Source organism: Adiantum capillus-veneris, chromosome 4 (assembly GCF_014529385.1).
Source record: "Adiantum capillus-veneris isolate H3 chromosome 4, ASM1452938v2, whole genome shotgun sequence".
Taxonomy (NCBI): domain Eukaryota; kingdom Viridiplantae; phylum Streptophyta; class Polypodiopsida; order Polypodiales; family Pteridaceae; genus Adiantum; species Adiantum capillus-veneris.
The window spans coordinates 81,291,761-81,435,939 of NC_140934.1; the positions used below are offsets into that span (position 1 = coordinate 81,291,761).

Sequence of the window (144,179 nt, forward strand, 5' to 3'; positions counted from 1 at the left end):
ATGATGACCATCGAATTGAGCTCCTACTAGGAATCTCACTGCCTAACAAGCCTCCTTATCAAGTTTCCAAGCTCAACAAGAGGAAAAGAAACATCGTACATGCCGCATGTGTGTGAAGTGTTTGTTTTGAGAATTCCCATACTCAATGCGCCAGATCGTGCACTAAAGGACAAGGCTTGGAACACAATCTTTCCATTTTCACTATCTAATGTGCATTTTAGTACATTGCACGCATTCATGTGCATTTTCAATAGGCTATTAAAGCTCCACATTGACTATGCTTTCACAATGAAGCAAATGAAGAAGTCCTAGGAGGTGATCACTAGGGTGGAGTCACTTCTCAATTCCATTGGCTGTCACGGTGGAAATGTATCAATTGTTTCTACAAGCAAGACCAAGTCTAGCAAGTGCATATATAGACAAAAGATTCTTCTTGATCCCACGTACATAAAGTGCATCAACAAGTTTGAAATAACTGCCATTCGCAGCAATCAGCACAATCTTTCCAACTCCCTTATAAGGATAAGAGGCATCGTTGGCACAAGTGTCTCAATTCCCATGAAAGACATCCTCAAGATAGGTAAACAAGTCACGATGAGAGGTAATGTGCTTTGTAGCACGACTGTCAAAGTACCACACTTGAGCATCTATCCTTTGGAAACTTTGAATGTTTCATCTTCCCAAAATACAGCCTTCATAAACATGTTTGACTTGTGATTCAAGAGGTGGCAAAGAAGCAACCATATCAGATTTTTGCAACACAGCAAACTAGCAAAAGTCAGATGCCCAAAACGTGCATGCCAAAGTTTTCATTTGAAATAGCCTTAGAATTCCCAACTGCATTTGCAAAAATTTTCCCTTTTGTCATAAGGAAGATCATACATACCGCATGTGTGTGTACTATCGAGCGCTAAACCATATCACTATCAAAAATAGATTTCTCGTACCACGGGTAGAAGATATGTTTGATAAGCTACCAGGTTTGACCTACTTCAGTAGGATTGACCTTAAAAGTGGCTATCATGAAATAAGGATAGTGAATGAAGATATCATAAAGACCACATTTTGTACAACGTTTGGTCTATATGAATATCTAGTCATGCATTTTGGCTTGACTAATGCACTGGCTACATTCAATCATTTAATGGAAAAAATCTTTGGACCCTACCACAAGCTCACTAGAGTGTTCTTTGATGATATCATCATCTACTCCGAGTCCTTGGAGGAGCACAAGCAACATCTCTAGGTGATGTTTCAAGCTTTGAGGGAGAACGAGCTTTTTATCAATCAAAAGAAGAGTGAATTTTTCCTTCAAGAAATTCAATACTTAGGTCATATTATCTCTCAAGTTGGTATCCATATGGATCCATCAAAGTTGGAGGTAATAAAAGCATGGCCTAATCTAAAGAATCTACATGAGCTAAGAATCGTTATTGGTATGTGTGTATAGATGCTTCATAGCTAAATTCTTTCAAATAGCGGAACCATTGCATGAATTAACAAAGAAGAACGTTAAGTACTCATAGATTGCTAAAGAAAAAAATGCTTTTGACAATCTTAAAGAGAAGCTTATCTCCCAATCAGTCTTTATGCTTTCGGATCTCTCAAAGCCATTTGAGGTCTAATGTGATGCTTGTGGTGATTGCCATGGAGCAGTTTTCCTTCAAGAAGGGCATGACATAGCATATGAGAGCCCAAGGCTCAATGCTGATGAAGGAGTCTTGGGCATATACAAAAAAGAGCTTTTAGCTGTTCTACATGCCCTAGACACATGGAAGCACTATCTACTTGGGACTCCATTTATTTTGCAAATGAACCACCAAAGCCTCAGGTACTTCATGACACAAACCAAGCTTTTCGACAAACAAATGAGGTGGGCAAATTTTCTTTCGCAATTTTATTTTCATATTGCTCACATTGCTGGTAAGCACAATCAAGTGGCTGATTCCACAATGATCTATCTTTTATGATAGATGAGTATGCTACTGACCCTGACTTTAGAGACATAATGTCAGCCCTTGCTTTGGGGAAGAAAGAAGAACCATTCACCTTGCAAGATGGTTATCTTCTCCATGGCAATAGGCTATGTGTTACCAACTCCCTTTGTGAGAAAGTTATGTATGAATCCCATGCTCCTCCCTATACGGGGCATAGAGGCATTCAACCTACTCTTCGAGGAGTAGAGACATACTTCTATTGGCCTACCGTGAAAGTGGACATACAAAAGTATGTTTCAAAATGTGACATGCGAAAATAAGTATGACAGAGGGAAGCAACCTTGATTACTCCAGCCATTGCCAATCCCTAATTCACCACGGGAAAGTATATCCATGGATTTTATCTTTGGATTACCCAAGTCTACCCATGGAAATAAGGGAATATGGACAATAGTCGATAGATTTAGCAAGCAAGCACATTTTACTCCTGTCAAAAAGACTATTAAGGCACACCAAATGGCAACTCTCTTCATATCTCAGATTTTCAAACACCATGGATTGCCAACATTTCCATCGTGCCATATAGAGATCCTAGAATGACCAGTAATTTTTGGAAAGGTCTCTTTGAAAATCAAGGTACAAGATTGACGGATGGCCAAAGTGAGATAGCCAACTTACAATACTCGATCTAGTAAAGACTTATGTTACAGAAGTAGATCAATGTTCACAATGGGAAAAGTACTTACCCCTTGTAGAGTATGCGTACAATAATATTGTCCATACTACTATGGGAAAAGCACCTTTTGAGATCATAGAGGGAAGACCTAAAAGTCCCTTGCTACTTAAAGTACATGGGAAGATCTTTGTTGTTGCTGATGAGTATAGCCAAGACCTACAAGAATCTTTCCAAAAGATTAAGGAGGCTATATACATCTCTTAACAAAGGCAAAAGAATGTGGTTGATAAGCACAGAAGGGCTTTAACATTCAAAGAAAATGATTGGGTCTTACTCAAGTTTCCCAAGCCTTGATTAAGGCAAATGACAAGCAAAAATCATACGGGCCATCAAAAGTATTATGCTAAACTAGCAAAAAGATACTATGGTCCTTTTCATTGAAACTGACATGGCTTATCAACTCAAGTTGCCCAACCATTGGCTCATACACAATGCTTTTCATGTGAGCCTACTTAAGCTCACACAAGTCAAGCCTTTTCTGAAGAGACAACAAGGACACTTGTCAAGTTCCTCTCCATGTTTCCCTCAGAGTGTGCTTAAAGCCTATTGGTTGGCCTCTCAAGGGGTCCAATGATCATTTAGCTAATTTAATTAATTGTGTATGCATTTATCCAATCCTCTCTCTCAAAGGGGAAAGGGGGACACTTGTCCCAAGGCTATCATGCTTGCTTGATATGCACTCTGCATGTGATTGGCTAGGCTTGAAGGGGTCCAATGATTTTCCATCATGAGCTAGAAGAGGGGGTCGACCAAAGCAAGGAGGGGGCTAGATTGGGGGGTATACTCCCCCCCCCCCTCTCCCACACACACACACAGTGTGAGGTGCAAAGTGCAAGAGCTCCCTCTCCTTCTCCAAGCTTGTTGAGAAGTTGAGAGCCTACACCAACACCCTTGGCTATGGAATGCAAATCCAACCAAGAGCCATGCTTAGCTTATCATCCTCTTCATCTTCATTACTATGCTATTATGCTATGCTAAGCAAGAAGGGTGATGATAAGTGAGGAACTATTTCTTTTTCCCATGAATTCTTCATCCTCTTCCCTACCCTCATTTCCCGCTAGCTCTCTCCACCTTTAAAGGTATTTGAGGCCCTAAGACTGAGGCCCGGGATGGTTAATGCTATTACAATAGTTTATGCTATGCTTGTGATGCATGAAGCTTTCCATCTTCATTGCATCACCTAGGTCACAAGGAACACAAAGATTGTATTGTACCAAGTCTCTCTTGATGGGAGAATCTATAATACAAAAGCCTATTGGAGAGGGGACCGGCTCCACATTAATCCGGTCCTCAATTGTTTTCATATTCTCTGATTATCTCTCTTGCAAAAGTATTGTTCATGCCAAGTTAATTAAGTATAATGGTTATGTTGCTACCGCTAATTAAGTTCACCCTCTATGTTCTCAAAGTAGTCTTATAAAAATGCTCACTCTATATCTCTTAATTCCGCTATTCTCAAAGTTTATAGGCCATTTCCATTACAATGGGCCATGGGTATGTCTAGCATTTCACACCTCACTACGTTGTGGTGCGACTCTCTATCACGGCACAACATGAGGAGCATAAGGTATATTTTCAGTGCAACACGCTCTCACGTTGTACTACAACCTTGCAATATACACACAAAAACATTTACGTATTTATATATGTATAGATGTGTGTGTGTGTGTGTGTGTGTGTGTATACATACACACACACACACAAACACACACACACACATGTGTGTGTATGGATATATGTGCAGGGAATTAATTGCAATCAGCTCAAAGCAATGATGAGGGTGGCCGTGACATCAATGGCAATGATAAGGGAGGTCGTCACGTCATTGTGTATCATGACCTTTTGTGTTGAGAAGCCTATAAATAAGAACCGGCTATGTGTCCATAATCGTCTGAATGAGCTGAGCGCACCCCCATCTTTCATTTCATATTTCTTAGTCACTCCATACTTCTCATCAGAGACTTGCTAGATCTACTCTTGAGAGGCAAAGAGATTTTTGTAGGTGAGATACAAAAGGCATTTTATTCTTTAAATTTCTTGATGCTTTGAAAGTGCAGTTCCGTATTTGATTTTGCTTTCAATTTGTAATGTTTTGTTTGTTTTTGTTCATAGATTCATTTCAATACTTAGGAGTAGGACATTGCTCTGATAAAGTTTGGTTGCAATAAAATTTCAAAAATAACATCAAAATTGGTTGATAAAGCAAAAACCGCAAAAATAGGGGTTTCAGATTCTGAGATCCAAATCACAAAAGACCAAGTGGACGAGTTAGAGAAAATCAATGTTTAGCAAAGTAGAAAATTTTAAATTCATCTATGGTGGAACATGGATTGCGATCCATGTACCCCCTAAGACAGAACTAGGTCGAATTGAGACCAATTGTCCAACTTCAAATAACTGACATGAAAGTTTGGGATCAAACTGAGCTCAGAAAGACACTCAAATCAAGGGCATTGTAAGAAAATACTCAAATTAGTTTGTCTAATCAAAATTTGGGATATTTTTCATTCTTTGTGATCCAAATCCAAAACGATTTGGGAAATAGCATCACAATACTAGAGACTACAAGCTGACAAAGTTTGTGTCAAAATGAGGTCAAATATGGATTGAGATCCATACCTCATCATAGTTTTTGATTGAGATTTGAGTAGTAGGTAGCTAAGACTTAAACAAACACATTTTCCAAAAGAGACAATGACAAAAAAAGGTGAAAAGGTTGCCAAAAACAAAAAATAGTAAAAAACGGCCAAAGCAAACCCAAGGAATCACTTTTGGTTGGCAAAAATTGATCCAAATTCAAAAAGATTATGGGAATATCCTAAAAATACCTTCATCTATAAGTGGTTCAAATTTGGGGTCAAAAGATCTCTAAACATGGATCGCAATCCATGAACCTTTCCCACATTTTTGAGTCAAAACCTAGCCACCAGTATCTACATGCTATTTCTAACCTAATCCCAAAGTCTCATCTCATTTGGGACCATCAATGTGTGAGAGAGAGGTGTTGTGTTGTGGAAGTTTTGGAAGCAAGCAAAATTAGGGTGTTTGCTATTTGGTGATTGTGCAATGTGTGTGTGCATTGGTATGTGTGCAAGCGATGGTTTGCTTACAGATGTGTGCAATTTTGGATAGTGATTTCTATTGGATGGGTATGTTGTGAGTACCTTGGGCTATAGAGAGGAATTTGTGTGTGTTTTTTAGTGTGTTTCCATTCACCCTCTCCATCTTTTGGTCCCCCCTCTGAGGAGCATCTGATTGCTCCTAATTGAAGGTGAAGTTGTGGTCTTGGAGATGTTAAAGGTGCAGTTTTTGAAGAGTAGGTGCTATTAAAGATGGCATGGTTGGGCTTTTCGATTTTTGATAGGGTTGAAGATGTGAAAACTTGTTTGCAAGATTATGATCTATTTTTGCTAGAGAGCAAATTGTCAAGAGATGAAGACGTGGTTCAAGTTTTTCCACTCCTAGTTCATGGCAAACGAAGAGATGGTATGACATATTTGAAAATGAAGAAAAGGCAAATTGGATGACTTTGGAAGAGGCTTTTGATGCAAGTATGTATTGGAGGTGCAACCGCATGAAGTATTGCAGAAGCTAGATGGTCTTAAGCAAAGCTTGGATGAAGATTTTCTAAGTGGAAACTTGAGGCTCTTTAGAGACAGCTTATGGAGGTGACTGCTATAGATAATCTTGACTATTTGAAGTTAAGAAAATTCATGGATTGCCTGTATGAGGACGTTCGAGATGAAGTTGAAGCAAATGGGCATGTGACATATGTTGAAGTAGTTAATTTGGCAAGAGGCCGAACCAAGAAGATCTTGAAGAAGACGCAAGCTAGGAAGGGTCTATCAAATGCTATGGTGCTTAGGCCAGTTGAAGCATTGGAAGTAAAGGTGAAGCTGATACTAGAGGGTCTACCGGTGCAAGAGGAACTAAGGGTTATATGGTTACAAAGAGATGGAGTAGTTTCTATGCCCAAGATTCCAGCGAGGGAGGCTCAAGCTATGGAAGAAGAGCAACTAGATTGGGTAGAAGATGCATGAGAAAATCCAGGAATGGTTGGCTAAGCTCCAATGATGGGTGCTAGAGATCTGAAGGTTCAATTTGTAGATAAGGTTGAAGTGACAAAAAGTGAAGGAAATACCTGATCTTGAGAAATGCAACAGATATGTTCCATGGTGGATAAAAAGGAACGCAGGGTGTGGCCAAGCTTCCAAATGCAGGAATCATGGTTGAAAGGTATGCTTGTAAGTGCATCTGTGCATGCGGTTATCCATTAGATACGGGGTTCTCTTGAGAGGGAATCCGCCTTTCATGGAGGGAGGGTCATATGTGTTTATGGATCAGGATGATATGGGCATTAGTGCTCTTCTTGAAGCACGAAGGAGAAAAGGTGATGTTCAGAGTAGTGCAAAAGTGCTATGGGCTTATTGTGTGCATGGATGGCTATGTACTTGGGTACATCACTATTAGAGGTTTATGCAAATGGATGGAAGCAAGCAAAGCTAGGTGTTTGATCCAAGAGTTCAGACTATGCAAGGGGTTGGGAAACCCACTTGAACGTTGAGTGTTGGCGGCAGAAAGCAAATGTAGGGCTTTCTATATATGGTAGGGCTTTTTTTGTTTGCTCATAGTATTTGCTAGTTTTGTAGTCTTTAGGTGAATAAAGACATTTACAGATATGTATGCTTTATGTGAATTTCAGGGCCAGAATGCTATGCTATGGTGCCTGTCAACAGAGGTGGATGGTTGAAGTGTGCAAAGTGAAAAAATGGGAGTATGAAAGATGGCCCTCAGTATGGTCTAAAGGATGGTCCAAATGGTTCCTTAAACAGACCTACGGAGTGGAAGATATGGCTACTCAAAGTTCAAAGTGGTTTGCAGATCCATATCAGATAGGGCAGTTGTAGATGGGAGGTCAGAGATGAAGTGAGCGCATGCGCCTAAAGTGCTTATCCTAGGGTGCATATCAGTCTTTTTGAGTCAACGAAATGGACCACATATGATCGGTTGAATTTTCATTGGGGGACCAATTATGTGTCGATGTGACTACATTGTAGGTGTGACTACATGGTAGGTGTGCCATCTGGAGTTTTTGCAACCTCACCAAGGTTTTTATGGAATCTATACAATATGTGACGGCCATAGGAAGTCACATCACGTCAATCGGACTCTAGATCACTGAAATATTAAAGTTTGAAGTTGGTGTCAATTGTTGGGAGTGAGGTGTCAGTTGAATTTTGGCGATTTTGGTGGCCTTGGCTTGGGGGATTGGCAAATTGAAGCGCGGTGAGATGCTCACAGATTGAAACCAGCAAAGGGAAGTTTCATCGGTTTATTGCTTGGTCATCAAAGCATTGTGCACCAAATGGAAGATTGTGGAAGTTGGGAGGGAAAAAAGAGTTTTTTTGAATTTTTGGGTGGAGTTGAAGAGTGTTGAGGGGAGGTGGCCGATAAGAGAGCTGCCATGTGGCCGATGATAATCCCACATGTGGGGCCGTGCAAAAGAGGTGCATGGTATAAGTATTGGGGAGAGGGGCACCCCACTAGGCAGTTGTGCGCAAGCACGCGGGTTGGTATCGTGGCGTCGTGATGGTGGACGGCCATCGACGACGCTGTAATGCGGATGATGATGTGGCATCTAGTCAGGGCTAGTTCTTGCACCCAAAGGGTCCAAAAAAATTTCAAGCAAACTTGCCCTTCCCCCCTTCCCCTTGAGCAACGACGACACCATCCGTGCCATGTGAAGGAGGAGGTTCACACGGGCCTTGGCATCCACGTAAAGCCAAAGATAGAGAGACTATTGACATGCAAAGTAAGCTAAAAATAGAAAATGCGGCCAAAAATAGAGGGCCACACCCTATATGGCACCAAACTATTTTATTTTTGAACGAGGGCTGCCGGGGAGGTTTTTCCTCATCGAGGTTGTGCCAACAAACCAAGATTGTGAGGGAAATTGCACCCCTCTTGTGTAGCAGAAATAGGGATTGCAAGGGCTTCTCCAAGAGATTTTAGAGAGGAGAACTTCACGGGGAACAGAGCTCTTCAATGAGGAAGAGGCTTTGCACTGAGGAGGAGCCAATGAGGGTTGGTGGTGTTGTGCATCTCCGCTCCCATGCTAAGAAAGATGCACATCAAGTTGTTTGAAGCTTACATGATTAATGAATAGTAGTTTAAGGCCTGGTAACAGGACAAGTTCAATGTTGAATGTATGTCAAATGCGGTTAAAAAGACCAACAGATACCTTAATGATGCAAAAAATGAGTATGCTTGAAGTCAGCATAGATGGAAGATTATGATCTAGAACTGCATGGCTTGAAGTGCTCTACCGGCCTATCTTTACATCTTGTCGATTGGAGCTACGATGAAGAAGTTATGGCAGTTTGAAGTTTGAGTCGATTGCAGATCCGTACCGGATTGGGAAACTGCAACTGAGGTGAGAGAAATGAAATGAATGCACAAGCTTGAAGTGCTCACTTTGTGGAGCACGTCGTTCTTTTTAGTTCAGTGATTGGAGTCCCGGTCGCCAAGATATTGGCCGATTAAGATACACCGGGGCCCGGCTCCGTACCAGTCCAGTCGGCTCGGTCGGTGTCTCATCTGGGAGTTTTGTCTATTGTCCAGAGTTTGGGATGCTGGAGCAGTAGTAGCTTGATGAGTCTCATGCTCGGGATGTCATTTCATGCAGTGCTTGGCCGGCAGTGGTCGTAATTGGCAATACCCGGCTGACAAGAAAGAAACTCTGACACTTTTTATTGGATGTGATGGGAAGGCCTTACTTCAATGCAATCACCTATACTTGCATCTTAAAGGTATGTAGGATTATACGAGAGGTTGATACGGGCATCGAAGTTCAAGATGATAAGGTTAGTATCATCTGAATGTGGTGTCGTAGATTTTTGCAAAGCTTCGTGTCTAGAATGTCGGCTCGCAATGCTTTAAAAGATATGTATGCCAAGTGTGGTGCCAAGCCCATTAAATAATGGCCAAGGGTCACAATTATGTCTGCCTTGATGGCCACCCAAGCATTGGCCTCCAAAGTTTGCCCATGGTCAGCTGCCCAAGGGCCGCCCAATGTGGCACTAAGGGCCGCCCACTTTAAGGGTTATAATGTGAACAAAAGAAAAGAGGGAGGTCGATGGCGTGGGCTGGCAGCGAGGAGGGCGCAGGGGAAGAGAAGTTGCTCGCGGTGCTTGGTAGGAGGCTCGGACGATGACGAGCATGAAGAAACAAATGCTCAACATCCTGAGGCGATCCTTTTTGGTAGCAGCCACGTAAAGTTCCGCGATGGTCACTCTCCGGGCCTGCCACATCATCACAGACGCTCCCACGCCACATCAGTCACGTTACGACGCCGTGATGGCGTGGTGGGGCAAAAACAAAAGGAGGGCTATTAAAAGAAATCTATCAACGAGAAGGTAGTTGTTCGAAGAAGCAAAAAAGAGAATAGGGCAAGGGGAGAGCGAAAAGAGGTAGGAAAGGATTTGCAGGAAAAAGCTTGGCCGAGGAAGGAGGGATTCTCTCTCTCTCTTGGCTTAAGGAAGAACGACACTCTCTTTCTCTCGTCCTTCGCTAACCAAAGCACAAGGCTCGCTCTCGGCCTTTGCTAAGGAAGGAACCAAAGGGGATACTCTCTCTCTCTCGGCTTAAGCAAGGAGAGAGCAAACAAGGCTCGTAAGCAGTCTTCGGGGAAGAAGGCCAAGCTTCGGCATAGCAAGCAGGACAAGTTTTGAGAGCTCAAAGCAAGCGGACCATGAAGGGAAATTGGAAAGTCTAGTGCTAGAGAAAAGGCAAGATAGTGTTAGAAGACAAATCAAACAGATGGAACCGACACATTAGGATCTTTCTCGTTAGCAGGAAACCTAGTTTAATTATTTCCTTTTGATGAGTTGCGGAGCCTTTAATGGTCCGGAGTGATCTGTAATGGGAGTTTAAGCTCCTAAACTGTCATTAGCATTATTTAATGGTGTCGTTAGCGACACTTCTTCTTGATTGCGTATTAGTTTCATTGGTGTTACCAATTTTCGAGCAAGTTTTGTGCGTCGATAGCATTACCAAGTAATTAATTGGTGTTGTATTGTGCGGTGCGGCAATTTTTTGCTCTCAATTTTTCCACAACCAGCAGCCCGGTGCTGACCTAGCTCAAGTTTCGAACACTTATCCCCCGACACCTGGTGAACCCGACGGGAAACCGAGCCGGGGTGGGAAAATTGTTGAAGCGTATGTCTACACCACGAGAAGCAGCCATGCAACAGATGATGCAGCAGTTTGCAGCATACATGCAACAGCAACAGGCTGCCCAGCAGCAACATAATTTGCAAGAGCGGATTCGTAAAGCTCGTCAAAATGTTACGGAAAAGCTGCAACGGTTTGAGGGTCGAGATATTTCAAAATTTTGCAATTTGTATGAGCAGTCTATGGAAGATACTGGTATTGAAGACCACGATTCAGTGGAAGGATTTCATCTGATTGCAGTGCCAGAACTTAGGGCCCGGATTAAAAAATTCAAGCGGCTCAAGGGCCGAACTGGCAGGATTTTAAGAAGGCACTGCAAGAGGAATATTTTCTGGAGGATTCTCAACGGGTGGCTAGACAGAGTTTTACAAAGTGGGTGCAGAAGAAGGGTAAAAATTTATCTGCAGGAGAACTATTGCGAGAGTTTGAAAAGAAGTTTGATAAGTTATCATCAACAAAACAACGCTCCTTTAGGGATCAAAAGGTGGAATTGTTTATTCAAGGTGCTGATCCGCGACTACAAAAGAATTTGGTGCAATTATTGGAGGATCCGGCGGGAGAATTGGGATTGACATCAGATTGGAAAATAGTATCTGAAGCGATGAACATGATCGTAAAACGACAGAAGCGGGTTGATAAGCAAATCGTAATCGAGGTACTGGATGATGATGAGGAAGAGATTAAAGAGAAGCTGCCCACTACATTACCAAAGTGGAGAGGCCTGTTTTTGACGATCTAGTTAAAGGTATTCAAGAACTAAATTTGAATTTTAAAACTGTTAAATTTGAAGGGTTAGCTGCAAAGGCGTCTACTTCTGAACCTAAGCAGCAGCAGCCACCACGTAAAAATTGGGATCGATGCATGTGGTGCGATAGTGAAGACCACAGGTTTGTGAGAGAGTGTAATGAGTTTGATGAAGCTTATAAGAAGAATGTGGTTTTCTGGAAAGACAAGAAGATTCGTCTCAGGGAGATAGGGGAAATGCTCCGCTTGAACTTTGGCAGAGGCGGAATGAAGAAGATAGTGGAGGAAATACAACATAATGTTGCCCTTGTGGAAGCAGCTACATATGGGCTGCAAGTTTGTGGTAAGGAAGATGATGATGGTACAGGTGCAAAGGGCCAGTTGTGGCCATACGCTCTAAAGATAGCAGAAGCAGGTAAGGTAACATACAGGAAGTTACGACACGTAGGGAATTCAATTTGAGAAACCACTGGGTGGACCGATCCAGTGGATTCTCTTTAGGTATATGCTTATATTGCTAAAGCTCAAGCCAATGAAGCTATGGTGGAAGAGAAGCGGAAAAGAGATGAAGAGGTGGATGGGGCGTCAAAAAGGCCGACAAGATCCAGCAATAAGAAAGAAGAAGTGCCAGCTCCTAAACCTGCTCCGGAGGTGGTTATGGAAGAGGCTATGAAGGACAAGAAGCAAGGTAAGCCTAAAGGGCCCTCGTATAAACTCAAGTCTGATATTGAATTGGCTACAGATTTGAAGAAAGTTTTTGAAGAACGTATCCAAATAGTAAAGTGGAGCTCACCTTGGGGGATATTCTTGGAATTGCTAAGCGCGAGTTCCACGAAGAGATCATCGACATTATAAAAAGAAAGCGGCAAGTACCGAGTGATCAAGAGTCAGATCCAGTTAAAAGCCAAGTGGTTCGTCACATTGAAGCAATTTTGGAAGACTGTGAAGAGTATTTAGCAGATCTTGAAGAAGAAGATCCAAATCCTGTGGTGGTTCCAAGCCCGATTATACTTGAGGTAAGAAACATGCATTTTAATGACGGTGAAGATGAAGAAGTTATACCCAAGAGTCAGTTTTTGAGGAGTCATTGGGCACGAGCAACGACAGAAACAGTGGTAAAGCTTGACGACATTGAGGAGCCGATCTTAGCCCTCATAGACCATGGGTCAGAAATCAATCTCATGGCAAAGAACTTGCACCAAAAGGGGAAGTGGCCTATTGATGTAGATCACCGGTGGCGGATTCGAGCTGCTAGCATGCTTCCTAGAGATCTTTACGGTGCATGCGCAAATGCTAAGGTAACTATTGGGGATGTCTGTGATGAGCAAAACTTTTTTATACAGGAGCATTCCTCCTACCCATTGATTCTAGGACAACCCTACATTACGGTTGTGCGGATGGAAACTAAGGTGCTAGATGATGGCTCGGCCTATGCCAAGGTTCGAAGCCGAGATGGTAAGAAAGCGGTTCAATTTCTAACTGTATGTGTTGATCATGCTAGAAACAAAGACATTTTACATGATCGTCCAATGCCAAAGATACGTAAGGAGTTTAAAGAACAAAGATTTGCTCAAGATTTTCTTGGGGTGCCACTATAAAGCGGGACTATGGTGGTGCAAGTGAGGAGAAGTTCTCGCAAAGAGAAACCTTCTCTTCAGGATTTCTAGGGTTAACATCTGAGTGTTTAGTATCTTACAGGAAATTTAATGATTTAACTAAGTGGGAGAAACAATATGTTTCAAGCATTCAAAGTGACTTGCAGGGATGTGATGTGCTAGAACCGGATGATGTGATATCAGGAATCTTCGAAGAGATCTCTTATGTTGATACTATGTCAGAGCTTGAGGATATCAAGCATAACAGGTTAGAAAGTGGAACTGAAGTTGTTAAAGTGCACTCAATGGACATATACGAGGCACTTATGTACGTTGAGGATGACTTGGATAAAGAAGTTGAAGCACAGGTAGAGACGTAGTACAAGACAGTTGCAAAGAAAGTGAGACCTGTGGCTACACCTCTACCAGAGGAAAGTGATGAAGTAATTAAAGAAGCTTCTCGACAGCCTATGCTCAGAAATCCTAAGAACATTGGGCACAAATTCACTAAAGAGACATTGCAGCAGCTGAAGGTGGGAGAAGATGGTTTTCTCAACGAAGAGGAAATCAAGTGTTTTCAAGGTATGCTCGAAAAACATGGTAAAGCTTTTGCCTTTGAGCCAAGTGATATTGGGTGTGTGGATCCAAGTGTTGTAGCACCTATGGTTATATTCACTGTTCCTCACATGCCATGGAGCTTATGTCCTATTCCAGTTCCTATAGCTCACTTGCCAAAGCTTATCAATTTGCTTAGCGAGAAGATACAAATGGGTATCTTGGAACCATCATGTGCGCCATACTCTAACCAATAGTTCACTGTTCCGAAGAAAAATGGTACTTTAAGGTTTATACAGGATATGCAGCATGTTAACAAGGTAACAATCCGCAATGTGGGTACCGGCCCAATTGTGGATGAATTTGTTGAGGCTTTTGCAGGTAGGTCAATTTACTCTATGGGTGATCTTTATTCTGGATATGATCAATTTCAGTTAGCTTTGGAGAGCAGGGATCTTACTACGATGCGTACACCTCTCGGATTGGTAAGAATGTGCACTCTGCCACCACAGGGTGCTACTAATTCTGTAGCTCATATGATGAACGGCATGAATAAGGTATTAAGGGACTTTATCCCACATGTTACTATGCCTTTCATTGATGATCTACCGATTAAGGGCTTTGAGGAAGGATCAAAAGATGAAGTAAAAGATCATAGGGGGTGTTGACAGTTTGTTGCTCAACATATTGCTGATTGTGATGCTATTTTATCCAGGCTTGAAGAAGTTAACTTAACGCTTTCAGGGAAAAATCAACTTTTGGTGCCAAAGAGGTTCTAATTGTAGGGCATGTGCAGTCCAGAAGGTAGAAGGCCAAGTCCGGTTAAAGTTGAAGCTATTCAAAAGATGAAGGAAACGTGCTCTTCGGTTACTGAAGTTCGTCGTTTCTAGGTGCATGTGTATTCTATCTTATTTGGCTGCCACATTTTGCTCATGTTGCAGAAGTGCTCTATCAACTGTTGAGAAAAGGTAAAAGATTTGTTGGGAAGAAGTTCACACATGAGCTATGAGGAAATTAAAGAAGATGCTCCTTGAGGCTCCGACCTTGAGGAAAGTCGACTACAAATGCGGAAGGCCAGTAATCTTAACAGTTGACACTAGTCCAATAGGTATTGGATGGGCTATAGGTCAAGATGATGAAGAAGGGAATAGGTATGTGGTTCGATTTGGAGCAAAAGTGCTCAATGCTCGCCAAAGAGGCTACCCACACGTTAAGAGAGAACTTTGGGGCGTTGCTAGTGCTCTAAGGTCTGATAAAGAATACTTTATTGGAGCTTCAGTCGTGGTAGAGACAGATTGCTTGCCACTGATAGGGATGATTGCAAATTGCTCTACTCCGGATATTGCTATGCTACGATGGATAGCCTACATTAAATCTCTTAATCCTGAATTTTATCATATTGCAGGTAGAGATAATCCTGTTGTTGCAGATATGTTATCAAGAGCTAGATTTGAAGATGAAGAAGAGATGCTGACCACAAGTGATGATGTCGGCTTGAATTTCTATTCGTCTTCTTATCTGCATGCAAATTGTGGAAATATTGCTCATACTTTTGAGGTATTTTCTGAAGAGTTCTATGAAGGAGAATGGCTTTTGATTGGTTGCTACCTTAGCACTCTTACTAAGCATGAAGGGTGGATGGATCAAGAGTACAAAAAGATCAGGAAGAAAGCTTACGGCTATTTTTTGAAGGATGGGCATTTATGGAAGCAGCCAAAACGCTCTAAAGGAGCACCACAGCGGGTTGTTTGTGATAAAGCGACTCAACAGCAGGTTATCAAAGAGTTTCATGAAAGTTTATGGGGCTGGACACAGAGAGATCTGGGCAACTTTTGTCAAGATTAAGGATCATTACTGGTGGAAAGGTATGTATAAAGATGTGGCTCAGTTTGTGGATACATGCCTAATATGCCAACAATATTCTAATGTACGACATCGAGATGGATTGTATCCCACCTATCCACTGGCCATGCACTACAAGTGGGTGGTGGACCTGATTACCATGCCAGTAGGTGTCTGGCAAATGCGGTATATTGTTCTTGCCAGAGAGGATCTTACTAGTCAAGTGGAAGGCAGAGCTTTGCGTACCAAAGCTACCAATTTTGTATGCAAGTTCTTGCTTGAGGATGTTATTTCCAGGTATGGATGTGTTGGTAGAATTACTGCCGATAGAGGAGAGCTGGATGTAAGTGAAGCTCGGGATTTCTTTGCTCGCTTGGGCATTAAATTGGCTCTCACTACAGCATACAATCCAGAGGGTAATGGTAAAAGTGAAAGAGGGCATCCACCTATTGTTAAAGCTTTAGCAAAGGCATGCCAGGGACATATTGGTGATTGGCCTTAACTCCTACCATTTGCTTTATGGACTGATCGAACTACACATAGTTCTGTTACAGGTTTTATGCCATTTGAGCTAATGTACGGGCAAAAACCCATTATGTCTACACAGGAAGTGGTTATTTCTTGGACCGTAATGCCATGGGAAGAAGGTATGTCTGCAGAAGATTTGCTTGCACTGCGCATTCGCCAACTTGAGAGGCGTCAGGAAGATATTGAACAGGCTAAAGTAATGCTTAAGGAAGCAAGGTTGAAGACCAAAGCAGCGTTTGATGGTAAGCACAGACTACGACCTCGTGTTATTAAAGATGCGGATTGGGTCCTTGTATATGATAATAGCCTGGAGAACCAGTACACTTCTATGTGGAAAATGGTTAAATGATGGTTTGGACCATATGTAGTACTTCATGTTTATGATAATGCGACCTACAAGTTATGCGAGCTTGATGGCACTGAGCTCAAGGTGCCTATTGTGGGAAAAGAGTTAAGTTGTTTAAGCAACGAGATGGTGAGATTAATATTGGAGACTTCAACGCAGATCAACCTTCTAAAGACAATGTTATGTATGCATCAGATGATGAGTCTGATGATGCTCTTCATGATGCTTTATGAGTACGGTTGGCACAGACCGGAGGCTGTGCGGGTTCAGAGGGGGTGGATGTCGTGCAGCTCCGCTCCCATGCTAAGAAAGATGCTAGAAAAATGCACATCAAGTTGTTTGAAGCTTACATGATTAATGAACAGTAGTTAAGGCCTGTAACATGACAAGTTCAATGTTGAATGTATGTCAAATGCGGTTAAAAAGACCAACAGATACCTTAATGATGCCAAAAATGAGTATGCTTGAAGTGATCACAGATGGAAGATTATGATCTAGAATTGTCGTGCTTGAAGTGCTCTGTCGGCATGTCTTTATGGCTCGTCGATTAGAGCTACGGTGAAGAAGTTATGGCAATTCGAAGTTTGAGTCGATTGCAGATCTGTACCGGATTGGGAAACTGCAGCTGAGGTGACAAAAATGAAATGAATGCACGGGCTTGAAGTGCTCACTTTGTGGAGCACGTCGGTCTTTTTAGTTCAGTGATCGGAGTCCCGGTCGCCAAGATATTGGCCGATTAAGATACACCAGGGGCCGGCTCCGTACCAGTCCAGTCAGCTCGGTCGGTGTCTCAGCTGGGAGTTTTGTCTATTGTCCAGAGTTTGGGATGCTGGAGCAGTAGTAGCTTGATGAGTCTCATGCTCGGGATGTCATTTCATGTAGTGCTTGGCCGACAGTGGTCGTAATTGGCAATACCCGGCTGACAAGAAAGAAACTCTGACACTTTTTATTGGATGTGATGGGAAGGCCTTACTTCAATGCAATCACCTATACTTGCATCTTAAAGGTATGTAGGATTATATGAGAGGTTGATACGGGCATCGAAGTTCAAGATGATAAGGTTAGTCAAGGAATGCTCACAAAGAATGTCGTGTTTGGCAGTGCTTCGTTAGATATGTATGCCAAATGTGGTGCCGTAGATTTTTGCAGAGCTTCGTGTCTGGAATGTCGGCTCGCAGTGCTTTAAAAGACATGTATGCGAGGTGTGGTGCCAAGCCCATTAAATAATGGCCAAGGGTCACAATTATGTCTGCCTTGATGGCCGCCCAAGCATTGGCCTCCAAAGTTTGCCCATGGTCTGTCGCCCAATGTGGCACTAAGGGCCGCCCACTTTAAGGGTTATAATGTGAACAAAAGAAAAGAGGGAGGTCGATGGCGTGGGCTGGCAGCGAGGAGGGCGCAGGGGAAGAGAAGTTGCTCGCGGTGCTTGGTAGGAGGCTCGAACGATGACGAGCATGAAGAAACAAATGCTCAGCATCCTGAGGTGATCCTTTTCGGTAGCAGCCACGTAAAATTCCACGCTGGTCACTGTCCGGGCCTGCCACATCATCACAGACGCTCCCACACCACGTCAGTCATCACGGCGCCGTGACTGCGTGGTGGGGCAAAAACAAAAGGAGGGCTATTAAAAGAAAGCTATCAACGAGAAGGTAGTTGTTCGAAGAAGCAAAAAAGAGAATAGGGCAAGGGGAGAGTGAAAAGAGGTAGGAAAGGATTTGCAGGAAAAAGCTTGGCCGAGGAAGGAGGGATTCTCTCTCTCTCTCGGCTTAAGGAAGAACGACACTCTCTTTCTCTCGTCCTTCGCTAACCAAAGCACAAGGCTCGCTCTCGGCCTTTGCTAAGGAAGGAACCAAAGGGGATACTCTCTCTCTTGCCTTAAGCAAGGAGAGAGCAAACAAGGCTCGTAAGCAGTCTTCAGGGAAGAAGGCCAAGCTTCGGCATAGCAAGCAGGACAAGTTTTGAGAGCTCGAAGCAAGCGGACCATGAAGGGAAATTGGAAAGTCTAGTGCTAGAGAAAAGGCAAGATAGTGTTAGAAGACAAATCAAACAGATGGAACCGACACATTAGGATCTTTCTCGTCAGCAGGCAACCTAGTTTAATTATTTCTTTTTGATGAGTTGCGGAACCGTTAACGGCCCAGAGTGATCTGTAATGGGAGTTTAAGCTCCTAAACTGTCATTAGCATTATTTAATGGTGTCGTTAACGACACTTCTTCTTGATTGCGTATCAGTTTCATTGGTGTTACCAATTTTCGAGCAAGTTTTGTGCGTCGATAGCATTACCAAGTAATTAATTGGCTGCTGTATTGTGCGGTGTGGCAAGTTTTCGCACTCAATTTTTCCACAACCAGCAGCCCGGTGCTGACCTGGCTCAAGTTTCGAACACTTATCCCCCGATAGCGGGGAGGTTTTTGCTTGTCGAGGTGTGCCGACAAAGCGAGATTGCGAGGGCAGATTGTGCCCCTCTTGTGTAGTGGAAATAGGGATTGTATATGGTATTTTGTTGGAGAAGAATCTATTCATTGCCAAATTTTGTGCCGTATTTTTCACCCTTCCCCCGTTCTCTTCTTTTCTCTATTCCAATGTGTGTGGTGCTAGTGTGTGTGAGCAGTGTGCACCCCCCGAACCATTGGTGTGTGTGAGAGGGAAAGAGAGAGAGGTGTTGTGAGGCGGGAAAAATTGGGGTGATTGCTATCTGGTTATTTTGCAATTTGTGTGTGCATTATTATGAGTGCAAGCGATGATTTTCTTACAAATGTGTGCAGTTTTGGAAGGATCTCTTTGAGATATTGTATATTGAGTTGAAATTCTCTTCGGCCTATCACTCACAAACGGATGGCCAAAGTGAAATAGAAAATTCAAATATCATTGATCTACTTAAAGCCTACTTTACTGAAGTAGATCAAAGAGATCAATGGGAAAAGTATTTACCCTTAGCAGAGTATGCGTACAATAACACTATCCATATTTCTATAGCAAAGGTACCCTTCGAGGTAATAGAAGGAAGACCCAAGTTCCCATTGATAGTTAAGACACTTGGGAACATATTTGTTTATGATGAGTATAGCAGGGATCTTAAAGAATCTTTTCAAAAGATCAAAGAAGCTATATCCATCATGCAACAGAAGCAAAAGGCTACTACTGATAAGCATAGATAAGCCTTGACCTTGGCACGACCTTGGCACGTCGAAGCAACACTACGGGAAAGGGAACACAAGGACGCCCACCGGGTCACCAAAAATATTATGCTAAGTGAGCAAAATGATATTATGTTCAAATTCTTAAGCCTATCAATGAAACAACTTACAAGTTAAAGTTACCAAGTATCTGGCTCATTCATAAATGCCTTTCATGTGAGCCCCTTGAAACCTTATAAGGGACTACCCGAGTTTGAGGGTCAAGAAGAGATTTTGCAGCCAAAGAGTATCTTACAGTATGAAGACAAGGTTTTAAGAAGTGGTGAGACTATCTAACAATATTTTGTCAAATTTAAGAGTTATCATTTTAAAGATGCAAGGTGGATTCAAGACATCTAGATAAAGGATAATGTAAATCTTGTAAATAGTTACAATGACTTCTGTCAAAGGTAAGAATTAGGTATGAACAAGTATATTTCATAAAGAATTTTTTCTTCTTTTGGCTCTAAGATTTCTTTTAGATATTCATAAGTTTTAAGATTATGCATACCATAAATCAAGCTTGTTATAGCTTAGTCTCTCAAGCATCTAGTAGACCTTGCCAATCTACTATGAAAGATGATTGGGGCTAAGTAAAGAAATGCTTGCACTAGCTAAGCCTTCGGATCACCAAGTGGAGAGTGTCACCACTATGGAAGAATGTCGACGGGTAAAAAGGGCTCCTCTACCCAAAGCAACAGGTCTACCCATGACTTTATTTTCCCTACCCCATAATTGAGGACAATTATGATTTCAAGGGAGAGGTGATGTGATGAATATTAATTTCTATCCTTCTTAATTTGGCCACTTAAGTCCATGAAAAATAAAAAGAGAACAAGTGATATTGATTTAAGTGTTGATGGACCAACCGGTCAAGGATTAGGACCATAAAGAGAAAAGTCCATAAAAGAGCAAGGGTAATTGCTAACTAGTTATCTCAGTCATAGGTACATGTCAAGGAAGGATAAATGTATCGCGGGTAGCCTTGATCAAAGGTACATGACAAAGGAGATGATCGAGAGCAATTTTAGGAGTCTAAAAATAGAAAGTATTCGTGCTAAGCTTAAATAATTAGAATAACTCTTTAGACTCCAAGCATGAAGTCTGGGAAACCTTAGGGTGAAATTTTAACTTGTCACAAATTGTTTAAATTTAACAGGTTTTGGGGAGCAGCTTTGTGGCACCTTCAAAGCATTGTGCTAAGGTTTTTCACAGGAGGTGAAATTTTTAAAGCCAAAAGGGTGAGTTTTATTTTTACCAAAGTTCATCTTAATCTAGTCGGTCCTAAATTAATAGGTAGGTTTGTAGCCTCGGGTCAGCTTCATAAGCCTCCAAGGTTTGTGCAAAGGTCTTGCACTTGAGCTAATTATTAAAAAGGTAAATTTATGGTTTTTATTAAATAAAAGAGAAAAGCTAAAGATTAAGGTAGATCAACCCTTCCTCATTTAGTAAGTTGACTCTAGTCTTTGTTTACTAAGCTTGATTATGCCACATGTCTAAAGTAGCACACACTTGCATTGAGTGAACTTAACAAGTGTGTGTGGTGTCTTCACTTGCCAAAAAGAGTTCCAAGGGGGGGGGGGAGGGGGGAGTTCTATCATGCAAGGCAAGAGTGGACAAGTGTGTGGCATGCTTGAGTTGCATTATGAGGTGTTTCCCCCTCATTGGTCAAGTGTGAAGCATTCTAGTTCAAGTCTAGTTCCACAGCTGCACAAGCATATAAGGAGGGGTCCATGGGGAATTTTGGATTTTCTTGCTCCTCTCACACTCTCTCTCAAGTGTTCAAGTTGGAAAAGTAAGCTCTCTCTCTCTCTCTCTCTCTCTCTCTCTCTCTCTCTCTCTCTCTCTCTCATGGGAGCTCCAGAGATGGACTTTAGGCTATGGATATAAATCCAGCAATGAAAGCTCCTTCTTCTCCATCTCTACTATTCTATTATACTAAGCTATGCTAAGAGTTTTTCCATGAGCAAGCGTACATGGATCATCAATTCTCTTGCTTGAAAAATACTTATTTTCACCCTCATCTTCCTCTTTACCCTCAATTCCTTTCTCCTCATTGGGGTGTTTAGGGTTTAGGAAGGAGGGTTAGACCATGGAATCTTGAAGAACACCATCTTCTTGACTGAAGGAAGGATCCACAAGAGCACAAACATGTATTGTACCAAAGCTCTCTTTTGAGAGATTATAATACAAGTCCTTTTGGAGGAGGGACCAGCTCCAGGCAAATTCAATCCTCATTGAGTTGTCAATTTTAATTGGGTATTCTTTGTGAATTGTGTGGAAATAGGGTTGGAGGGAAACACACAGAGCTTGGAGAAGTCAAAGAATCTCAAGGCATGTAGCAAAGAGTATGTATTGCTTAGTACACAATGGAAGATGGCCCTAGAGTGATAGGCGTATATACAATGCACGGGGGAAAGAACCTCCAAGTGAGGGAAAAATACCCCGGTGGTCCTAAGTGTATTCACACACATCACTACCATATGTGTATGGTAACAAATCCCCCCAGAGTGATGTGGTGAACAAGAGCTAACACATAGAGTATAGGGAAGTGTCATGCCCTAAGGACATGATCATTCCACAAAGGGGAGTAAGCCCAAAGCTTTGCAGAAAGCTTCAAACTTCTCATGAGACAAGGCCTTTGTGAAAAGATCAGCAAGGTTCCCTATGTTGGCGCATAAGCCAAGCTGATCTCTCGTGCTGAGAGTCTTTCTCTGACATTGTGATAATGCACCTCAATGTGCTTTGTGAGAGCATGAAAAAATGGGTTCCTTGCAACTACCAATGCACTCTAACTATCAGTGTAGATGATGTTGGCAGTGTCTTGTCCAACACCCAAATCAGCCATAAGGTGTCTGAGCCATACACACTCAACCATAGCCGTGAAGCCTACCTTGTACTCAGCCTCATAATTGGAAGTGGCCACAGTAGGTTGTCTCTTGCTCAACCATGATATACATAAATTGTCAAGCATGAAACAAAACCCACTCATGGACACTCACGTGTTTCATAACAACCAACCCAATCCGAGTCCAAAAAAGCATGTAAATTTGGTGGCAATGATCTTACCTTGGGATAAAACAACCCAAGATGTAAAGTGTCACTCAAGTAGCAAAAGATCCTCTTGACAACATGCCAATGCTTAGACCCTGGGCTATGCATAAATCTGCTGACATGTGAAACTGCAAACTGAATATCTAGCCCTGTATTGCATTACATAAATAAGGTGTCCAACAATAGTTTGGTAAAGAGTGACATCGAAAGGATCACCGGCATCATGAAGACTCAACTTCAAACCTGGTTCCATGGGAGTGTAAATAGGTTTGTTGTCCTTAAGTCCAGACTTACATAGCAATTTCTTTATGTAACATGTTTGACACAAATCAATACCACCATCACACTGCTTAAATCGTAAGCCCAAGTAATGATGCAAAAGCCCCAAATATTTCATCTTGAAAGTAGAATTCAAAGCAAACTTAAATTTAGCAATGTGTATCTCATTCGGACCAGTGATCAACGAATCATCCACATATAGAACAATAATGAGAAGTACATCACCCTCATGTTTCACATACAAAGTGCTTTCTATTAGACAATTACAAAAGCCTTGTTTGATTAAATCAGTGTCAGCTTTCTCATACCAAGCACTAGGAGACTGCTTCAACCCATACAAAGCTTTCTTACATTTGCACACTTCTTCCTCTTGTCCTTTCTTGATAAAACCGCGAGGCTATGTTACATAATCTTCCTCAAATATGTCACCATTTAAGAAAGTAGTAACAGTGCCTGATTGATGTACATCCCATCCAAAATGAGCTGCCAATGCACATAGAAAACGTATAGTAGTCATTTGACAAGAGGGAGCAAAAGTCTCTTCATCTATGCCTTTCTGTTGTGCATAACCTTTTGCAACAAGTCGAACCCTATAGTGATCGATCTCACCATCTGCGTCTTACATTTCAACTTGTAAACCCACTTTGTACCAATGGCCTTTTCGCAAAAGGAAAATTACATAAAGTCTATGTCTATAAGTGCATCATATTTGATTGCATGGCAGCCATCCAATTTTTTGAATTATGTGCTCCATCAAAAGAAAGAGGTTCCTCGTCATCACATAAACTAGAAACAGCCAAAGCATAAAAGTTTGACGCATGAGAGCATGGTAAGAATCTGAACAAGTACGACTAGACAAAGGTGCATCCAATTTAATGTCACGCAAAGTATGCACTAGCCATTTTGGCATATCTCTAGCCTCCTCGTTTTCAACCCTTTCCATATTAAGTACATCATGTATATCTACATCAGTAATAACATTTTCAAAAATCCCCATAGGCTATATATTTCGAATTTACATTCAACTTTCCACCACTGAAAAGAGGCAAAAAATTGGCATAAATGTCCTGTGAGCTTACATTATTGTCTCTAGTACATGACATAAAAAGTTGGACATAATCTTCCACAAACACAATATCACATGAAACCAAGATACGCTTCATTTGTGGATGGTATGACATGTAACTTTTGCTTTCAGTATTATAACCAGCAAGAATGAATTTGACACCCTTATCATCCGATTTTTTGCACTGCACTTGTGGCACCAAAGCATAAGCCAAACAACTAAAAACGTGCATGTGATCAATAGAAGGCTTTCTATCATGCCATGCTTCATATGGGACTAGTCATAGTTTGCAAGCTTTTGTAGGACACATGTTAAGTACATAAGTAGTGCACATGATGGTCTCAAGCCAAAACGAATGTGGCAAAGCTCGACTCTTGACCATACATCGTGCCATCTTCGTAAGCGACCTATTTTTCCTTTCATCAATACCGTTTTTTGAGGTGTATAGGGCATTGTACACAGGTGAAATCATGAGATATATACTCCCCCTCAATCTAAATGGAGGGTGCCAATAGTACATTTAGAGACATTTTCAGCCATAGCTAGAAATTGCTTGAAACACATAAACACGTTGAACTTAGCTTTAAGCGGATATACCCATGCATGCCTGGATTAATCATCAATGAAAGTCATAAAGTAAAGGTAATTGCCAAAGGACAAAATTTACATGGGCCCACAAACATTATACACAAGTTGCAACTTGCATGTAGCCCTTACCAAACCATCCTTTGGAAACTTTGAACGTTGCATCTTACCCAAAATACAACCTTCACAAACATTCTTTACATGTGCTTCAAGAGGCGGTGTCAAGAGTTTTTTGGAGCAAGGTATTGCACATATGTACATACACATGCATGGTGCATCGAATAAAGGATTGCCCATTTTCTAGAGCCAGGTGGTTACGTGGGGCCCACATGTGTACAGGTAGGACAAGGTGTACATAGTGCATCGATTTTCACTATCACCAGTACCAGTGTGTTTTTTCTACAATAAGGAGGAGTTGGTAGCGCGTAAAACTTCTCGAGGAGCTATCCACGCGCCGACGACATGAGGTAAGCAGGTGCGTCAGATGGCATCTAGTGGCGTCAGGACGTCGAATGGGGTCAGTACTTGCACGCGGAGAAGTACGGACATGACGTGGGTGTTTTCTTGTGATACTTATGCAGAAAGGTCATCATGAGGATCACTTTTTGGGGCTACTTCACGTGGTTGCGGGATGCATTATTGGAAAAAGCTGAGTGCCAGGTGTGTGGATGATGCAAAAAGGTGACAACTATGCACTGCGAGGTCAGTTTTTGGCCTGTTCGGGGTCCGTTTGAGGTCATCTAAAAGGCCAAGGGTGCCCAACTAATAAAGAAAAGTGTGGTAAGAAGATCCTGACAAAGTGTGGCAAGAAGTACAAGGTTTGGTGCAAAAGGAAGGTGAGCCAGTAGATGCGTACATACGTAAGTTCTCATTGGCATGGGAGCGGATGTGCAAGGCCTTAGCACCACAGGTACCCCCGCCTGACATGATGAAGAAGGACAGGTTCTTGGCTGGTCTTTGGGAGAATATACGTTGGAGAGTGGAGCTAAAGAAGCCTAGGACATATGAAGATGCACTAGAGGTAGCAAGGAACAAAGAGTGGAAGTTAAGAAAAATGAGCCAGTTAGGGGTGGAGTCTTTGCCCATGAGGTCTGAATTTCAGCCTATAGAGTCTTTACAAGGTCGCATGCCAGGGGTTCATCATGAACCAGTGGTTCCTGTTACTACTCAAGTTATGCCAACAGTGGTCACTACATCGGTGCAAGATGATGGGCTAAGGCAAGACATGAGGCAAGTGGTAGATTTGATGAAGAATCTCAGCCTAAACATGCTAGGTCAAGTGGGAAATAATCGAGGTCGAGGGAGGTTTGCAAATCAGCCAGGAGGTGAAGAAAGGCCTAGGAATGGTGTTGGACAAAGCAATGGTAGGTTTTGGAGGCAGACGCCCACATGTTACAATTGTGGAGAGTTGGGTCACATCAACCCGCAATGTGATAAGCCACCAAGGATGGGGGGAGACATGTATCCATTGCCAAGACAGGTGTTAACTAGGTCAAATGATTATGGCATCGAAATTAAGGGAGATGAAGGAACCAGTGGATTAACCCAAGAGGAAAAGGGAAAGACAAAAGTGCTAAGTGTAGTCACCTTGGAGAAGGCATCAAAGCTAGAGGATACATTAGTGATGCCTATTGGGAAGAGGACCACAGAGGAAAAGGAAGGAAGAAGTGCCCCGGGTCCTAGTAAGAAGAAGGGAAAGAGTCATGAAGGTGAAGATGTCAAGGCCAAGAGAAAAAGGAGGGCTCGTCGCAAGTTTCATGTTTCAGATTTTCCACTAGGGGATGGGCAATTAAGCTATGACTTGAAGGAGGATCTGATAAGTAGGAAGGCAGATGTTACTTTTGGGCAGCTTATAGAGATGGTGCCTAAGCTAAAGCGACAGTGGAAGAGGATGGTTAACCCAAAGGAGAAAGAGCCAGAGAGAGGTTCAGTAAAGGTGTTGGCAATGGATGAGCTACCAGACATTTGTCCAATAGTAGATGTGTGGCATAAAAGGAAAAATTTGGGACAAGATTATGTGGATGGCGGAGCCCAAATATGCGTCATAACACACTCATGCGTTGAGAAGATGGGTCTCACAGTGGCTGGGGTGTCAGGTTTTCGGATCAGATTGGCAAACCATCAAAAAGTAAAATGCTTGGGTGTTGTAAAGAGCTTAGAAGTGGAGGCATATGATGCAAAGGCAGTGGTTGATTTTCATGTGATGCCAGCAGGGTTGGGAGCATATCCTATTATACTGGGCACAGACCATGGTTACGTGCAGTGGGAGCTGTTCAAGATTGGCAACATGGTACGATTAGCCTCTATGGAAAGACAGGTGCCAAGAAGCTATACAATACGGACACAAGGAAACTATTAGAGGAGCTTTATGAAGATGAGGATGGGTCTAGTGATGAAGACTCTTCCACGGTGACAGATAAGGACAGTGATAACACTACCAGCAGTGATGAAGATGCTGATGTTGCATTTCTTTTGATGGATAAAGAAATCTAGAAGTTTGGTTTAGTTGCATTTGCGAATGAAGTTGAAGATGAAAGTGAAGGGCCTTATGAAGTGATTGAAGGGCTGATGCAAACCAAGGTTGAATTTTTAAAGAAGCAGGAATTGATGACACAAATGATCAATGGAGACCTCTCAACTATGGAGAAGGAGATATATTTGCAAATGCTGACTAGTTTTCCTGATTTGTTCATTACTTCATATGAAGATATCAGAGGGTTCAAGGGCGAAGAGATGCATATAGAGCTGAAAGAAGGTGCTAAGCCAGTATGGCAAAGGCTAAGAAGGATGGGTCAAGAGAAAATGGAAGCCTTGCGGGTAGAGGTGGACAAGTTATTGAAGGCAGGGTTCATAGTTCCAGTAGAGACCACAGAATGGGTGAGTCCAGTAGTAGTCAGTCCAAAGAAGGATGGGAAGTGGAGGATTTGTGTAGATTTTAAGCCCTTAAATGCAGCCACTAAGAAGAACCCATATCCTCTTCCATTCATCGATCAGATATTGGATTTAGTGGCTGGTTATGAGAGGTACAGTGTGTGTGATGGTTTTTCAGGCTATTTTCAATTGAAGATTGCTCTTAAAGACCGCACAAAGACAACTTTTATTACACCATGGGGTTGCTATTGCTACACGATATTGCCATTTGGCTTGACAAATGGACCATCTTTCTATCAAGAGAGAGCAAATTGGGTATTGAAACCATTCATTGGTAGTTGTGTTAAAGCTTTTATGGATGACTTTTGTGTCTATAGCAGTAGGGCTGAACACCATGAGAAGTTGCAAATGGTATTAGCTCGATATGATGAATGTGGAGGACAACTTAATCCAAAGAAATGTCATCTAGCACAGCCAAGGGTGAAGTTATTGGGCCACATGGTGTCAGAAAATGGCATTGAGGCTGATCCAGACAAGGTTAAGTCTATTATTCTTCTTCCATCACCTACGAGTACAAAGCAATTGGCAACCTTTATACACAAAGTGAAGTACATGGCACGGTTTATTCCATTGTCTTCACAGCTCCTTTATCCATTACAACAAGTGGCAAAGCATGATCCATTGCAATGGGATGACAAGTGTGAAGAAGTGTTTCAAGAGGTGTTAGGGGGGTTGTCAGCCATGCAGGCTCCTGATTGGGAGCAAGTGTTTTATGTAAATCCATCAGTAGGGGATGATGCCATTGGAGCCATGCTATTGCAAAAGGGGAAGGGCAGCCATTATATGAGGCCAGTGTATTGTGCAAGCCGTGTGAAGCTGGTAGCAGAGAGAAAATTCTCAGAAGTAGAGCTAGTGATGGCCAGTGTAATATTTGCTTGTCGACGATTTCGTCATTACTTGATACCACGACCTTTTGTTTTCTTGATGAGTTATTCCTTTTTGCCACAGTTAATTAATGGCACTAACATGTCAAATGTGGTCAAGAAATGGGTAATAGAGCTGCAAGAGTTTAAGTTCTCTTTCCGAGTGGAAGACAGTACAAGGGCTATCCTAGCTGATTTGTTGACCTACAAGGAGAATCCCCTTATTGTTAAGGAAGAGGTGGTGAGAAAGGTAGTTGAAGAAGTGCCACAAATCAGCAATGCACATGTGTTGTTCTTTGATGGTTCATACAGAAAGAGCCATGATGCAGCTTTAGGTGGTATAGCACTTTATGATCCAGAGGGGAAGCTAGTATGCAAGAGAGGGTTCAAGTTGGATGCGCATAGTAACAATGAGGCTGAATATGCTACGTTGGAAGCTGGATTACACATTTGTTTGAAGCATGGGGTTAGAAGGTTGAGCATAAAAGGTGATGCCTTGTTAGTGGTGAAGCAAGTGCTGGGTGTGTGGAAGAGCAAGAACACCTCATTGAAGGAAATGTGCTTCACAAGTAGGGGCAAAAGCTATATCTTGACGGCAGTGGACTATCTCTCTAGATGGGCAGAGGCTATAGCAGTGATAGCCGTTTTTCGGCTCTTCGTAATTGCCATAGTAAGCTACCTCACCCTACCAAATTCACCCAAACACTATGGCTATCCCTACCATTTCACTGTACATAGACGTGTGTGAGTTACGGGACTTTTTCCATATCTCCTTAAAAACCCTCAGCTAGCTAGTCACTGGGCTAGTTGAGCTAAATAAATAAATAAAATCAAAAAAATAAAATATATTATGGCCCATTTGTGTGTAAATATTGCATTATATATATGGCCTAAATATAGGGATTTTTATAATTATTCTGATATTTTATTTAAATATTTCTACTTAGGTGTGTGTTTTATTAAACCTATGTACACCTTCTTCCATCCTCTTACACCATAAGTATATTTTTTGCCAATATGTACATACTCTAACCTTATATTTTTCCTTTATACAAATCACTCCCACATTTTCACCCTCACCCTCGTGAAAACAAAAAATTGATTTCTACTCATTGGTCACGTTTATTATATTATTTACTTGCATACCTTTTCCTCTTTCACCCAAAATAATTCAAAGAGGGACCATATCATATGATTCCAATATCTTTCCATATCCATAACTCCTCCATATTTTTATTATTATTTTTACTCATTATTCTAACACCATGTGCTCATTGAGCTAAAGTCCATGAATAGTCCATACACTAGTCCCACCATGTATATATTTCTTTATTCACCAATAATCCTCCTCCATGCATGTGTCAAGGGCAACTTGGATGCTTTGTATTATGATATGACAAAGGAGGGGCTCACTCCTGGATGCATTGTACAAATTCAACAAAGGAGGGGGCCACTAAAAGACTTTTGCAAGCATAAAAACAGGCTTTTTGGTGAGAATTTTGGCACCTATCTCCACTCCGAATTTGGAGCGGTGGTCAAAAGAGAAAATGTAGCCCACGCTTTGAATAATCACCTTAAATTTTTTCATGATTTTTGGAGTAACCACCGGTGAGCTATGATTTTTTGAGTGGACCCCAGTCTGCCCACTTTTCTCACAAGTAGCCCATAGTCTTCTCTCACCTCTTTCCACACTTCTACACACACACACACACACATTCCTCTCAATCCCTTACTCAAACCTGCACCTTCAATGGTTTCTCTCATCTTCTTCACCATTAACCTCCCCTCTTACTTCCATAGCTCTCATATGAGCTCTCCGTGTACATACACCATCTCTATGCCTCTCTCTATCATCTCCAAAGTACAATTCCATCTTACTCCTTATATATATACATAAATTCAGCATGTGTACCATGATTAACCTCTGCAAATCAAAAGATCTCATCAACGGAATTACCATTTTCATCACGATGATCAACCTTGGCGGCGGTGGCGTAAAGAAGAGAAGACGAAGAAGAAGATCGATAGTCATTTTGAGAACCTACACAAGTAAGTCCAAAACTTCTTCAAGCTTCACCATCACAAGGATTTTCTCACTTCATTCAACCATCTTACTCCAACCATCCACCCCATTCTACCCATTGTAAATATATCATTAACTTTCTAGTGATTACTAACACTAACCACTAACATACTAACACAAAATAGCATTGACCTAACCATAAAAGACACCTCACCTCAAGACATGTACAAAGTAACTCTCTCTCTCTCTCTCTCTCTCTCTCTCTCTCTCTCTCTCTCTCTCTCCTTACTTACTTTCACCTTATCTACCATGAATAATGCTCTCTTTTGAGCCCACACCCATGACTCAAGCAGACAAAGAAGGCCCACAATGTTTTGATATTCAAAAAAATCATAATCCTGATTTGTTAGCTTGTAAATTAGGATTTCCAATAATCTTAATGAGGGGTCTCCAACCTATAAATAGGCCCCTCTCCTTCTTGTAAAACAACCTCCAGCATCTCACATAGCACCCCAACACTCTATGCGTGAGGAGAGACTTAGGTGTAGCAACCACTTGTGAGCTTCACTCTTGGTGTGAGAGAAGCCTTCAAGCTACACATTGCAAGTGAGAGAGCGTGAGTTCCACAAATCTCAAAACCACTATTGTACATGCTCCTTCATCATCAATAAATTGAGGTTTCTTGCATCAAAGGCGTGATTCGACGTTCAAATCTTCGTCCTTCCATTTGTGCAATACGGTTTGGTGAATTCAAGGTGACTTGTGTATTTTGAGTTTTTATCGGTTGATCTTGATTTTAGAAAGTGTTTTTAGTGTGTTTTTCATTGCCAGTTTTGTGTCCATTGTAAGAGGATATTGTGGTGAGAGGTCTCCCACACCCTAAGACAGTGTGTGTGTGTTTTGGCGATGATTAGCAATCACTAAGCATTGAGTGAGTTTTGTACAAGTTCTACGATAGCATCATAACGAACCATCTCCATTTGCAAGTCACAAATAAGGTATTACGCAAGATCCTTTCCTCTCTCTCTTCCCTTTGCTCTAGCTCTCTCTGGTCCATTTCATGTGTGTCTTGGTGTGAGGTTGCTTGTGTGTGTTGTGTGGTGCATCTTCTTGGTTGTGCCAAAATCTCTCTTGCGTCCTAGTTCGCATACCATAACTAGGTGGTGCCCCTATCTTGTTTGGGTTTGGCTGTGGGTTTGTTGTTGTGTTGTGCTTGTGGTTGCCCCAACCCCAATTGAGCAGCACGAGAGCCTTGAGGGGTGTTTAGAGGTCGCCTCTCTTGTTGCCCGCCCCGGACCACCTCAGGTCTCCCACACCCTAAGACAGTGTGTGTGTGTGTTTTGGCAATGATTAGCAATCACTAAGCATTGAGTGAGTTTTGTACAAGTTCTACGATAGCATCATAACGAACCATCTCCATTTGCAAGTCACAAATAAGGTATTACGCAAGATCCTTTCCTCTCTCTCTTCCCTTTGCTCTAGCTCTCTCTGGTCCATTTCATGTGTGTCTTGGTGTGAGGTTACTTGTGTGTGTTGTGTGGTGCATCTTCTTGGTTGTGCCAAAATCTCTCTTGCGTCCTAGTTCGCATACCATAACTAGGTGGTGCCCCTATCTTGTTTGGGTTTGGCTGTGGGTTTGTTGTTGTGTTGTGCTTGTGGTTGCCCCAACCCCAATTGAGCAGCACGGGAGCCTTGAGGGGTGTTTAGAGGTCGCCTCTCTTGTTGCCCGCCCCGGACCGCCTCGGCAGTAAAACAGATCACTGCAAAGGATGTGGCAAAATTTGTGTATGATGAAATATGTTGCAAGTTTGGGGTGCCATTAGAGCTACTTTCAGATAAGGGGCCAGGATTTAGAGCTAAACTGCTAGACTTCTTATGTGCAAAGATGAAGATTAGGCACCAGCATACCACTCCTTATTACCCGTAGTGTAATGGCTTAAATGAAAGATTCAATGGTGAGTTGGTACAAATTATTTCTAAAGTGACAGGGCACCAAGGAAAGAATTGGGATTTGGAATTGCCTAGTGCATTATGGGCTTACCGTACTTTTGTGAAGACAGGTACAGGGTTTACTCCATTTCATTTGGTGTATGGAAAGGAAGCACTATTGCCTATGGAGGTAGAGTTGCCTACGGTCAAGATGTTAGAGAAGTTGCTTGGGCTGCCTAGTGATGCATTCAAAGAGAGGCTCTTGCAGTTACAAGAGGTTCAGTTGGATAGGATGAGCGCATTGGAGCATTATGGGCAGATGCAGGATAAGGCTTTGGCAAAGATAAATGAAAAGGTAAAAAGTAAGGGTATCAAGAAGCATGACTTGGTTTTGCGCTACAACAGTAAGCTGGACAACACCTTCCAAAAGAAGTTTCAAATTAAGTGGGAAGGCCCTTTCAAGGTAGTGGAGTGTTTTCCAAATGGCACATATCAGCTGGCTAACCTGGATGGTGTTCTACATAAGTCAAGGATAAATGGATTGCGTCTTAAATTGTATCATGCTAGATTGATGATGGTGGAGCAAGATGAGCTGTCTGTGGATCAAGCAGTGTTGGTGAGGGATGAGGAGACCTGTGATGCGGCGAGTCTCATATCTCTCTTTGCTGCTGCTGATCATGAATGATCTAGCAGGCTAGGGGGTGGGCAAATTATGTCAGGAGTTTTTTGGAGCAAGGTATTGCACATATGTACATACACATGAATGGTGCATCGAATAAAGGATTGCCCATTTTCTAGAGCCAGGTGGTTACGTGGGGCCCACATGTGTACAAGTAGGACAAGGTGAACATAGTGCATCGATTTTCACTATCACCAGTACCAGTGTGTTTTTTCAACAATAAGGAGGAGTTGGTAGCATGTAAAACTTCTCAAGGAAGCTATCCACGGGCCGACGACATGAGGTAAGCAGGTGCGTCAGATGGCATCTAGTGGCGTCAGGACGTTGAATGGGGCCAGTACTTGCACGCGGAGAAGTACGGACACGACGTGGGTGTTTTCTTGTGATACTTATGCAGAAAGGTCATCATGAGGACCACTTTTTGGGGCTACTTCACGTGGTTGCGGGATGCATTATTGGAAAAAGCTAAGTGCCAGGTGTGCGGATGATGCAAAAAGGTGACAACTATGCACTGCGAGGTCAGTTTTTGGCCTATTCGGGGTCCGTTTGAGGTCATCTAAAAGGCCAAGGGTGCCCAACTAATAAAGAAAAGTGTGGGAACTGAAAAAATAGAGAGAAGACCAGAAAAAATGTGGAGAAGAGAGGAGGAACAGCCGCAGGTGTGTTTTTGGGGTTTTTGGAGCCTGTTTTGGCCGTAAACTGCTCATCCGAAGTCAGATTTGAGCACTTTGACATTGTAGATTGGGATTTTGGGCCGTTTCGGACGCGATGGCGCTATCCATTTTGCCAAATTCCTCATTATTTTTCTGTTGTTTTGGCTGTGTAAGTTTCTCCTATGAGCGAAGCTTCTGCTCCAATTTGTGATTGTATCTGGTATCTTTTACCCATATTGTGTGAGCTATTTGCCCCATTGGTGTTGGCCCAAGCTGAATTGTATCTAAACATCAGAAATTCTCCTCTTTTGAGATGAGTTTTTGGGTGTGTGTGTGTTTGTGTGGAGTGGGCAAGTGGATAGTCTCTCTCCTCTCACTCCAGAGGTGTGTTCCCTGTCTCGGCCAGGTGTGTTGTGTGAGCCGAGTGGTGCCCCATAGTGTGTGTGTGTGTGTGTATCTTCCCAAGAGTGTGTGTCGGGTTCTGTGTGTTTCCATCCCGCTCATAGCGGCAAAGAAGCAACCATATCAAATTTTTGCAAATGTAGTAAACATGCAAAATTCAGATGGCAAAAACGTGCATGCCAAAGTTTTGCATCTGAAACAGCCTTTGAATCCACAATTGCATTTCCAAAATTATGCCCACACTTGTCATACAAAGTGAGCTTATACATCCCACAACATAAAATGCCAGATGCAACAATTTAATCACCTAAATTGAGATCATGAACTGTACATCTGTCATCCACAGATTTCACAAAAAGACAAAGTCTAGCAAGTGCATATACATACAAAAGGTTCTTCGTGATCCAGGTACATAAAGATCATCAACAAGTGTGAAAGAAATTCCATTTGCAGTAGTCAACACGTTCTTTCCAACTCCCTTAATCGGATAAGAGGCATTGTTGACACAAGTGATTGAATTTCCATGAGGGACATCCTCGAAAGAGGTAAACAATCATGATGAGAGGTAATGTGCTTTGTAGCATCACTCTCAAAGTACCACACATGAGAATCTACATCAATCGACATACATGCATCATGGACAAAAGGATCATAAATGCACTTTGCACTAAAAGCCCATTCTGCATCTACATCAACGTAACAATCTCCTTTCACAGAAGACTCTACAATAGCTGCAGTTGTAGTGGAACCAACCTTTTCTTCTTAGCCTCTTTTGCCTTCAACTTAGGACACTGCTTGATCAAGTGATCATTAGCTTTACAATAATGGCAATGCATCTTCTTTTTTCCCTTTTCACAAGAATACCCATACGAGGTGTTTCCAACAGAAGCATTGGAAAGAAGTGATTTTCCACTTGCCGAAGAACCATGAGAAGTGGCTACATTGCTGTTACCACTTTTTCTCTGAGTAGCAATAAAGGCATGTTCAATTGCACGTTGTTTAGCCTTGTTTTTTTCTTGAAAGTGACTCTTGCAACAACAACGTGCATAATGCATCAAACTTAACAACTTCATGATTTCCTTGGGTCATAAGTCTGCAAGTAGTAGCAAAAGTCTGGTAAGAATTTGGCAAAGCATTAAGAACAATCTACACAAGGGAACTGTCAAAAATGACTTCGCCTTCATAAATAAGTTTCTCATTAATATCCAGCAAGGAAAGTGTCCATTTTATCTTTCTTATGCATAATCTTCAATTCCAACTCTTTACTCATCAATGCAATTTTAGCCTCATTGCGACTTGCATAAAGACTAGCTAGAATAAATGCCCACTCTGTATCTATTGGAATTAGGGTTGCAAAGAAATGCATACAGCTTGGAGAAGACGAAGGAAGCTCAAGGCACACAATAGAGAGTGTGTTACTTAGTGTGCAATGGAAAGATAGATAGCCCTAGAGTGATGGGCGTATATACAATGCTCGGGGGAAAAAACCTCCTAAAGAGGGGGAAAATACCTTGGCGGTCCTAGTGTGTTCACACACATCAGTACCACATGTATATCGTAACAAATCCCCCCCAGAAGTGATGTGGTGAATGAGAGTTGGCACATGAGCAAAGGGAGGTGCCATGCCCTGAGGACATGATCATTCCACAAAGGGGAGTAAGCCCAAAGCTTTGCGGAAAGCTTCAAGCTTCTCACGAGACAATGCCTTTGTGAAAAGATCTGCAAGGTTGTCGTGTGTTGGCACATAAGCCAAGCTGATCTCTCCTGTTGAGAGCCTCTCCCTGACATAGTGGTAATGCACCTCAATGTGCTTTGTGCAAGCATGAAAAGCTGGGTTCCTTGCAACTGCCAATGCGCTCTGACTGTCAGTGTAGATAGTGTTGGCAGTGTTCTGTCCAACACCCAAATTAGCCATAAGGCATCTGAGTCACACTCAACCATAGCTATGAAGACTGCCCTGTACTCAGCCTCACAACTCGAAGTGGCCACATTAGGTTGCTTCTCGCTCAACCATGATATACATGAACTGCCAAGCATGAAACAAAAACCACTTGTGGACACTCGCGTGTCAAAACAACCGGTCCAATTTGAGTCCGAAAAAGCGTGTAAGTCTGGCTGCAATGATCCCCCTTTGGAAAAACAAGCCACGATGTAAAGTGCCACTAAGGTAGAGAAAAATCCTCTTGAAATCCTTCCAATGCTTAGACCCTGGGCTATGCATAAATCTGCTGACCTATGAGACTGCAAACTAAATATCTGGCCTCGTGTTGCATACATAAATGAGGCATCCAACAACAGTTTGGTAAAGAGTGACATCTGCAGGATCACCAACATCATGTAGACTTGATTTCAAACCTGTTTCCATGGGAGTGGCAATAGGTTTGCAATCCTCAAGTCCAAACTTAAATATCAATGTCTCTATGTACCTTTTCTGGCACAAGGCAATACCACCATCACATTGCTTAAATTGTATGCCCAAGTAATGACGCAACAACCCCAAATCTTTCATCTTGAAAGTAGCATTCAAATCAGCCTTAAATTCAGCAATATGTCTCTCATTTGGTCCAGTGATCAACAAATCATCTACATAAAGAACCACAATGAGAAGTACGTCACCCTCATGCTTTACATACAATGTGCTTTCTGTTGGACTGTTACAAAAGCCTTGTTTGACCAAATGAGTGTCAGCTTTCTCATACCAAGCACGAGGAGATTGCTTCAACCCATACAAAGCCTTGTTACATTTGCACACTTTGTCCTCTTGTCCTTTCTTGACAAAACCGCGAGGCTGCGTTACATAAACTTCCTCAAATATGTCACCATTCAAGAAAGCAGTAACAATGTCTGATTGATGTACATCCCAACCAAAATGAGTTGCCAATGCACATAGAAAACGCACAGGAGTCATACGACAAGTGGGAGAAAAATTATCTTCATAATCTATGCCTTTTTGCTGTGCATAAGCCTTTGCAACAAGTCCAGCCTTATGGCGATCGATCTCACCATCCGGCTTGCATTTCAACTTGTAAACCCACTTCGTACCAATGGCCTTTTTGCCAAGAGGCAAATCACATAAAGTCCATGTGCCATTTTCTATAAGTGCATCATATTCTGATTGCATGGCAGCCATCCAATTTTTTGAATTTTGTGCTTCATTAAAAGATAGATGTTCCTCAACATCATGTAAGCAAGACATAGCCAAAGCATAACGATCTGATCCATAAGATGCATGGCAAGAGCCTGAACGAGTACGACTAGACAAAGGTGCATCCAATTTACTGTCACGCAAAGTGTGCACCAGCCATTTTGGCATACCTCTAGCCTGCTCATTTTGAGCCCTTTCCTCATCAAGTACATCATGTACATCTGCATCATTAATAGGCTGATCTATAACATTTTGGAAACCCCCATAGGCTGTACATTTTCCTCATTGGAATTTACATTCGAACTTTCACCACTGAAAAGAGGCAACAAAGTGTCATAAATGCCCTATGAACGTACATTATTGTCTCTAGTACATGACAGCAACGGCTGAACAGAATCTTCCACAAACACTACATCCCGTGAAACCAAAATACGCTTTGTTTGCAGATGATACAACCTGTAACCTTTGGTTTCAGCACTATAACCAACAAAAATACACTTGACAGCCTTATCATCCAATTTTTTGCACTGCACTTGTGGCATAAACCATAAGCCAAACAGCCAAAAACACACATGTGCTCAATAGATGGCTTTCTATCATGCCATGCTTCAAATGGAATCGTAGACTTCAATGATTTTGTAGGACACCTGTTGAGTACATAAGTGGCACACATGAGAGCCTCGAGCCAAAAAGAATGTTGTAAAGCTTGACTCTTGACCATACATCTAGCCATTTTCGTAAGAGACCTGTTTTTCCTCTCAGCAACACCATTTTGTTGAGGCGTATACGGCACTGTACATTGGTGTTTTATCCCATGACTAGCCAGAAATGCATTAAATTCATGAGACATATACTCCCCCCCTCGATCGGAACGGAGGGTGCCCATAGTACATTTCGATACATTTTCAGCCATAGCCAAAAATTGTTTGAAGCACATAAAAACTTCGGACTTCGCTTTAAGCGGAAATACCCATGCATGCCTGGAGTAATCATCAATGAAAGTCACGAAGCACAGGTAATTGCCCAAGGACGGAGTTTGCATGGGCACACAAACATCACTATGCACAAGTTGCAACCTGCATGTGGCCCTAACTGAACCATCCTTTGGAAACTTAGAACGCTGCATTTTACCCAAAACACAGCCTTCACAAACATGTTTGATCGGTGCTTCAAGAGGCGGCAAAGAAGCAACCATATTAGATTTCTGCAAGCGCAGCAAACTGGCAAAATTCAGATGCCCAAAACGTGCATGCCAAAGTTTTGCATCTGAAATAGCCCTTGAATCTGCAACTGCATTTGCAAAATTTTGTCCACACTTGTCATACAAAGTGAGCTTATACAGTCCATGGCACAAAAGGCTAGATGCAACAATGTCATCACCAAAACTGAGATCATGAACTATACATCTATCATCCACAAATTTGATTACAAGTCCAAATCTAGCAAGTGCGGATACAAACAAAAGATTCTTCTTGATCCCAAGTACATAAAGTGCATCAACAAGTGTGAAAGAACTGCCATTTGCAACAGTAAGCACAATCTTTCCAACTCCCTGAATCGGATAAGAGGCATTGTTGGCACAAGTGATTGAATTCCCATGAGGACAGACTCAAGAGAGGCAAACAATTCACGATGTGCGGTAATGTGCTTTGTAGCACCGATGTCGAAATACCACACATGTGAATCTGCAGCAAACTGACAAGCATGCATCATGGACAACAGGATTGTAAGTGCACTCTGCACTAAAAGTCCATTCTGCATCAACATCAGCATCATAGTCTCCTTTTACAGAAGACTTAACAATGGCTTCATTTGTAGTGGAGCCAGCATTTGCAGTGGAACCACCCTCTTTCTTCGTAGCCTCTTTGGCCTTCAACTTAGGACACTGCTTGATCAAATGATCATTAGCTCTATAATAATGGCAACGCATCTTCTTTTTGCCCTTATCACCAGAATTTCCAAACGAATCGATGGCAGCAGAAGCATTAGGAACAAAAGTTTTGCCACTCGCAACAGAACCATAAGAAGTGGCTACATTGCTGTTACCACCCTTTCTTTGAGAAGCAGTAAAAGCCTGTTCAACTGCACGCTGCCTAGTCCTGTTTTTTCTGGAAAGTGAGTCTTGCAATAGCAATGTGCATAATGCATTAAACTTGACAACTTCAGGATTTCCTTGGGTCATTAGTCTCCAAGTACTAGCAAAAGTATGGTATGAATCTGGTAAGGCATCAAGAACAGTCTTCACAAGGGAACTGTCTGAAATGACTTCACCTGCAGAAATAAGTTGCTCATTGATATCCTTGACACCAGCAAGGAAAGTGTCCATATCATCTTCCTCATGCATAATCTTCGATTCCAGCTCTTTACGCAGCAAAGCAATTTTAGCCTCATTGCGGCTTGCAAAAAGACCTGCTAGAATATCCCAAGTTGTTTTGCAGATTTTGTTGAACAACTGTTTGGAACAATGGTGCGCTTCACAGACAATGCAATCAATGCATGAGCCTACACATCCTTTATATCCCAACGAGATTGTTCTACCGTAGGCAAAACAACTCTAATAGCAACAATTCTTGCAACAAGACCTGCAACATCCTCAACATTGCCTGCATCCTCAGAACTAGGACGTACATCAATGCCCTGCACAATTTTTCAGACGCCCTTTGACACGAGAACATGTTGCATCATGTAAGCCCACATAGGGTAATTGTCCCCATCCAATCTGTCCTCAGAAGCAAACATCTTGAACACATCTGTGTTGTCGTCAACCATGGTAAATGCTGCACCTGATGTGAAAACTGCCCGAAAAGAGGAGAAACAAAGCGGGAACAACACGTGCTATAAGCACAAACCGTAGAAGAATGTTAGGTACCTGGTATGCAGAAAACGACACTGACAGAATTTCTGCACAAAATGACGAAATAGCATGTGCAGTACTACCTGTAGTGGAAACGGAGGCCGAAATGAGCCCGAATCAAAAATCTGAGCAGAATAAACTCTACGAGCCTTCCCAAAATTTTTGTCGACCTGCGAACGCTCGCCAAAGCTCACAGAAATCGAAGAAAGTGAGCAGGCGTGTGCTGGAGCAGCTGGCGACTGAGCCCGGGAGGACGCAACCTGCTCTGATACCAATTGTTGGAAGTAGGGTTGCAAAGAAATGCACACAGCTTGGAGAAGACAAAGGAAGCTCAAGGCACACAATAGACAGTGTGTTACTTAGTGTGCAATGTAAAGATAGATAGCCCTAGAGTGATGGGCATATATACAATGCTCGGGGGAAAAACCTCCTAAAGAGGGAAAAAATGCCCCGACTGTCCTACTGTGTTCACACACATCACTACCACATGTATATGGTAACAACATCTACATCAACATCACAATCTCCTTTCCCAAAATTTTCTACAATAGCTACGCGTGTAGTGGATCCAGACTCTTTCTTCTTGTTTCAACTCAAGGCACTGCTTTATTAAGTGATCATTAGCCTTGAAATAATGGCAATGCATCTTCTTTTTGCCTTTTCTCACCAAAATTCCCAGACAAGGTACTGCCAATAGAAGGATTAGAAACAAGTGATTTGCTACTCACTGAAGAACCATTAGAAGTGGCTACATTACTGTATGCTGTTTATCCCCGTTCTTTCTTGAAAGTGACTATTGCAACAACAATGTGCATAATACATCAAATTTGAGATCTTGAGGGTTTCCTTGGGTCATAAATCTCCAAGTACTAGCAAAAGTGTAGTAAGAATCTGGCAATGCATCAAGAATAGTCTGCATAAGTGAGCTATTAAAAATGACTTCGCTTGTAGAAAAGAGTTGCTCATTAATATCCTTGATACTAGCAAGGAAAGTGTCCATGGCATCTTCCTCTTGCATAATCTACGACTGCAACTCTTTACACAACAATGCAATTTTAGCCTCATTGTAGCTTGCATAAAGACCATTGCATAAAGACCAGCCAGAGTAACCCAAGCCCATTTTGCTGAGAGAATGTGAGGAGTGATAGTGCACTTCACAAATAATGGAATCAATGCATGAGCTTGCACATCTCTAACATCCCAACAACGAGACTGCTTAGCTGTAGGCAAAACAACTCTAGCAGCAAACAGACCTGCCACTAGAACCTGCAACATCAGAGCATGTATCCAAAAGGCAGACGTACATCAATGCCATGCACAACGTTCCAAATGCCCTTTGGCTAACGTGAAAAATGGTAGGGGATTCAGTCCCATACACGCTTGCTTGAATACCCTTTTTCCAGAAGCCAATTCCAAATCTGGAAGGAGTTAATCTTTCTTCATTTGACACAAGAACATGTGTCATCATGTAAGCCCACATTGGATAGTTATCCCCATCCACTTTATCCTCAGCAATGAACATCTTGAAAACATCTGCGTTGTTGTCAGCCATGGTGATTGACTACACCTGATGTGAAAACTACTCGGAAAGAGGAAAAACAAAGTAGGACTAACATGTGCTATATAGCACAACCCAAAGAGGACAGCTAGACTGTAGAAAATTGCACTGACAGAAATGTTGCACAAAAGGACGAAATTGCCTGTGTAGTTCTAACCCGAAATATTTGTTGACTTGCTGATGCTCACCAAAGCTCACCAAAATTAGAGAAAGTGAGCTTGCTGGCGACTATGCGCAGGAGGACGCAACTTGCTCTAATACTAGTTGTTGGAATTGGGGCTGCACGGAAACACACACAACTTGGAGAAGATGAAGAAGCTCAAGGCACTCAATAGAGAGTCACATCGGTTCTAAGTGTGTTCATACATATCACTACCTCATATATAGTAACAACCAGGCGATCTTGATAGCGCTCATGCACACTCATTGTATCATGCAAGCGAGAATGCTCATGCTGCTACAAAAAAGACTAAGCCCTATATTATTTTCTACAGCACTCTCCTTTTAGTCAAGACCCCATGATGTGACCATTTTATGGCTGATAAAGGGCCACATAGATTCCATCCCAGTAATTGAGTCACCCACTAAGGCGCTATTTATGTTTTCGTAAGGTTCAAATAAGAGGATATCACATGTTTTGAGCAAGTGCTCACATATCCCGGTTTGTAGTGTTACAATTTCCCAGTTGTAATTACATTGGACCTTATTTTCCAAGATCAAAATTTGGGCATTTTAGTTATAGAACTCGGAGAATACCCTAGATTTATGCATGACTCCCGGTTATCTGACTAGTTTGCCCTTAAAAAAACATGGCCAAGAAAATGCCTTTTTTCGAGCACTATTTTGAACTACATATATTCAAAATAGTTTCTTGTGACTATTGACCATATCTTTCTTTGTCCCTTTGGCTCCCAACCAACATTTTCATTGGATAGTTGACTAAGTTTGTAAGCAAGCCACACCTTTTTAAACAAGTCATAATCAAAGGAAATAGACCCATTGGTTAACTTACTAAGTGTCCTTACACACTGCACTAAATATGGCAAGTGCAAATTTTGTTATAGAGCAAACTTAGGGTTTCTTTTCAATCGCACACCAAATTTTATGAAAGCTTCTCTATCATCTAGAATTATGAAGTCTCCAAATCTCTAGCAAATTCATTATCCTTGTTTGCCATATGAAGTGGAGGGTGGAAATAGAAGTTCTAATGACTACACTAAATTGCCAAAACCCTATGTGCAATTTGACTTGTCGTTAGTAACTCCTCATGCTCACCCCCCGAGCCGAGGAAACTATGGGCAAAGCAAAAATTAATGATGGTGTGATCATAAGAAGCGTCACTGTAAGAAAGGCCAATTATTATAAACTTTTCGTTCCAAAAAACAACTGTGTTCCTCTTTCGAAGGTATCTTGCGAGGAAGGCTAGGGTTCTGCACAGCATGGATTCCTTAAGGGAGCGCAAACTCGTGGTATGTATCTCGTTTTGTTTTCACTGCTTACTGGGTTGTTCGCGGAGGGCCTCGAGTATCTGTTACTTCGTGTGCAAGCCACGTACTGGCAAATATATTCGAGGGAAACAAGCCCCGTTCAGTCAGAGATGGTTGAGGTAGGAGAGAGACAGGCAGAGAGATGGTTGACCTAGCGCACACAGAGAGAGAGAGAGAGAGAGAGAGAGAGAGAGAGAGAGAGAGAGAGAGAGAGAGAGAGAGAGAGAGAGAGAGAGGATTTATTCTATTCAAAATGGCAGTTACTCTTTTCGACGTTATCTCAAGGGAGTCAAAGGTGCTGGCTTGAGTTTTTGCTGTATACTTGGAAGCTCCCACAACCCATGATAGGTGTGGGTTAGGAGGGTTCTATACACACTCTAGAGGTAAGAGAGAGAGAGAGAGAGAGAGAGAGAGAGAGAGAGAGAGAGAGAGAGAGAGAGAGAGAGAGAGAGAGAGAGAGAGAGAGGACTTATGGGTCGAATTTATGTGTCACAACTTGCACTTCGGAACGACTAATGGGAACCAAGAACTTGCAGCGATGCATCACATTTGCACTTCGAGAGTTCTTAACGTATGTTGCCAAAGAGAAAAAGAGAATTTTAACGTCGTAGGAAACTAGAGAGAGAGAGAGAGAGAGAGAGAGAGAGAGAGAGAGAGAGAGAGAGAGAGAGAGAGAGAGAGAGAGAGAGAGAGAGAGAGAGAGAGAGAGAGAGAGAGAGAGAGAGAGTCTACCCCTACATGCCACTTGCATGAGTGCGAAACCCTATTGTTGCACACCCAACTGCGGTAAGTGCCTATCTCCTTGATGTATTGTTGTTACAGAATTCTGATGTTGCGTTCCTTGCTTCCCTTTTGCGCGACAGATCCCATTGCCCCTTGGGCTCACATAGGCCACCTATACGTGTGTTGTGTACCCTTCGGCAACCCGATTCCAATTGCGTTGTGTCCAAGGTTGGCACATTTGATGCGTCTCATCGCAATGGTGGCGGGCATTGCTTGCTTCTTTGTCACTGCCCCTGACAGAGGCTGCACAACTACCCAGTCCGTCCCTAGTGTGAGCAATACCAGCCGTCCTGCCATTGGTTAATTGCCTTAGTGACACCACTCGATGGTTGGTGTTGTTCTCAATCTAGATAGCAACCCTCCTAGGTTTTGGGGTGAAGGCATTAACTCCATCCTGTGCACTACCTCATGTTCGGTCTAATTTTCAACATACAACTCAAGGAAAAGAGAGAGATAGACCATGAGGATCAACAGGTAGCTACATGCTTGGAGTTTGATAGAGTTGAAGGCAACTGCGCTTCCCTAGTTGGGTGTCTGTATATCTGATGGCGTAATGTGGATTTGTATATGTGTGTTGAGTCGGGTGCCTACATAGTTTGTTTGTGTGTAGGAGGAATCATGATGATTTGAGTATTGGGTACGTGTGGAGGTTTGATAGGTGTGAGTGCTTGCTTTATCACTTCTTTGTTTCTTTTTGCTATGTGTGTTTTGGTTGCTTGTTGCTTGTTTGTTTGCTTTTTTTTTTTCCTTTGGTGGTTGTGTCTCATCTCTCTACCAAGTTTTCTTACATCTTGTTCTCTATCAGAGTTTGTTGGGACTCCCTTTTTTACTTTCCTGGTGGTTGTTTCTTACATCTCTATGCCACGTTCGCTTGCAATTTGTTCTCCATCAAAGCTTGTTGTGGTTTTTTCTGGTGCTTGCCTGGATGAAGTGTGCTTGATTGTGCAATCTTTAATATCTACCTCGATGATATCCCCATGGAGATAGGCCGTTGGGTTCTTGGTGTCTCCTGATACCTTCTTCACCCTTAGCATGTCTTCAATTGCCCCCATTCTTCTTGTTTAGCCATCGTGTAACAGGCTTGGACACCCCATCGAGAAATCAATAGCAACACGTGAATAGAAATTGCAACAATTGAACTTGAATAGAGAGAGAGAGAGAGAGAGAGAGAGAGAGAGAGAGAGAGAGAGAGAGAGAGAGAGAGAGAGAGAGAGAGAGAGAGAGAGAGAGAGAGAGAGAGAGAGAGAGAGATGATATGATATATTAACATCTTCAAAAGGCCAAAATGACCTATGAGACCAGCTGATACAAAGTGGTGAAACTAGTAGAATGTCTGAATACAAAAGTACAAAGGTACTGAATGCAAAAAATAAAAATGAGAAGTGAGTAGTGACAGTGAAAATGAAGTGTAGAGTAAGTTCTCAATGACACTCTGGATGTCGTGCTAGGATGTCCCCGATCCTCTGTTGAAGTCTCTGTCGATGGAGTGTGCTCCTATGTCTCGGTCGTGGTCGCCTCGATCTCCCAAGCTCAATCGCCTTGTCAATGAGGGTGCCTCTGGTATGCACGCGGGCACAACTCTGCGCTGGTGGTTGCTCTTCTGGCTTTCCCGATCCAAAAAAATCTGTGATCGGTCTCTGTGACTGTTGTGTCCCATGTTTCCTCAACAGACTATCCCTATGCCGCTGTAGCTCAAGTAGACATAAGCCAAGGTGTCTCTGATCCTCATACTTCATGACTCTATCTAGGGGTCCAAAGCCCTCCCTGAATAAGCAATGGAAGCGCCCTCATATCTCATAATACACAGTGCAGTGGCATATGTAATGTAACTCTGTCTCTGGCTCTGTACCGCATAATTTACATATCCTGCTCTCCGGTAGTATCCCTCTGAATCTGTCCGTCTCAATCTCCAAATGGTGCGAGGATGTGTGGATCTGACCTATAGCGCATCGCAAACTATGAGACAGATGAGTGTCCATGTAGCTCGGACGAATCACAAACCCATCTCCCGAGAGTTGGAGAAGATGCTCCTTGTAGAAAGCTATCTTCGTGCCCAACTCCTGCACTGGCTCTACCCATGTCCTCCTGGTGTCCAACTGTATAAGATCCTGACGAATAAGTCTAGTGATCTTCGTCCGTGTGACTAGTAGTGAAGGTGCATCCAGGGAATAGTGAAAAGGAGGCAGTCTATCTGGGCTGAAACCATGCCTCTGAAACCAAGAGGTCATCTGCGCATACCAACATGATGTGTCTCCTTGCGTCGCTAATTGTCTAGAAGACTCCAGAGCCAATCTAGCGTATCTGCCTCCACGTGTATCCCATAGGCTGTGCAAAAAGGACACTGATGTGGTAATAGCCTCAAATTTCAATCTCTATAGGAGGGGCTGCTAGCTCCGCTCGAATAATCGCATGTGGTACGGAGGACTTGGCTCTAATCATCCGAGAGATCATAGATACCAAGGGCCTCTCCATGTTCCTCCACTTGTCATGATCCACGGATGGTCCCCACACCTGTACCCCATAAAGCATAGCTGAAGTAACCAAAGTATCAAAAAGCCATAGCTTTGTTCGTGGTTCCTGAAACTGAACTTGCGAACACATCCTCTCTAGCCCTCCCAGTGCTGCATATGCTCTAGACAGTCTAGTCTCTGCTGCTCTCCTCGTAGCAAACCTCGGTCCCGAGAATACCACCCCAAGATATGTATATGCATCTGTGTATTCCACAGTGTCCTGACCATATACGAGTGTAGGTGCCGATCTCCTGACCCACTGCGGAGTAGTGTTAAACACCATAACCTTGGTTTTACCAAGGTTCACAGATAATCTACTATCCTCCGCAAAGCTGTGTAATGCATCCAACTGTCTCTGCATGCCCTCTGGTGACTCTGATATCAACACAATATCGTCAGCATATAGTAACAAAGAGAGAGAGAGAGAGAGAGAGAGAGAGAGGAGTTGACACGAAGTGGTGGAGTTCCCACGGGTCCCAAAGCCTGGTGTCCCTTTCGGTATTTCTTTCTTATTGATGGATATAAAGGTACAATGATCGGAGAATGTGCTCTATAGAGATCACCCTATAAAGGTTACTAGGACCCCTAAATTTGGGTGTCTCAGAGGCCCAAAAACTCATCGCTAAAAGCCTTGCACAAAAGCTGCCGTACACATTGAGGCGCCATGTGTAAAGTTTGTCAATTTTTGGCTTGTTGATTTTGGTCCGAGCTCTTTTGTCCACTAGCCACTTAATGACTTGCCACATCATGATACTTGTGACATACCCCCTCTTGAAAGAAGAGTAACCGTCCTCGATTACAGTGGCAAACAACTCGGTAGATATTGACTATGTGTACCCTTGATTACGCTGGCAAACAAACAAAGGACGAAAACTAGCTCAATAGACATTGACTCTGTGTACCCATGCACCAAAAGTGCACACATCTAGCACTTGCACAAAGACACTGGCCACTGAACAACCATCTCAGATACAAATCATGATTATTGTAACTTATTTAGCAATCAAATCTAGATACGAAAATCTTTTTCTACTAAATCTCGCTACTATCATATTCACATTGCTTCTCACATTTCATGCAAACATGCCAATGGCCATCTCCACAAGACAATACATTCACAAAGTATGCATCCACACAAATCCTAATTCACACTGGATTTCGGATCTACATTCACATAATTCACGCTGAACTCTCAGGTGCAAATCGATGAAACTACTCATCTCATCTAATCCAAAACTATTGATGCACATAGATCACTATCCAACCATCTCATCTTCGCAGAATTTTTGATGCACTAAGATTAGTATCTTGTCATCTACCCTTGATGCACTAGGATCAAATTTGCAAATGACAAATCTTTTAGCTATCACATCCCTATCTCATTGATCTCTAGCAGATGCCTAAATGCACTAAATTCATTATATCAATAATCAGTATCATCCCTCTCATTGAGTAGAGACAAAATGCTGCAGACATTTCACGTCTCGTACTCAAACAAACACATGTTTGCAATAATACATTGATCAATCAGTTCTTTAGCGATTCCCATTTCAATGTGCATCTTTTCATAAAGTCCTTCCATAGAATACTATTAGCCTCTAAATTCTTATGGAGAAATTAGTGACTCTATTCCATCTAGGTAGTCTGTGACAAGGCAGTTATGTGGCTGCTCTCTTGTGTAGCACACACTCCACTAGACTCAACCTGCTGATTCGACGTGCACCTAAGGAATAGACGATGTTTAACCAAAAGTCTCAAGGTACAGATCTAGTTATTGAGGAGAATCTGCTACGTCCTCCTCCTCCTCCATCCACTTTACAATCAAATAGTTCTTGCTCTTGACCAAATTATTGATGGACCAGCTTACCCTTCACTTTCCTTGTGAAGTAGGACTTGGTGGTTGCTCCCTGCTCCCTTATCATATGGCATCTGCACTTTGAAAGGTCTCTAGAAACTCACATGAAACACATTGTGAATCTTCCAAGTATTTGGCAAGTTCAGTTGAAAGGATACATCATCGATCCTTTCCTGAACTTGGAAGGGCCCATAGTATGGCATACTAAGCTTTGGAAAAAGCCTCTCCTTACCCTTCCTCTTCCGTGCTTTCTCAAACCGAAGTAGCCCCAATCATTCTCCCTCAATTGCAAGTTGCGATCATGCTTGCTTGCTACCTTCTTATGCCGTGCTTGAGACTTTTGTAAAGCCTTCTTTACCTTAGCCAAAGTAGTCTCCAAATCCTGCGTGTACAGATGTGCGTGAATCCATTACACGCGTCAACAGTCATATTGTGTCCAAGTTTTGTACCTTTTCGAAGAGTCTTTGTGCTAGGTGTAGCAGAAGAGTTGAGTTTAAGGATTTAGCTTGGATCTAGTACTCTGCACAAACACAAGGTTACTTTACTTCACTCGAAAAGAGAAACTAAATCAAACACAATGAAGGAGAAACGACGCGACACTTTTTTTTTGCAGATCAAGGTTTTTGCAAATTAGGGTGGTTGGGACCCCGCATGCAGTCTCTTGGTTTGGGCACATAGAAAAATTGCAGTCGGCAAAGTGTCACGTACGCATTGCACTAGAGCCACGTGGACAAGCTACTGCTACAGTCGAGCGTTAGTCTTAGTTTAGCTTAGGATCTAGCCTGACACTTTGTGAGCCTCTAGTAGGATGTGCATGTTCAAGCAAGTCATAGTTGCATACCCTCTCTTGCACAGTACAGTCAGTTCAGCATGTAGGCATATGAACAAGTCACTTAAGTCACTTAATAATAATAGGCTTTTATTTTGATCAAGATCGTGGGGCAAAATAATATTGCTTGACCTAGTTTTTGAATGTCTATATAAGCGACCAGATGGGGGTCACCTCTAGGCAAGAAGAAAAGTACTTGCAGAACCCGCAGCACAAGGACCTACAATATCAGCGCTTTCAATCAGAAGTACCAACGTCTTCTAGCACCTCATTGCCAGCATCTTTAGAATCTCATCGCCAACTTTTCTTGCCCCTCATTGCAAGTGTTTCCAACCAGCATTCTTCACCTTATCCAGCTAGCATTCTTCAGCGTTTTCAGCAGAACCATCATCGCAGATCAAGGCCGGCCCTAGTGTTTTCAGCCATAGCAGAATTCAGTCTTTATCTCCCGAAAATTGCAGAGTTCAGCCCGAGTTCCCTAGCGTTTTCAGTATCCAGCCTGAGCCTCACCGCACCAAGCATTTACCACAAGTACCCGTCAAGCATCCGAGCATTTAGGACCATTGTATCCGCATTTGTGCAAGTAAATAAAGCAAGAACTTGCTCTAGCTACAGAGCAAGGGGGCCCTTGAGGGTGGTTGGGAGTCGGGACCGCACATGCAATGATCTGCAACCACCCTGATTTTCAACCATACATATGGGATCCCAACCACCGTGATTTGCAAAAACCTTGATCAAGTCCCAATTTTTTTTTACAGAAACTCTGATTCTTTTGAAATTGTCTGAATCAAAATTCTTTCGTGTCAATGTGTAGGTCTCTTCGAGAGTATCAACTTTGACTTCCAAAACAATTGAATTCTTACCAGGTGGAGATTTTTAAGAGTTCTCCAAGACACAGAAAAGTGTTTGTTATTTTGGTTGTTTACGGCAAAAAGAACTCTAGCTTCTTCATTCGCTCCTTTCAGTTGTCATTTCTTCTTCCAAAAAGCACTTCTTTTGTAGCAACTTTTTTGTAGAAATCTTATTTTTCAGCAATTTCTATAAAAAGCTGCTTCTTGTTCTTGATAGGAGTCTGTGTGAGAATCCATAGTGTGTGTTGTAGAAAACGGATTGGATCCTCCTCATGGGAAGTCTACGGTTTGATACCACTGTAAAACAGGCTTGGACACCCAAGCAAGTAATTAAACAAAAACTGCAACAACTGAACTTGAATAGAGAGGGAGAGGAGTTGACACGAAGCGGAACTCGCGGCGGAGCTCTGCTTCCAGATGCATTTGGGCCCAAAGAGTGGTTGTCACAAACTGATGACGTGGCAGCCTACAGGACCCAAGAAATGCACCGACAGGCTGACGTCACAGCCCTCGGAAAATGCGCCGCAATTTGCGCTGACAGACTGACACGTGACAGTTGTACGAATGCCGCAAATCACGCTGTTGACTTGGCAGAATTGTACGGATTTCAGTAAATTGCGTTGGTTGCTTTTTGACAGTTTTTGGAGCCATTTGCTTTATGGGGATTATTATTTTTAGCAGTAAAGCTTTTGGGGCTTAATGCTTTTGAGAGAGAAGCTTTTAAGTTAAGAACAGATTTCCGATTCCAAGGATCGATGATATTCTTGACCGATTACAGGGAAGCTCTTGTTTCAGCAAGATCGATTTGAAAAGCGGATATCATCAAATCCGAATCGCGCTGAGAGATGTCTACAAGACAACTTTTCGAATGAGCTTCGGTTTATATGAATTTTTGGTGATGTCTTTTGGCCTAACCAATGCTCCAACGACTTTCAATCGAATGATGGATAGGATTTTTAGAGAGTATAGATCTTTTGTTGGCACTTTCTCTGATGATATTAGAGCCTCAAGGATAAGGCAGAGCATAGACTCCATCTGCTACATGTCTTTCAAGCATTGCGAGATCACAAGTTAGTAATCAATGCCAAGAAGAGTGATTTTTTCTTACCGGAGATACATTTTCTGGGACACATTGTCTTAGTAGCAAGAGTACAAATGGACCCGGCCAAGATTGAGACCATGGAGGGTAAAGGTGAAGAAGGTGAGAGAGGCCATGGAATTTTTATCTTTGAGTGAGGGATAGAGAGGGATGAGAGAGTGTGTGTGTAGAAGTGTTGAAAAATAAGAGAAGACTTGGACGATTCCTAGTGTGAGAGTTTGGGCAAACTAAGGTTGACCAAGAAAATCATATCTTCCCACCACGAGCTATAAAATTCATGAAAAAAATATTCAACATGTGGGATACATTTTTTGTCCTGACTACTTCTTCAAAATTGGAGTGAAGTGGATGGCAAAATTTGCACAAATTTTTTTTGTCAATGGGTCAATGCATGCTACCACCTTGAAATGTGTGGAGCGCTACTTCTTTTGGCCGAGACTCAAGAAGGATGTGGACGATTTTGTACGCAGTTGCTTGGTATGCCGGAAGGTCAAGTTTGACAGGCATAAAGCACAGTGATTGTTACAGCCTTTACCCATTCCCACCCGCCCCTTGGAAAGTGTTGCTATGGATTTCATTTTTGATCTCCCGAAGACATAGAGTGGGCATGATGGCATTTGGGATGTCATCGATAGATTCAACGAGCAAGCTCACTTCGTTCTAGTGAAGAAAACAGTCAAGGCGAATTATCTAGCGCGACTGTTTATTTCACAGATTTTCAGATTACATGGCATGCCTGAGACAGACAATAGTCTTTGACAGAGATCTCCGATTCACGAGTTTGTTTTGGAAGGCTATTTGCGAGAAATTTGCACATGGTTGTAGTTCTCGTCATCTTTCCATCCGCAGACAGATGGGCAATCTGAGATTTCAAATTCAGTCGTACTGGATTTATTGAAGTTTTACATTTCTGATTAGAAGACTTAATGGGAATTTTTTTTGCCCTTGGTGGAATTTTCCTACAATAACACGATCCACTCTTCGATGGGGAAGGCGCCATTTGAGATTATTGAAAGGTGCTACGAAGGTGCTACGAAGATAAGATTTTTGAAGCCGACCAATACACGAGGGACTTGGACACTGCTTTTGCCAAGGTCCGGGAGGCTCTAGCGAAATCTTAGGAAAGACACAAGAAGGCAGCAGATCAACACTGTCGCGATTTGAAATTAAAGGAAGACGATTGGGTGCTCTTACGTTTTGAGAAGGCACGCCTAAGAAAGAAAAAGGGAAAGGAGCGGCTTTTTCCAAAGCTTAGCATGAGATACTATGGACCTTTCTAGATAAAAGAAAAGATAAATGATGTCTCCTTCAGACTGAAGCTGCCCGATACTTGGAGAACTCACAATGCTTTTCATGTGAGTCTCTTGAAGCCTTTTAAAGGCGATGTGCCCGATGATGGGGAGCCAGATGAGCAACCCGAAGTGGAGGAAAGCGAGGAGATACTCCTTTCAGAACAGATATTTGCACATAAAGATAGAAAGATTAAAGGTAAAGTGATTAAGGCTTAAGCGGTTCTTGGTTAAATTCAAGAACTATCCTGCATTGGATGCGAAGTGGACGGAGGAGGAGGACCTAGCAGATACTTCTCAAATTTTGGAACTTTACCTTGAAGCATTCGGTTTAGCATAGTCTACTCCGATAGAACCCCGATTTCAACATGGGTGAATCTAGTGCAGCGGGCTTGCACAAGAGGGGAGTTGCTCCGCTTCTTTGTCAACAAATTACCCCGATTTTTGATATAGAGTCACTGATGTCCCTTTGGGTTTCAGAGATACTGCTGGGCTGATAGTATTCTGCTGTATGACTTTATGAATTGGAATTCCCGAAAATGAAAATAATACTGATTGATTGTAGTACTTGACTTGTTTGAGTGTAGGAACTGAAAGACGAAATGACTGCAGCATTTCGGTCTCATAAATCTCTATAGACATGATTGCAGTAAGGATTAGTTAATCGGGCATCTGTGAGGTCTCGACTGGATCTAGATGCGAATACTAAATACGTTGCCGATTAATCATGGTCTGAGATTTGGAATGAATTTGAATGTGATTTGTCATGTGATGTCCGATGATGTGACTGTCAATTGGTACATGTGCTAGTTATCTTGTGTCTAGTGCGTCGGTACTAACACTACTAAGACAATTTATGGCCTCTGTCTGTTTTGCAAGCGTAATCGAGGGCGATTACAATTCTCTCAAGAGGGGGGTATGTCCCAAAATGATGACGTGGTAGCTTGCAGGACCCAAGAAATGCGTTGATAGATTGACATGACAGACCTTGGAAAATGCACTGCAATTTGCGTTGACAGGCTGACTCGTGGCAGCTATACGGACGTCACAAATCATGTTGTTGACGTGGCAGAATTGTATGGATTTCAGTAAACTGCGTTGGTTGCTTTTCGGCAGTTTTTGTAGCCAGTTGCTTTATGGGGATTATTATTTTTAGCAGTAAAGCTTTTGGGGCTTAATGCTTTTGAGAGAGAAGCTTTTAAGTTAATGATTTTGGTGCTTTGCTTTTGGGCATCCCTTGTATCAATAAATAAGTTGGTCGGGCCTCACTTCTCAGAGCATCTGGATGCAGAGTCTGAGAGTGAGCACCCGTCGACTCTCTTGTACTTTGAACACAGATTAATATAAAAACAAAAACCGAAAGAGGCGCCAGTCTTTGGGGCCAATACCTCTTGGCACGGAACTACGCCGGGCCGTGTCATCTTTATGAATTGTTTTGAAGTGAATCTCTGTTGTCTCGTGGTAGAATCTTGACTTAAAGTTTGTTACAGTGGCGCCCCTTTCAAATATTTCTTTCTTATTGATGATCACAAAGGTACAACGACCAAAGGGTTTGCTCTGTGCAATTTGCTTCCAAGCTGATTTGCAGAGCTCTCCTCCGAGGCTCCTTATAGATGTTACATGGAACCCCTAAATTTGGGTGTCTCGGTTGCTTTTCAGTGCTAAAAAAAGAGGCCCAAAACACTTCGTCAAAAGCCTTGCGCTAAAGTTTCCGTACATATTACCACGTGGGAGCCCGTAAATCGTGGTGCATTTTACGTTGAGGTGCCACATGTCAGGTTTGTTAGTTTTTGGCTTGGTTGATTTTGGTTTGGCCTCTTCTGTCCAATAGCCACTTAATGGCTTGCCACCTCATCACACTTGTTGGCCTTAGGATGGTATGATGCGAATGGAAAGCCTTTAGATTGTGGATTGTTGTTTCTTCTAGGAAGCTATTCACCAAGTGGATAGGGATCTATGTAGGTATAAGAGCTCCAATCCATTGTTCATCTCAAAATAATCTAAATCAAATCTGCAACAATCAACCTTTGAAGTTGTAGTTCTAACCAAGAGGAAGAGTTGGAGTATGAGGAAGGTGAAATGGAATAGAAAAGGGAGTTGAAGACGAGGAAGGTGATACAAATGAGGTAGAGTAGGATGATGCTGTGGGAGATAAGGAGGAGGATCAATGTAAGCCTTAACATTCATATCCACCAAATGTGTGTGTCAGGTGCAACGGAAGTGTTCAGCTCGGATCTAGTACTCCGCACAAACATAATAATAAAAAAGTTTAGAGTTCAATGGAAAATTAGGAGGATCATTGAGCTTTTTGTTTAAAATTTCCTTATGGGATTTAATTCAAAGCTCATGTATTTGTGAGTCAAAGCTTATTCGTGCAAAGTTAAGTTGCATTTTATACTAAAACTTTTGCCTAGACCTTGCACCGGAGTATGGTCAAGTGCTTACCTCTTAAGACTCTTGTATGGGCTCTTCCAGTGGCTTTGTAGTGAGAGGGAAGGTTTTTTGTCTTGGATTGTGATTGTTTTTTTGTTATGTTGTGAGCAAGTTTCAATAATTATTAGAGTTAGTATTCAAGGGTAAATTCCTCCTATGTTGTTGATAGCTTCGTAAGAGGTCATGGCATGTTGGAAGAGCATATTGCTAACAAAGCATTGTAATGTGAAAACTCATCAATCCAGTTGGCAGTGTGGTTAGCTCAATAAATGGTCCATAATAAATTGTGATGAATCTCCATTGTGATGCTGTTTGAGAAGATATCTATTAAATTATGGGCAATCCAAATTTCATAGAAGTTAAAAGATGGTCTAAATTTAATTATGATTGCATCAATGTGTGGAGTTGGAACAGAAACTTAATTGTGAGGTTTGCTTTTTCAATTGTAGACCATATAAGAGGTTTTTATAATATTTTTAGAATAGAAATACACCATAAACCAAAAAAGTGAGCTTTATAATGTAAAAACAAGTGTATTTAGCATTGGAGGTAATGTCTTGCACACACGATCATGTTGATGAATGCATGATCAATGCTGATCAAATCGATCAATATTTGGTCAAACAATCCTCTTATGGCCTTCTTTTATTAGCAAGCACTTGCCTTCTTTTGTCAAAAAACTTTTCGTGCATATTCTTTGTTGCTTCACTCGATTCAAGGATTTTTTTGAAAATTCAGCGCTCCTTCATTGTAGCATTTTGGATAAGATTGTATTTTTTCTTGTGAAGTGCTTTAGCGACTTTGAACAAGTGGTCTTAGAATGTGATTGTGAACTACCAAAATTTGAAACATCGGGATTCGGTTTGAACAAATTGACCTTGAACTAACAATGAAGGTAGAGAAAGAAGGAGATGGTGGAGCAGGATGTTCCTCCACATTGTACAAGGGAATCGGTGGCCTTAAACTGCCGCTATGAGTCTCCTTGGTTGGGCCTTAGTTTAAAATATGTAGTTACAAAGTTTGAATTGAGTGCATTCCGCACCTATGATTTTGTTTGTCAAGCGTCTCCTCTAAGAACTCTTATAGAGAGCCCAGGCTCTACCCTCTACAAGTGGTCCCCTAAAGCCTCGGGCTTTCAAGTGCGCGCACACAAATGCTTAAAGCAAAAAACATATTCTAAACCAAAAGCACAAAAGAAAGTGCTTTTGAGAGAAAAGCAAAAGGCATCTCAGTGGGGCCACTTTACTTGGCCTCAGTTCAGCAGCATGGCACACTTGTCGCTGGCAGAGCAGTCTATGTTTCTATTCGGATTTGGGACTCTATCATTGGTTTTATGTCAGTCTATGCACCCACTACTCCTCGGGAGAGGGCTACTTTTTGGTCCTCCTTGGCTGCTATTCTACCTGCTGTAGACTCTTGGGTTGTTGGAGGCGACTTCAACAACGTCGAGAGGGACTCTGATTGGCGATCCATCACACCTCCAGTTCTATCATCCATTTCTCCCGATGAGCAGCCAGCTTGGGATCGATTTCTTCTAACTATTCAAGTTGTTGTCGCCTGGCACTTACCCTCTTTTGGTCACAACCCTGCTATACTTCATTACTCGTGGGGATTTCAGAGACAACAGGGGAGATTATTAGAGCGACTTGATCGTTTTTACATTGGCCCTTGGGCAACAGCTCTAGGCGGATTTACTACGATTTGGAGAGGGACCAGCCTCTCAGATCATTTACCCATCTCATTGTTTATCTCCTTCACTAGATCCTCTGCACAGAGACGAGGCTGTCGCATCCCTGACAGTGTTCTCACCACTGAAGTCTAACAGCAGCAGATTCGTGACTTATGGTCCACAGGTGCTTCTTATTGTGGTCCCCCTGGAGAGTTCCTTGCTCATTGCATTACTCAGTCTAGTATTTACTGCTGTGATCAGACTGCTATTATTCATCGTCAGTTGAGAGTACGCGAGTCTGATCTTCACATTCCTCTTGGTTCCACTCAGCGCTTGCTTGAGGAGTGGCCTCAGGATGCTTATCTCGCTGCTAGACAGACAGAGCTCACAGAGGAGATTCGTCGCATACAGGAGGCTAAGTATGAGTTCACTCATCATGCTTCAGTATCTCATTGGATAGCTAAAGCTGATCGAATGAATAAAGACTTCTTCGCTGCGCATAAAGAGCACCCTCCTGGCACCACCCTTCGGACTTTGTGCGATGCTTAGGGGACACTACATATGCATCTTGATGTTATTCTTGATATGTTTGCCGATTATTTTGAGACATTGTTCATTGCTGATGTATGCACTACTGAGGTTTTACTTGCCCGTGAACAGATCTGGCATCACACTCGACACCGTTGTATAGACACTATGGCAGAGATCTTGTTGGCACCTTTCACACTTGCAGAGCTCCATGCTGCTATCGAGAGTCTTGATCCATCCTCCTGTCCAGGAGAGGATGGCCTCACTAGAGCTTTCTTTTTGACTTATTGGGATGTATTGCATATACCACTGCTTCGCGGTTGTCAGGACATCTTTGCATCAGGGTATATGCATCCGGATCTTTGTTCAGGTCTCATATCTCTTATTCCGAAAGGGGGTGACACCACTCAGCTCCGCGAGTGGAGACCTATTACCCTACTCCCTTCGGTCTATAAGATATTAGCGTTACTGATCAGCCATCGCTTGCGATCGTTCTTACCAGATATTATTCATACTTCTCAGACAGGCTTTGTCATGGATCGATGCATACTGGATAATATCTTCACTTTTTATGAGGCAGTAGAGTGGGCCAGATCATCTTTTGAACCTCTCGCTTTTTTCATCCTTGACTTCGAGAAAGCATATGATTGTGTTGAGTGGGACTTTCTCGAAGGATCATTAGCCAGGATGGGTTTCCCTTCGAGATGGATCTCAGGCATTTCTGCTCTCTTCAGGACAGCAAGTAGCGCGATTACTATTGGTGGCCGTGTCAATCGCAGTTTTGAGCTTTCTCGATCTGTCCGTCAGGGATGTCCTTTAGCAACATATCTGTATCTGTTTGTAGGAGAGACTATGTCCGACTTTCTTCGTGCTCAGAGTCATGCATTTCGTGGTTTGGCCATGCCAGTACCTTCAGCTCCGGACCTTATCGATCAGGAGTTTGCTGATGACACTATGCTGATGTTGCGTTATTTGCTAGCTGCTCTTGATGCCATGCGGGAGGCCCTCGAGGTTTTTTGCATTGCCAGTGGTGCACGCATTAACTGGCATAAATCATATGGGTTACTGGTTGGCACTGATGACATACCTACTTGGGGGGTAGCTGATGGTTTCACTTAGCTGCAGCCGGGTCAGACATGGGTTACTGGTTGGCACTGATGACATACCTACTTGGGGGGTAGCTGATGGTTTCACTTGGCTGCAGCCGGGTCAGACATGCAGATATCTGGGCTTTCAGATTGGATTTGACGTTTCCTCACAATAGCAGTTTGCACCTGTACTGCAGTCTATTTGCAGGAAGCTATGTCATTGGTCTTCACGTCATCTATCGTTGGCTGGCCGTGCATTGGTCGCCAACAAGGTCATTCTGGCTACAGTATGGTATACGGCCTCTTGTTGGATGCTACATTCTGGTGTGATATCTCAGCTCCGCCGACTAGTGCGGAACTTTTTATGGAGTGGCATAGATGGGACTACTGATACTCGTGCTCGAGCTCGCTGGTCCACGATTATTCGTCCTAGGTCAGAAGGAGGCCTTGGCATTATTGATCCAGAGTTACAGAGCCGCGCCCTTCTTACCAAGCTTATTGTTCGGGGCCTTTTTCCCGGGCAAGAACCTTGGAAGATGCTTCTTCAAGCCGCTATTTGCACCGCGACTCCACGCCTCGGCACTAGAGATGGTCATAATTGGCATACAGGGTATCGTTTTCTCTTTACGGATGCTCCCTTGTTCACCAGCACTCTCTCACCCTTCATCCGATCGCTCCTTCAGATTTGGGTTTCCATGTGACGGGCTATCATACGCTCACCTCCCTCATGTCGTGAGGAGATTGAGCGCCAGCCTCTCATTTGGAATGATGCAGTTCTTGATTCTTCGGTTAATCCACCTCGTCAGCTTGGAGAGAGGACACACATTGATTGGGCTGCTTGGGACACTGGCCCTGCTGCCTCTATGCGGTTGTTTCATGAGACACGTATGTTGGATGCAGATTTTGTGGCAGAACATTATGACATTGGTCGCCGGGTGACAGACAGACTGCTTGAGATTGATTCCGCTGTCTCTTCACAGTGGGATGCAGTCATGCGAGGCACGGTTCAGATGCCTCCACATTGTGGCTGGGAAGGCTTCTTTGCTCAGAGCACTCTCTTATTAGTTCGTTTAGACACCATGCTGTTCACAGTTGACACTGACTACTCCTAGGGGATTCATCCTAGATTGACATATGCTACCACCTCTCCACACCTTGTCTACCCCGGCGCTCGATGGGAGGCCATACGAGTAGTTGGCTCCCGTGGGAAGCGTCGTTGTGTTGACCCCCGTTTCGCTTCCGCTGATGCCACACTTTGGAGGCTTTGGGTGTGGGAAGGTCGTGCCCTATCTCAGCTTTATTGGGACCTAGGAGAGTGGCATTGGCCTCACTCTAACCCCACTGGTGCACCTGTATCATTCTTTGAGTACACTGTCAGAATTGGAAGATTGGCATTGATGAGACAACACCCAGAGCAGCCAACTCGTATGCGTTTCTGGTTACATTCAGGTCTCTCCCATGCCTATCTACAACAGTTTTGGTCAGCCATCTGGGATTTACATGCGGCTCGTTGTATTTCTTTTTTCATGTGGATGATTGCACATGCAGGACTTCCAGTTGGGACTTGGCTAGCTACTATGGGTCATGATCCGTTATGTACTCGTTGTCCTTTGCGACTACTTGAGTCACCTGCACAGTGTCTTTGGTCATGCTCAACTTCTCATGTAGTGTGGCTAGCAGTTTGCTTTTTACTCAGCAGAGCGGGTGTTAGCATGGATTTCTCACTTGGGGATCTGTCTCATGGTTGATGCTGATGCTCGGACCGCATCTTTTCTACGAGGGCACAGACACAGATCCAACTCTTATGCTTACCTCGATTGGTTATCGGCGAGGGACTTTGGCTATGTTACCACAAATTGCTTGGCAGGGGGATCCTCAGACACGTGATGAAGTATTTTCAGTCATCACTAGCATTACACTATGGAATGTTTGGCGAGCTCGTTGTCTTCACATTCTCAGTGCGGCTCCACAGCTCCTTCAGGATACCCTCACTACCATCTGGCTGGACATCATTCACACCCTGATTTGGCAGTGGGATTCTTCCTCAGGTACATCTCGAGCAGCCGAGGCTCGTCGCTTTGCCTTCCTTCGGCGTTGGGCTCGATCCCCACTCTTCTTCACACTTACAGGTAGCCAGATTACATGGCATTATGCCCTCGGTGGTTTCTCCTCCACTCATCACATAGACCACCATGAGATTGTTCTAGTCAAGTTGTCACTATAGTGGCTCTCACCCTTACATTCAGCTTGTATACCCCACGTGATAGGCTATTTTGGCATCCGCTGGGGATTATATTGTACTCAGTAATATACAGCCCTGACTTTTTCCAAAAAAAAAAAGAGAGAGAGAGAGAGAGAGAGAGAGAGAGAGAGAGAGAGAGAGAGAGAGAGAGAGAGAGAGAGAGAGAGAGAGAGAGAGAGAGAGAGAGAGAGAGAGATTTCAATTTGTGAAAGAAAATCAGCTTTGTTTTGGAGCGATAAAATTTTGCTGACTTCTAGAGAGGGAAGTTTTTGTAAGAACAGTTTTTGAAATCTAGAGAAAGGAATTTCCTATGTTTAGGAGAAAATTGTTTGAGAGATGAAGTTAGGTTTAGAGAGCAAATTTGCATTCTCTAGAGAGGTGAGAGAATCCATAGAGGAAAATTTATTGTACGGTGAGGAGATTCGTGTCATGATCAGGAGTTGGCACGTGCCAACTTTATTTGTGACCAGCCAAATGGACCCAATGAGCAATGCATTTTTTACCCATACGCAAAAACCCTAACCCTAAAACTTGTCACAAGGAAAAATAAAGTATGGAGCCGAGGCTCGATATTGTTGAAGTTTTAGATTCTTGTTCGGTGGTGACTTCAGTATCTCCCCGGAGTAGATTAGGGAGTGGGGTGTTTTGTGGTTGTGCGCGATCGTGTTCGAGATAGACGTACATTCTCAGTTGTGTCCACCCGGTAGGCAGGCATGAGGCGGGGACCCCAGGGTTACTCGAGGTTATAGTCTCCAATGTTGTGCTTCACATCTGGAGCTCTGCTATTTATGTCTAGGTATAGTCGCTTATAAGTGACTACTTATACTATTAGGGAGTAGGCTCTTATTTATGGGTCGTGGGTTTCTTAACTTGTTTGGCTAAGGTGGGACACTTTTTGGAGTCCCCTATATAGAGACTCCCTCATTGTATTTGTTCATATTAGTTATTGCAGAGTAGTCAGCATTTGGGTCACATTGTCACGAGGACGTGGCAATTGCTAACTTGAGTTGTTGGTTTCTTTCCGATGATTTTTGTTTAATTTTTGGGACCCTCTTTTTGAAGTTACAAATGATCGGACATTGCATGGCCAGTGTGAAACGGCCGACGGCCGAGAGTTTCACCCGCAGTTGGGAAGGGCAGGTCACCACGAGTTGGTTGGGCTAATCGGCAATGGAGTCCAAGCAGTAAAAGGGTGTCTAGGCTCAGTTCAAAGTCATTTAGGCCTCTCGCGACACTTATAAGTTGGTGGGTACTAGGGAATTAACTCAAAAGTGGCAAACTGGACACATGGCGGCTCCAGATGCATCTACCAGATCTGCATGAAGATGGGGCACCCAAGAGAGAGAGAGAGGGCTGATTTTGTACATTAAGTTTGTGCTACAATGTGTGTGAGTAGTGGGTGCAGGTGCTCACAGCTTTAATGGAAAGCTTGCCTTCTCCCTTGCTCTATGTAGCGCGACGATTTGCTCTCGCGCATCTCTCTCTCCCCTTTGCATATACGGCAATGGAATCCGAGCAATATAAGGGTGTCTAGGCTCAGTTCAAAGTCATTTAGGCCTCTTGCGACACTTATAAGTTGGTGGGTACTAGGGAATTAACTCAAAAGAGGCAAATTGGACACATGGCGGCTCCAGATGCATCTGCCAGATCTGCATGAAGAGGGGGCACCCAAGAGAGAGAGAGAGGGCTGATTTTTGTACATTAAGTGTGTGCTACAGTGTGTGTGAGTAGTGGGTGCAGGTGCTCACAGCTTTAATGGAAAGCTTGCCTTCTCCCTTGCTCTATGTAGCGCGACGATTTGCTCTCATGCATCTCTCTCTCCCCTTTGCATATATGGTAATTCACCACTAGTTGGGCTTCTCAGATGACCATGTACAATTTTGGGGGTTTATGCACGTTTGCCAAGGCAGCAAGAGCCTTCTGTATAGGAACCGGATTTAGCTAATTGCTAATTCCCTTCAGGTATGCACAGCCCCATCGCGAAGGAATGCGAAAACGGAGAGCTTTCTCGCGTGAAAACTCGTCCGATTTACAGGGGAATTGTCCCATTGCGTGCAGGAGCACCTGAGACATGCGTAGGCGTGCTTGCTCCGCTCGAAATGGTCCATAACAGAGACTCACAGCCGGCTGTGTTTTTCTGCAGGTTTAGGGTTTCGCACCTAAACTGCAGGGAATTGCCAGGGGAGCCTCGGAAAGGCTTGGGATGCGCGTACAAGGCAGTAGGCACCTAACAGTGGCAAAACAGAAAATTACAGCATGCTGAAATTGACCTGCAGCTCACTGGAAAGCTTCCATACCGCAAGGGAAAGGGTCCTTGAGTCACCTTGACGTGTACTTTTGACCTACAGGGATATTTGCGTCGATACGTTGGTGAAATTGGATAAAAAACCTGCAATTACAGCTATGGACAACTTGGTGAGGGTTAGGTGCAAGCGTTCAGATCGTTTTATTTGTCAGGGGAGCCTTGCGAAAGCATTGGGTGCTTGTACATGACAATTTAGAGAGATTTCCCGCGAGGAATCTCGTCTAATTCAAGGGGCAAGAGACCCTACAGGTGCGAGAGCTGGAGGGCTACCTAGAAAAGTGATCGGCACGGTGATCGAAGCGCAAAACAGAGAATTTAGCGAGCTGCAGTTTCTCACCAGGTTTTGCAAAGAGCTCTAAAGTGCGTGGAAAGTCAATGTTTGCTTAGGATTTTGTCCGTGGAGACTTCTACTGTGGTTATGTTGCCGAAATCGGAAAGAAATTCCGAAAGGGGTGCCAATCTTTGGGGCCAACAATGTGTCGTTGTCTGCTTGGTAGCGCTCTAGCTGCCAGGCCGTGGTTTGTCTTGAATGTTGAATTCCAATCAGGCTTATTCGTAAAGTTCCTCTTTGTGCTATAGTATAAAGTAAAGTTTCGGGTGAAAGACAAAGCCTACCGCCCCATGGGCCAGTTTCATGGTTCCGTTGCCAAGACAAAATCACTTTTTCCTCAAGAAGTGAGCCTTGGTTGGTTTGGTGAAGACACAAAAGTACAGGAACTTGGAATTACATTATGGAAGAGGGTTCCTCTTCACAGGACAGACAGGAAATTCTAAATGTTCGCCCTGCCAAAAAGTGGTCATATTAGGACTATTTTTCTTCTGCGTTTTTAGGGTTTGCAAGTATGAACCAAGATGAGATAGGGAGAGGTTTCACACTGGTAGATTGGCCAGTAGATCTCCTGCGGGAGTGATGTGGGTTTGCCAGGTGACACGCTTCTCGCCGATTCTCTAAGACGATTGCTTGGATTCTTTGACGCATTGGTAAATCATCCTGAAATTTGAGCTTACTTGGTCTTGGGTGGTACATCACAGTATTGTGGAATTATGCTCGTTTGTAGAGGCAAGAGCCTCTTGCATAGGTAAAAGTTAAGGGACAAGTTGCTAGATGCTATTTGGTGAAGTTCAAGAACCATCCACCTATGGATGCAAAGTGGATGGAAGAGCATGAACTGTCAAGAGTCACCAAATGTATTGCGGGCTTTACCTTGAGGCCTTTGGGTTACAACCTACGTATGCCCCAACCCAATGTCTGCAAAGGAGGGTAATGATAGAGCTAGCACATCAAATGTACTCATGGATTCAGTGCAATAGCAGTGTACAATTTGACAAAAGTATGAAGGTCTCATTAAGTCATTTGTACACATGTTTTGACAGTCTTTCTTGCGGGTACATGTGATGATAAAAGGGTGCTTACCACACAAGATCATCTATGGCATGTATATATGGCACGCAATCGAGGATGTTTGCGTTTTTAAGAGGGCGCGAGGACGTGGCAATTGCTAACTTGAGTTGTTGATTTCTTTCCCATGATTTTTGTTTACTTTTTGGGACCCTGTTTTTGCAGCTGCAAATGATCGGACATTGCATGGGCAGTGTGAAACGGCCGACGGCAATGAGTTTCACCCGCAATCGGGAAGGGCAGGTCACCACGAGTTGATCGGGCTAATCGGCACTGGAATCCGAGCAGTAAAAGGATGTCTAGGTTTAGTTCAAAGTCATTTAGGCCCCTCGCGACACTTCTAAGTTGGTGGGTACTAGGGAATTAACTCCAAAGAGGCAAATTGGACACATGGCCGCTACAGATGCATCTGTCAGATTTGCATGAAGAGGAAGCGCCCAAGAGAGGGAGAGGGGGCTGATTTTTGTACATTAAGTATGTGCTATAGTGTGTGAGTAGTGGGTGCAAGTGCTCACAACTTTAATGGAAAGCTTGCCTTCTCCCTTGCTCTATGTAGCGTGACGATTTGCTCTCGTGCATCTCTCTCTCCCCTTTGCACATATGGTAATGCCCCTCTAGTTGGGCTTCTCAGATGACCATGTACAGTTCTGGGGGTTTATGCGCGTTTGCCAAGGCAACAAGAGCCTTTTGTACAGGAACCGGATTAGCTAATTGCTAATCCCCTTCAGGTACGCATAGTTCCATCGCAAAGGAATGCGAAAACCGAGAGCTTTCTCGCGTGAAAACTCGTCCGATTTACGGGGGAATTGTTCCATTGCGTGCAGGAGCACCTGAGACACGCGTAGGCGTGCTTGTTCCGCTCGAAACGGTCCATAACAGAGAATTACAGCCTACTATGTTTTTCTGTAGGTTTAGGGTTTCGCACCTAAACTGCAGGGAATTGCCAGGGAAGCCTTCGAAAGACCTTGGGATGCGTGTATAGGGTAGTATGCACCTAATAGTGGGAAAATAGAAAATTACAGCATGCTGAAATTGACCTGCAGTTCACTGGAAAGCTTCCATACCGCAAGGGAAAGGGTCCTTGACGTGTACTTTTGACCTACAAGGATGTTTGTGCTGTTATGTTGGCGAAATTGGGTCAAAAACCTGCAATTACAGCCATGGATAGGTTGGACAGCTTGGTGAGGGTTAGGTGCAAGTGTTCGGATCGTTTTATTTGTCAGGGGAGCATTGGGAAAGCATTGGGTGCTTGTACATGACAATTTAGAGAGATTTCCCGCGAGGAATCTCGTCTAATTTAAGGGGCAAGAGACCCTACAGGTGCGAGAGCTGGAGGGCTACCCAGAAAAGTGATCGGCACGCGGATCAGAGCGTAAAACAAAGAATTCAGCGAGTTGCAATTTCTCATACAAAGAGCTCTAAAGTGTGTGCAAAGTCAATGTTTGCTTGGGATTTTGTCCGTGGAGACTTCTACTATGGTTATGTTGCCGAAATCGGGTTGGAGTAGAGGAATTTCAACCCGATAAAAGTGGGATAAAAGTGGGACAGCTGGTAGAAGTTTACAGGTTTTTCTCAAGTATAATAAGAATAAAGAAATACCGAAGGGGGCGCCAATCTTTGGGGCCAACAAGGTGTCGTTGTTTGCTTGGTAGCGCTCTAGCTGCTAGCAGGCCGTGGTTTGTCTTGAGTGTTTACTTCCAGTTATCACAGGCTTATTCGTGAAGTTCCTTTGTGTCCTAATGTCACGAGACGGGCACCACGTGCCAATAGAAAAGAACATACTGAACAGACTTTTAGCACTTCAATAACAACTGAACTGAGAGAGAGAGAGAGACGACACGCGACACGGAGTGGCGGAATTCCACCCCAGAGAGTATTGGCCCCAAACCTTGGCATCCCTTTCGGTATTTCTTTATATTACTGCTGATTCGCAAAGTACAGCAGCCGGGGAGCACCTCCTGTGCAATTTGCGCGCTAAAGAGTGCCAGAGAGGGCCCCCAAGGCTTATATTTAAAGGCCCAAAGCCTAAAAGCATCAAATATGAAAAGCTGACTTCAAAAAATCACTTTTCTAAAATTTCGGGATTTTCCTAAAAATCCGTCGCGAATTTCGGAACGTCCGTACAGGTGCCACAACATCATATTTTGATGTGCAAAGTCTTTTGAGTGTGTTCTTCTTTATTTTTAATGCCTTTATGTCACTTGGGCCCCATCGGACGGGGTCCCGTAAGTTGGTGGGAACTCTTATTTAAAAATAGGCTAGTCGTCAAGACTTTGTAAGTCTGTAAAACTTCTTCTTCTTTTACTGCTTCTTCATAGGGTTTTGGCTTCTCGGCCAGAATTTGCAGGCTGGCTCCGTTCTTCAGTGGCTTTGACACGTCAACAATTTGTTACATCTCCCCTTCTTGAAAGAGAGTAATCGTCCGCGATTACAACATATCTGCAACAACTCAAGTTAGCCGATGTTTTTTTTTTTCCGAGGGTCATTTCGAGGGACATTCAGTTTGCTCTTGTTGTTAAGGAGTTAGCTTCTCCTTTCGGCTCTTTTGATCAAGGAGTTAGCTTGTCCTTTCGTCCAGATCGGAACTCTTGATATTCCGGCGTAGTAAAATTAGCCATCACACCCAGACCGTACTGATCTTCCATGGGTGTCTTGATGCACTAAAATTACATACCCAGGCAATCTCATCCAATCAGGAATATTCAGTAGTTGGCACATCACAATGCAACACAAATGCTCACATATGCATGTTACAGGACATAGAAACATAAAGTCGCCGATGAACACTCCTCCTGCATAACCTAACAAGGTCCGGGCCGGGAGATATTCAACAACTTCCTCATCACTCCTCCCACATAACCTAAAAAGGTCCGGGCCGGGAGATATAGAGGCTTTTTACAACCAAACGCCCCCCAGACCGCAGCCTGCGTTGTTTGGAGGTGTTGAGAGTAACCACTGCTCAGACTTCTTAATACTCCTCCCGCATAACCATCGAGGTCCAGGTCGAGAGTCACAACAACAATACTCCCCCTGTAAATAACCACAAGGGTCCGGGCCATGAGTAAAAAAACAACACTTTTCAATCATTCAATACTCCCCCCGCAAATAACCACAAGGGTCCGGGCCATGAGTATGAACAAGCATTCTCAAACATAATTTCTCACTACTCCACCCGGGGTAAAATCACCAATCATTGAAATTAGTATTAAAACCAGAGTGAAACAATTCAAAGACAGGTTCAAAACAAATTCCAAACAGTATCACCAAACAAGTTCTCAAACAGATTTCAAACTTTAAAAAGCAATCTCGACATCAGTCGAGCTCGAAAAGTCGACTAACTTTCCATCCTGAAACGTGCATAAAAAAATTAGGGTTAGGTTCATTCCATAGGGTCGTAGCCGAGCGCAATATGGTCCATCAGCTCTTGGACAAATAGTGTTCCTTTGGCGGCGATGGTAGTCCTAAGATAGCAATCGCACTGGACCTCCAAGGTCATATGATCGTGAAGAGACATCTATTGGGAGATGTCGTGAAATTTCAAGATATAATCTGCTAGGGTTTCCATGGCAAGCATTTCAGGATACCCCACTCTGCAGGAAGTTGCACTCCGAAGGAAGATGTCAGAAATCATACAACTTTGGGCAAAATTTTTCTTGAAAGCTTGCCAAGTACTTGGAGCTATCAACATCTGCATGGCCCTGCCTCTGAGAAAAAGAGCGACTCGAAACAAATCTTGGATCCTTGTTTTGCAAGTGATCTTAATGGCTTATGCCCTGTAAGACATGAGCGGTTTGCTCTGTCTGCTCTTTCGTAGGATCGGTATGCTTTCAGAAAAGCACACGCCTGATGCTTTGATACCACTGTCACAAGACGGGCACCATGTGCCAATAGAAAAGAACAGACTGAACATACTTTTAGCACTTCAATAAGAACTGAACTGAGAGAGAGAGAGACGACACGCGACATGGAGTGACGGAATTCCACCCTAGAGAGTATTGGCCCCAAATCTTGGCGCCCCTTCCGGTATTTTTGTATATTACTGCTAATTCGCAAAGTACAACAGCCGGGGAGCACCTCCTGTGCAATCTGCGCGTTGAAGAGTGCCAGAGAGGACCCCCAAGGCTCATATTTAAAGGCCCAAGGCCTAAAAGGATCAAATATGAAAAGCTGAAAAAATCCGTCGCGAATTCCGGAACGTCTGTACAGGTGCCACATCATCATATTTTGATGTGCAAAGTCTTTTGAGTGTGTTTTGCTTTATTTTTAATGCCTTTATGTCACTTGGGCCCCTGCGGACGGGGTCCCATAAGTTGGTGGGAGCTCTTCTTTAAAAATAGGCCACTCGTCAAGACTTTGTAAGTCTGTAAAACTTCTTCTTCTTCTTTTGCTGCTTCTTCGTAGGGTTTTGGCTTCTCGATTGGAATCTGCAGGTCGGCTCCGTTCTTCAGTGGCTTTGACACGTCGACAATTTGTTACACCTAAAGTATAAAGTAAAGTTTCGGGTGAAAGCCAAAGTCCACCGTCCTACGGGCCGATTTCACACACTCTTTCTAGTGTTTGTGTGTGTGTTCCCCCTCTCTCTAGCATTTTTCTCCACTTGCGATCTTTTCTCTATCTGGTGTTTTGTTCTCTCTATGCTCCCCTTCGCCATCTGCAAGTTGCATTGTGGGTGATGTGCGATAGGAGGACGTGTTCGAGGAGATCTATTGTGAAAGATCTGAGATCCAAGGGTGCCTGGTCTCGAGAGGAGGTTTGCTCGCAGTTGTAGACAAGATCATCACCCAATTCACCCTTTTTGTTGCACCTTTGACATTTAAGTGTGATCATATGGAACTAGTAGTTGAGTATAAAGCACTCAAGGCTTCTACATTAAGTAATTAGAAAGTGTTAGAGTCGAGGCCCGATATCAGTGTGATCATGTGGAACTAGTAGTTGAGTAGTAGTTTACTCAATGGGAAAACATTAAGTAAGTGTGATCATGTGGAACTAGTAGTTGAGTAGTAGTTTACTCAATGGGAAAACATTAAGTAATTAGAATTTCCCAACTTCAATAGAGTAAGATAAGAATGGGCGAGACTCTTTCGAGAGAGGAAGATGGTGGAGTGGGGTGCTCTTGTACAATGCAAATTTGTGGCGCTTGGTGCTCGGCTAGTGCCATTGCCCATTAGTTAGGTGTTTCTTTATTTACGACTACTTTAAGCTCTCTTGCAGACGCCCAGCTTGTATGAAGTTAATGGAGTAGGTGGCTTCGAAACTGATACAAGTGGGGACCTTGAAATTCTTTTTGTGTCTCTATTTAGGTTTTTCTCTATTAACTAATTTGTGTTATAGCACTTAGTGAACTTCCACAAGCAGCCTTGTCAATAGTGTGGCACATACGAAGTGTGCCCAAGGGATGGCTCTAAAAGGAATTCCAAAAGTTACAGACGCTTTGAGACCTGATAGTCTTGCACACCTAAGAGCAAGAGCAAGAGAGCACAAGGAACCCCGCAATTGCACCGACCAAAAATGCCTCCATGCAAGTGCACTTGGGTTGCTTTGCGAAAAGATGAGAGTATGAGAGAACATAGTATTTGAGCTATAGAAAGAAAAAGTAAGTTTTGGAGAGGATTGGTTTAGAGAGAGAAAAAAACTAGCGAGAGGATACGATTTCCGAAGTGAAAGGCATGCCACAATTGGAGAGAACTCTTTTTGTGACTCAAATTGAGTAAGGACCACTTGTTGCTAAATTAGCTTTATTTGAAAAAAAAATAATTCTCAATGAATTATTGGATGTATAAGTGAGAAGGTTTTCTCGCTAAAGACATCCTAGTCCAGATATTTCTAGTGCCTGATTCAAAGGAATGAGGAGAGCATTGTGAACGGGAATATTTATGGGCCACTAAGAACGGATACTTTTGATGCGTCACATCAGATGGGTGACAGGGAGCATCGAGAAGGAGTATTTGACCATATGGAACGAACATCTTTGATGTGTGGGATGGGTGCCATAAAACATCACGAATTAGTTGTTTCGGAAGTTTGGTGAGAAAAGACTAAGTGATGGAATTCGTGATGCGTCACAAGGTGGGTGATGGGAGCATTGGAAAGGGAATATTGCGTGGTTAGGAGGTATTCCAATCTAAGTTAGAATTGTGCACAAAAGATGAGACAGGCACTTGAATGAAAATGGGTTTAGAACTTTAGAGTAAACTTTGAGAAAATGTAGTTGTTTTCTGAAAAAGTGAGTTGCTTTTTGGGAAAGCAAGATGCTTTTTCGTAAAGGAGTCTATTTTTGCATTGCATCTATGATTGAGATTGCATCCAGGGACGCCTGGGTTGTGATTGTACAAGCATGGTATTCAACTTATAAGAGTTTTTAACAGGTTCATACCATTTTTTTAAAGTGCCTAGCCGCCCGCTTAGTAAGCGGGCAGCCCCATATTAAAAAAGCAGCAAAAACTAGGGCGCCCCCTCTCTCTCTCTCTCTTTTTAGCAAAAGGAACAAGCGATATCTCACTCTCTCTCTAGTCCTATGCGCCTCCTCTTTGCCCTTTTTATGCCAGGGAGAATGTTACAAGCTTGGACACTCCAAGCGAGAAATCAATGTCCACTCTTTCGGTATTTCTTTATTATCGCTTACAACTAAGTACAACTCCCGAGGGTGGTCTGCTCTCAGACTCTGCATCCAGATTCTCTGCAGAGTGAGGCCCCAGGGTCCTTATAAACATTACAAGGGATGCCCAAAAGCAAAGCCCGAAAAGCAATCAGTCCAAAAGCACTAAACCCCAAAAGTATCTGCTCCCAAAATCTAGTGAAAATTGCGAAAATCTGTGCAGCTTCCTACATGGCACAGCCAGTGGAAAATTTGTACAGGATTGCCATGCCAACATCCGCACAATCTGCCATGTCACCATGTCTGCGCATTTTACGAAAATCAGCTTTAGGGTTTCAGCTTTGGGGTTTTAGGGTTTTATGCCCCACGGCGTGCGCTCTGTAAGTTCTTTAAGTTGGTCAGTTCAGTTTCTCTTGTCCACTCGGCCATTTCTCTTCCAGTTGGTCATGCCATGCCATCACTATGTGGCAAAGTGTCACGTGACACATCCAACCCTGTGTGTCCGTGGATAAGATACATCATGACTAGGGTTCAATTCAGTCAAGTCAGTCTAGAATAGGAAGTAATCTGGCACTTTTGTGAGTCTGTTTGCAGACCGTGCATGTCCAGACACTTAGATTAGATGCATATTCTCTGGTTGCACACAGCACGACCATCAGATTCCAGTCAGAAACCATTAGTAGCATTTTTACAGTGCATAGACCTATTTCCCCTATTTTTGACATTTTTCACTTTTTTTAAAAAGTGACTTTTGTTGGGAACTAGGTAGGGCAATTTTGCTAAGATAATATATAAGCAGACCAAAGCTAGCACTATCTGGCAGAAGAAGAAGGAGAGCATCAGGCACTCAGGTGCAACAGGCCTCTGGAGACACTTCTCAGCAAGACGACCCCCCCCCCTCCCCCAATTTTGCTAAGATAATATATAAGCAGACCAAAGCTAGCACTATCTGGCAGACGAAGAAGGAGAGCATCAGGCACTCAGGTGCAACAGGCCTCTGGAGACACTTCTCAGCAAGACGACCCCCCCCCCCCCCCCCCCCCAAAATCCCCCCAACCAACCTGGCGTTTTCTCCTAGCAACTCCAGTGTTTTACCTACAAGATTCCTAGCGTTTTCAGCAGTAGCTTCATCGCAAATAGCCTCAGCTTGCCAGCGTTTTTTTCAGCCCTTGCATAGGCGATTCTGCATCAAAGCTGCAGCCCTACACTTGGCGTTTTGATTAGCAATCTCAGCCATCAAAAGGACTAAGTATTCAGCGTTTCCATCAGAAAGCAAGTGGCGATTTTACACCCAGCTTGGCAGCATTTTCCGCACGGGATTGCAGCAGTTGAAGGGGCCAGCATTCAGCGTTTTTGACCAGTTACAACCAGCGTTTTTGGGCTGCCATAAGGCAGCGTTTTTGCAGCAGAAACTCAGCCATACCTAGCGTTTTTGGACAGCAGTACAACGGCGGTTTTGACGCAGCAGAATTCAGCTATAGTTAGAGACGAAGCACTCAGTTTTCAGCCTTAGCATCGTCCTCGTCGTCCACTCCGTCGACATCGACATAGCTCCATTAGATTGCATCAACGATTGTACCAGATTGTGCAATCAATAGTAGACCACTCTCGCCATCGAGATTGGGTCCAAGAAACTACCGTTCACATTGGCCATACAATGTCCGACCATTTGCAACTTCAAAAGAGGGTCTCAAAAATAGAACAAAAATCATTGGAAAGAAACCAACAACTAAGGGTTAGCAGTTGTCACGTCCTCATGACATAGTTAACAGTTGCCATGTCCTCGTGACAGCTGGTCCAATTGGCACTGGAATGTGACTAGTAAAGAAGTGGGTAGGCTAAGTTGATGTATGCTCATGTGTGTGCGTGCGTGTGGTGTGTGTTGTGTTGGGGAGCATATGTTAGTACCTAGTTCTACACCCACTATTGGGCATTGATGACGTTAGTGGGAATGTCGTGGTATTTAGTCAATACTATGCATGATGGAACTGATGGTTATATTGTCTTGTGGGTGACTACCATGGGTCTATACCTTGCACTTTCCTTCAAGGGTGAATCTGGGCTTATCCTGGATTCATCTTGGTATGTAAGTTAAAGTCATTTAGGCCCCTCGGTAGGACTTTATAAGTTGGTGGGTACTAGGAATTAAACCAAAAGGAGCAAATTGGACACATGGCAATATGAGAGCAACCTACAGGTCAACACTTAGTCCAAAATATCTCATCCCAAGAGGGGGCGCCCAAAATTGAGGTTGGGGCTGATTTTGAACTTCGGTGTGTTGTGTGTGTGAGTAGTGGGTGCAAGTGATCACAGCTTTAGTGGAAAGGGTTTTATGCGCGTTTGCCAAGGCAAGAGCCTTATGTACAAGAACCGGATTAGCTATTTGCTAATCCCCTTCAGGTAAACACAATTCCATCTCGAAGGAATGCGAAAACGGAGAGTTTTCTCGCGTGAAAGCTCGTCCGATGCACAAGGAAACTGTCCCATTGTGTGCGGGGCTTCTGAGCCACGCGTAGACGTGTTTGCTCCGCTCAAAATATTGCGAAATAGAAATTTACAGCTTGCTGTGTTTTTCTGCAGGTTTAGGGTTCTCACCTAAACTGCAAGGTAATGCAAGGGGGGTCTCGGGAAAGCCTTGGGTGCTAGGACAATTTAGAGAGATTTCCCGTGAGGAATCTCGTCTAATTCAAAAGGCAAGTGACCCTACAAGTGCGGGAACTCGAGGGCTACCCACAAGAGTGCATGTGCTCCTTTTGATGATTGCTAACCATCCGAGATTCTCCTTGCTGAAATGCCAATTTTAATGGAATGCTTGAAGCTATAAACCCCGCTCATCTTACGGCATGTTGTTAGATTCTACAAGATGCTATCCAAGAAAAATTAAAGATTTTGATGTGAGCAGTAATGAGCACTTGCTAGTTGATACTTCTATGGAAAAATGATTTTACCGCTAATTTCACACATATACAAGACATGAGAGCTTTGTAGCTGATGAGTCTGTGAGAGGCTGCAAGATCCTGATACAGAGTACACGGACCTTCAATAGAATACAATTCAGTAGGTTCGAGAAAGCTTGACTTTCAAGAAAACATGTGATGAGACATAAGAGAAAAAATGGTCTTGTAGTATGTGCTAAGGGTGTGGCAAGGTATCAGGGGCCTGTTAGCGGGATTAAGAGGATTGAAGGGATTGCAGATTAGCAATCCACAATCATTTTGATATCTTGATAGATTATTGTTTTTTTAAAGAGAACCTCCTTAATATGTGGGATCAAAACTTACAAAGCGAGTTGATGGGAAATACTGAAATTGGAACAATTCATGAGAAGATTGGAATGAAAAGTTACTAGGGGTCATTGTGTGAAGTATGTGCCAAATGTGCATTTCACATAAGTGGTAGCAATGATGAGATTTTTAAAGCTACAATGATTTCTGGTCTTTTGGTTTGTGACTGTGTAGCTTTAGTATGTGTGGAGTTGACTCTTTTAGTGATGATTCAGAGTGTCTTTAAAATTGTTTGAAGCATATAGTAATTGCTGCTTTTCATCTGACAATGGTGGGTGGAGCAGGTATTGGGTCTCCCATTTGATGTTGAAACTGAGGAATTAAAGTACTATATGAGAACATATGGTGAGCTTGATGACTGTATAGTCATGAAGGTATGTTCTTGCACTAAGCTCTTGGCTAGCTACCTTTCACCTGGGAAGGTTTTCATCAATGTGTTGGCTGCTCCTCTGCAGGACCGCACCACGGGGCAGTCACGAGGCTTTGGTTATGTTACATTTAGCACTGTGGAGGATGCTAAGGTATACTTTTCCTGCGCTCTATATGATCATGAAGCGTTTTTTATTCACATGTGCTTTACCTACAATTTTATTGATTACTGTTAATTTCTGGTCCAGAAAGCTGTCTCATCGCAACATGTTTTGAATGGTCGTTCACTAGATGTCAAAATTGCCACTCCGAAGGTAAGTTGTATACTCCAAAAAATTGCTGATTGAAGTTGTTTGTATTTTTCTAAGAAAAAATTGGCAGGATGAGATGGTTCCTTCTGCATCGAAAAAAGTGAGCCGGATATTTGTTGCAAGGATACCCCCTCACGTGACCGAGGGAATGTTTCGAAGGCAAGTATTATGCCATGCTATTCATTTTCGTTCGTCCATCCTTGTATTTTGCAGGTTGTCTGATCTTGTTTCATACGGTGCAGTTATTTTCAGAAATATGGAGGAATCGTTGATGCATATATGCCCAAGGTCAGTTTTTTAAGGTTTCTTGTGTGTTGTCCAGTTTTAACATTTTGAGAGTTCCTGGTATGATGTTAGCTTTTTTGCATTGCAGGATGCCGGTTCGAGATCACATCGTGGAATTGGCTTCGTCACATTTGATAATGCAGGTCTGCTTCATTTTGACGTTGATCTATGCTATATAGTGCCATACTTCATTTCTCTGCTCTCACTAAGCCAAGTGTGTTGATGATTTGTAGAGTCGGTGGACAGAATCATGAATGAGACGCATGAGCTTGGAGGCAGTTTGGTAGCTGTGGACCGTGCAACACCCAAGGTAGAATTTCTGGACATTTAAAGCCTTCTGCAGGTCTGTTTTTGAGCTCATTCAAACCTTTATCTGCTGTGTACAGGACGAGACTCTGAAAGGGTTTGGAGGTAGGCCTCAGTATGATCAGTCTGGAAGACCGCTTTCTGAACAGTGGGCAAAAGCTCTTCCTGATCAATGGGCAAAAGCTCTTCCTGATCAATGGGCTAAAATGGCTCCAGAACAATTTGGCTTTTACATGGCTGCTGCAGCGGCTGCAATGGCCCAGATGGGTGCACTTGGGGGCTCTATGGAGGGAGTGGATCTTGCAAGTTATGGGTTCCCTGGGTTTACAGCTCCTGGAGGAGCAGACAATGCTTCAGAAGGAGAAGCAAAGAATGCTGGTGCCCAAGCTAACGATCCATCTAGTGGTGCTGCTGAAGCCTCGCAAGCCACTGGATATGCAACTCAAGGTAGCGCTCCAGAAAACACTTCAGCTGCTGCTTCTGGTTATGAAACGGAAGCTGCAGCACAAAGCAATGCAGCCTCTGCTTATGGCCCTGCTGCCCTTTTCAACAGTATGTATTCAATGTTTTCTGGGTACGGTGCCAACCCAGTTACATCTAGCATGTCCTCTGCTGTGTATGGCAGTGCGCCAGGGGGAATGAACTTTTCTGCTGGATATGGACAAAGTGCTGAGTACAGCACTGCACCTGCTGGTCCAGGCTATTACACTGCTGCAGCAGGTGATGCAGCTGCTCAGCCTTACGGGTATGATCAGGGTTCAGGTACCCTTACATCGGGTGCTTACACATATGGTGGTTCGGGAGTCCCAGGGCAAGGATATGATAGTGGCGTCTCGTATGCTGCTCCGGAGGTTCCCAATTATGGGTATGGTGCAAGTGCTTCATATGCAGGGGCAGCCCCAACATCTGGTGCAGGATATGCTTCCAATATGTACGATCAGGCAGCAGGAAGGTATGCGCCTAGTAATCCACATGCCTCCACAATGGGCAACAAAGTATTTGTTGGGAAGCTTCCGCATGAGGCAACTGCTGAACACTTACGAAACTATTTCAGCTCTTTCGGCAGAATTGCAGATGTCTATGTGCCAAAGGTAGGTTCTTATGAGTTAGGTGTGCCGTTACACCATTTTAGATCTTCTGTCGTTTGGATTTGATCATTGTTGTTCTTTGTAGGATCCCAAGAAGACTGGTCATAGAGGTTTTGGATTTGTGACCTTCTTTGAAGATGGGGTAGCTGAACAAGTAGCGCTCCAATCGCATGAAATTCTTGGGCAGCCTGTAAGTATGATTGTTGAGTATGGTGCTTGTAGGGATAACTGTGCTGCTTATGTGATTTACTGGCTGCGTGGTTCTTGATTGCAGGTTGCGGTAGATAGGCCAACTCCCTTGGACAGCACTGCAAATACTAGTTATACAGGCAATTTTGCATCACAGCCCGGGGTTGGAGATGCTAGTGCATGGGGTAACACTGCTGAGCTGCAGAGAAATTATGAATATGCTAGTGCAAGGGTAAGCATCTGAAAATATGCTTGACGTCGGCTTTCCTGTCTAATGCTATCATACTGATCTGCATCATTTTTCCAGCTTGGCTTTTTAGCTGGGGGGCAGCACGGCAACCCTTACGATGGAGCAGCTGGTGCTGATCGGGGGTCGCGTCCTTCCGATTTCAGGTATAGACCGTACTAGTACAAAAAATCGGCGAGCAATAAGCCTACCTGCAGGGAGGTTGGAGGTTTCTTCTCAGATTCTAGTTGTAAGCACAGAGGATGCTTCTCAGTTGTTGGGTGTAAGTTTGGCTATTGAAGCTTCCCTCTCCTGTCCACTGTGAAACTGGGGGAAGTTTGTATGCGAGACTTGTTTCGAAGATAGTCTAGTATTCACAAAGCATGATAATCCGAATAAGAAGTGAATCACCTGCTTCAGTTTTATTGGGATGTATTTTCTTTTGGTCAAGTTACTTTCTGAGTGTGGCTTTGTTGGCGTCTTCTTTACGATTGCCCTCTTTTGAAAAGTTGCACTGTGTAAGAATGAAATTTCTGTCCACGTTTTTGTTTGGCTTTGCACCAAAGGATTTTTGATGCAAGAATGAACTAAACCTACGATGCTTTTCTGTGGAATTGCATAGCAATGCATGAGATAGAAGGTATTTGTGCGATTGATGCAAGTGGTTACAGGTTTAACTCATTCCTATAAGCTATTAATCACATTCTTATGATTTGAACACCAAAATAACCCTTGAGCTGTTATGAGTGGTTTATGAGGTAAGCAAGGGGCGATGCCGGGTTTCGCGAAAGGTCTTCAACCTGGAAGTTTTACATGCTGGCATTATTAATCCATTTTGCTGGAGTCTCTCTCCCCCCCCCGCCCCCAATGCTGGCTTCTTTATCACCGCCAGCAATTGAGACCTCCAGTGGAAGCACGTCGTGCCCCTAGAGATGAGGATCAGTGCAATTTAGGATCTCTTCAGAAGATGTTGAATAAAACCATGGCAACGCTTGCCGAATTGTAGCTGAACTTTGAGGAAAACTCGATTTAGGCAATCCACTTGCTCAAGGTGGCTGTTGAAGATTTGCCAAAAGAGTAGCTCAACCGAAGGATAGAGGATGAACTTTTCTGCATTCCCAGCATTAGTACATTTATAATTTCGTCTGTGGTAGGTAGTGCTTTGTTGGGTGACCTATTGATCACATGCATTGTGATTATTGCTACAACTAAAAACCATCTGACAAGTTTGCATTGGAAAAATTCTCCAATAGTGTAATTCATTTTCTTATTTGGCAAGGTTGTGAGGAGCATTAAGCATTTTTTGAATGCCATCCGTAACCTAGCAACAATGAAATTCTTTGAAGACGTATTTGTTGCCAGTATTGGTACTTGAGACTTAATGTTTTGATTAGGTTGGTTCTACATCAGAGAATTAATTTTGAAAGATACATAATGCACGATCCTTATTAGAGCCATTGGTGGATATGTGCATACTTCATTAAATAGATAGCACAATCTAGTGACAGGTGGTGGGCATAAGCCCACCTACAAAAAAGTTCACATAATTCAAAATAGAAGTCAAAAAGTTTAACAAACCCAAATGAGAAGGGATAACTCAAAAGTGTTGAATTATGTTTACAAATAAAAGCAATAATGCACACTTTGTATTAAATGCAGAAGCGGTTATTGCGGTGGTTATCATGTACACACCTATCTATAGAGACGTGGCCTTGGATGTGGTGTCGTTCCATGTTTACTCACTTTATAGCATGCCTGATATGGTTTGATAATGCACGTAGTCAAGTGTTTCGTGGTGCATGCCCATCTAGCCTACAAAGTTCGATACGGGCAAAAATTGCCAAAGATAGTAAGTAGCAGGTGCGATTACTATAGATGTGTCGAGTGATCATAACAAGTGAAGTTGATGTTCAACATGTAATTTGAGCTCAAGGAAAGTTTTCCACGAAAATAGGGAATTTATGTAGCTTGTTTGGATTTTAAATACCCAAAAAAGATCTTTTTTGGGCCAAAAATGGCATAAAAATGGTTTTAAAAAATAGCCATTTTGAGAAAAAATGCTTAAAAAATTGACATCATAATTTTTCACAAGTTTGTAAGCCAAGGGGGTTGCTTCACTATGGTTGAAAACTTGCAATATTTCCTCTTTTTTGTATTCACTTTATGGTTGCTCTATGAATGTGATGTAGTCCTCGCTCTCTACTATCTCGTATCTAAGCTTGTGAGAGAGTGAATAAGGGTTTCCCTTCATCAAAATGATGTGTGGGCTTTAATAAGGAAGCTCTAAAATAATGTTCGATGTGAAGGCGGAAGCTCGTGATTTTCTTTCAACAGTTTAAAGTTACGAGTATGTTATTAGAGGTGAGGTTACAATCAAAGCAAAAATTCTAGTGAATAAACTGGCAAGATAAGTGGTAATTACTCTAGGAAGAAGGCATAGCGAAGTCAAGCTGTACTTGTGTTCGTTACCTTGTGCTTGCGATAAATGCAAGAAGGCATCAAGGCGTACCATGTGTTGACTTAGATTACCTCAACATTCCCCCTCAAGATCAACATCATCTCAAAATTGCCTTACGTTCACTGCTTCTAGGGCCTTCATGAACTTATTTGCAACATGCTCAACTATCCTCATGTACCTAAGGTCAATGTCGGCACCCACCATCTTGTCGTTCTATGAAGCGGCACTGCATCTCAATGTCCTCTCTTCTTGCATGGAACACTAACCATAATGTTGCTTCTTGGTAGCAACATTTCAAATGAGAACATAAACCCACTGATAGATTGCCAATCTAATAGAATACCAGCCTAATCAACGTTTCTGTAACCATAGAGATGCATCTGCCTATTAGCATCATAAAATAACGGAGACTCCAATGTAGCACTCATATGGTGTCATAATAACTAATATCTAATTCTCCTAAATATTTTTCTCATGTTAAACTGATCATTTAATATGGGGAAGTGCTAGGGGAGAAAAAGCTAGAATATTGGTTAAGCTGGCAGACCGACCATAGTAGGGATCCAAAAGAGGGAAAATAGGGATCCAAAGGGGAAGCAATGTGCAACAATGGGCTTTAAAGATCCTAAGGTTTAGCCCATTAAGACTTCCAAAATGCTAAGGTTCCAAAAATCAAAGGTTGTGTCCAATGGTCAAACTTAGAAAAATTGGATGCTTTGTGTGTGTATAAAACAGTTTTCATGATTCCTACATAGGAGGGGCCGAGCCCTGTAAGTAGGGGATGAGAGAGAGAGAGAGAGAGAGAGAGACACACACACACACACACACACACACACACACACACACACACACACACACACACACACACACACACACACACACACAAGCTTCCTTTACACAAAGGGAATGAGGGACACATGTCAGCTCCCTAGCCCAGATGCCCACAAGATGCACTCAGATCCTATTGGATGGCTATGGAGGTGGACCAATGAGAATTAGGCTAGAGTAAATCTAGTTTAATTTATTTAAAAACACTTAATAAAAGAACCAATAAGAATTAAGCTCTCTGGAAGACTATTGGACAGTCTCCCAAGGGGTCCAACGAGCATTAAGCAGCCCAATAGGTTGCTTGATTCCTATGGGCCAGGAGACAAAGGGGTCCAATGGGAGTTTAGTTGCATTAATTAATTACCTAAATCTCTCACAAAAGGGGAAAGGGGGACACATGTCAGAAGTCTATCACTTATGATACTTAATTCTCACTGGCTAACCTTGGAGAGGTCCAATGAGGTGTCAACATGAGTAAATTGCATGAGGGGTTGACCAAGAGAGAGAGGGGGCTGATTTTTCAAGGGCATTATTCCACACACACTCACACTGGCTCATGTGTGAAGCAAGAAGACTCTCTCTCTCTCTCTCTCTCTCTCTCTCTCTCTCTCTCTCTCTCTCTCCTTCTCCAACTTTAATGGAAAGCTCATCATCTACTCCAAGCTTGTGAGAAGGGAGGTCTACACCAACAACTCTTGGCTTTGTGATGCAAATCCAACCAAGAGCTAAGCTTCAATGCATGCTCGTCTCCTCTACCATGCTAATTACTAAGCTATGCTATGCTAATATGAGTGATTATGTGAGGAGATGTACATCTTTCTCTTAAGACTACTCCTTCTTCCTCTCAATCTACTCTCATACCCCGCTAGCTCTCACCAAATTCAAAGGTGTGTGAGGTCTTGGGTTTGAGACCGTGAGGGAATTGGTGTTGAGTTTTATAAGTGTTTGCTGAGTGCTTGAAGTTTGAGACCGTGAGGGAATTGGTGTTGTGTTTTATAAGTGTTTACTGAGTGCTTGAAGTTTCCATCTTCATTGCACTAGCTAGTGATTGAAAGAACACAAAGAATTGTATTATAAAATGTTTCCCTTGATGGGGGAAACCTATAATACAAAGCATTTTGGAGGGGGGACCGGCTCCATGTAAATCCGGTCCTCAACTGTTGTCAATAGCTTAATTTCTCTCTCTTGTGAAGTATTGTTCATGCCTATCTAACTAGGTGTTATGCTTTTTGTTGCTCTCTCCACCCAAGCACTCTTGTTATGCTCATTAGGAATCTATTCTAATGAAATGCTCACCATGTTCATGCTATTTTCCGCTACATACAAGTTATTAGGAATCTATTCTAATGAAATGCTCACTATGTTCATGCTATTTTCCGCTACATACAAGTTACTAGGCCATTAAATGTTATATTGGTATCAGAGCACAAGGTTTCTCTTTTCTTGCTCAAGAAGGGAGGTCCTCAAGCTAGCTATAAATGTTTGTTATTATTAATTGCAATTGAGTAAGTAGAATAGGGATTTTTCAGCCTTGCAGTGCGCATGTCTTCGTGCAGATAACAGGGCATCACGTCGAGAGCTATGGTCTTAATAGTGGAGTCCTACGGGGCTTGCCTACGGCTTAACCACTATTGAGCTATTAGAAGCTTGACAAGAGCCGGTGCTATTTTGGTGTTGAAAGACCCTCTCTTCTATTCCTTGCAATTAATGGTATTCGAGCCACAGGTACAATAGCTTGAGTGGTTTTCTAAAGGGGTAAAGAGGAGTAGCAACTAGGGCTTGAAGTGCCAAAGTACAATTAAAAAAAGTTTACGCCTAAAAGCTGTTAGAATGGCTGACAATAGTAAAGAGAGTGAAATTAATGTTGATAGCTTTGATTTTGCTAATGAGCAGGCTACTAATGATGCCCCTATGCTTGTTAACTACCTTGTTTCTAGGCTTCAACAAGCAGTGGGCAATCCATCCCTCCAAAGTGAAGTGCAACAACAGCTTTGTGCTCATGTGATTCTCCAAACTCCCCACCATGACGAGAGAGTACCTAGGATTCCTCCTTGAGAGACTCCCAAAAAAGGCCTCTCTCCGACTCGGGAAGAAGAAGAGGATCCATACGAAGGGCTCAAAAATTTGCTTCTTGATGACGCATCTCCTTCCCAAAGGAGAACTCAAGAGGCCCCACCGAAGGAACGAGAAAGAAGCGAGTCTCCTGTCACCTTGGCGGAGATGGCTCCACGAAGATGGGGGGCAAAACGCTCTCCATTACCTCCTAAACGGAGAATACTATCGCACACTTGTCCACACCATAATTCAAAGAGGGATGACAAAAAGCAAGAGACGAAAAAGGCGAGAAAGAGGTCACCCTCTTCTTCATCTTCTTCATCATCTTCCTCATATGAAGAAAGTGATGGTGCAGACAAGGAGGACAAAGGCAAGAAAAAGGCGAGAAAGAGGCCACCCTCTTCTCCATCTCCCTCAAATTATTCATCTTTTGAAGAAAGTGATGGTGCAACTTTTGAACCATCAAAAGGAAGAGGCCATAGGAAATCCTATGCTGCATGGAAGAGGTTGTCCAAGCTCAAAAAGTTCAAAGAGAGAGGAAAGAGCATCTCTTTCCTTACCTACGATGGCACCTTTGGTGCTACGGACAAAGTCTTGGCCTTTATCCAACAATTCGATGCGGCGTTTGGAGATGAGGACTTCATGGAGTCCTCTAAGCTATGTCATGTAGCTATGCACTTTCAAAAGTTTGCCAGGCAATGGTGGTCTAGCCTATGGGCCAACGGTGAAGCTCCACGAACATGGAAAGCTTTAAGAGCTTCCATCATGAAACAATTTTTGGCCACCGATGCCAAAGACGAAGTACTCAACGAATAGCGAAGCTTGAAGCTCTCTCACTACGAATCCATTCACAAATATGTAGACAAGTTTTGGGAGTTACATCTCAAAGCCACTGTCTTCAAAAAGATGGATTTTGCAGAGCAAAAACAATAATATTGTGCGGGCTTAACTGAAGAAATGGCGGAGTATGTCAACTCCCAAAGGCCATGCACCATATCTATGGTTGTACACCATACTATGGTGGCTTCTCGAATCAATTTCCAAAAAGGGGCTAAGGGAAATTCTAAGCCAATGAGCCTAAGGGGAAGGACAATGTCCAAAAGTCTCCTAAGGGAATTCCAATAACAACAAAGCTAAGGAGAAGGGAGTTTACAAAGGCAAAAATAAACTCTCTCTTGAAGAGCTTGAGCGTTATCGCAATGATAACCGCTGTTTCAAGTGCGACGAGCAAGGGCATACGTACCACGCTTGTCTCCAAAAGAATACCCACCATGAGCCTCCTAGAGCTATCTTGGTCAAAAACCAAGAAGAGGAAGCTCACCACAAGGGATCTCCTCTATGCCATGCTTGGGGAAAGGTAAGAGAACATGATGCTTTTATTCTCTTTGACCCTGGTTCTACTCACAATTTCATATCCACAGAGTTTACCACCAAGCTAGGCATCCAAGCCTATGAGATGGGAGATGTCCTACCCGCCGCAGATGGTGCTTTCAAGGGGCAAGAAGCTTCAATCACTCCCTTAATTGGAAAATTGAGGGACATATCTAAAGCTATGTGGACAAAGAGGACTTCTTTATCTCTCCTTTCAAGCACAAGGATGTAATCCTAGGGGCACCATGGTTTGATCGCATGGTTGCCAATGTTAAATTCCCCGAAAGGAAAATTTACTTTTAGTACAGGGAAAAAGATATGTACATATATGCCAAAGAAATGGGTAACACCATTCCCATTGTACATACGCAAGCTTTCAGTAAGTCAATAAAGAGCTCTATTTTCGTGTACATGATTTTTGTTAAAGATTCCCAAAATGAACGTAATGCTTTAGCAAAAGAAAATATAAACAATCACAAGAAATTAGAGTTATCCAATTTTCTGTAGGTGTTTCAAGATGTTTTTATTGACGACATCCCTTGTGAACTACCTCCTAAACGAGGCAATAATCACCATGCAATTGAACTTCTTCTAGGAAGTTCACTGCCTAATAAACCTCCTTATAGAGTTTCTCAAGCTTAACAAGAGGAGATTTTGTGGCAAGTGCATGAGTTAGTTGAGAAGGGCATGGTTAGGCCTAGCTCATCTCCATTTTGCTCACCCGTGTCAATAGTACAAAAGAAAGACGGTGCATATCGTATGTGTGTCGACTACAGAGCACTAAATAGGATGTCTATCAAAAATAGGTTTCCCGTTCCACGGGTAGAAGACCTATTTGATAAGCTACAAGGATCAACCTACTTTAGTAGGATTGACCTAAAAAGTGGCTACCATCAAATAAGGATAGTTGATCAAGACATGTAAAGACCGCATTTTGCACTACTTTTGGTCTTTAGGAATACATTGTCATGCCTTTTGGCTTGACCAATGCACCAGCCACATTCAACCGCTTGATGGAGAAGCTATTCAGGCCTCATCGAACCTTTACAGGAGTGTTCTTTGATAATATTATTATCTACTCTAATTCACTAGACGAACACAAGCAACACCTCCAGGTAATATTTCAAGTCTAAGAGAATAAACTTTATGTTAATCAAAAGAAAAGTGAGTTTTTCTTACAAGAGATTCAATATTTAGGTCACATTATCTCTCAAGATGGAATCCAAAAGAATCCATCAAAGTTAGAGGTAATAAAAGGATGGCCTAAACCAAGGAATCTTCATGAACTAAGAAGCTTTATAGGTATGTGTGCATACTATAGACGCTTCACATAAAAGTTCTCACAAATCACGGGACCATTACATGACCTAACAAAGAAAAAAGTTAGGTATACATGGTTTGCCAAGGAGAACAATGCTTTTGAAAAGCTTATCTCTCAACCTGTGCTTACACTGCTAGATCTCTCAAAGTCATTTGAGGTCCAATGTGACGCTTGTGGTGATTGCCTTGGAGCTGCTTTGCTCCAAGAAGGGCACGCCATAGCCTACGAAAGTCAAAGGCTCGATCCTGTTGAGCAAGCTCTAGGCATATATGAAAAGGAACTCCTCGCAGTTCTCTCATGGAAGCACTATTTAGTGGAAACTCCTTTCATTCTGCGGGGACGGATCACCAAAGCCTTAAGTACTTCATGACGCATACCAAGCTCTCCAACAAACAAATGAGGTGGGCAAAGTTTCTTTTGCAATTTCACTTTCATATTGCTCACATTGCTGGCAAGCATAACCAAGTAGCCGATGCACTCTCAAGACGACCAAGAGTGAATGCGGTTTCCATGGCAACTCACAATCATCTATCTTCTATGATAGATGAGTTTACTATTGGTCCCGATTTTAGAGATATGATTTCAGCCCTTGCACTAGGGAAGAAAGAGGAACCATTTACTTTACAAGGTGGTTATCTTCTCTATGGCAATAGACAATGCGTTACTAACTCACTACGTGAGAAAGTAATGTATGAATCTCGTGCTCATCCTTATGCGGGGCATAGAGGGATTCAGTCTACCCTAAAAGGGACTGAAACATATTTCTATTGGCCTACCATGAAACAAACATCCAAGAGTATGTTTCTAAATGTGTGGTATGCCATAAGACTAAGTTTGATAGAGGGAAGCAACCTGGATTGCTTCAACCTTTGCCAATCCCTAGTTCACCATGGGAGAGCATATCCATGGATTTTATCTTTGGTTTGCCTAAGTCTATCCATGGGAATACGAGAATATGGACAATAGTAGACAAGTTCACCAAACAAGCTCATTTTATACCTGTCAAAAAGACTATCAAAGCTTATCAAATGGCAACCCTTTTCATACCACAAATCTTCAAGTACCATGGCTTGCCAATGTCCATAGTGTCGGATAGAGATCCTAGAATGACCAATAATTTTTGGAAGGGTCTCTTTGAGAATATAGGGGCAAGGCTAAACTTCTCTTCCGCCTATCACCCGCAAACGGATGGCCAAAATGAAATAGCTAACCTAACAATTCTTGATCTACTAAAAGCCTATGTAATGGAAGTAGATCAAAGGTCCCAATGGGAGAAGTACTTACCCTTAGTGGAGTATGCCTATAATAACACTGTACATACTTCCACCGGAAAATCACCTTTGAGGTAATTGAGGGAAGATCAAAAAGTCCCCTGCTACTTAAGGTACATGGGAAGATCTTCGCTGTAGATGAGTATAGCCGAGACCTACAAGAATCTATCCAAAAGATTAAGGATGCTATCTCTATCTCCCAGCAAAGGCAAAAGGTTGCTGTTGATAAGCATAGAAGAGCCCAAGCCTTTAAATAAAATGATTGGGTCCTACTTAAATTTCCCAAGGCTCGATTAAGGCACACAATGGACAAGAATCCTACAGGACACCAAAAGTACTATGCTAAGTTACCAAAAAGGTACTATGGTCCCTTCTAGATTCTTAGACTAATCAATGAGATGGCTATCAACTCAAGTTGATATGGCTATCAATGAGATGGCTATCAACTCAAGTTGCCCAGTCATTGGCTCATACAAAATGCTTTTTATGTGAGCCTACTAAAGCCTTATAAAGGAGAGCCACCTCAAGAACCAACTATTGAAGACCCACCGGAGATCGAGGACCAAGAAGAGGTGCCGCAGCCCGAGTCCATTCTCCAACATGAAGACAAGATATTAAGAGGCGGTAACACTATCCAAAGATATCTTATTATGTTTAAGAATTATCCTTTTGAAGATGCTAGATGGATGCAAGGCATACAATTAAAGGATAACCTAAACCTTGTCAATGCTTACAATGCTTCCCTAGAGTAAGCAAATGTACAAATATTTAAAATGAACAAAGTTTTTGTCTTATAAGACTCTCTTTTTCTTTATTGTGCACAAATGTGAAGTAGTATGCATGCTTAGAATCAAGTTTGCGGAGATGACGTCTCCCAAACACCAAGTAGAGCTTGTCACTCAACTATGGAAGATTGATAGGACTAATGTGCAGACATGCTTGCGGCAGCTTAGGCTATCAAGCACCAAATGGATTAGTCATCCATTATGGAACGATTTCGTAGGGTAAGGTAGGGATCCTCTACCTGCTAGAAAAAGGACTAATGAATAGGTTTTATCTTCTCTACCCCATAGTCGAGGACGACTAGGATTTCAAGAGAGAGGTAATGTCATAATAACTAATATCTAATTCTCCTAAATGATTTTCTCATGTTAAACTGATAATCTAATATGGGGAAGTGCCAGGGGAGAAAAAGCTAGAATATTGGTTACGCTGGCAGACCGGCCATAGTAGGGATCCAAAGGAGGGAAAATAGGGATCCAAAGGGGGGGCCATCTGCAAAAGAGCAATGTGCAACAATGGGCTTTAAAGACCCTAAGGTTCAGCCCATTAAGACTTCCAAAATGCTAAGGTTCCAAAAATCAAAGGTTGTGTCCAATGGTCAAGCTTAGAAAAATTGGATGCTTTGTGTGTGTACAAAACAGTCTTCATGATTCCTACATAGGAGGGGCCGAGCCCTCTACAAGTAGGGGATCAGAGAGAAACACACACACACACACACACACACACACACACACACACACACACACACACACACACACACACACACACACACACACACACACACTCACAAGATTCCTTTACACAAAGGGAATGAGGGACACATGTCAGCTCCCTAGCCCAGATGCCCACAAGGTGCACTCAAATCCTATTGGATGGCCATGGAGGTGGACTAATGAGAATTAGGCTAGAGTAAATCTAGTTTAATTCATTTAAAAACACTTAATACAAGAACGAATAAGAATTAAGCTCTCTAGAAGACTGTTGGACAGTCTCCCAAGGGGTCCAATGAGCATTCAGCAGCCCAATGGCTTGCCTGATTCCTATTGCCCAGGAGACAAAGGGGTCCAATGAGAGTTTAGTTGCATTAATTAATTACATAAAGCTCTCACAAAAGGGGAAAGGGGGACACATGTCAGAAGGCTATCACTTATGCTACTTAGTTCTCATTGGCTAAGCTTGGAGAGGTCCAATGGGGTGTCAACATGAGTAAATTGCATGAAGGGTCGACCAAGAGAGAGAGGGGGACTGATTTTTCAAGGGAATTATTCCACACACACTCACACTGGCTCATGTGTGAAGCAAGAAGATTCTCTCTCTCTCTCTCTCTCTCTCTCTCTCTCTCTCTCTCTCCTTCTCCAGCTTTAATGGAAAGCTCATGATCTACTCCAAGCTTGTGAGAAGGGAGGCCTACACGAACAACTCTTGGCTTTGTGATGCAAATCCAACCAAGATCCAAGCTTCAATGCATGCTCATCTCCTCTATCATGCTAATTACTAAGCTATGCTATGCTAATACGAGTGATTATGTGAGGAGATGTACATCTTTAGACCAAGAGGGAATTGATGTTGTGCTTTATAAGTGTTTGCTGAGTGCTTGAAGCTTCCATCTTCCTTGCACTACCTAGTGATTGAAGGAACACAAAGAATTGTATTATAAAATGTCTCCCTTGATGTGGGAAACCTATAATACAAAGCCTTTTGGACGGGGGACCGGCTCCATGTAAATCCGGTCCTCAATTGTTGTCAATAGCTTAATTTCTCTCTCTTTTGAAGTATTGTTCATGCCTACCTAACTAGGTGCTATGCTTTTTGTTGCTCTCTCCACCCAACCACTCTTGTTATGCTCATTAGGAATCTATTCTAATGAAATGCTCACTATGTTCATGCTATTTTCCACTGCACACAAGTTACTAGGATATTAAATGTTACATATGGTATAATGTGCACCTCATTGCAGCCAGGTATGGCTTCCTAGGAAGCTACATAAACTAGCTCAACCATATAACTCAAATGTGGTCATGAGATTGTCAAGAGATTAAGCTATCTATAATATTCTTGTACATGGAGGCATTCTCAAGCACATCAAATTTTGATCTAACGACATAGCAATAGGCTTACAATCAACCATTCCATGCTTTGTGAATGGCTTACAATCATGTAAGGTGTGAGTCAAGGAGAGAAGAGTGGATTTATCCCACATGCACTGGTGCAATGCTGTAGAGCTACTTAAAGCTCATTTCATAAATGAATATTTACAATTCTATTTTGCATTTCATCTCTCTTGTTTATGGTGAGCTTGTAATTTCTTAGCAACAACTCAAGATCGTGTTTATGAGTCCAATTTAATTGATCTTGGAATCTAATTTGCTTGAGTAATAATCTAGCCAACACACACTGACTTGTGTGCACAATGTTTCTCTTTCATCCACCCTAGCTAGCACGATCCCATTTCCATCAAGTGGTATCAGAGCTACAGTGTGCTAGCTAGGATTCTTGTTATGCTTGTGTGTGTTAGTGATTAGATTTTTTTTGTGTGGCACTCTCCAATCTCTATTTGCACTAGCTTAATAACCCCAATCCCTAATCACCATTTGGGCAAGAGCATGCTCCACTCGCTTTGGTAATTCGGTGAAGGAGAACTTACATTTAGCATTGATTGTGTGTTCAATTTTTTGTAATTTTTGTGCTCATTTTCAGCTTTCTTAATAGCCTCATAACTCTTGTTGAAAGCCACCATTGGCTAGGGCAACCTGTGTGTGTGTGCGAAGTGCTTTTCAACGCTCTTCCATAGAGCTCTCGCATGCTTCGATCACACCTCATTTGACCAACTTATTAAGCTATTAAAATACTCCATTTTCAACCCTTAATTGACTGCTTGATTACTTAATTTCTTGGAGGACATTACCCCTAATTATCTTCCTCTATAATTAGGTGTGTGTGGAGGCCTGTGTTTTTTTTTTTGTGTGGGTGCCACTTCCCTGCAAAACCGAGAACAAACAGTTTATTACTAAGGCACTACCACAAGCAAAAAGGCTAGGCCAATGGGTTTAGGGATATTGACAGACGGCTCTAGCGAGTGGTGGGTTCAACCTGGGCGGATCCAATTTCCGGACTTAATTGCAATTCAATCCCTTAGCGGGTCCACTGGCGGTAGTTCACGCGTCGCATACAACGACCCCGTTTTTTTGGCGCTTGTCGGGAGGACTCCACTTGTGCGCTTATGTCGCACGTGTCAATGAAAGGAACTTGCCGATACACAGTGTGCGAGCCACAAATGGCTCCATGCACACAACAAGCCTAAACTATTAAGCTAAAAGAAGGCGATGAAGTGTCCCTCACCGCTCTACGCTTGCTTCGTGGAGGATTCCTCGCCGCGAAGAAGAAGGAGACGCCGCTACGCCGCGCTCAACCGCCTCACCGCCGTCGTGCCATCGTTGCAATGCTCGATCGCACACACTCTCTCTCTCTCTCTCTCTCTTTCCCTCTCTCTCTCATGCATACACACACACACAAGGAGATGAAGAAGAAGAAGATGGAGATGGAGCAAGAGCACTCTTCTATTGCACAAATGAGAGAATGAATGAATTTTAGGTTTAGTTGACTTTTATATGAGCTCATCCCATTCACACTTGGGCGCCCATGCTTAGCCAACTAATCCCTTGAATGTTCCAGTTAGAGTGCGCCTCTCATCGGCGATCAGTCTTACCCTTTTCCTATTGGACCGACAAGCCCGGTACCTGACTCTACCAAGTGAATAATACAACGTCCGTTGTAGGTGATATGGTGTCCGTGAGCCGTGAGGGTTAACATGCCCCCCTTCCTGATGTAGATTCCGTTCTCGGAAGCTATTGAGTTGAAGCTCGTTCGTCGAGGTGGAAGAGCATTTGAGATGAATGTCCTTAGCCTTCTTCAGTCACTGCAAAATCACACAACATTGGCACAGTAATTGCATTCTCATATAGAATTAAAAAGCATATGCAGTTGTAGGCAGACAATGTGATTGGTAACAGAATTTTAAACCATTTGTCAGCAAGAAACATTAAATTGCAATATAATCAAATGCATAAACAGATGTAAAGGTAAAAAATTAAACATGTATGGGATCGCTAATTTAACGGTCGAAAGGTACTAGAGATCGACTATTAATACCATGGGTAAGCTTCTTAATTTTCTCTGGTCAATTAAGTTGTTTAATCGCGAGAGCCAAGTATTTCATGTTCGAGGGCTGACTAGAGGCTATACCTAGAAGACCTTGTAGTTAAGCTACGATAAAAGGAATTGCTCATGAAATCATCGCCTGACTTATTTCCTTTTCTTTGAGCCCCCAAAGTCTTTTCACAGTGATTCAATTTTGATGTGTGTGCTTATTTTGTATGCCTTGGGTTTTTTTCTTTTCAAGGAAAAGCGTCCACACTGGGAACCTCTAGGGCTCTAGTACCATAGGCGATATATGTGAGTGAAGTATCCAATCAAGCTGAGATTTCTCTTCCTTGCTTAAGATTTTACATTGTGGCACTTTGATTTTTTGTTTGTTCATTTTTAACATTTTAATTTTGTAACTTTGGGGGTAACACTGTTACACCTCCCCAGGCTCATCACACTAGTAAACTCCCTTTATAATACTTAAGCTAAAGGTCAATAGGATCAAGCCCACTAGAAAGCCCTAGTACATTTCACACAATGTTGCCTAAATCGGATTAAGAACCTAAGTAACCATTGATTATTAGGAAGGCATTCCCCATGGTATTAAGAGAAGATCTCTAACACCTAACTTGGTCAAACTAGCTTAGTCGGACTGCTTGATTTTTAAATCTAGACAAGTGATTATGACAAAAAATTCATTGAATTTAATGTTTGGTACTAAGCAAATGCGTTGAATATTATGCTACTAATCACAATCAAAGCAGACAAACATGGATGCAAAAAGATAAGGGGCAATGCTAATGGACAAGAAACACCTGTTTGTGTCGATGGCTGCACTTGATTTGAAGTGTGAATGAGAGAAAGATCCCATGAAAGTCCAAATCCTAACAACAGCAACACGTTCCTATACACACTAAGAAACACAAAGAATACCTCTAGGAGGCACATCAGTGGGAAAAGGTACCAACACTTATTGAGCAAAAAAAAAAAAAAAAACATAAGGAATCCTAACCTAATTATTTGCACTCCCCTTAGAGAGCCAAGGGAATAGGATATTGTAGAGATTCGGGGGAAACCCTAAGGCTAAACCCCTATCCTCGTCGTTGAGATAAACAAAGTCATCATTCATGAGACCATATGTGCCATCCGTGTAGTCATGTAAATCTTCTTCTTCATCATAGGTACCCATGTTTACTAAGAAGGTCACTAGACACCTATAGTCATCTTGGTCAAAAGGATAGGCTTGTGCAATGGGAGAAACGCTCTCTACTAAGTATGGATGAGTCGTGGTCAAGAGATGTGTCAGCCACTCTAACTCCTTAAAATTCCTCTCACATGCTAGCGTACTTACCAAATCCCATTCACATGCAAGCACCGAAAAGACCATGTGAAACATTTGTGAAAAGTAACAAGGGTACCTCTCACCCAAGGCAGGAGTGGATGACTCTAGCGTACTAGCCATATCTGTACACACAAATAGATGATGGTTAGAGTGCAAATATTACAAGGGTCGTGTTCTTGTGCATAATGTGTTTTTATGATTTTGTGTTATGGCTCTTGCTCTTTTACTTTTTTATCTTGTTTTTGTGAGTATAAGGCTTTATATATACATTCCCTAAGATTGGAGATTAAGAGGTAAGGGAGAAAGGTTGAGAGGGAAGCAAGTGAATGATGGATGTTAACAAACACTCCCCCCTTCCTTGGGTAGATCATACCGTTTGAAATGATGTCGTCACCCTTTGAAACCAGTTGTTCCAAGTTGTTATAGGTGAAGGATTTAACCAATAGTTTTCGACTGCTCTATGCGTTTCATCTAGTTGCAAGGGTGGTAAGGTACTCTCCCATGATTTTATTTGCAACATCGTTGTACGTGGTGAACTTACAACGGGAGGTGTAAACTCTTTCTTGTTTGTATGGATATGTACAATGGTAGGTGGAGGTTGTGTCGAAGCTTCTATTTCTGTATAGGAACTACATGAAGAGCAAGAAGCTTCATTTGCTTTCCCTGTTCGCGAGCTAGGTGGAACAAATCGTTCTTTCTTTGGTACCCAAACTAGCTCTGGAGCGAGTGTGTCGCATTCTGTGATTTTTTCCTTTCCACGATCTTCAATTTGTTTTGGAGCCACAGGATTGAGCTCACATGGGCCCGGTGACAAGTAAGAGCACAATTTACGTTTTGGCACCCAGATTTGATCATTTCCTTCATAGTAGCCTTGGGCTTCCAATAGTTTTTTAGGAATCCAACGCAACATTTCTTTACATTTCTTGGGGCGAATGGGACGTCTCTTACCAGGCTCCTGTCTTTTAGCATTGGCTATGGTTGCTAAAGAAGCTTTAGGGACCCACTTGTATGTTTTCTTTGTTATATTGGGATGGATATTGTGTGTCTCAAGCTTTATTTCAGCTACATCAGTTGAAGCTCTAGAGACTTGGGCTATGGGGACATATGGTTCAACCTCTTGGACATGCAATGTTTTGGGTTTTATTTCCTTAAGAGGCAATATCTCAGGGACTATGGCTTGCGTGGCAGGGCTAAGAGTTGGTTTCGTGTTGTGACACCCCCTGTCCCCCAATCAATAGTGCATTTGGTGGCTATCATCCACATGTGTCCTAGGTTTATATTACCCTCCATAGTTCCAACAGGCATGACCAAAAAGTCTTGAGCTACAACCCCATTGTCATAACTGACAGAAGTGTGCCAGATTCCAAAAACTGCAGTTTTTTTCTTGTTGACAACCTTGACTTGGATAATACTCTCAAATAGAGGTGGCTTCCCTAACTGACACCACACCCCATATTATAGCAGATTATATTTAGCACCATGTCCAATAAGGCGTTATATAGCACTTTTCCATAGGTGTTGTTTAGCTCAATAGGGTATCGTAGAGGTGTGTCAGAGTCCAACCAATCCTCGTCGATGTCAATGTGGAATGCATGTGTGACTCCAAGGTTAGCCTCTCGTTTTTGTCTTATACGTTGTTGTCGCTCCTTAGCCTCAGCTTGAGCTTGTATCTTCTTCAATTCTATTTGTGCCTTGGATGCCTTTTTTGTATGGATGGCACGCAACTCCTCTTGGCTTAAAGGATCATAGTATCTTTTAAATTTGCTCCCATTGAGGAATCCAATGGTTTCAACTCCATCAAGAGTCTCCACACGAATGGTTCCTTGTGGGGCGATCTCACATACTCTATATGGTCCTTTTCCTGTATATTTCAACTTTTTCTTTTCGTTACGCACTCCATACATAAGGAATTTATCACCAACATTGATATCTTTGTTCTTTAGATGACGGTCAAACCATTTCTTCCTCCTATCTTTCTCCACAAGTGCATTTTGCACAGCTAATTGCCTCTCTTCATCTAAGATTTCAAGGATATATAATTGCTCAACTAAGGGGTTACCATCCCAACCTTCTTGAGAAGCTACTCGAAGACTAGGAACGACAAACTCCCATGGCATAACCGCTTCTTGGCCATACACCATCTTGAATGGTGTGCAGTTAATGACAACTTTATACGCAGTACGATAAGCCCATAGAGCTGATGTAAGCTTTAAATCCCAATCTGTGCGATGATCTTCCACCGTTTTGGTTAAGATAGAGATTAAGGTCTTATTGGTGCTCTTAGCTTGGCCATTTGCTTGTGGATAATAAGGTGTGGATTTATGGTGAGCTATCATAAAGTTGGTAGTGAGTTCTTTTATTACTCCATTTATAAAATGAGTACCATTGTCACTCACAATCTCAAAGGGACAACCAAATCTTGTAATAATGTTCTCAAAGAGAAACTTGGCAGTTGACCTCGCATCGGCCTTACGTGTCGCCCTGGCTTCCACCCACTTTGTCACATAGTCAGTGGCAACGATAATATATCGAGATTGAGTGCTATGAGCTGCTGGACTAATTGGGCCTACAAAGTCCAAACCCCATTTTTCAAATGGTTGAGTCACTTTAACAGGATGTAAGGGCATCTTATCCTTTCGTTGTGTGATCTTGTAACGTTGGCATTCATCACATCCTTTTACAAAAAGTGATGCATCCTTACATAAGGTTGGCCACCAATAGCCTGATTGCAACACCTTTCTAGCTGTTAGTTCCCTTGAGAAATGTCCTCCAGCTATACCCATGTGGGCTTCTTGCAGTATGTATAAATGCTCATCCTCACGGGCACAACGTCTAAGAATACCATCCTTCCCTAGCCTGTAGAGAGTTCCCACAATGAGAGAGGAAGGTTCACATTCTTTTAACAGTTTTCGAGCTCTGTCTTTACGAAGCTCTTTGGGTGGAAAACCATTAACTAGAAAGTTCACAACCGTCTCACTCCATTCAGGTATGGTTTCGACTAGGAATAGAGAAGTATCAAGCAATTCATCATCGACTCCAGTAGGGGCTTCACCATTGGGTATGCGAGACAAATGATCAGCCATGACATGTCTTTTACCAGGTCTCACCACAACGGTAAAATCAAACTCAAGGAGAATTAACAACCATCGTGTAATTCTTTCCGTGGAACAAGGTTTATTTACTAGATACAACAAGGCTTGATGATCAACATAGAACACAAACTTGTTGGCCAGAGGGTAGTAGCGAAATTTCTTCACTGCATAAATCATACCTAAACCTTCTCGCTCTGTAGTGGTGTAGTTTCTTTCGGCATCATTCAATTGACGACTTGCAAAGCTAATGGGGTAGTCCAGTTTATGTTCTCTTGGTTGAGCTAGAACACACCCAATAGCAAAGTTCAATGCATCAATATGCACATGGAAAATTACATTCCAATCGGGCACTCGTAGAATAGGAGCACTAGTCAAGGTCTTTTTCAATGACTCATAAGCATGGTCACACTCTGCAGTCCATTGGAACTCAATAAGAAGCTTGTACAAAGGACGAGCTATCTCGGCAAAGTTTAAAATAAACCGTCGGTAATAACCAACATGGCCCATGAACCTTTGAACTCCTTTATAATTTGTAGGTGGTGGCAATTCAACAATGGCTTTAATTTTTCCCTCATGTGTGGAAATCCCATTTTTGGACACTATATGCCCTAAAATGACTCCATGTTTAACCCAAAATTGGCATTTGAAAGGGTTTAAGGAGATGCGATACAATCTACACTTCTCAAACACTTTTCGTAAGCATGATAGATGTTCTTTCCAAGAGGAATAAACACAAAGGTCATCTAAGAAAGCTTCACAAAACTCCCTCAAATATTCTCTAAAAGCAGTGTTTATTAATCTTTGAAAGGTAGCCGGGGCATTGGTTAAGCCAAAAGCCATAACATGAAATGCGAACACTCCAACCATTTGTGTTGCCATAATTAGCTCACTAACCGTGTGAGTGTTTCCATGCCCTAGCCGGGTAGCTCATCCCTCCGGATTGATAATTTTGTTGATCATTGGAGCTATTGCCCGATGGGACCCCCAACAATATTTCCGTATTTTCATGGATAGACTTAGGAAATCCAAAGATAAAATCCATGGATATGATCTTCCATGCTGAATTAGGGATTGACAAAGGTTGAAGCAATCCAGGTTGCTTTCCTCTATCAAACTTCGTCTTTTGGCATACCACACATTTAGAAACATACTCTTGTATGTTTGATTTCATGGTAGGCCAATAGAAATATGTTTCAATCCCCTTTAGAGTAGACTTGTGTTAGCCGAGTCAACGTCAGTTAACAGAAGCTGCTAAAGACTGAAGACGTACGAATGCACATCAAAGATGAATATGAAGAAGCATTGAAGATTGGATGTCATAAAATCTAATATCTAATATCTAACCAACCCAAATGATTTTCTCATATTAGATTGATCACTTAATGTGGGAGAATAAACGGGAACAAGTGTTAAGATATAGACATGTGCTTATAGATCTATCTCAACACGGGACCAATGGTAAAGGGGCCCAAATGAGAGATGGTCTATCAAAGAGCAAGGCTAACAAATGGAGCATAAGACCTTAGGGTTAGCTTCATTGAAGACCTCCAATAATGTGTGTAAAAGTCCTTTGACCTTAGGTAAGCTACGGCTGAGCTTGAGGCGCGGAAACCCGACCCAGCTCGAGGTGCTTGTCCTGCTTGATGACTAAGGTGCTTGATGATTGAGGTGCTTGAGATGCTTGAGGTGCTTAATGATTGAGATGCTTGAGGTGCTTGACATGCTTGAGATGCTAGGGTTTCACTTGAGGTGAGAACCCAGCCCAAGCTTAAAGTGCTTAAGAGCCAAGCTTGTGGTGGGAACTGGGCCTATGCATGAGGGGCTTGAGGTGTCAAAAAGTCAAATATTCAATCCCTACAAGGAGGGGTGAGCCCTACACTAGGGGGGATGAGAGAGAACACCCACACACTCACAAGAGGCATGCATGGTACAAAGAAAGCAAAAGGGACACTTGTCAAGTTCCTCCTCATGTTGCCCTCATGGTGTGCCTGAAGCCTATTGGTTGGCCACCCAAGGGGTCCAATGATAATTTAGGAGATTTAATTAATTGATTTAGCATTTATCTAGCCCTCTCTCCTAAAGGGGAAAGGGAGACACTTGTCTCAAGGCTACGGTTGCTGCTTGTAATGCCTCCCGCTTATGAGTGGCTAGGCCTGGAGGGGTCCAATGAGCTTCAAGCATGAGCTACAAGGGGGGGGGTCGACCCAAGAAAGATAGGGGGTTGCTTAGGGGGTATACTCACCCACACACACTCACAAACACTCTCATTGTGTGCTATGCAAAGTGCAAGATCTCCCTCTCCTTCTCCAAGAAAGTAGAGGTTGAGAGCCTACACCAACACTCTTGGATATGGAGTGCAAATCCAACCAAGAGCCATGCTTCAATGCTTAAGCTTTCCATCTCCTTCTTCTTCATTACTATGCTATTATGTATGCTAGCAACAAGAGTTATGATAAGTGAGGAACTAATTCTTTCTCCTACGAAATGTTTCTTCTTCCTTTTCCCTACCCTCATTCCCTGCTAGCTCTTTCCACCTTCGAAGGTGTTTGAGGTCTTGGGACTAAGGCTTGGGATAGTTAAAGCTTTCTTCAAGTTTATGTTATGTTTGTGATGCATGACATAACAAGCTTTCCATCTTCATTGCATCACCTAGGTCACAAGGAACACAAAGATTGTATTGTAACAAGTCTCTCTTAATGGGAGAAATCATAATACAAATGCCTATTGGAGGGGGGATCGCTCCACATAAATCCGGTCCTCAACTGTTGTCATGTTCTCTAAATTCTCTCTCTTGCAAAAGTATTGTTCATGCCAAGTTAAGTAATTGCTATGATTATGTTGCTATCTTCAATTATGTTCACCCGCTATGCTCACAAAGTCATTTCTCAAAAGTACTCTCATTAATTTCCGCTAATCTCAAATTAAATAGGCCAATTCCATTACATTGGAGTTACACACTTTTCATATTTTTCAGAAAATGGCCATGTATTATAATTTCCCGGTTTAGTTAGCCATTGTGATAATTGTAACGTGTTACGGGTTCAATAAGAGTTCCAAGGTGTAAAGCATAGGTCAGTTAGTGTATCTAGGTTGCAGATACAATAAGCGTGGAGCCACAAAGGTCTTGGGCGCCGAACATTATACATTTTAGACCTTGGCTAAGGTATAAAAGCCAACTTTGTAAATTGGATAAGAAATACATAGCGTGAGCTAACGGCGCTCACTTCTCTTCTTCTCGCGCTTCCTACTCTCTCTCCGCTTGTGAATGCGTTTGTTGCATTGCACCGCAGGTAAGAGCTCTACCCATTGACGTAAGCCATTCACCGTATTTCGTAGCTTTTGGCATCACCGACCCGCGGTCTAATTTCATCATAACTAGGAATTTACACTTTTAAATCGAAAAGTAAGCATAGGCGGGGTATTGGGGCATCATTGCTAAGCATTTAGATGCATTTTGGGTCGAAAACGACTAGGTCAAAAATCCACTGTTGTTATTAATCGCGATTTTGGAACTTGACCTAGAGTGGTTTGAGACCATAAGCATGTGTGCTTAAGTTTTATAAACGTGTCCTAGAAGTTTCGTTGCGTTTGGATGTCATTTGATGCTGTAACGGATGTGATTTGTTTGCCGATGAGCGATTGGCTTTTGGTGATTTCAGTCACTTGAGTGTAGCTTGAGTTAGATGCGAGTTGTTAGTTGTTTTCCAAGAGATTGAAAACCTCTTGTAGCCCCTATGCACTAGTCGAGTCAGCTTCGTCCCATGGTTTGACAAATTAATCGTGGTTCTCGCTAATACGGCAATAAGATAGGATGGTGAGGTTAGACATGCGTCCCACATTTGACGCCGTTGCCGGGGATGAATAGACCTAAACTAGGAGAAACACGAGCGTTTTGTGTAGTTGTCCATTAACTTCCTCTAGGTTCACCTAGAATAAAACTTTCTTTTTAGAAACCGCATAGCTTAAGATTATCGTCTTTTGCTGTGTAGAGGTAGTTTGGGAGTAATCGTACTTGTTGAGTTCCTTTAGGATTGTAGGATTGTAGATTTAGATTAGGATTTGGAAAATGATTGAAAGGCGAGACAAGTCTTAAGATCAATGCTCAAGAAACCATAAAAAACAAGAAAACTAGTGTTTATGGATACTTTCCACAACGCCATTGCATGAGAATCTAGGAGTAGGGTAAGTAGGATCCGAGGTGGATTTCAGAACATTGCTCACTCCAAACGAATCATTTGTGAGTTGTTTATGTGAAGTTGCAATGTTTGAGGTCTACGGCTAGAAATAGCACAAAAAGACTCCAAACTAGTCAATCCAACTGGACAGTAAGCCTAAAAGTTGTATGAACCAGTGGGTAAGCTCAAGGACACTTTGAGGTAAAATTTTCAAGAGTTGGCCAAACTCAGATTATTTACTTTTTCTTGACATTTTAGGCCAAATTAAGTTTTGACTTGATTCATAGGCTCAAAATAGATAATGAAAAAACTGTCCAGTGAAAAAGTTCAAAAAAGCGTCAGTTTTGGGCCTAAAGTTAATAATCGCGATTATTAACTTTCAACTCAGATTTGACCAAGGTTCATACCATTGACTCATTACATGTGTACAAACAACTTTTGTAAAGGCACAAAAGATTTGGATCACCAAACTGGCAAAAAACTGGGTAAAAACTAAAGTTTGTACTGACTTTTTGAAACTTGAGTCTAAATTGGGGAAAAATTTGTCCAAACTTGATGAAATTTGATTCATAGTCTTATATTGTTGTGATAAACATGTGTACATGATCACTTGACCCAAAAGATGCAAAAAGTTACCAGTTGTAAATAATTATGATTATTTACATCTGCTCCATTTTTCAAGTTTTTTGACCAAGTAAGCATACTACTAGTTTAACCATGTTGCAATAAGCCCACAAACCAAATTTGGTAAGATTTGGATCATTGGATTGAAAATTGTGATTAAATTTGCAAAGTCATTTTGCGGACAGAAAATTGATGACCATTTGACCAAAACTTGTCCAAACTTGATGAAACTTGGCTAGAGACCTTAACTTGAGGTCCTTAACAGATATTTGTCAAGATTGGAACAAAAACTTGTAAAAATTAGCAGAAGTAAATAATCACAATTATCTACATCTACTCCAAAAATTGACAATCTTGCAAATTTGGGCATATCACAAGGTCAAGCACATCAAGTAGACCTCACAAATCTATTTTGGTGAAATTTGGATCACAAAAGTGAGACTTAAGCCAGATTCTTGAAATCAGAGTCTGCGGACACGAAACAATTGTTAAACTTGATGAATCTTGTCCAAATTAAGTTTTAGCTTGACTCAGAGACTTAAAAAAGATGATAAAAAGACTGTTTAGGGCAAAAGTTGAAAAAGTTGTTCATTTTAGGTCAAAAGTTAATAATCGCAATTATTAACTTTTGGCTCAAAACTGATCAAGGTTGATACCATAGACTCTAAGCATGATTGCAAACATCTTTTGTGAAGCCTCATAGAGTTTGGATCACAAAACATGCTAAAACCTTGGTAAAACTGAAATCTATATTGATTGTCGAGAAATTGATTCTGACTTGATAAATCTTGTTCAAATTAAGTTTTAACTTGATTCATAGGCTCAAAATAGATCATAAAAAGACTGTCTAGGGAAAAAGTTGAAAAAATTGTTCATTTTAGGTCAAAAATTAATAATCATGATTATTAACTTTTGGCTCAAAACTGATCAAGATTGATACCATAGACTCTAAGCATGATCGCAAACATCTTTTCTGAAGGCTCATGAAGTTTGGATCACAAAACAGACCAAAACCTTGATAAAAACTGAAATCTGTACTGATTGTCGAGAAATTGAGTCCAACTTGATGATTCTTGTTCAAATTAAGTTTTAACTTGATTCATAGGGTCAAAATAGATCATAAAAAGACTGTTTAGGATAAAAGTTGAAAAAATTGTTCATTTTATGTCCAAAGTTAATAATCGTGATTATTAACTTTTGGCTCAAAACTGACCAAGGTTGATACCATAGACTCTAAGTATGATTGCAAACATCTTTTGTGAAGGCTCATGAAGTTTGGATCACAAAACAGACCAAAACCTTGATAAAAACGGAAATCTATACTGAATGTCGAGAGCTTGAGTGTGACTTGGTAAATCTTGTTCACATTCAGTGAAACTTGACTCATAGGCTTATCTTGACGTGTTAAACAAGTGTACATGCTCAGATGACGAAAAATTACCAAAAGTAAATAATCGCAATTATTTACTTAAAAAAAAAAACTGATGTAAATAATCACGACTATTTACATTTGCTCCAGAATTGAGAAATTTTGTACAACTGAGTATACCACAGGGTCAAGCACATCAAGTAGACTCCACAAATCAAATTTGGTGAAATTTGGATCACAAAATTGAGACTTAAGCCAGATTCTTGGAATTAGAGTTTGCGGACACTAAAGAGTTGATAACTTGGACAAAATCTTGATCAAACTCAACCAAACTTGTCCAGAGACCACAACAAGGTAATTACTTGGAAAAACAAACCTAAAAAGTGTAGAAACTGAGAAAAGTAAATAATCGGGATTATTTACTTTTGAGCCCCCGAAACAAGATTTTGGACTTTCGAGCTTGTACAGTGCTAGAACAACATAATACAAGGCCATTTGCCAAGTTTGGATTCCATCATATTCAAATTGGTACCTGTTAACTCAGTTTCAAGTTTCAGATTAGTCCTTTAGCTCCTTGCAAGGATAGAATTTGCAAATCTCATTTGCGTACTCACGTAGCTCAGATTGAAGAACCAAGTTGCAGGCAAAGAATTGGGAGCTTGACAAGAGCTGAATTCAAGTCAAGTGGAAAAAACGGATAACAATCTAATCTGCAGGTTAGGTTATTCAAGGCCTAGATTTTCATCATTTCAAAGGCTGCAATCAATTTTGACACTTTCGAGCCAGAGTTAATCAACGTTGTGAGTCTAAGAAAAATCAACTGCCAAAAGTACTTTGGCAAAAGCAGTCTTATCAAACCCGAGCAGAATTTTTTTTGCTAATCAATACCAAAATCTGCTAGGAGACAGTTTTTACAGAATCATTCGACATGGACTCAAATCGAGCTGAGAGTTCAAGTACAGCAGAGCAAGCTAGTAGCAGTGGCAACACATGCACAACTGCAACAGAGAAAATTTTACAGCTATATGGCTACAATGGAGACAAAGTCTTGTATACAGATTCAAAAGGCCATATATACTTGATGAACAACAAAAGCAGCACAAGAGCCAAGATCCTACAGATCAGAGTGAAGCCAGATTTAGAGAACTCCCAGATGTTCACAGACTTCATTGGAGCTAGGTATTGCAAGCTTAAAGATGAAGTGCAGATAGAGGTGCAAAAAATCAACCCAAGTGTTTATTCAAAAATCTGCACAAGCCAGCAAAACATATAGTTAGTGCATATGTAATAAGGGTCATTGTACATGGACTACAGTGGTCAGATCTATAATCGAGAACCAGAAATGAAAGATCCAACAGATCAACTAATTGAAGCCAGTCTAATTGGAGAACCGAGCCAAAGACGGTACAAAGGTCAAGATGGAGCATTCTACAACTTGATGCTTAGTGTTTTAAAAGAAGATGCCGATAACTTGGCCAACATAGAAGCAGAAACTTCTCAACTAGAGCTTGACATGACAGAACCTCGGGGGGTTCACCATTCAGTACCCCCCTATATAACGTGAGTTCGCGGGGTTAAAAAAAAACCCCTCTTTTAACATGTTTGAATGAATAAAATGACCCCTTATTTTAGGAAAATTTTCCAAAATTGAATATAAAAACCCCTTATTTAATGTATCTTTGTTAAATTGCCTTAAAAATTTGTATTTTAAAACCCCTCCTTTCGAACTCAGGTTATACATTAACATGATTACATAGTGCACCCCCCGAGGATAGAACCAAATGAAATACCACCAGTCATGGCGTATTTCTCAGATTGAGGACGAAAAGGTGGACATTTTGCTGAAGATTGTCCAAGAAATCCTGACAACAGGGATACATCAACTGCCAAGCAAGGTACATAGCAAATTGGAAATGTGAACCTTGATGTAAGTGCAACTAACCTGTCACTTTTGATGCAATCAGATAATTCTGCATTATTGTTAGAAGCACAAAATAAAACACTCCAAGTTCAAAATGAGCATAAAGATGCATAGGCACCTGAAAAGCTTGAAATTGATTCTTTGAACAACAAATTCTTGCATGAATTTAGTAAAGGTGTCGAGATATCACCGAAGGTTGAAAAGATTTTTAGGTTTGCAAATGATTTTGCATCCACTACCACAAGTTTGCAATCATTCATGAGACTAAGGGACACATCAGACAGAATGATGTTAGCTTTGTATGGTACACATAATTCATATGTAAACTATGTAGACCAAAAAGGGCAACTATACAAAAATGATCAACCGGTGTTTGAACGGCCCACATACTAGCTCGTAGAAGTGCGTCCAGTGATAGATAAAAAAGGATGGTTCATTTCAGAGGAAAAAATATATTATAGCCCACCCTCTCTAGAGCTGAAGGATATTACCTGAGTGAACCCAGAAATTTGTTCAGAGCCAAATTCTCCTCCATTAGAAATCAAGCTTCAATGTTGTGACCAAACGAGCATATACTTTGACCAAAATAGTCGTAGATATGGACGAGAGTCTAGTATTTATGGTGCCTTGGGTCCTGAAACCACAGAAGCTCATATCATAGGAGACCCATGGGATAGGCAATATCAGGGCAAAGATAATTCTATCTACAGCTTGACTTGGGGAATAATTTGTCATGTTTCACGGAGATACAAAGGAAACTATGTAGAAGGTTTACTGATGCCAAACATCAACAGTGCTACCCAAAGTGTACCATCACAATCCCAAAAGGTGAGACTCAACCAAAGGCAAACAATTTTGAGCTCTCACAATGAAGCAGGCTATAGTGATCACCCTAGGAAGGGGGGAGCTGCAAATTCATCAAACTCAGCTCTAGTACTAGAAAATGCTACACCAGTTAGAAGCCCAAGAACTTCTAGCCAGCAGACCCCTTCAAAGCAGAAACCATTGGAAGATCATATGGTTGTTGGAAGTTTCCCACTGACCCAGATCCCATCAAAATCTGCAAAAAAATTCTTCTATGAAGATTATCAAGGACAAAAGTTTCAGTTGATCTCTACATGTTAAAGCCAAAAGACGACAAATCCCACAGTATGCAAGCAATTGCATGAGACCAAGCTCGCATATGCATATCGCAATGCAAATGGCAATGATTCCTAGCAGGTTCATGACTTTGTACAAGCCCCTACGGATGCTAAACCGAAGTCAAAGACTATTTGAAGATGATGCAAAGCCTCACGCTACCTGAACAGGTGATAAAAAAGACAAAATCAATGAAAGCTAAAGTCCAAAAGGCTACACAAAGGTCACCCCCATAAATTCTCTTCGAAGAGACAAATTCTGCTAGAAAGTACAGTGGATCTTCTAAGATCAAAAGTTACTCAAATGCACGCACACAATGCTCAACACTTGCAAGAAAAGGTGTGATATGACAACAAAACGATCCAACATCAACGAAAGCAGGTGATCAAGACAAAGCCAATGTAGAAAAAGTTCAACCCACGGACACTGCCACCACAAAAGCACTCGATACAGAAAGAAATCTTGAGAAGATCAAGTGCAACATCACCAGTGAGAACAAAGAAATGCAGTCAAGCGAAGTAAAGCTAGATTTTTAGCTAGACAAGAACCTCATGTCGTTTTGCACTTGGAAAAAATGTGGCCAACCACAACTGGAAGATGCTCCTGAATTTGTGAGCATATCTGGGGACAAACGAGCAGAATGCTGGGGAATCGTCTCCACCACCCTCGAAGTAAGTTCACAAATCATCAAGCTCAATTCCACATGATCATAGTAAAGGATATGCCAGATGGCATCATGATGGGAATGCCAATGGCCCAAAAGGTCCTAGAGATACAGAGTTCAATGAAGATGTAGTCTTCACAGACAACAAAGAATGAAGGCCAAGACTGGTCACCCATAGACGACAGCACAAAGTCCTCAAGCACAGCTAGAATGGAGACTGATATCAAAGCAGATCTTATGGAAGATGATTTATCTCCATTGAACAAAACTTAAGAAGAACTTAAAGAAAATCAGGCAATAAGAAGTGTAGATCAAACAAAAAAAAGAGCAACCACAATAGCTATTGAGCAGAGAATGCCACCAAAGCCAGAAGTTAAGAAGAACGGGGTTGCAAAAAACCAACAAGCAATAGGAAGTCCAAAGATCAATCACTCATTGCCAGCTAAATCAACTGATGTAAGTCAAATTGGAAAACAGAGTCTCAACCCACCCTCCATAGAGACACAACTAGATCAAGATGAGACCATGGAAAAATCAAGACAAAGATCTTCAATAGAACCAAAAATTCCAGATTCAGAGTTGCAAGAGTCACAAGAATCAAAGACAAATTGTGCAGACAAAGGTAAAGCTAGAGGGGAACTTCCACTGACTAACAAAGAAGGTGTGATAGCATATGCCTCTACATCAAAGAACCCTCATGGATTAGCTTCTTCAAGCAAGCCAGGCTTTCAAAACTTCAAGTCAATTGCTGACCCAACTAAAACCTCTAAGGAGACACTGAGAAAAGCCAAGATATTTCATTCAAAGTACTCAAGAAAGCAAAGGAAAGCCAAGAAAATGTTTGTTCCGAGCAATTTAGTCAAAGTCAATGATCCAATTTGGATTAAGGACGAGAAATCAACACAGAAAGACAAACACATGGGATGGAAAGCATCACAATGGGGCTTGAAGGAACATGAGTACTATGGAGGTAATAGACACATATGGGTACCAAAACCACATGTTAGGGCATATGCAGTAACTTCAAGTCCCTCCCAGGAAAGAAAGCCCACAAGGTATCAACCTCGACAATATCCCAAGATACCTAAGAAGCAGGTATACAATAGAACAACATTGAAAGATGTTAAAGTCAACCACAACTATCAAGAGGATACAAAACAAAGATGGTGTAAGAAAATAAGACGTAGCTAAATAGATTTTTGAGTAGATTACTTAATGGAGAGAGATAGATTTCACACACAAGAGATTATAGAGTAGAGAGAGAGAGAGAGAGAGAGAGAGAGAGAGAGAGAGAGAGAGAGAGAGAGAGAGAGAGAGAGAGAGAGAGAGAGAGAGAGTACACACGATATACGTGGTTCGCCCAATGTGGGCTACGTCCACGGGAAAGCAGCCACTCAATGGCTTTAGCACTTCAAAAGAAGAAGTAGTTTACAAAGGGATTAAACCCTTGATAGAACTCCCGCCTTGCTTCACTCTCACCACCTCACACTCACCTTGTTGCATCAACTTCACACTATGAAATGTGTGTAGAAATGGCGTCCTTTTATAGGCCAAAAGGGCTGCCCTCTCTTATGAGAGACAACCATGTGTAGCCGCCCTTTTGCGAATAAGTCCAAATCGGACCCTCCAATCCGCCCATGTGTGGCCGCCCTTGAGAAGACAAGTCCGCTTTTGAATTCGGCCACCGGCCACCGGCCATTGACTTCCGACCACTGGCCAACTGACCGGTTGTTTTCCGACCACTTTCCGGCCGCCGTCCGGCCATAATATTCCGGCGAAAAAAAAAGTCTCGGGGTCTCTGCCCCCGAGGCCTCTAAAGTTGTCCCTGATTCTTGTCTGTGAAAATTTTGGTTTCTGGTGAGTGATTTTCCTTCATGCACGATGGCTTCTCCTCATAATGGGGGCCTTACAAATGTGTGCTTTTACCACAGAAAATTACAAGGGTAAATCAGGCTCCATACTTAACAGATGGATCTCAAAGAATGTTCCTCTTGGACAAGGATGCTACACAAGGTATACAAAGATTTGGCTACCAGTCAACCACAAGCCAACTGCAGCTACACCACACCTGCATGAAGATCTCAAGAGCTCAACAAGACCTAGAGCTAAACAAAGTCAACAATGGAGTTACAAAGGTCCTCAAGAGATTTGGATTCTTAAGTCTTTCAATGCTCCTAGTCAAAAGTCAAACGTCAACAATCAACAGAGGCCTACAACAACATCCAAGATTTCAAGTACATCAGGCCTAATTGGAGAATCAAACAGATAATGGAGTCTTCACAGTCAAAGAAGGACAACCCAACCAACGTGAATGCGAATTCAAAGATGATAAAACAGGTATGGCAAAAGAAACCTTCAATGCCAACTTGGTCCTTCAGTAATCCTCTTTTTGAGGATTCGAGCTTACTTTTACCTGAATAAATGTTTGTAGTAAGCTCAAGAATGTAAAAGTCAAGTCGCCAGGGTGCAAAAAACACTCTTTGGCATAGTCAGAGTTGGGCTGCTCAGCCATAAAATGAGAAAAGCATTAGTCCCAAAGCTTCAAGTCATATTAAACTCTGTGCTAAGAGCCATAGTTATTAGGCTTACGCTCAAGCTGGAAGAGTTGCGCATATCTAAGTCATGTTGCTCATGCTGGATGAGATGAGCATAAGAGTTGATGTCTATTAACTTACAATTGGTGGAGTGTCGTAGAGTCCAACACTCACGCACAGTGCACGTAAGATGAGAGCACATATCCTCATTAATGAAACCATTCTTAAAGGGGTGCTAGCTTGCAAAGCCATGTCATATGCTTTTATAGCTACACCATCTTTCGAAAGAACCGCTCAAAATCCTTCTTGAACAACATATTGTTTTCCATGCATTTTTGTGTATGCATAAATAGGATGTCTCATCATTGGACATATGCATTAGACACTCTTTTTTGCTTCCACCGATGCACCTTGAGTGGACTACAACATGCAAAACCAATGTTCCATCATTCTACCCTCTCATATTTGCTGCCTTTTAATTCCATATCTATGAGCAAATAATCCCTTGAGTACTTAATTAATATTTCCTATGCTAATAAGTACTCCAATAATGCGTGTATCCCAAAGGCACTTTTTTCCCTTTGGTCATCCAGGTATTTGACCTTTATTTAGAACCTCATCATTCTACTTCCCCTGTACATACTTTTCAGAAATAAACAGAAGCCTCCTCTTTATGTTATTACAATCGGACAAATGCAACATCATCTCTCACATTAGACATATTCGGACCAATGAAGATGCTGCAGCATATTGAACCTCATCAACAAATTCAACGACAAATGCAGACAATCATCCCATCAACAACCAATCAAAACCTTCCCTTGCCTCCACGGACACCTTTCAACAGTGCCCGAGGACGGACACTAAAATAGCAAGGGGGGAATGTTAACTGAGTCAACGTCAGTTAACAAAAGCTGCTAAAGACTGAAGACGTATGAATGCACATCGAAGATGAATATGAAGAAGCAGTGAAAATTGGAGTTACACACTTTTCACATTTTTCAAAAAATGGCCATGTATTGTAATTTCCCGAATTATTTAGCCATTGTGATAATTGTAACGTGTTACGGGCTTAATAAGAGTTCCAAGCTGTAAAGAATAGGTCAATTAGTGTACCTAGGTTATAGATACAATAAGTGTGGAGCCGCAAAGGTCTTGGGTGCCGGATATTACACATTTTAGACCTTGGCTAAGATATAAAAGCCAACCTTGTAAAGTTTTGATTAAGTTTTTGGATAATAAGTACATAACGTGAGCTAATGGCACTCACTTCTCTCCTTCTTACGCTTCCTACTCCATCTCTGGTTGTCACATTGTGAATGTGTTTGTTGCATTGCAATCGCAGGTAAGAGCTCTACGCATTGACGTAAGCCATTCACCGTATTTTGTAGCTTTTGGCGTCGCCGACTAGTGGCCTAATTTCATCATAACTAGGAATTTACACTTTTAAATAAAAAACTAAGCATAGGCAGGATATTGGGGCATCATTGCTAAGCATTTAGATGCATTCTGGGTCGAAAATGACTAGGTCAAAAATCCACTGCTGTTAATAATCGTGATTTTGGAACTTGATCTAAAGTGGGGTTTGAGACCATAAGCATGTGTGCTTAGGTCTTATAAACTTGTCCTAGAAGTTTCATTATGTTTGGATGTCATTTGATGCTGTAACGGATGTGATTTGTTTGCTGATGAGCGATTGGCTTTTGGTGATTTCAGTCACTTGAGTGTAGCTTGAGTTAGATGCGAGTTGTTAGTTGTTTTCCAAGAGATTGACAATCTCTTGTAGCCTCTATGCACTAGTCGAGTCAGCTTCGTCCCATGGTTTGACAAATTAATTGTGGTTCTCACTAATACTGCAATAAGATAGGATAGTGAGGTTAGACATGCGTCCCAAAAGACTGAATCTCTCTATGCCCGGTATAAGGAGGAGCATGGGATGCATACTTTACTTTCATACGTAGGGAGTTACTAATGCATAGTCTATTGCCATAGAGAAGATAACCATATTGTAAAGTAGATGGTTCCTCTTTCTTCCCTAATGCAAGGGTTGAAATCACATCTCTAAAATCAGGATCAATAGCATACTCATCTATCATAGAAGATAGATCATTGTGAGTTGCTATGGAAACCGCATTCACTCTTGGCCGTCTTGAGAGTACATCAGCTACTTGATTATGCTTGACAGCAATGTGAGCACTATGAAAATGAAATTGCGAAAGGAAATTTGCCCACCTTATTTGTTTGTTGGAGAGCTTGGTCTGCGTCATGAAGTACTTAAGACTTTGGTGATCCGTCTGCAGAATGAAAGGAGTAATAGTGCTTCCACGAGTCTAAGGCATGTGGAACTGCGAGGAGTTTCTTTTCATATATGCCTAGAGCTTGCTCAACAGGGTCAAGCCTTTGACTTTAATAGGATATGGCGTGCCCTTTTTGGAGCAAAACAGCTCCAAGGCAATCACCACAAGCGTCACATTGGACCTCAAATGGCTTTGAGAGATCGGGTAGTGTACGCACAGGTTGAGCGTTTTTCTTTGTTAGGTCATGTAATGGTCCTGCAATTTGTGAGAACTTTTCTATGAAGCACCTGTAGTATGCACACATACCTATAAAGCTTCTTAGTTCATGAAGATTCCTTGGTTTAGGCCATCCTTTTATTACCTTTAACTTTGATGGATCCATTTGGATGCCATCTTGAGAGATAATGTGAACTAAATACTGAATCTCTTGCAAGAAAAATTCACTTTTCTTTTGATTAACATAAAGTTTATTCTCTCTTAGAACTTGAAATATTACCTGGAGGTGTTGCTTGTGTTCATCTAGTGAATTAGAGTAGATGATAATATCATGAAAGAACACTCCAGTAAAGGTTTGGTGAGGCCTGAATAGCTTCTCCATCAAGCGGCTCAATGTGGCTGGTGCATTGGTCAAGCCAAAAGGCATGACAATATATTCATAAAGACCAACGTAATGCGAAATGTCGTCTTTACAATGTCTTGATCAACTATCCTTATTTGATGATAGGCACTTTTTAGGTCAATCCTATTGAAGTAGGTGGACCCTTGTAGCTTATCAAATAGGTCTTCTACCCATGGAATGGGAAAACTATTCTTGATAGTAATCCTATTTAGTGCTCTATATTTGACACACATACGATATGTGCCGTCTTTCTTTTGCACTAATAGCACAACTGAGAAAAATGGAGATGAGCTAGGCCTAACCATGCCCTTATCAACTAGCTCATGCACTTGCCGTATAATCTCCTCTTCTTGAGCTTGAGAAACTCTATAAGGAGGTTTATTAGGTGGTGAACTTCTTGGAAGAAGTTCAATTGCATGGTCATCATTACTGTTGGAATTAGGGTTGCAGAGAAACACACACAGCTTGGAGAAGACGAAGGAAGCTCAAGGCACACAATAGAGAGTATGTTACTTAGTGTGCAATGGAAAGATAGATAGCCCTAGAGTGATGGGCGTATATACAATGCACGGGGGAAAAAACCTCCTAAAGAGGGAAAAAATGCCCCGGCGGTCCTAGTGTGTTCACACACATCACTACCACATGTATATGGTAACAAATCCCCCCTGGAGTGATGCGGTGAACGAGAGCTGGCACATGAGTAAAGGGAAGTGCCATGCCCTGAGGACAGGATCAGTCCACAAAGGGGAGTAAGCCCAAAGCTTTGCGGAAAGCTTCAAGCTTCTCACGAGACAATGCCTTTGTGAAAAGATCTGCAAGGTTGTCCTGTGTTGGCACATAAGCCAAGCTGATCTCTCCTGCTGAGAGCCTCTCCCTGACATAGTGGTAATGCACCTCAATGTGCTTTGTGCGAGCATGAAAAACTGGGTTCCTCGCAACTGCCAATGCGCTCTGACTGTCAGTGTAGATAGTGTTGGCAGTGTCCTGTCCAACACCCAAGTCAGCCATAAGGCGTCTGAGCCATACACACTCAACCGTAGCTGTGAAGACTGCCCTGTACTCAGCCTCACAACTCGAAGTGGCCACAGTAGGTTGCTTCTTGCTCAACCATGATATACATGAACTGCCAAGCATGAAACAAAAACCACTTGTGGACACTCGCGTGTCAAAACAACCAGCCCAATCTGAGTCCGAAAAAGCATGTAAGTCTGGCGGCAATGATCCCCCCTTGGGATAAAACAAGCCAAGATGTAAAGTGCCACTAAGGTAGCGGAAAATCCTCTTGACAGCCTGCCAATGCTTAGACCCTGGGCTATGCATAAATCTGCTGACCTGCGAGACTGCAAACTGAATATCTGGCCTCGTGTTGCATACATAAATGAGGCAGCCAACACCAGTTTGGTAAAGAGTGACATCAGCAGGATCGCCAGCATCATGTAGACTCAACTTCAAACCTGTTTCCATGGGAGTGGCAATAGGTTTGCAATCCTCAAGTCCAAACTTACATAGCAATGTCTCTATGTAACTTTTCTGACACAAGGCAATACCACCATCACACTGCTTAAACTGTATACCCAAGTAATGATGCAACAGCCCCAAATTTTTCATCTTGAAAGTAGCATTCAAATCAGCCTTAAATTCAGCAATATGTCTCTCATTTGGTCCAGTGATCAGCAAATCATCAACATAAAGAACCACAATGAGAAATACATCATCCTCACGCTTTACATACAATGTGCTTTCTGTTGGACTGTTACGAAAGCCTTGTTTAACCAAATGAGTGTCAGCTTTCTCATACCAAGCACGAGGAGATTGCTTCAACCCATACAAAGCCTTCTTACATTTGCACACTTTGTCCTCTTGTCCTTTTATGACAAAACCGCGAGGCTGCGTTACATAAACTTCCTCAAATATGTCACCATTCAAGAAAGCAGTAACAATGTCTGATTGATGTACATCCCAACCAAAATGAGCTGCCAATGCACATAGAAAACGCACAGTAGTCATACGACAAGTGGGAGCAAAAGTCTCTTCATAATCTATGCCTTTTTGTTGTGCATAACCCTTTGCAACAAGTCGAGCCTTATGGCGATCGATCTCACCATCCGGCTTGCGTTTCAACTTGTAAACCCACTTCGTACCAATGGCCTTTTTGCCAGGAGGCAAAGCACATAAAGTCCATGTGTCATTCTCTATAAGTGCATCATATTCTGATTTCATGGCAGCAATCCAATTTTCTGAATTCTGTGCTTCATCAAAAGACAGAGGCTCCTCAACATCATGTAAACTAGACACAGCCAAAGCATAACAATCTGATGCATAAGATGCATGGCGAGAGCCTGAACGAGTACGACTAGATAAAGGTGCATCCAATTTACTGTCACGCAAAGTGTGCACCAGCCATTTTGGCATACCTCTAGCCTGCTCATTTTCAGCCCTTTCCTCATCAAGTACATCATGTACATCTGCATCAGTAATAGGCTGTTCTAAAACGTTTTCAGAAACCCCCATAGGCTGTACATTTGCCTCATTGGAACTTACATTCGTATTTCCACCACTGAAAAGAGGCAACAAAGTGTCATAAATGTCCTGTGAGCTTACATTACTGTCTCTAGTACATGACAGCAAGGGTTGAACAGAATCTTCCACAAACACTACATCCCGTGAAACCAAAATACGTTTTGTTTGCGGATGATACAACCTGTAACCTTTGCTTTCAGCACTATAACCAACAAAAATACATTTGACAGCCTTATCATCCAATTTTCTGCGCTGCACTTGTGGCACCAAAGCATATGCCAAACAGCCAAAAACACGCATGTGCTCAATAGAAGGTTTTCTATCATGCCATGCTTCATATGGAGTAATAGACTGCAAAGCTTTCGTAGGACACCTGTTAAGTACATAAGTGGCACACATGATGGCCTCAAGCCAAAAAGAATGCGGCAAAGCTTGACTTTTGACCATACATCGTGCCATTTCCGTTAGTGACCTGTTTTTCCTCTCAGCAACACCATTTTGCTGAGGTGTATAAGGCACTGTACATTGGTGTTTTATCCCACGACTAGCCAGAAATGCATTAAATTCATGAGACATATACTCCCCCCCTCGATCGGAACGGAGGGTGCCCATAGTACATTTTGAGACATTTTCAGCCATAGCCAAAAATTGTTTGAAGCACATAAAAACTTCGGACTTTGCTTTAAGCGGAAATACCCATGCATGCCTGGAGTAATCATCAATGAAAGTCACGAAGTACAGGTAATTGCCCAAGGACGGAGTTTGCATGGGCCCACAAACATCACTATGCACAAGCTGCAACCTGCATGTGGCCCTAACTGAACCATCCTTTGGAAACTTAGAACGCTGCATTTTACCCAGAATACAGCCTTCACAAACATGTTTGATAGGTGCTTCAAGAGGCGGCAAAGAAGCAACCATATCAGATTTCTGCAAACGCAGCAAACTGGCAAAATTCAGATGACCAAAACGTGCATGCCAAAGTTTTGCATCCGAAATAGCCCTTGAATCTGCAACAGCATTTGCAAAATTTTGTCCACACTTGTCATACAAAGTGAGCTTATACAGCCCACGGCACAAAAGCCCAGATGCAACAATTTCATCACCAAAACTGAGATCATGAACTGTACATCTGTTATCCACAAATTTGACTACAAGTCCAAGTCTAGCAAGTGCGGATACAGACAAGAGATTCTTCTTGATCCCAGGTACATAAAGTGCATCAACAAGTGTGAAGGAACTGCCATTAGCAGCAGTGAGCACAATCTTTCCAACTCCCTGAACTGGATAAGAGGCGTTGTTGGCACAAGTGACTGAATTCCCATGAGGGACAGACTCGAGAGAGGTAAACAATTCACGATGTGAGGTAATGTGCTTTGTAGCACCACTGTCGAAATACCACACATGTGAATCTGCAGCAACTGACAAGCATGCATCATGGACAGCAGGATTGTAAGTGCACTCCGCGCTAAAAGCCCATTCTGCATCAACATCAGCATCACAATCTCCTTTCACAGAAGACTCAACAATGGCTGCATTTGTAGTGGAACCAGCATTTGCAGTGGAACCACCCTCTTTCTTCTTAGCCTCTTTGGCCTTCAACTTAGGACACGACTTGATCAAGTGATCATTCGCTTTACAATAATGGCAACGCATCTTCTTTTTGCCCTTATCACCAGAATTGCCAGACGAAGTGCTGCCAGCAGAAGCATTAGGAACAGAATTTTTGCCACTCGCAGCAGAACCATAAGAAGTGGCTGCATTACTGTTACCACCCTTTCTTTGAGAAGCAATAAAAGCCTGTTCAACTGCACGCTGCCTAGTCCTGTTTTTTCTAGAAAGTGACTCTTGCAACAGCAATGTGCATAATGCATCAAACTTGACAACTTCAGGATTTCCTTGGGTCATCAGTCTCCAAGTACTAGCAAAAGTCTGGTAGGAATCTGGTAAGGCATCAAGAACAGTCTGCACAAGGGAACTGTCAGAAATGACTTCACCTGCAGAAATGAGTTGCTCATTGATATCCTTGACACTAGCAAGGAAAGTGTCCATATCATCTTCCTCATGCATAATCTTCGACTCTAGCTCTTTACGCAGCAAAGCAATTTTAGCCTCATTGCGGCTTGCATAAAGACCTGCTAGAATATCCCAAGCCTGTTTTGCAGATTTTGCTGAACGGATGTGAGGAATAATGGTGCGCTTCACAGACAACGCAATCAATGCATGAGCCTGCGCATCCTTAACATCCCAACGAGCTTGTTCTGCTGTAGGCAAAACAACTCTAACAGCTGCAATCCTTGCAGCAAGACCTGCAACATCCTCAATATCGCCTACATCTTCAGAACCAGGACGTACATCAATGCCCTGCACAATGTTCCAGACACCTTTTGACACAAGAACGTGTTGCATCATATAAGCCCACATAGGGTAGTTGTCCCCATCCAACCTGTCCTCAGCAGCAAACATCTTGAACACATCTGTGTTGTTGTTGTCAGCCATGGTAAATGCTGCACCTGATGTGAAAACTGCCCGAAAATAGGAGAAATGGAGCGGGAACAACTTGTGCTATATAGCACAAACCGTAGAAGACTATAAGACACCTGTTATGCAGAAAACGGCACTGACAGAAAATCTGCACAAAATGACGAAATAGCCTGTGCAGTACTGCCCGTAGTGGAAACGGAGGCCGAAATGAGCCCAAATCAAAATTCTGAGCAGACCGAGCTCTTCGAGCTCGCCCAAAATATTTGTCGACCTGCGAACGCTTGCCAAAGCTCACTGAAATCGGAGAAAGTGAGCAGGCGTGTGCTGGAGCAGCTGGCGACTAAGCCCGGGAGGACGTGACCTGCTCTGATACCAATTGTTGGAATTAGGGTTGCAGAGAAACACACACAGCTTGGAGAAGACGAAGGAAGCTCAAGGCACACAATAGAGAGTATGTTACTTAGTGTGCAATGGAAAGATAGATAGCCCTAGAGTGATGGGCGTATATACAATGCACGGGGGAAAAAACCTCCTAAAGAGGGAAAAAATGCCCCGGCGGTCCTAGTGTGTTCACACACATCACTACCACATGTATATGGTAACAATTACCTCGTATAGGAGGTAGTTCACAAGGGATGTTGTCACTAAAGACATCTTGAAACCCCTTGAGAAAATTGGATAACTCTAATTCCTTGTGATTGTTTATATTTTCTTTTGCTAAAGTATTAGGTTCATTTTGAGAATTTTAAACAAACATCATGTACACGGAAATAGAGCTCTTTATTGACTTATTGAAAGCTTGCATATGTACAATGGGTATGGTGTTACCCATTTCCTTAGCATCCGTGTACATATCTTTTTCCCTGAACGTAAAGTAGATCCTCCTTTCAGGGAATTTAACATTGGCAGCCATGAGATCAAACCATGGTGCCCCTGGGATTACATCCTCGTGCTTGAGAGGAGAGATAAAGAAGTCCTCTTTGTCCACATAGCTTTGGACATGGAGCCTCAATTTACCGATTAAGGGAGTGACTGAAGCTTCTTGTCCCTTGAAACACCATCTACGGGTAGGACATCTCCCATCTCGTAAGCTTGTATGCCTAGCTTGGTGGCCAAATTTGTGGATATGAAATTGTGAGTAGAACTAGGGTCAAAGAGAATAAAAGCATCATGTTCTCTTACCTTTCCCCAAGCATGGCATAGAGGAGATCCTTTGTGGTGAGTTTCCTCCTCTTGGATTTTGACCAAGGTAGCTCTAGGAGGCTCATGGCGGGTGTTCTTTTGGGGACAAGCGCGATATGCATACCCTTGCTCGTTGCACTTGAAATAGTGGTTATCCTTGCAATAACGCTCAAGATCTTCAGGGGGGAGTTTGTTTTTGCCTTTGTAAACTCCCTTCTCCTTAGATTTGTTGGAATTGCCCTTAGGAGACTTTTACACATTGTCCTTCCCCTTAGGCTCATTGGAACCCTTGTTTTCCATGGGCTTAGAATTTCTCTTAGCCCTTGTTTGGAAATTGATTCGAGAAGCCACCATAGTATGGTGTATAACTGTCGTTTGGTGCGTGGCCTTTGGGAGTTGACATACTCTGCCATTTCATCAATTAAGCGCGCACAAAATTGTTGTTTTTGGTCTCCAAAATCCATCTTTTTGAAGACAGTGGCTTTGAGATGTAAGTCCCAAAACTTTTCTACATATTTATGAATGGATTCGTAGGGAGAGAGCTTCAAGCTTCGCCATTTGGTGAGTACTTTGTCTTTGGCATTGGTGGTGAAAAACTGCTTCATAATGGAAGCTCTTAAAGCTTTCCATGTTTGTGGAGCTTCACCGTTGGCCCGTAGGCTAGACCACCATTGCCTGGCGGACTTTTGAAAGTGCAAAGATACATGGAGAATATTAGAGGACTCCGTGAAGCCCTCATCTTCAAACGCCACATTGAATTGCTAGATGAAAGCCAAGACTTTGTCCGTAGCACCAAAGGTGCCATCGTAGGTAAGGAAAGAGATGCTCTTTCCTCCCTCTTTGAACTTCTTGAGCTTGGACGATCTCTTCCACATGGCATAGGATTTCCTATGGCCTCTTCTTTTTGATGGTTCAAAAGTTGCACCATCGCTTTCTTCAGAAGATGAAGAATTTGAGGAAGATGGAGAAGAGGGTGACCTCTTTCTTTCCTTTTCTTGCCTTGATCTTCTTTGTCTGTACCATCACTTTCATAAGAGGACGAGGATGAAGAAGATGGAGAAGAGGGTATCCTCTTTCTCACCTTTTTCTTCTCTTCCTTTTTTTCATCCCTCTTTGAAATATGGTGTGGAGAACTGTGCAATGGTCTTCTCCATTTAGGAGGTGATGGAAAGCATTTAGCCCGCCGTCTTCATGGAGCCATCTCCACTGAGGTGGCAGGAGATTCACTTCTTTCTTGTTCCTTTGGTGGAGGCTCTTGAGTTCTCCTTTGAGAAGGAGATGCGTCATAAGGAAGCAAATTTTTGAGCCCTTCGTATGAATCCTCTTCTTGTTCTCAAATCGGAGAGAGACCTCTTTAGGGAGTCTCGCAAGGAGGCTTCCTAGGTATTCTCTCGTCATGGTGGGGAGTTTGGAGAATCCCATGAGCACGAATCTGCAGTTGCACTTCACTTTGGAGGGATGGATTGCCCATGGCTTGTTGAAGCCTAGAAACAAGATAGTTAACAAGCATAGGGGCATCATTAGTAGCCTGCTCTCATTAGCAAAATCAAAGCTATCAACATAAATTTCACTCTCTTTACTATTGTCAACCATTTTAACAACTTTTAGGTGTACTTTGGCACTTCAAGCCCTAGTTGCTACTCATCTTTACCCCTTTAGAAAAAGCACTCAAGCTACTGTACATGTGGCTCGAATACCATTAACTGCAAGGAATAGAAGAGAGGGTCTTTCAACACCAAAACATCACCGGCTCCTATCAAGCTTCTAATAGCTCAATAGTGGTTAAGCCGTAGGCAAGCCCCGTAGGACTCCACTATTAAGACCATAGCTCTCGATGGTGATGCCCCGTTATCTACACAAAGGCAGACGCATTGCAAGGCTGAAAAATCCCTTTTCTACTTACTCAATTGCAATTAATAATACCAACCATTTATAGATAGCTTGAGGACCGCCCTTCTTGAGCAAGAAAAGAGAAACTTTGTGCTCTGACACGAATGTAACATTTAATGGCCTAGTAACTTGTGTGTAGCGGAAATTAGCATGAACATAGTGAGAATTTAATTAGAATAGATTCCTAATGAGCATAACAAGAGTGCTTGGGTGGAGAGAGCAACAAAAGCATAACACCTAGTTAGATAGGCATGAAGAATACTTCAAAAGAGAGAGAAATTAAGCTATTGACAACAGTTGAGGACCGGATTTACATGGAGCCGGTCCCCCCTCCAAAAGGCTTTGTATTATGGTTTCTCCCATCAAGAGAGACATTTTACAATACAATTCTTTGTGTTCCTTCAATAACTAGCTAGTGCAATGAAGATGGACAATTCATCTCTAGCTTTTGGAAAAGCTTACTCAAGCTACTCGGAGTACAAATCAACCTCTCCTCAGCCAATCACCCACAAAGTGATGGACAAATAGAGAGAGTAAATCAAGTTTTGGAACAGTATCTCCGCTGTACTATCAATTATCACCAAGATAATTGGGTCGAGCTCCTACCGCTAGCAGAATTCTCCTACAATAACAGTTTTCCTGCCTCCACCCGTCACACTCCATTCTTTGCTAATTATGGTCAACATCCCAAACATGATATCCACAGACACTATCAAGTCAAGAATCCAACTGCTATTCATCTTACACAACAATTATCTACAATTCACAAAGAACTTACAATTCATATCAAAGAAGCTCAATCCAAGTATAAGGAAAGTGTAGATCTCCATCGCATGCAGCATCCAAAATACAAAGAAGGGGATAAAGTGTGGCTCCTCCGACGTGATCTGCGTTCATCTCGTCCCTGTCAAAAGCTTGATTATCGAAGGCTTGGCCCATTTAAAATTATCCGTCAAGTCAATCCAGTCACCTATCGACTCCGATTGCCCTCATCCATGAAAATCCATATGGTCTTTCATTTTTCAGTCCTAGAACCTTGTCACACATCTAAGATCCCAGGAAGAGCCCTACAACCACCTCCTCTGGTTGAGATTCAAGGACATGACAAATATGAGCTCGAGAAAGTCCTAGATTCTCGAGTTTCGCGTGGCATGTTACAGTACTTGGTGCATTGGAAAGGCTATGATGTTAGTGAATGAACCTGGGAACCAGCACACAATCTACAACATGAATCTCTCAAAGTCCAAGAGTTACATCAACAACATCCATGGAAGCCCAACTCAAGGAACACCACTGCTCCTCGTGGAACTCGTCGCTAGAGGAGGGGGTAATGTCATGGATGCTTGAGAGTTAGTCGCTGCCTACATCATCGCTAGAAGGCTCTAGAAGGATCTAGAAGGATCTAGAAGATTCTAGAAGTTCTAAAAGTATCAAGGAGATTCTAGAAGTTTCTAGAAGCATGGAGAAGATTCCGAAAGAATCTAGAAGTTTTTGGAAAGCTCTAGAAAGTTGAAGAAGGATCTAGAAGGTTCTAGAAGAACTAGAAGGATCAAGAAGTTTCTAGAAGCTTGGAGAAGATTCCGGAAGAATCTAGAAGTTTCTGGAAAGCTCTAGAAAGTTGAAGAACGATCCAGAAGGTTCTAGAAGAACTAGAAGGATCAAGAAGGTTCTAGAAGATTCTAACCTCCTCAAGAAGAACCTAGAAAGTCCTAACCTCCTCAAGCACTAGTATAAATAGGGGTCTTGGGCCACAAGCCCCTCAGTCTTGCCAACACCAGTTGTGAGGCTCCTATGAGTAAAGCCCTCTTCTAGTTCTTGTTTTATGTTCAAGTCTTGTCCTTGCAATCAAGCCTTGTCTTGTACCAAGTCATGTAATCAAAGTCTTGTATCTAGCTCTCTTAATAAAGTATTAAGTCTTGTAATCAAGATTAAGCTTATCATCAAGTCCCAAGTTCTTGTACATTGTGAGCACCTCCACTTGCTCTCTTCTAGCTCTATACGCGCTCATAACACCTAGGGACATATGGTGCCAATGCATAAGCTCAAGGGCCATAGGTTGTTCTCTATTGCAAATAGAGATCCTATGGTCCTAGGGCCATAAAGCTATCATATCATGGTACCCTTGAATGGCCCAAATTCTCTTTGAGAGCCTCTCCATTGACCCCTAGGCCATCCTCTAGCCTTAAGGTCATATGTTCCTCTCTAGTATGATGTGAGACCCTATGGCCTTAGTGCCATAGGGTACCAATGTAAAAGTTCAAAGGCCCAAAGACTCTTTGAGAGATTCTACATTGAAACCTTGTCCACCATATGGCCCTAGGGCCATAGAGTGCCCTTTAGTATGATGTGAGATCCTATGGTCAAGGGCCATAGGTTGTTTCCCTCTATTCCAGTGATAGATCCTATGGACTTAAGGCCACATGGTGCCAATGCACAAGCTCAAGGGCCATATGTTTCTCTCTACTGCAAATTGAGATCCTATGGTCCTCAGGCCATAGGGCTATTGTAGTGCATATGTTGGTGCCCTTGAATGGACCAAATGATTCTTGAGAGCTACCATAGTGCATATGCTGGTACCTTGAATGGGCCAATGATGTTTGACAACTTCTACATTGACCCCTAGGCCATCCTCTAGTCTTAAGGCCATAGGTTCCTCTCTAGTATGATGTGAGACCCTATGGACTTAGGGACATAGGGTACCAATGTATAATCTCAAAGAACCAAAGTTTCTTTGAGAGATGCTACACTGACACCTAGTCCACCCTATGGCCCTAGGGCCATATAGTGCCCTTTAGTATGATGTGAGATTCTAAGGACCTACGGCCGTAAGGTGCCAATGTATAAGGTCAAGGGCCATAGGTTGTTTCTCTCTATTCTAGAGAGAGATCCTATGGACCTAGGGCCATAGGGTGCTGATGCATCAGCTCAAGGGCCATATGTTGTTCTCTTTTGGAAATAGAGATCCTATGGTCCTAGGGCCATAAAGCTATCATAGTGCATATCGTGGTACCCTTGAATGGCCCAAATTCTCTTTGAGAGCCTCTCCATTGACCCCTAGGCCATCCTCTAGCCTTAAGGTCATATGTTCCTCTCTAGTTTGATATGAGACCCTATGGCCTTAGTGCCATAGGGTACCAATGTAAAAGCTCAAGGGCCCAAAGGCTCTTTGAGAGATTCTACATTGACACTTTGTCCACCATATGGCCCTAGGGCCATAGAGTGCCCTTTAGTATGATGTGAGATCCTATGGTCAAGGGCCATATGTTGTTTCCCTCTATTCCAGTGATAGATCCTATGGACCTAAGGCCACATGGTGCCAATGCATAAACTCAAGGGCCATAGGTTGCTCTCTATTGAAAATAGAGATTCTATGGTCCTAGGGACATAGGGATACCATAGTGTATATGTTGGTGCCATTGAATGGACCAAATGATTATTGAGAGGTATTGTAGTGCATATTTTGGTGCCCTTGAATGGCCCAAATTCTCTTTGGGAGCTTCTACATTGGTCCCTAGGCCATCCTTTAGCCTTAAGGCCATAGGTTCCTCTCTAGTATGATGTGAGATCATATGGTCTTAGGGCCATAGGGTACCAATGTATAAAATCAAGGACCCAAAGGATCTTTGGGAGATTTTAGATTGACACATAGGGCCACACTGTCCTAAGGCCACACTGTCCTAGGGCCACAGGGTGACAATGCAGAAGCTCAAGGGCCATAGGTTGTCCTCTATTCCAATGATAAATCTAATGGCCCTAGGACTGCCCTTGAATGGTCTTAATGATTGATATCATATACATTGATACCTAGGCCACTTTCTAGCTCTAGGGCCTTAGATTTTCCTCTATTCTTCTGAGAGATCCAAGCATTAATGATGTAATATCATGGGTGGCTAGCTTAACCTGTTTTCTATAGAATTTCTAGAATGGCATCAACACTTGCATCCAATGGTTCTTCAATTTATTCTTTCTCTAACTCCTTAGAGTTTTTAGGCACACAAATCTGAGATGGATTGTCCTTGATTTGTGCTTTTGGTACCCAAATTTTCCTGACTCCTTGCATGCTACTTGTAGCATTTGCTTGTCTAGAGAATAATTTAGATTGATGACTCCCTTGTTTCTTCTATGGGTGACCTATTTTCCATTCCTCTTTGCTCGGTGCAATTGGAACGATGAGTTGTCCTCCTTTAGGTGATATCTTGAGTTGATTGGTTTCCCAATCTGGTACTGCTTTGTACATTCGCATCCATGAGATTCCAAGAATCATTGTTTCATTCATATGTTCATCTGGTATGCATAAAAATTGATGAGGGCATGAACATCCATGTACTATCACATTCAAGTTGACTACTCCCAATGCCGGTGTTGGGTTTTTATTGCATCCTTTGATAGTAGATATTCTCGATGCTTAAGACTGATTCGTTGCTTTTTTGTAAGTGGAATAATTGACTGCATTCATTCAAACTCTGGTATCTACCAATGCATTTGAGCTATGATTGTTCAATTGTACTTTGATGCGAAGATCCATTCCATCCAACCATTCATCATCCTTTTGACACTGCATCATTCTTCAATTCCCATAGTCTGTCATCTGGTTCCAAAGTGTTGATGGGAATACGTGTTTGTTGATTTCTGAAAGCAGCTTTCCTTTTGCGTACTTGAAGTCAAACTTGCTCTTGGGATTTATCAATACCCTGGTATCGTTTCATCTTTCTTTGCTTTGCTGCATGCATCTTCTCTAGCAAATCATTGGTTAGTGGCAAATGGTACTTCTTTAAGCGGTATCCACTAATCCAGCTAGCCATTGGTTCACCATCTAGAGTGGACAACTTAACTACTCCACTTGGAGATACGTCTTCAATGATCCATTTTCCTTCTTCTTGACTTTGGGGATGTGTTGCTTAAGGGAATATACTAAAACCAGGTGTGAATCAAAAAATTGTTTTTGCTTCTGTTTTTGTGCATAGATGTGAGCTACAGCTGTTAGCCTTTTCTCATCAAGCTTTTTTAAATCTTGAAGCCTCTCTGAAAATTCATGTCCGGTCCACTCAAGATCTTTATTTACCCTTAGTGTCGGCAATAGAAATTCTACCGGTAGTATGGCATCAAGACCATAAACAAGATTAAAGGGTGTAGCATTTAAAGTTGTTTTAAATGAAACTTTATAAGCCCATAGAGTGGCATGTAGATTCATTTACCAATCAGTTCGTCCTAAAATAACCACTTTAGTCAATACCGAGCTAAGAATTTTATTTGTGTGCTCAACTTGTCCATTTGCTTGTGGATGATATGAAGCGGATTTGTTATGGATGACCATAAATTCACTCAGCAGATACTCAATTACCTCATTGAGGAATTGAGTTCCCCTATCACTGATAATTTCTATTGGAAGTCCATATCTTGTAAATACATTCTCATACAAGAATTCGGCTGTGGTTCTAGCATCATTCTTTCTGGTTGCCTTATCGTCTGCCCACTTGGTCAAATAGGCCGTAGCTACAATGATATATTGAGCTTGAGTTCTATAAGTAGGTGATTGTATTAGACTGACAAAATCTATGTCCCATTTTGCAAAAGCTCTAGCCCCCATCATTGGTTTTAAAGGCATGCTATCTACCCTGGTTGGCAGTTTTTCTCATTGACATGCATTACATCTTCAAACATAATCTTTGGCATCTGCAAAAAGTGTTGGCCACCATATGCCTGCCATTAAAATTGCTTTAGCGGTGGTTTCACTAGAAAAGTGACCTCCAGCTAATCCAACATGTGCTTGTTCTAGAGTGGGGATATATTCATATTCATTTGCACAAAGATGCAAATGTTAATTCTTTTCTCTCTGATATGTTTGGTTTCCAATAAGAGCATAGTCCCTTACTTCTGTTTCAATAGCTCTTTGGCATCACTTACTCATATCTTTCGAAAATGTTCTCCTTGATAAGTAAGTAACTAGATAATTACTCCACTTAGAAAACAAGTGAAACTTGAAACAATGTCATGTGAGGTATGGGTCCTTGTTTCTGGCATCGAAGACGATTTCTTACAAATGAGTGAACATCACTCCTCATGGTTGGCCAAAATACTCCAAGTCTCAAGATCCATTCCATAGTTTGGTCTTCTGCAAAGTGAATTCCTACTATTGTGATGTGTGCTCGACTTAGGTATTGGGTTTTCTACTTAAGATTAATACACAAAAGCAATATTCCATCTTGATTTTTTTTGTATAGCCTTCCAGCTAGTCATTCATACATAGCCGATTACCCAATTAATCCTGGTGTAATAGAAAGGGGTATTTGAGAATCCACTTGAGCTATGGTCATCAATGAAACCATATTTCTTGACTAGCGGGTATCATTTCTACAGAGAACAATTATGCATCTGGTAGATCATTGTCTACCCCTTTTGGTGGTTCTCCTGACATAATCCTTGATAAATAATCTGCTCTTTGGTGTGTGTTGTCCTTTTTTACGACTACAGTGAAATCAAATTCCAAAAGAATGATAAACCATCTCACTATTCTCCTTGTGTTGCATGACAACTTGTTGACAAAGTACAATAAATCTTGGTGGTCGACAAAGAACACAAATTTGTTGGCTAATAGGTAACGTCTATACTTTTTTACATCATAGATCATCCTTAATCCTTCTCTTTCAATGGTTGTATAGTTTTTCTCAGCCACATTCAAATGTCTACTAGCATAAGAAATAGGAGAATCAAATTTTTTGTCTCCTGATTGAGCTAATACATCCAATGGAAAAATTGGAAGCATCAACATGTATATGGAATATCTTATTCCAATATGGTGCTTTCAATATTGGGGTTGAAGTGAGAGCTTGCTTAAGCTTCATAAATGATTCTTCACATTCATCAATCCATACAAAGAGTGTAATCAGGCCATACATGGGTTTTACGATTATACCATACATGTAAATGATTTGTCTATAATATACACAATGTTCCATGAAATATTGAACCCCTTTGACTGTTGTCGGTCTAGGAAATTCAGCAATAACATGAATTTTATCCTATTGATCGCTATGCCAGCTTCATATGGAGTAATAGACTGCAAATCTTTTGTAGGACCATGTTTAGTACATAAGTGGCACACATGATGGCCTCAAGCCAAAAAGAATGCAGCAAAGCTTGACTTTTGACCATACATCATGCCATTTTTGTAAGTGATCTGTTTTTCCCCTCAGCAACACCATTTTGCTGAGGCGTACAAGACACTGTACATTAGTGTTTTATCCCACTACTAGCCAAAAATGCATTAAATTCATGAGACATATACTCCCCCCCTTGATCCCCCCTTGATCAGAACAGAGGGTGCCCATAATACATATCGAGACATTTTCAGCCATAGTTCGCTTCAAGCAGAAATACCCATGCATGCCTGGAGTAATCATCAACGAAAGTCACAAAGTAAAGGTAACTACTGCCCAAGGACGGAGTTTGGATGGGCCCACAAATATCACTATGTACAAGATACAACTTGCTTGTGGCCCTAACTGAACCATCCTTTGGAGACTTAGAACACTGCATCTTACCCAAAATATAGCCTTCACAAACATGTTTGACAGGTGCTTCAAGAGGTGGCAAAGAAGCAACCATATCACATTTTTGCAAACACAGTACTGCCAAAATTCAAATGCCCAAATCGTGCATGCCACAATTTTGCAACTGTTGAAATAGCCCTTGAATCTGCAACTGCATTTGCAAAATTTTTTCCACACTTGTTGTACAAAGTAAGCTTATACAGCCCATGGAACAAAAGGCTAGATGCAACAATTTCATCACCAAAATTGAGATCATGAGTTGTAAATCTGTCATCCACAAATATGACTACAAGTCCATGTCTAGCAAGTACAAATACAGACAAAAGATTCTTCTTGATCCCAGGTACATAAAGTGCATCAACAAGTGTGAAAGAACTACCATTTGCAGCAGTAAGCACAATCTTTCCAACCCCCTGAACCGAATAAGAGCCATTGTTGGCACAAGTGACTAAACTCCCATGAGGGACACACTCGAGAGAGTTGAACAATTTATGATGTGTGGTAATGTGCTTTGTAGCACCACTGTCAAAATACCACAGATGTGAATCTGCAGCAACTGACATGCATGCATCATGTACAATAGGATTGTAAGTGCACTGTGCACTAAAAGCCCATTTTGCATCAACATCAGCATCACAATCTCCTTTCACAGAAGACTCAACAATGGCTGTATTTATAGTGGAACCAGCATTGGTTGTGGAACCACCCTCTTTCTTCTTATCCTCTTTGGCCTTCAACTTAGGACATTGCTTGATCAAGTGATTATTAGCTTTACAATAATGACAATGCATCTTCTTTTTGCCCTTATCATCAGAGTTTCCAGATGAATTGCTGCCAGCAGAAGCATTAGGAACATGTTTTTTTCCACTCGTACAAGAACCATAAGAAGTGGTTGCATTGCTGTTACCACCCTTTGTTTGAGCACCAATAAAAGCCTGTTCAACTACAAGCTATCTAGTCCTTTTTTTCTGGAAAGCGACTCTTGCAACAGCAATGTGCATAATGCATCAAACTTGACAACTTCAGGATTTCCTTGGGTCATAAGTCTCCAAGTACTAGCAAAAGTCTCGTTGTGGAATTGATTATCAACATACTTTTGTGATAATAGACTTTGGAAAGAAACTTAACTATGAAATCATCTTGGGAAGACCATTCATGCGAAAAGTACAACTTATTCAAGATTGGGGAAACAATTACCTGTATTTGAAGCAAGTGGGATCAATCACAAGGGTCAGTTTGAAAGATTACACTTATAGAAATGTCATGAAAACACCCATTCAAGAATTTGACCCAGTCTCTTTAGCTGAATCAAAGCTTCCATCTTGGTTTAACAAAGACACGCCCATTTGGAGGTGTGGAGCCTCAAAAAACGAGAGTTTCAAACGAGAGGAATGTATCTTAAAAAGGGATTGCAGAGATGAAGCATATGTACCTCAATGTTTTTTGGAACATTTCTTTGAGCCATTTGAATAGACTCAAATTTTAGCAACAATGGATGTGTGTGTGAATACGTCTATGCCTACTCAATTTTGTAATGAGGATGGTTATGACATAATTCCCATACAAATGATCTAAACCCTTCACATCGAAGATGAAGTTCAAGAACTGAAGGACTTATTGGAAGCTCAACAAGTCTTTTTAAACCTCTATTATGATGATACTAACAAGTTTGAAGGACATTCAACTACATCTGATGATTTTGGGTTAGAAAAAGAACATGAGCACAACTACTCCTAAAAGGAGGGGAGGGAAAAAAAAATTGACTTTCCAAACCAAAACACAAGAAGACAAAAATGGTATAGAAGAAAAAGAGACACAAAAAACTTGAAATCTAGACCTATGCCCTTAGTTGCTAGTAGAACACACTTTTTGATGCAGATAGATGCACTTGATTGTGTCAAAGAAAAAATCACAGGTAGATATCCTTCAGACAACAAACAAGGGATATCAAAAATATCAAGGAAAATGAGAAAGGAAACTCAATCAAAACCTAAACACCTAGATGCTGATTCATCCATGACACGAGTTGAATGAAAGAAGAAATCTCAAGAGTTGAAGAAAGCTCTAAAGGAGATGTATACCACTAAAATGGAAAAAACCAAGGAAGAGAGTAAATATGTAATGAGTGTTCCATCCCATTACAAGAAATATACTCTCCAAGACCGCAAGATCGTAGTCAAATAGCATGTAAGGGAACTAAGAAAACAGGGCGAGTCCTATGAAGGGCCTGAAAATGCAAAGAAGATAGATCTAGCCAAACCAAAAGAGGATCCTAGACGTGCTTACATTGCGAGTGACTTGACTGAAGAAGAAGAAGAGATTCTGTTAAGCTTACTGAAATAATATCGAGATATCTTTGCTTGGTCTTATAAATATCTCCAGGGTGTTGATCCAAAAATTTATCAACATAGATACCGATGAGAGATGATGCAAAACCAAGTAGACAAAGGCCGTTCACTTATAATAAAACATTTGCCAAAATGATCAAAGAAGAAATAGAAAAGCTCAAGGAAGCTGAATTCATTTATGAAATTGAACACACAGATTGGGTGTCTCCGATTCTAGTGGTACCCAAGAAAAATGGGAAATTAATAGTGTGTGTGTCAATCACAAAAAAGTGAATGCTGCCACCATTATAGACAACTACGTCCCTCTTCCAATCCTCGAGCATGTTTTAGAACGAGCTGCAGCAGGAAAAGAAGCTTACAAATTCTAAGACGGATTTTTGGGGTACAATCAACTTTTGGTTGATCCCAAAGATCAACATAAAACTGCCTTTGCAACTGAATGGGATATTTTTGCCTATAGGGTTATGCCTTTTGGGTTAACTAATTGATAGAAAGCCTTCTATTGAGCACATGCATGTTATTGGATGTTTGGCATATGCTTTGGTGCCACAAACACAGCGCATAAAATTAGATGATAAGGCTGTCAAATGTATTTTTGTTGGTTATAGTGCTGAAAGAAAAGGTTATCGGTTGTATCATCCACAAACAAAGCATATTGTGGTTTCACGAGAAGTTGTGTTTGTGGAAGATTCTGTTTAGCCCTTGATGTCATGTACTAGAGATAGTAATGTAAGCTCACATGACATTTATGACACTTCGTTGCCTCTTTTCAGTGGTGGAAATACGAATGTAAATTCCAATGAATGTACAGTCTATGGAGGTTTCTAAAAATGTTACAGATCAGCCTATTACTGATGTAGATGTACATGATGTACTTGATGAGGAAAGGGCTGAAAAATGAGCAGGCTAAAGATATGCCAAAATGGCTGGTGCATACATTGCGTGACAATAAATTGGATGCACCTTTGTCTAGTCGTACTCATTCAGGATCTCACCATGCATCTGATGCATCAGATTGTTATTATTTGGCTATGTCTAGCTTACATGATATTGAGGAATCTCTATCTTTTGATGAAGCACATAATTCAAAAAATTGGATGGATGCCATGCAATCAGAATATGATGCTTATAGAAAATGACACATGGACTTTATGTGATTTGACTCCTAGCAAAAAGGCCATTGGTACAAAGTGGGTTTACAAGTTGAAATGCAATCGGGATTGTGAGGTTGATTGCCATAAGGCTCGACTTTTTTCAAAAGGCTATGCGTAGAGAAAAGGCATAGATTATGAAGAAACTTTTTCTCCCACTATTCATTTTCTATGTGCATTGGCAGCTCATTTTGGTTGGGATGTACATCAATAAGACATTGTTACTACTTTCTTGAATGGTGACATATTTGAGAAAGTTTATATAACGCAACCTCGCGGTTTTGTCAAGAAAGGACAAGAGGATAAGGTGTGCAGATGTAACAAAGCTTTGTATGGGTTGAAGAAATCTCCTCATGCTTGGTATGAGAAGGCTGACACTCATTTGGTCAAAAATGAGGCTTTCGAAACAATCCAACAAAAAGCACATTGTATGTAAAGCGTGAGGGTGATGTACTTCTCATCGTGGTTCTTTATGTAGATGATTTGCTGATCACTAGACCAAATGAGAGACATATTGATGAATTTAAGGCTGATTTGAATGCTACTTTCAAGATGAAAGATTTGGGACTATTGCATCATTACTTGGGCATATAGTTTAAGCAGTGTGATGGTGGTATTTCCTTGTGTCAGAAAAGTTACATAGAGACATTGCTATGTAAGTTTGGACTTAAGGATTGCAAATCTATTGCCACTCCCATGATGAGTCTATATGATGGTGGTGATCCTATTGATGTCACTCTTTACCAAACTGTTGTTGGCTGCCTCGTTTACGTATGCAACACGAGGCCAGATATTCAGTTTGCAGTCTCATAGGTTAGTAAATTTATGCATAGCCCAGGGTCTAAGCTTTGGCAGGATGTCAAGAGGATTTTTCGCTACTTGAGTGGCACTTTACATCTTGGATTATTTTATCCCAAGGGAGGATCATTGCCGCCAGACTTACATGCTTTTTTGGACTCAGATTGGGCTGGTTGTTTTGACATGCGGGTGTCCACAAGTGGTTTTTATTTCATGCTTGGCAGTTCACGTATATCATTGTTGAGCAAGAAGCAACCTAACGTGGCCATTTTGAGTTGTGAGTCTGAGTAAAGGGCAATCTTCACAGCTACGGTTGGACGCCTTATGGCTGATTTGGGCATTGGACAGGACACTGCCAACACTATCTACATTGACAATGAGAGCGCATTGGCAGTTACGAGGAAGCCAATTTTTCGTGTTCGCACAACGAACATTGAGGTGCATTACCACTATGTCAGGGAGGGGATCTCAGTAGGAGAGAGCAACTTGGCTTATGTGCCAACACAGGACAATCTTGAAAATCTTTTCACAAAGGTATTGTCTCGTGAGAAGTTGGAATCTTTCTGTAAAGATTTGGGCTTACTCCCCTTTGTGGGCTGATCATATCCTCAAGGCATGGCACTTCCCTTTACTCATGTGCCAACTCTCGTGCACCACATCACTCCAAGGGCGATTTGTTACCATATACATGTGGCAATGATGTGTGTGAACACACTTAGGACCGTTGGGGCATTTTTTCCCTCTTTAGGAGGTTTTTTCCCCTGTGCATTGTATATACGCCCATTCATTCTAGGGCTATCTATCTTTCCGTTGCACACTAAGTAATACACTCTCTGTTGTGTGCCTTGAGCTTCCTTTATCTTCTCCAAGCTGTGTGTGTTTTCCTGCAACCCTAATTCCAACACAAAATTGATCCTCCATATTTCATTGTGGTTTCCTTGATTTCACTTCCCATTTTTTTAAAACTTTTTTCTTGGAATAGTTCCTTGGTTTTTTCCTCAATTTTTTCCTTTTGGTTTTGTTTTCTCATGTCATACCTTTGAATTCTTCTTTTCTTGGTCTTTTGAGAGGAATTTTAGTATTCTTTGATTCATCTGAGGAGTTATGTTTTTTTTTCTTAGCCTAGGCTCTAGTGATCACCTTGATTGGAACATAGGTTCACTCTCTGAAGAGCTACTAGGCATCAATTGGACTACATTCATCACTTCTTTTTCCTTGTTTTAAGGATTTTTTGGACAATCTTCAGGGAAGTGTCCACCCTTTTTGTAGCATTGTGTACAAAAATCTTAAACTGGCTTAATGTTCTTGTCAGGTGTTCTCGGCATTCATTTTTCGAATGATCATCTGCACCACAATTATGGCACTTTCCAGTCCTTGGCTTAATCATGGGTCTTACCATAGGAGGTCTAACACCTTGATTAGCCACATAGTACATTGTTGCTGTAAGCTCTAGTGTATCGTAAGTCATAGGGTCTTCCATTGATGGTGGATGTAAATTATACCACTCCCCTTCTACCATTAATGTAGATGGGTCAGGCTCAACATAAGGTGTAATAGGCAATAGTACTTGTTCATCTATGATTCCTTCTGAACGCATGTACTTTACAGGCACTACATTATGTCCAGGATATGGAGGTTGTTGACCCAACACTGGTTGTGGTCTTTCCATACCCATTGGTGGTCTTTGTGTTGGGGCCATATTAGGCTGATATCTACACATGGGTTGTCCTTGTAGTCTCATAGGCACATATTGCACATTTCCATCGTACTTTGATCGGTAATAGCACTCATTGGTCTCATGGTTCATCCATTTACCCTCAATAGCACACACTTTTTGTGGCCTAATCGGCTGTCCTTGTTGAGGTATCCTTGCCCTGGTCCTCTCATAGGTGTTTTCTGCATGTTATTCATCATTTTGTTCCTCCTTTTGAGCATGTCTTCTATGGATATTATTGGTGCTCCAACAACCGTCCCCACTAGTGCCGGTTTTGTGGATGTTATTTTCTCACTCTGAGTATCCTTAGGGACACCTTCTTCATTGAAAATATCACAATTATCTCCCAAGTCAATAGCATATGATACACACTCTTCTAGGGTCATATGTTTTTTTCTATACAGTATAGCATGAAGTTCTTTTCTTAGCACTCCCTCTAGAAACAATGACACTAACCTTTCTTCTGCATGTATTTCTAGTTCTGGGCATCTTGCAATGTGGGGTTTCCAATCAATGAGCAAAGAAAACCAAGCAAAGCCAACTTTTGAGCAAATATGAGTAACACTCTTGACAAATTGCTGCAAGTACAAGCATTATTGAAGAAAATAATTATGTCATGATGAATTCAACCTCCCAGCAACTCAATGCAAAATGGTCGTACATCTGTAATTACCACAAAGTAGTTGAGGCTTATAGAATCAGACTTATAGACTGGAATAAGATTCAAGATTCTGATTTCTTAAATCTACAAGAGATCTAAAAAGTGGTTAATTATGGACGTGTCATCATAGATAACTAAGGTCTTTTGCCCTCTCATCTGAAATCCCTTTCCTCATCAACCAAAACTTGGCTGCTCTTGAAATTCTTTCCTTGCATTAAATGGGCAACAAAAAGCATTGCATGTTAGGACCTTACAGATGTTAGAAGTGCAATGGCTTTAGGAGTTGATAGGATGGACCTTCTTTTCAAGCTAATGGGCAGGTTCTTTTTTGCTACAACATGTAGGCCAAGTGCATTTTCTTGTGGGTTGGGGACAACATTCCATGTCAAGGGAGCCTTGCTGAGGACACAACTTCTTTTCACTCTTTTTGGGCTTGCAAATTGCAACAATAAAGTACCTGTTGTGCAGAGAGAGAGAGAGAGAGAGAGAGAGAGAGAGAGAGAGAGAGAGAGAGAGAGAGAGAGAGAGAGAGAGAGAGAGAGAGAGAGAGAGAGAGAGAGAGAGAGAGAGAGAGCTGAATGTGTATGTGTTTTTGTCTTCTTTGCAGAAGTGATGCTTTAAAATGGAATTGGAGCTGATCTCTTGAGACAGCTAATTCCAGTGTTGAAGGATTTCAGCTACTAGTGTGGGAAGATTTCAGACAGCAGATTGACCGAAATCAGAGACTAGACTGAAATGTGGATACTGAAATAAGAATCAGACTTATAGAATGGAATAAGATTCAGATTCAGATTCAGAAGACTGGACGAGAAGTAAGTATCACTGAAATATATGCCATGATTGAGATTACAGATCAGGATTACAACAAATATGATTACAGAGGGAAAGTACAGACGACAATACTGCCAGTGATGCTCAAGTACAATGATAGCCCAAAGCGCTAATACAAGTGATAACAATTGCCAACACGATAATAATGTAATGGGCCCTATTTATACACTTCGGGTTTATTGTAGTAACTACTCTAGTAATTACTAAGTAATTCGCTGCCCATTTACTAACTACTCTAGTAATTACTAAGTAATTCGCTTCCCATTTTCTAAGAACACGTTCCCACATGGTGATTATCCAGCCGTCTACATCCTTCCCTTCTTTCTTGAATTTTGGTAAGATTCCAAAATTTCTGAAAATTCCCCTGTCTGATTCTGATGTGAGACTGAAAAATCCATCGTCTGGTTCTGATGTTGGGATGCCAACTTGATCACATAGAGAATGGCCAATTAAAGATTACGAGTAGGAGTTCAAGAAGGACCAAGGATTGCAGAAGGCAGCGGAAAAGGCCAAGGTGGAGCTCTCATCAGGCCAAGGTAGAGCTGTCATCTCTCCCTGCCTGGTGAGAAGAAAAGTCGCCACTGAATTCCGAGATGGAACTACCCAGTATCCTTCCATTGGACCGTCTTCCTTTTGCCTTTGCTTTTTGACCGGGATGGTGCCTGAGAAGTCTCAGCACCAGCATTCTCCTTCTGAATCAGTCGGTAAATGGCCTCCTGCTCAAGCTAATCCCGCCGGTCTGTGGTCATCTCTACCTCATAAGGCATGAGAGAATGATAGGTTTTGGTGTCAGGATCATAGAGTGTACGTCTGCCCTTGCTCAGTCTGGTTCTGGGCAGCTTATGACAATGCGAAGCAGTATGGATCCATCCTTCTGGAAGAGGCTGATTTGTTTTGACGCGAGCTTCGAAAAGAATCTCAGCCATTTCCCTGTACTGCGGTGCCAGACCTGGCTTTGCTGCAATGTCTTTTTTAGGCAATTTGGAAGATTCGACTGTGAGTTGTAGCAACTGATTAGTAATCTTGGTCAATCCTCTGACTTGAATCTTCCACTGGCCCATACACAGCTGAATCCTATGCAGCTCCTCTTTCATTGCCCGAATGTCATTGATTTGGAGAGCATCATTCAACAATGTCTGCCAAGTCTTCCATTTCATAGTTGATCGCTCATACCAATCCTGAAGCTCATCAGTTATTTTGAAATATGTGAGTCGATCAACGGGTTCTTGATGTTGAGGATACAACGCGGGAAAGAATCTTGGTAGCTCAGTTTCTCTTGCTGGAACAACATACAAGAGAACTGGAGAATCAGGCACAAATTCCAAGAAATTGAGAACATGCTGGTTTTCCTACTGCATCATCTTTCTGGTGATTCTCACTAGCTGGAACAAGGTTCGGAGAGTAGTTGCCTGTGCTCCTACTGAAATTCGCGTTTGAGGTCCTCTGCTAGTAGCTGTCTGGTCCTCAAGAATGGATTTGACTCTCTGATCCAAAACACCTTTGGCAGCTTGCATTTGTACCAGAACTTCCTTGAGTTGTACCCTAACATCCTTCATGCAGCAGTAAGTTGGTTTGTTACCCAGCAGAAGTTCCAGTTCTACAGCTAAGGACCGACAATCTGTAGTAGACTGCCTTTGCCAGTGCGGGTTTGCCACTTTCTCATCAGCATTGAGTATCCATTCCAGAACTCGTTCCAACAGCTGAACTGTACTCGGATGCGAAGGTAGTCTACAAGATTCTTTATCATGGAAAGCAACTGATTTCCAATGTTCTACCATTTCCTTGGCTCCCACATATAATCTTTGAAATCTTTCCAAATCAGTCCAGAGAGCATCATCCTCCAGATACTGTCTGGTGATGGAGGCCTCTTGATGTCTCAGTTTCTTATTCAGAGTAATGAGTTGCAGTGAATGTTGATGATCAACCACTGGTCCTTCATCTTGAACCTTCATTTTCCCTTTAGCCTCTCTGCTGTGATGGGACTGAGAAGTTGGCTGATTCCCAGTGTTACTGGGCTGTTGCTCTTCAGTCTGCTGATTACCTGACTGGTGCTCTTTATCCCGTCCTTCTTGCTGACCCTCATTCTGGTCTGGCTGATATGGCTGTGACTGGCCTCCTTCATCTGGCCCTGTCCCACCAATACCAGGTCCTGGAGGTGGAGATGGTGGTGGGGCATCATCATCGTCCTTTGTATGCCCAGTTTCTTGATCATCCTCCTCCTGATCAGCTTTAGCTTCTTCATCTTCTTCATCCTCATTCGGGGAAGTCTGTTGCTCAATGTAATCCATTATAGCTTGGTTCATCAGAGCATTATTAAACTCACCCACCTTGTCCTGCAAATCACTCTGCATACTTTCCATTAAGGACCTTAAATTTTCTAAGTCAAAAACAGCATTTCCTGAAGGGTTTAAAATTTCAGACAAGCTATTGTAGATGTATCTGTCAGTCAGCGAACGCTTCAAAGCTGTATGGTGCAATAGAAGCTTTCTGAATTCCGCCCGCTTCATCCTGAGCATTGTTTCAGCTCGCTCGGCAGCTCTCAGTGCTTCATTCCTTTGACTTTTGATGATCATAATTTCAGACTCAGCCTTAGCTAACTTTTTGTTGAACAATTCTTGAGTCCTTTCTGATTGAGCTTCCAGTACCCTGTGTTGTATGTTCTGCACTTCCTGGGCGTTTTGTAGTGTTTCAATCTGATGCTAAGCTTTTGCCAAGTCAGTTTTAAGCTTTTTGACTTCATCTTCTGATCCAGCAGCCTCCACCAATTGTCCCATACAACTGACAATGGTATTCCATGAAGACTGTATCAATACTGAACATCTGTCTTTGATCGTGGTTGGATCAGAATCAACAGGTTCATATATTGCCACTGGAGCTACATAGGGTAAAGTTGCATAATCAGCTTTGCTGAGCAAAAGATGCCCTCTCAATTTTTGAGTTTGCATTTGCTGCAACTTATCCTGCTTTACTAGTTTTGCAGAGGGTTTTCAGTAATAGCAAGAACTCCACCAGACAAAGTTGAGAACACTGGACCTTTCCCTTTGTCCAGATGACTCTTGCCTTTGTCCCCTGACTGGTCTGGTATCTTCTCAACAGTGACTGGCTTGACATGATCTTTCCCAGTCTTCTGAGCAGATTGCTGCTCAATTTTACTCATCTCAGCTTTCTCAGTGCTTACTGCCTTAACCTGGCTTTCTATTTGCTTCAAGAACTCACTGCTTTTTGTTAGTGTAATTCTTGGCTTCTTTGAACTGCCAGCTTCTTCTACAGTGGCTTTCCTTTTCAAGTCAGTGGAAATTGTTTGACTGTCTGTTTCCTCGTCATCTGAGAACAGTTCAATTCTCTTTGGTTTAGAAATGGGTTGCTCAGTCCAAGCCTGCTTTACCTGCTCATTAACATCTGCAGCAGTAGCCCAATACACGAATTGCCACACATACCATGCCTTGAAAACAGTTTGAGATTTCAGCTTGGCAGTCTGTTGAAGTACATTATGCGAGAGTATTTGACAAAGGTTGATATGGACTTGTGGATCCAGTATCTTGGCCAACAACATAGCGAACAACTTTTCTGACAAATACGTTGGGTTGCTCTTAAGGCTGACTGCTTCAGCTACAAACCTGTAAGTAGCGGAGGCTTCCAGTCCTGTTACTGGAACTCCTTGAGCACTTGCCTTGCGCTTCTTTCTAGCCGTTTCATCTTCCTTCAGAGCGATACTTATTTGCTGCACAGTTCCCACAGACGGTTTGGGCTCATTAGGCATCCGAAATGCAAATGCAATGGCTTCTGGTGTCACTGATACCTTCCTACTATTTACCATAGCACTGCTAGTGTCAGCATCAAAGGAATCAAGAACTTTCTTGATGATATCTGCATCAAAAGCAATCCTTGTAGCTTGCAACACAACTCGCAGATCCCAGAGTTGTAGCAGAGTCATTGTGTGATCAGTAAATACATATCGTTGGATTTTACTGTATGGAAGAACGGGAAGGCTTTCCTTTGCCTCAACAACTACAGCCTGGGTTTCCTCAAGAGTTTCCTGCATCTTCTCTGAGCGTTTCCTTCTACCCATACACTGTGAGGTCGATGACGATGAAACAGGCGAAGGAGAAGATGACTTACTTGTGTCGAAGCCGTTTCCTGGTGTCGCTGGTAAGACTGTCTGACAGTCAGTTGTCTCGTCAGAGGTCGAAGTTTGCGCGGCTGTAGTGAAGAAACCTCGGAGCTCGGCGATGGCGAATAGTTGATAGGAGGAAAGCGTCGCGCAGGAGATTTATGGGGAAAAATGCTAACTCTCCTGACTGTTATACGTGTTCGCACCATAAAAGCTCCACCACTCGCCGCGCCTAGACTTGTGTGCGTCGTTGCTGTCGTGGCAGACATGCATTGGACAAGACTGCGACCCATCCTTGTAATAATTACCACTGGCGTGCCATTTGACCGTTGGGTGCTTAAAATTTGGAAAGTGTGTCCATACTGGTACTGAACTGATTCCCTGTCTGGTGCGACCGTACTGGTACTTATTCTAAGATCAGACTGATCTGGTCCTTCTGGTACTGGTTCTGAAACTGGAACTGGTTGCACATGAAAAAGTCCAAAAATATGTGATTCCGGTATCTCTTGATCAACAACCTCTAGTTCCTTAGTGCCTTGTTCTAACCCAGTTTCTCTGGTCTCTGAATAATAGAGCTTGATCTTTGGTCCATTATACACTCCCAACAATATTAGTCCAGATAAATCTTTCAATTTGGCTGTGCCATTGGAGAAGACCCAATCGACCTCAAAAGGTCCTGCCCAGGCAATCTTCAAATTCGGCTTCTTTGGACCCAATCTAGACTGATATAGAAGCACTAAGTCTCCTTTCTGGAATTCTCAAACTTTAATTCGGCGATCATGCCACTGCTTTCTTCGTTGTTGAACAATTTCTTGTTCCAATATAGCCTGAGTTCATCTAACTGCATCAGTTCATCCAGCCTTTTCTTAAGATTATGGTTGAAGTCTAATCCATACTTCACAGCCATTCTCAGACTGGGGATTACAAACTCCATAGGAACCACAACTTTAGTACCATACATCATTCTGAATGGTGTCATTCCAGTAGTTACCTTATAAGCTGTCCTATAAGCCCATAGAGCAGTCTGAAGCTTCAAATCCCACTGGTCTGGTTTCTTTTGCACCACCTTAGTGAGAATAGTCTTTATTGTCTTGTTGCTACTTTCAGCTTGTCCATTGCATCTAGGATAGTAAGGAGTAGATTTCCGATGCTTGACTGAAAGCATATCCAATAGGATTTCCATAGTATCATTGATAAAATGTGTTCCTTGATCGGTCACAATTTCTACTGGACATCCATATCGGCAAACAATATTCTCAAACAGAAACCTTGTAGTTGACTTGGCTGTGTTTTTAGGAAGAGCCTTAGCTTCAACCCACTTGGTAACATAACAAGTAGCCATCATGATGTACTTGTTCTTCCTGGGAGTTACCTTTTTAAAAGGTCCCATAAAATTCAATTACCATTTCATGAATACTCCCAATGGTTGTATTGGCATTAATGGAGCCATATCTGCAGCTGTTGGTCGGCCCATTCTTTGGCATATGTCACAAGTCTTACAAAAACTTTTGACATCAGCAATCAGTGTTTGCCACCACAAACCTGCTTGCAGAATCTTCTTGTAGGTTACTTCATTGGAAAAGTGTCCACCAGACTCACCATTATGCGCTTCTGAAATCACTTGCATTCTTCCTTCCATAGGGACACATCGTCGAAGTATACCATCCACACCTAGTCGATAAAGTACTCCTCCGATGATGGTAAATTTCAGGCTTTTTATGATTAGAGATCTCTTCTGATTCTGTTTCCAATCCTCCGGAAAGGCACCTTGGGAAAGGAATTGATAAATATCATACCATTCAGGATCCACTGATTCTTCTGTTTCTAACTGAAATAAATCAGCATCCAGTGGCTCATCTCTCAGAGGTGATTCTGAATATCCCTCCGTACTTCTGGAAATAAAGTCAGCTCCACAGTGGTTTCAGCCAGGCTTATGGAAAATTTTGAATTTAAATTCCATAAGGAACATCATCCATCTTATCAGCCTGCCTTGAATGATAACTTTGTTAATCAGAAACAGAAGAGCTTGATGATCCACATAAAAATGGAATAACTTCCCCAATAGGTAATGCATGAACTTCGTAGCATTGAAAACCATTCCGAGGGCTTCTCTTTTAGTAGTCGTATAGCCTTGTTCACCCTGACTGAATCTGCGACTAGCAAAATAGACCGGATAGTCTGTTCTGCCATCTGGCTGAGCTAATATTGCCCCCATTGCCAATCCTGAAGCATCTACATGTACATGAAAAATAATATCCCAATTCAGCTGCCTAAGGACTGGTTTACTGGTAATGGCTTTTTTCAAATTCTGAAAACTCTCCTCACACTCAGCAGTCCAGTTGAACTTACTGGTCTTCTTTGTAAGCTCATATAGTGGTACTGCTTGAGAAGCAAACTTGTGTACAAATCTTCTATAGAAATTCACATAACCCAAGAAAGAACTCAACTCTGAAGCAGTTCTGGGTGCTTTAGCTTGCTGGACACACTGTATTTTGTCATTGGCCATCTATATTCCATTGCGGGAAACCACATGTCCCAATAGCTGTCCCTTCCAGACCAGAAATACAGATTTGAATGGATTCAAACAAATCCTCTTCTCCTGATAGCGTTTAAAAACCATCTCTAGGAATAGAAGGTGCTGTTCCTTATCTGAATAGACAGTGAAGTCATCCATGAAAATGGCGAGGAACCGATGAAGAAATTCATTAAACATCTCCATCATACACCGCTGAAAAGTAGCTGGTGCATTGCACAGAACAAAAGGCATCACTAGATACATGAATGCTCCCCACTCAGTGATGAAAGTGGTCTTGGACCTATCTTCAGGAGCGATCTGTAACTGGTTATAGCCTCTATAACCATCCATGAAGCTACACATCTCATATCCTGCGATCTCATCAAGCAACATATCAGTAAAAGGTAAGGGAAATGGATCCTTAATAGTCTGGGCATTTAGTTTCCTATAGTCGACACAAACTCTTATTTTCGCATTCTTCTTAGGAACGATGACTATGGGAAATAACCAATCACTGCTTGCTACTTCCGTAATGAACCCAACCTTGAGAAGATTATCAATCTCCTCCTTGACCTTCTTTGCATAGTTGGGGTTCATCCGGTCTCTTTGCAATCTTACTGGCCTAGCATCCGGTTTCAGAGGTATTCGATGCTGACAGACTTCAGGATCGACTCCCTTCAAATCTATATGTTCCAAGGAAAACACATCTTTATAGTTCTGGAACATTTTCCGTGACTTTTCCTTCATTGTCGGTTTGAGGTGCTTGTTGACTTTGATCATTTTGGGATTTTCCTCTGATCCCAAGTTCTACTCCTCTACTTCCTAATCGTCTGGAAGCAACCAGTTTGGTCTGCCTCCTTTTCGTTTGGTCGATTCTTGAGCATAGTCCCAAGAAGGTCCATTCATTTTTGAATCATTATTCTGAACCAGTGGGTACTCTTCAGAACATACTGGTTCTTTCCTTATACCAGTATCAGCTGGTTCCTCCATTCTTCCAGTTAGTTGAACTGTTCTTTCCCCTGCATTGACTTTAGTAAACTGATCAGGGAATTGTCTCTTCTGCTTGTCAGCTTGCTCTTTGTTCAACAGGACTGCATTCAAATCAATTTCCGCCAAAGGAAATATATTCGCTCAATTTTCTTGGCTCTGTATTTCTGACACAACTCCTTCGGCCTCAGTTCCTTTTTCTAGCTCCTAGTGTTGTTGGTCTGGATTTTGATTCTGCCACTGGCCCCTTCTATGGTCAAAGTTTGGTTCGCATAGTCATGAACAACATGTGCTGTTCTTAACCATGGACGGCCTAGTAGCATTCCATATGCTCCCTGCACATCCAAAACTAGGAAACTGGTTTTGAATTTCTCCCTCCCAACTCTTATCTGCATGTTTTCAATCATACCCGTCGCCTGTACAACTCGATGATCTGCCATTCTTACTTTGAATGGTGCTGGTTTCATGTTAGTGATACCCATTCTTTGTTGAAGATGGGCTCCCATTATGTTGACTCCTGCTCCTCCATCCGGTATGACGCTTGACAGAGGTTCCCACTGCTTCCTGACCTTGTAGTCTACCTGAATAAGTGGAACTTCATCATCCCGAACAGCCGTCAGGTTCACTATTCTGGCCTCTGCCTCAGTCTTCCTACGTTGTCTGATAAAGTTGGCCACCTCAGGTAAGGTCTTTCTTATATCCTCCAGCTCTACAGTCAGCTTCTGGATTCTATCACAAATTTTCACATGAATTTCCTCTTGCTCTTCGTCAGACTGATTGTTAGAGCTTGAAGAACTGGTGTCTTCACACTGCCATTCTTCTTTAGTAGTACTTCTACTCTTTCCATCCACTCCCATTTCATCAGCTAGTCCATGTACTACAGCCAGCATGGTCTCTGTCATGGACGGTACTGACTGATCTTTATCAGTTGATTGGGCTGGTATCTTTTGAATGACTCTGGCTTCGAAACTTTCTGGCTGCTCTGGCAGCTTCTTAGCTAAATCCTCTGTGATTTTAGCTGCTAGTTTCTGCTGCTCTTGCCACTCATCTACCACCTTTTCTTTACCCTTGGCCTTCCAAACTTCCCTTTGTTGAGCCCACTTGTTGCTGTTAGGATTGACTGGTACTTCTGAAATGTCTGGAATTTCTTCAATGATTACTCCCTTGCTCCTGGTAACCACCTCGACTAGAGCTGGCTCTGGTGCCTTAGCCTCAGTAGCAGTCGTTACCGGTGCATCTGGACATTGGGCTGCAAAATGACCATACTTCCCACAGGTATAGCAATTCATGCTCCTGGTATGGAAGTTGCCTCTTCCTCTTCCTCTGCCCATTCCTGGTTGGTATCTGCCACGTCCTTGACCAGTACCACTGGTACCTGGTCTTTCCTCTTGAGCTACTTTGATTGGTTCTACCTTCACTGGTTCAGTGTAGGCAACCACTGATAGATCCTTTCCTTTCTTAAAATGGTGAATTCTGATGCCATAATTATTCCATAGGTGACCAAAGGCCTTGCAGTAGATACATTGTGGACATTCAGTGGAGATGTGGTCCTTAGATTTACATCTTGAACACCAAGTCTCCATCTTTCGGATCGGCTATCTTGTGTGGCTAATTTCTGCAATCTGCCTAGCCATTTCTTCAATCTTCCTGGTCCATGATCCCTTCTTTGATTTCTCCTTTGTTCGTTCATTGGAGCTGCTATCGGAGCTGTTGGACGTTGCACTGGAATCAGAAGCTTCAGTAGCCGAGCTACTGCTACTGGTCCTTCGCTTCTTGTGGCTCTTTTCTTTCTTAGCCTGCTGTTCCAGTTTTAATGCTCTTTGGACTAGGTCATTGAATTTTTTGGTAGGGGCTAGTTCTTCTTGTTCCCTAAGCTTCTTGCTTCTGAACCCATTCAGAAACCATGCCCTCAATCTCTTCTCAGACGGTGATTCTTGCAACTGCTTGGTCAGTTCTTTTATCTTTTCTACATAGCTGCGGACTGACAATTTCCTTTGTTTGATCTGATCCAATTCACAGAGAATATCCTCGTCCCCTCGATTTTCAGAATATTCCAACCTGAAGGCCTTAAGTAATTTGTTATATGATCTCAGTTGGCATGCAAGATAATGGTAATACCATTTCCTCGCTACCTCCTTCAAGGCTTGTGGAAAATATTCCCCCCAATCATCTTCATCAATGTTTTTTAGTTCAGCATACTGCTCGAAATCTTGTATGTGAACATCTGGATCATCCTTTTTCCCTCCTTTGAACATGGGAAAGGAAATCTTCAGGGAAGCTGTGTAATCATTTTGATTACGGCTGATCCCACCACTTCTCTTCTTGGCTTCAGAATGACGCTTGGGAGCCTGCTTGCAATTGTCAGTGTCAGCATCCCAATCAATCTCTGTCTCTGTCTCAGTATCAGTATCTTCTCTGTTTTGTCTGCTAGAAGTACGATGACTTCCCTTTCTGCCCTTGATATGCTCATCTCTCTGGTGAGACTGAGAATTCTTGGAACTCTTTGCCTTTCGTGCTTCCCATTCTGCCCGTCGGCGTCGAGAATGACTGGAGTGCTGTGAGTCCTGCGCCTCATCAGCCTGACTATGCTCCTCCTGAGCCTCAGTGTCAGTCATTTTCTCTTGCTTGGGGTCCGACTCTCTTCATCACTCCTCAGTAATGGGGTCCACACGAATGGTAGATTTCCGGCCACGATTT

General features: G+C 42.2%; 1 protein-coding gene across 1 annotated transcript; it reads left to right on the forward strand.

Annotated features, from left to right (window-relative positions):
• The first annotated feature begins 43,033 nt into the window (after positions 1-43,033).
• On the forward strand, positions 43,034-77,205 carry LOC147459487 (uncharacterized). The gene is made up of 12 exons (XM_086510745.1): positions 43,034-43,182; positions 74,244-74,333; positions 74,415-74,480; positions 74,577-74,642; positions 74,710-74,798; positions 74,882-74,927; positions 75,013-75,067; positions 75,158-75,234; positions 75,311-76,321; positions 76,404-76,508; positions 76,593-76,739; positions 76,815-77,205. The coding sequence occupies exons 1-12, from the start codon at positions 43,153-43,155 to the stop codon at positions 76,914-76,916; spliced, it is 1,884 nt and encodes a 627-aa protein (XP_086366871.1). The 5' UTR covers positions 43,034-43,152; the 3' UTR covers positions 76,917-77,205.
• The last annotated feature ends 66,974 nt before the right edge of the window (positions 77,206-144,179 follow it).

What these genes read in the sequence shown, in the direction of transcription:
- LOC147459487 (XM_086510745.1), top strand. Translation starts at nt 43,153, where the DNA reads ATGGATTCCTTAAGGGAGCGCAAACTCGTG. An exon ending in ATGACTGTATAGTCATGAAG is followed by an intron (nt 74,334 to 74,414) that starts GTATGTTCTTGC and finishes GCTCCTCTGCAG; the next exon opens with GACCGCACCACGGGGCAGTC. An exon ending in CAGATGTCTATGTGCCAAAG is followed by an intron (nt 76,322 to 76,403) that starts GTAGGTTCTTAT and finishes TGTTCTTTGTAG; the next exon opens with GATCCCAAGAAGACTGGTCA.